This window comes from Epinephelus fuscoguttatus, linkage group LG16 (assembly GCF_011397635.1).
Source record: "Epinephelus fuscoguttatus linkage group LG16, E.fuscoguttatus.final_Chr_v1".
Classification (NCBI taxonomy): Eukaryota; Metazoa; Chordata; class Actinopteri; order Perciformes; family Serranidae; genus Epinephelus; species Epinephelus fuscoguttatus.
The window spans coordinates 15888997-16017462 of record NC_064767.1 but is presented as its reverse complement, the minus strand read 5'-3'; the positions used below and the strand labels follow the sequence as shown (position 1 = coordinate 16017462).

At 41.6% G+C, this 128466-nt stretch overlaps 7 protein-coding genes across 8 annotated transcripts; 4 read left to right on the top strand and 3 right to left on the bottom strand.

The window, feature by feature from the left end:
* Positions 1-21952: 21952 nt before the first annotated feature.
* klf5a (Kruppel-like factor 5a) lies at positions 21953-33021 on the bottom strand. The gene is made up of 4 exons (XM_049599745.1): positions 32681-33021; positions 30540-31677; positions 29271-29330; positions 21953-25493 (listed from the first exon to the last, which is right to left on the bottom strand). The coding sequence occupies exons 1-4, from the start codon at positions 32843-32845 to the stop codon at positions 25315-25317; spliced, it is 1542 nt and encodes a 513-aa protein (XP_049455702.1). The 5' UTR covers positions 32846-33021; the 3' UTR covers positions 21953-25314.
* A 3570-nt stretch (positions 33022-36591) lies between these two features.
* pibf1 (progesterone immunomodulatory binding factor 1) lies at positions 36592-57924 on the bottom strand. The gene is made up of 18 exons (XM_049599737.1): positions 57008-57924; positions 56699-56799; positions 54985-55183; positions 54774-54893; positions 53573-53706; positions 53035-53143; positions 52769-52888; positions 52607-52668; positions 52287-52412; positions 51905-52003; positions 46883-47048; positions 44949-45099; positions 44498-44588; positions 44035-44137; positions 41197-41327; positions 39353-39437; positions 37548-37727; positions 36592-37246 (listed from the first exon to the last, which is right to left on the bottom strand). The coding sequence occupies exons 1-18, from the start codon at positions 57272-57274 to the stop codon at positions 37193-37195; spliced, it is 2298 nt and encodes a 765-aa protein (XP_049455694.1). The 5' UTR covers positions 57275-57924; the 3' UTR covers positions 36592-37192.
* An 85-nt stretch (positions 57925-58009) lies between these two features.
* On the top strand, positions 58010-65293 carry dis3 (DIS3 exosome endoribonuclease and 3'-5' exoribonuclease). Its single transcript, XM_049599729.1, has 21 exons — positions 58010-58317; positions 58750-58907; positions 59111-59307; positions 59571-59644; positions 59759-59926; positions 60120-60287; positions 60520-60633; positions 60820-60957; positions 61153-61299; positions 61431-61547; positions 61636-61737; positions 62165-62229; positions 62372-62456; positions 62623-62750; positions 63046-63132; positions 63251-63407; positions 63646-63860; positions 64037-64205; positions 64378-64536; positions 64651-64773; positions 64914-65293. Exons 1-21 carry the CDS (start codon positions 58099-58101, stop codon positions 64980-64982), a joined length of 2859 nt encoding a protein of 952 aa, XP_049455686.1. The 5' UTR covers positions 58010-58098; the 3' UTR covers positions 64983-65293.
* Positions 65294-67009: 1716 nt separating this feature from the next.
* On the bottom strand, positions 67010-71562 carry bora (bora aurora kinase A activator). The gene is made up of 12 exons (XM_049599741.1): positions 71456-71562; positions 71009-71174; positions 70741-70847; positions 70587-70632; positions 70417-70495; positions 70236-70280; positions 70077-70133; positions 69698-69978; positions 69333-69495; positions 68626-69203; positions 68387-68527; positions 67010-67788 (listed from the first exon to the last, which is right to left on the bottom strand). The coding sequence occupies exons 2-12, from the start codon at positions 71156-71158 to the stop codon at positions 67768-67770; spliced, it is 1668 nt and encodes a 555-aa protein (XP_049455698.1). The 5' UTR covers positions 71159-71174; positions 71456-71562; the 3' UTR covers positions 67010-67767.
* A 70-nt stretch (positions 71563-71632) lies between these two features.
* mzt1 (mitotic spindle organizing protein 1) lies at positions 71633-74423 on the top strand. Its single transcript, XM_049599767.1, has 3 exons — positions 71633-71933; positions 72908-73053; positions 74332-74423. Exons 1-3 carry the CDS (start codon positions 71882-71884, stop codon positions 74353-74355), a joined length of 222 nt encoding a protein of 73 aa, XP_049455724.1. The 5' UTR covers positions 71633-71881; the 3' UTR covers positions 74356-74423.
* A 9961-nt stretch (positions 74424-84384) lies between these two features.
* On the top strand, positions 84385-115797 carry dachc (dachshund c). Of its 2 annotated transcripts, none has more exons than XM_049599739.1 (11): positions 84385-86645; positions 94350-94459; positions 97711-97821; positions 102685-102863; positions 104438-104558; positions 104672-104806; positions 110692-110879; positions 111504-111654; positions 113637-113765; positions 113941-114045; positions 115251-115797. In XM_049599739.1, exons 1-11 carry the CDS (start codon positions 86059-86061, stop codon positions 115286-115288), a joined length of 1854 nt encoding a protein of 617 aa, XP_049455696.1. In that variant the 5' UTR covers positions 84385-86058; the 3' UTR covers positions 115289-115797. The 2 variants fall into 2 exon arrangements, with proteins under 2 accessions (XP_049455696.1, XP_049455697.1); XM_049599740.1 differs by having other exon boundaries at positions 84386-86645; positions 111507-111654.
* A 3827-nt stretch (positions 115798-119624) lies between these two features.
* Positions 119625-128155, top strand: ubac2 (UBA domain containing 2). Its single transcript, XM_049599762.1, has 10 exons — positions 119625-119956; positions 120397-120521; positions 122456-122575; positions 122978-123084; positions 123570-123693; positions 123819-123866; positions 124332-124440; positions 124836-124978; positions 125194-125340; positions 126446-128155. The coding sequence occupies exons 1-10, from the start codon at positions 119926-119928 to the stop codon at positions 126551-126553; spliced, it is 1062 nt and encodes a 353-aa protein (XP_049455719.1). The 5' UTR covers positions 119625-119925; the 3' UTR covers positions 126554-128155.
* The last annotated feature ends 311 nt before the right edge of the window (positions 128156-128466 follow it).

The window sequence follows — 128466 nt, the reverse complement described above, 5'->3', positions numbered from 1 at the left end:
TGATATCCTTCTTCGGGAGGTCAGTGTCATGTCATGAGCCGTCACCTGTGGGAAGATGCGCCATTACACGCAATCATCTTTATTTTTATAAAGTGAGATCACATGAAAGCTGCTTTTATCAACATGATGTTTTTCTTTTTGTTTGGGCGGTTATTTGTCAAAGAAAGGAGTTGATCCTCGATGATGTGCAATGATTAACCACAGTCTATACGTTTCTCTTTACGTGGCTGCGGCCCTGTTGCAACACCACGACACGTGCCTGGAGTAGAATCTCTGAGAAAATGTCAACCACTCACTTTGACATGAAATATGATTTCACAAACACAGAGCCTTTAGCAAGAGACCTGTGTAGATAAGGCTTTGGGTGGAGCTCTGACACAGGCAGGGATAACACTAATTAGGTCTCTATAATAATGAGTTCTTCTTTACACAAAGGTGTTGAGAAACTCTGAGCAGACTGCATGTAGTCTTTTTCCAGTCAGGTGGCGTATGTGTGTGTGTGAGAGGGGATCTAACACCTCTCTGTCATGTTTCCTGGTGGTTGCTCACCCATGACTCACCATCTTCTGCCTGCATGAGACAGATACGGTATCTTGGTAATTACAGATTAGCTAAGTAGCTAGCTACTATTATCAGCAAAATGTTCATTTCTAAATTGATAATGCAGCCCCCACCAGTGTCTTATCATCATGCCTATATATTATGTTATATAATCATATTTACTAATGTAAAGATGTCAAAGCTGGTCGGTTTGGTGCCAACTACAACTTCTTTACCTGCTGTTTGATAATTTAATCCATAACAATGTGTCATAATTCATTAAATTAAATTGTTTTGTATAATCAGTCTGAAATACCTGTAACTAAAAGGAATACTTCACCCACAAAATGATTATTCATCAATCAATTACTCATGCTGTGTTACCTTGAATTCATTCATTCATTCATTCATCTTCTAACCGCTTCATCCTCTTGAGGGTCGCGGGGGGGCTGGAGCCTATCCCAGCTGACATCGGGCGAGAGGCAGGGTACACCCTGGACAGGTCGCCAGACTATCGCAGGGCTGACACATAGAGACAGACAACCATTCACGCTCACATTCACACCTACGGACAATTTAGAGTTATCAATTAACCTAGTCCCCAATCTGCATGTCTTTGGACTGTGGGAGGAAGCCGGAGTGCCCGGAGAGAACCCACGCTGACACGGGGAGAACATGCAAACTCCGCACAGAAGGGCTCCCACGCCCGGGATCGAACCGGCAACCCTCTTGCTGTGAGGCGAGAGTGCTAACCACCACACCACCGTGCCGCCCTTGTTACCTTGAATTCATAAAGAAAACTTTATTTTTCTCGCATGCTGCCATGGGAAAGAAAAACATATTGATTGACTGGGGGGGCACAATCAACAACACCAAAATATGTCAAAACATTTGTTTAAAAACTCTGTTTGGTTCGGTTCATTCAAACTCAAGTTCGTTTGCCCCCTAAGTGCGGTTCATTTGGGCAGGTGTGAACACAGCAATCACACTCGGGTGTGCACCAAAACAACTGGACCAAGAACTTCTTGAAGAGGTGGTCTTGGTCTGGTTACAAACAAACTCTGGCACGGTTCGTTTGTGTTGAGAACGTGTTCTGGCCTCGATCTGAACCAACTGCAGTCACATGACACATTGTTTGGGTTAAACATGAGCATGTTACAGTCCTGGAGGATTATTAATGTGCACCTCCTCCTGTACTGCCTTAATATGCACATTCAGCACATCCAATGCATCAAAACATTGTTTTCTAGTTGGAGCCGCGCCTCGTTTTCAAACTGTATGGTTTGACTAAAATGAATAATGACAGCAATATAGTCCACGATGAGCAGCGCTGAAATCAACCTGCGCAGTTGTCCCTCCATTGTGACATTAGAAAGTGTCACATTTATCTTGCAAGTGTACTCTTCTTCAACGTTTTGTTTACTTCCTGGATTTTCCCCGCATGGAGCAAGAGCAGCTTTCTCACACAAGGCATTTGATCTGATCCATTTGTAAATGCTGCCGTGAGAACATGAACCAACTCTAGGCAATTATGCAACTTTGTAACAAAATTAGTCCCTGATTTGGATCAAAGCAAGACAACTCTAGGTCTGAAAGCACCCTTAAACTCAACTGAAAGTTAAACTTATCTATGCTCTTTTCAAAGCCAGACTCTAATACTAAGGCTCTTTAGTTAAAAAAATATATATGTGTTTGGGAGTTACTGAGCATACGACTGAATGAATGAGACTTGGATTATACTGCAAGAGTTGTGTAAGAGTTTGAAAACTGATGTTTTAATATTGTTGTTGTTGTTAAATGTGGTCCCCAGTCAATCAGTAAAACAACATGCTCATTTTTGTCCATGGAGGCGTGTGAGAAAAATGTTTTCCTCACAAACTCAAAGTAACATGACATGACTAATTGATTCAAATAGTTATTTTATGGCTGAAGTATTCCCTTAGCTAACTACCCAGCTGGCTCCAGACGTCAATATGACATCAGACAGACATTAAATTTTGGTTGGAGTGAAAATCGGGTTGACAGTATTTTAAATATCTAACACCATTAGAGCTATAATGTTTTGCAGATACTGTTTTTTGTTCTCTATACCTCATGACTAAATGTCGTTCTACGGCAAGATGATGGTGGTATGAGACATTCAGAAAACGTTGGATTTTGGTTACTTAACACATCTTAAATCCATAAACTGTATGATAAATATGGCCCACATGACAGATACCTCACGCCAAGATGGTGCCAATTCATCCCAATGTAGTTGCTCATCTGGCGCATATGCCAAGAACATTTTCTAGCCTCCGGGTTCACCTCCCCAGCATGCGACTCACAGAAAATGCACAGTAGTGTTTCTCACACTGTCGCTGCCCGCGACTTCCCCCTCAGCTCCCAGACTTTACACTGTGATGACGCTACTGCTTTAGGAAAGTTTTATAAATGTTATACCGCCACGGCTCACAAATTCAGAATAAAAAAGTCATAATTGACCTTGTCTGCAGTTCGAGGTGTCCTGTCAACAGTTTTACAGACGTCTCTTTTATAGTGGTGGTCTATGGGAAAAATGCTTTTTGGGCAGTGGGGATTTTATCACTGCAATACCACAAGCGGCTACTGGGATAATTTTACTGCAAGGCTGAGCAGCTTTCCTGCACCCGTCTGGACAGCTCCTCAAAAGTAAAGCCAAAACATGCTGATCGCCCCTGGCGGCTGGCTGCAGTACAGACCATAAAACCCGCCCCCTCCATTTTAGCAGAGGGGACATGGGCCAAACAAAAAATTTAAAACACACGTTGAAATAAATTTTTCCCAGTGATGGTTTCTGTCATTTTAGGTAGTTCTTATAATGCTGCTGTAGTCTGAAATGTTATTTTTTCTGATAAGTCTGATCATAACTAGGTATATGATGCTGTAAAAAGGGGTTTGACAATGTGATTGACAGCTGTGTGTGCCGATTGGTGTGCTAGCGATCAATGGAGCTACGTGCCATTGGTCATACGTAGGCAGTACTGCAGAGATCGCTACCATGCAGACTCTGGTTCCAAATGACGTCACCAGGGCAAGACAGTGGTGGCAGCATCCACAATATTTTGGCTTCATTTTTGTACAGTGGGAGTAAGCGGACACGCGTTGTCCATCTATCGTATCTATAGCCGTGTTTCCATCAGCCTGTTTAGATGTGCATCTAGAAGTAACGCATCGGAAAATTATGATGGAAACGCCAAAATTTGAATTAAAATCCTCTGATTCGCACAAACTAAAATATGCTCGCTTTAGCCGTGTTTTGGTTAATTCGAAAAAATGTTGATTCACAAAACGGGGGATGGAAACAGTTATGTTCCAATTAAGTCTGACGTAGCGCACCTCTCTCCATGGTGATATCCACACTCCGGGTCGGGAAGGCGGTAATGCATTTACAAGCTGGTTGCCAACCGCCAGAAAACGTAGAAGAAGAAGAATCCAAGACTTGTTTTGCTTCCAGTTCTGCAGAAAACTCGCCAACTCACCAAAGTCCATACATTTAATGGAAATACATAGGATTCGTGTTTCTTTTAATGCGCATTTCCCAATGATTCAAACCACTTTTGGATGAAAACATAGCTAATGTCATGTGTCACCAGTATTCTACTTCAAGTTGACGTTAGCATTGGACATTGACCTGACATTGAATTTTGCCCACTCAATGTCACAACCTAAATTCAACTAAATATCAACCTCCAACGACCAGCTGGGTCGTCAAGGTTCCAATTTTAAGCAGTTTTAACTACTTTCCATACATTACTGTTCTATAATGCATCATAATTTTGTACGTAATTGGTAAATGAAAGTAACTAGTAGTTGTCGGATGAAGTAAAAGGAGTAAAAAGTACAAAAACTTGACTGAGATGTTGTGGAGTAACGTTAGCAAGATTATTAGCGAGCTACTGTACAGATAGCTAGCTCACATCACTATTATCAGCAGAACTAGATAGATAGATAGATAGATAGATAGATAATTTCTGGACATAGAAGTCAGACTGGCCGTTGCTTTCTCATGGAGACAATGGCTCCCAGCTGTAGTGTGTGTGTGTGTGTGTGTGCGTTGCGTTGTGTGTGCCGAGGGAGCCTCTTGTCTCCCACTCAGGTCACATCTAAACAACAGGACAGGGTCAAGACCATACAGATTAAACTATTACCATTATGATGTTAGTAGGACTCGAGGGTGGAATCATGACCAGCAGTTATGAATACCAGGTTTCATAGAGAGCAGTTAAAATGACGTGCAGCTGCCAGAGAAGAAAGAGGGAGAGAGAGAGAGAGGGGGAGGGAGGAGGGGGCTGAGAGGTAGGGGATGTGTGATTCTTTGCCTCCTTACGTGTGTGTGTGTGCTTGCAGCATGTGTTCAGTGAATGTGTGTAGGTGTTAGGGGATATTTTGGCTGCAGCAGGGGGATTCAGGCATGAGAGGGGCCTTCGTCATATAATAGGATAATGTTTTATCTCATCGGAAGAAAGGAGGAGGTAATGAGAAGGGGAAGAGAGGCTGATTATTTTCATGAAGCAGATCTGGCATGGTTGTCCACCCACAAAACTTTGCAACCTGTTTGAAGTGTGTGTATAGTACTCACACACACATTTATGTACACAGGGTAGTATCTGGTCAGGACAGGTTAGGACAAGCAATAGGAACTTATTTTCATTACGTAACATTTATTCACAAAGGGAATTATGTGCTTATCCTTCTGCTACAAGAGACTGCATGTCTGCCAGTGTGTGTGTGTATGCTGCCAGTTCCTTTTAATAGAAGCAATTTTAGCCTGTTTAACTGCTTTCGTGACACATTAAATTGAACACTGACTGTCTGTTTGACCCAACTGGCATGGCCGTGGTGGTATACTGGACAGACCCTGTGTATGAGTGTATGCATCTTACAGGTTAGAGCTGAAAATAATGTGCTCTCAGTCAACTAACCTGGTTGTGTAAGTATTTTTAAAGGAGGTTTACAGTATTAGGAAGTTCATTGCACTTTCTTCAGTCACTGGAGAATTTTTTCCCCAACATTTTTTGTCACACCTTAAAATATTTTCAAGCTATGTGACTCCTACACAGGTTTTGTTTGGTTTGTCACTAGTCCAACCAACGGGTGATTGTTGCCAGATCATTCTCAGTTTGTTGTGTGTGGAAACATTTTGCCTTGCATTTTAATCATTTCCCATGAAACTAAGAACTCGCACACAAAATGCGGATAAGAAAGATCATTAAAAGGGCACAGAACACCATTTCTAAAGGTGGTTATACATTTTATATTAAGTTACCCAGTATCATCACAATTGACCTTTCGCTAAGCCCTGACCCTTTGTGATAGTCCAACAAGCAGTCTGAGTAAGCATGGAGCCCACACTGTAACTAACTGCACTCCCTGAAGAAATATTACCATATTTTTGGAGAAATGAAACAGTGATTCCAGAGAGAAGCAGACAGAGGGGTCTACAGTCTGTGTTTGAAGGATATATCCAGGATGTCAAACTGACTCAGCAGCAACAACAGGTTAAAAAGACAAAGATAGTTAGAAGCTAAAGCCGAACTATAGGCTACAGATCACAGTGTAAAAGTGAACCACCACATCACTGCTGATCGCCACAGAAGACAATGAATATAAAGGAAAACTTTGCTGATATTGAACCAGCTGTGTGGCATCGCAGTGTGTGCAGATGGACAGTATTTGGCTTCGCCCCTTGCCGCTGCCAGCACCCGGACCTCCACCATTGGATGGGCAGGGATCTCTGGGTGAAGTCAAACAACGTTCATCTGCACACACTGTGATGACACACAGCTGGTTGAATATCAGCAAAACTTCCTTGCTTGCCTTCACTGGTTCCTGTACAGCAGGGTCGGTCTTTTTTCACTGTTATAAGCATGTGTATACATTCAGTAGGCTATATCTTCAGTAGCTAGCTAGCTAACCCTACACTTTTCAGGATTTGATTTTGGTTTTGGAACAGGGAAGAAACGTATATCTTTTTCCAACCTCTCCTGGTAACGAGTATCATTAATACACGACGTGCCCCAGGCACAACATTTAGCTCCAAATCCACAAAACCAGCCTGAAAATTAAGAAAATCTGAAACGATTGCATTAGAGTCAATGGAGCACAGCTGTGTTGTTGTCGGACCCTGGACTGTTATGTTATGATTGGCCAGTCTACGTCCAGGAGAGGGACTTATTGAAGGGTCAGTTCTGTTTACTGATTGGCTGCAGGTATGCTCTGGCTGCAATTTGCCTGCTAAAAGTTACTGGTAAACTATCCCAAACTTTTTGTTTGACCGCACTTTGCAGTAGTATCAAATGGCTGCAACTCAGAGTGGCCAACACACCTTCATCACCATTGTGTTACCTCATTCAGTGATAGATAGTGTCTTAATGGACATTCATTTGGATGAAAATCTTTGAGGTTATTACCAAAATCTCTGTACAAGCAGCTAAGGATGAGGACCTACATGAGGTTCACAGATAAGAGTAATTTTAAAAATGAGATGATGATAGTGATAAATGTCAAAGCTAGTCATTAGCAAAACTTTGATTGAAACCTTTACTTTTCTTTTAATTCTCTGGGCGTTTTTTCTGTGTTGTATGATTGTATACCCTGGCCACACACACAGGTTAAGAAGCCTGGATTTTACCCCACAAACTCTTTCACATTGCTTATCATAGGGCCTCTTATTATTTATTTATATGGCCAATTTTCACAAAGCTCAAATTTGTTAATTTGAGGAGTTTGTATCTGGTGCAAATCGACATGTGTTTGGGTCGAAACTGGAGGGAAATCCTCACAGATACTGGAAGAACGTGTCACAACATGAGGCTTGACTGCTGAATTGATGTCAGGTGATTTATACACATTAAGCTCCTGGCTGCAAACCAAACGTCCTTCAGGGTGGTGATAAATTAGTGAAATGATTCATGTCATTGTTGTTCAATAGATTGGTGCTTGAGCGAAAGCGCAAACCTGAGTGACCAGTTTGAGTTAGTAATGCTTGCTCAAGCAAATTTAAAGAACTCACACGTGAATAGTGACTTTAAAATCACAGTGAAATCAAATGAGAGACTTTTTTCTGCCTTTACTGATTTTTCAAAATGTATTTTACTTGTATTTTTTGTTCATCAATACTTCATTACCCTCTATTTCCTGGAAAACAACAGGTCATTTCTGCTGAGATTTAAATTCTCCCAGCAATAAAACTATCACATTATTTTTTTTCCTGACCCTCCACCTCTCTGTAACATAACCACCTCCACTGGTGCATAATTGTGAATAACGTCTGATTTATGTCCTGCCTGAGCATAATGTTTCAATAGAAAGTACATCAAATAATGTCAGATAGTCTCAACAGTGCAGTCTCGTTGGGACTTTAAATTGTGAAGTTTTTCTTCCAAAGAATGAGCAATCAGTAATAAAAAAAACCAACTTGACAATGACACTATTGTGTTTTAGAAGTGTCTGTGTTATAGGGGGTTTTGTTATGACAGGAGCTAAAGGTTCCCTCGTGAAGATTTACATTGAAACAGGACAAATTAATTCCTAGAATAACACAAGAGAGCACAGTCAGGTGGTTAAGCTCCAGGTTTAACTCATCAGTACCATTCACATCACTGACAAGTCATTGACCCTCTGCTGCATATCATTTCCCTCAGTCAACAGACCCTCACACTCTCTCTTTTATACACATCTGATGCTTCACACGTTACTGATGACACATTTCTGATTAATCAGATGAGGAGCTGAAGTGGGCGTAATGTGGCATTTTGTGGTGGGAACACACTTTCAGGATTAGGTGGAGCCACATGTGGAGCTGTGCCTGAAAAGGTCGCGATCAATTAGACTGTTTAACACTTTTCAATCAGGACAACTTGTTATGAAAAATCACAAGCATGAAGCACAAGTGATGGTTTCAAGACAAATTTCATTTTACATATTCCTCAGCTGTGATTTTCCATTTGCTGCCTCAATGTTGTACAGTTAAAGGGGAACACCACCTAAATTGAGGTTTCCAGTATATTATTTCCATGGCCTGGGAAAGTTCGATCAATATTTGTGAACATGAGCAACTCTCTCTCAAAGCCAGAAACCATAGAAGTGAGTCAAACCTGTGATGTCACAGGGAATAAAGACTGGAGTTGCTTCAAAGACAATGGATAGGAGCCTGATTTTTTGGACCCACTAAATGTTTGTTTTCTTTTCTACGCTCCAATGAGCTTTATTCTATTCTGTGGTGCTTTCAGTTCTGAAACAGAAAATGTTCCCATATACACACAGTGCTCTCAGTGTCACCTTGAACATCTTTCCCAATTCACTGTCTACAGCTCCAGACTCAGCAATATAGACAGTGCAGGCAGTGTGGTTGCACTGGGGCCCATGGGGGTGGGGGGCCCATTCTCTCTGAGAACAGGCCCTTACGAGTGATGCAACTTGCCACCTAAGAAATACACCTGTGTTCAAAGAAGGATAGGTTAAAATAGAAATACTGTTAATGCTATATGCCCTCGGAAAAGCAAATGCATCTCCGCAAGTGTTTCTTTTTTTCTGTGAAACAATCAGTAAAAGTCTATAAAAAAAAATCACGTTAATTTTACATAAACTATCTAAACCAGTGATTCCCAGCTGGTGGTTGTGGTTCAAAGGTGGGTCCTGGGTCCATTCTGAAGGGACCACAAGTGACTTGGGAACATGTCAAAGTTGTTAAAACAAACTATATTTTGAAGTAAAGTGAATTTCCCTCATAGTTTTTATTTTGAAGTGCTATTTCCTGCTGTAGAGTGAGTAAATAACGAACAGCTACTTGACAGAGACAGAAAACTGGCTTGACGACATGGCCAAACACAATTATGATGCTGAATATTTGAAAATGAAGAAAAGAAAAATATGAAAATGTCTTACTTTATTTGGTGTTTTTGTCATATTCTGATTTGCAGTGACAATTGGTGATATGTATGTTGATGCTATCCAATGTCAAGTCTGTATTTGATCATGTGACGATACTAAAAAATAAACGGTAGCTGTTTTGATGCAAAATCTGGCACAAGGGCCCGACATGATAGTGTGCACAGTGGCCCATCGTAACTATCGTACACCACTGCCTATGACATCACAAAGTTGAGTTTATGCGCTCTAGTTTTTGGATTTGAGAGAGCTGTTCGGATTATGAGACAATAGGCACCTGGGCGCAGGTATGGAAAGGGCCCCACCACCTCTCCTACATAACAGCAAGATACACAGACTTTGTGGCGGTTTTGTTGTGACTCTTTGTAGTCATTAGTCATTTTTTTGTCTCTTTGTGGTCGTTTTGTGTCTCCTTGTGGTTGTTTTATGTCTCCTTTTGACGTTTAGTGTCTTTTTGTAGTTGTTTCTCTCTCTCTATCTCTTTGAGGTAATTTGGTGTCTCTTTTTGGTCATTTTTTTCGCTTTGTAGTCATTGTGTGTCTCCCTATGGCTGTTTTATGTCTCTTTGTGATCATTTTGTGTCTTTTTTGTTTGTGTTTGTCTCTTCCTGGTCAGCACGCAATAATTAGGGTGACATTGTGCAAATGAAGGCCAGGTGGCCCCCTGACACTTTTGGTCTGTGGGTATGTACTTGGTGGGTCTGTTCAGCACTCCATCCACAGGTATCTGATGTACTATTTTAAATAAAATTATGATTTTTATTTTTTAATCTACCTATGCTTACTGGTGTAATTTAGGGTTGAGTAGGGCAGAAGTAAAGAACAGGAGAGAAAAAGCAATCTCTGTGTCATGGCCAAAGGCAACTGAGTACTGAGGTTCAACACAGAATCAAAAACCAAAATATTTTTGGAAACCCCCCCAAAAAGATTACAAAAAGAAAAGCATGAAGCACATCAGTCATGGTTTCAAGACAAATTTCATTTACATCCTCAGCTGTGATTTTCCATTTGCTGCCTCAATGTTGTACAGTTAAAGGTGAACACCACCTAAATTGAGGTTTCCAGTATTATTTCCATGTGCTGGGAAAGTTCGATCAATTTGTTGTGAACATCAACTCTCTCTAAAGCCAGAAACCATAGAAGTGAGTCACCTGTGATGTTAGCAGGTGCAAAGACTATTTGCTTGATATGGATAGAGCCTGATTTTTAGCCTAAATGTTTGTTTTGAACTCATTTTACATGCCGAGGAACCTACTAATAACTGCACTGTAGCTCTGGGTGGCTCAGCTATCACAACAGGTTCCTGCAAGAGTCTGACCACATAGTTGAATTACCAGAATGTTTTATCATGAACTGTGACTAAGACTATAATATTGGTTTGAAGGATTTGTCATCTTTTTCTTATTAGTCACCGCAGAGTGATGTTAAAACCCCCTGACAGCTGATGCTTCATTGTTATGTTTCACACAGGGAGGCAGACAGTGACAAAGAATTTAAACCTGAAAAAGTAAATTATTGAAACAGCTTGTGATGGTGAATAAAACAAGACTTTGCCCTTCAGAGCAGCAGCTGAAACTGCTTAGGAACATTTTGCTCTCCGCGTCACTGATCAAGTATTTCATTTCAAAATGAGAGATTATGAAATCACTGTTTTGGTAAGAGTGTATTTCAGCTGAAGTACTGTGGTGTGTGCTCACCCCTTTTGATCTGCTGCATGATCAGTGAGGCAGAGTTGATTCTGTATTAATTATCAGCTGACATAATGATGTTGATCATAGGGTGGGATCAACCTGACAAAAAAATCACTATGTGTTCACTGTAATTTCCCCTTTCTATGAGCATAGAAATGACACAGAATTGCAATTTCTCTTCATTGTACAATCTAACATTTACATTTCCTTCCATGCTGCCTACAAAGCTTAAACTGACTGTCAATGTGCATGTCAACACTGGACCAAAAATGCCTGATGAAATCTGAAATGTGGTGGTACAGAGGTCTAGAACGAAGCAACCCAGTTGCCAGAATAAATGTTGGCAATGAGTACCTTATATTTGTACGTTTCGTTACTGCAGATACATTAAAACTTCATGCTGAAACGTTACTTTATAACAACACAGTGGTTAACATTTGGTAAGAAATACTGGACTTAATTGCAGAGGGGTAATGACATGCAGCAAAGGGCCACAGGCTGGAGTCGAACCCGGGCCGCTGCAGCAACAGCCTTGTACATGGGGCGCCTGTTCTATCCACTAATCCACCGATGCCCCTTAAAGACAGAAAGTTTATTAGTATTTGTGAATTCTGTGGATAGTGTGCTTCGACCAGAGCTGGCGCAGTAGACCTCCCGGGACTCACCACTGCACGCCGTAGGACCCAGATTCAGATCTGCCCACGGAGTGTCACCTCATTTACATCGCTCACTTGGACGGAGTTGAACACGGTTGTCTACAGTTTTCTGGTGTCGGAACATTTTGAAAGTGCTGTTCACCAAATTTGGGAATAAATACACCTGTGTTGATGCATTTAATGTCTGTTGTTTAAATTCATTTCATGCTCTATTACACTGTTTAACTTTTGCTTCCATTCGGGGCTTTAGTGTCACTACAGTATGGCTCATGGGAGTTTAAAGCTCACCTAGCAGTATAGCTTCATAATTTACTAACTGGGCCTCTCTACACCTCATTCAGATTTATATGCCCATGTACTATTTTAAATAAAATTATGATTTTTATTTTTTAATCTACCTATGCTTACTGGTGTAATTTAGGGTTGAGTAGGGCAGAAGTAAAGAACAGGAGAGAAAAAGCAATCTCTGTGTCATGGCCAAAGGCAACTGAGTACTGAGGTTCAACACAGAATCAAAAACCAAAATATTTTTGGAAACCCCCCCAAAAAGATTACAAAAAGAAACTAGGGACCATACGTGTGTTCCAATACAACTTATCAAAGACCCAAATCTTTGACAAAACAGGATGAAATATTTCTTTACTCCCTTAAAAACATAAGGCATGCAGAGGACCACATTTAGTCTGGATATGTAATTGGTTATTTGAGTGATTGAGTTTCACATTTACAGCTCACTGTCACGTCGGGCTGAGCTTCCAGTTATAAGACAGTATGACTAACCGAGCTGCGACCACATGTGCTTCATTGCCTCTAATCTATGAAACCATAAAACATGTGAGAAGACAAGAGGAAACTATCAGCTGTTTGGTCAGGGAGGCGTTCAGAACAGTCTGATACTTGAGGAGTTAACGGTGTGCAAACAGCTTTGATTAAGTGTATGTGGACGATAAAATAGCCTGCAGTCCCTTTTCACAAATCCCGATAAGAACTCACAAAAAAGTCCTCCACTTCCTCACTTCAAGTGTGAAAGCAAAAGGGTTTTGTTGTATCCTCTTAAGGCCCACGCAGGGTGTCACCCTGAGTGTTTAGCAGGTGCAAAGATATTTGCTTGATATGGAGGGAAGCCTAATGGGTTTGTCCTTTGAACTCATTTTACATGCCGAGGAACCTACTCAGGGAATAACTGCACTGTAGCTCTGGGTGGCTCAGGGCTATCACAACAGGTTCCTGCAAGAGTCTGACCACATAGTTGAATTACCAGAATGTTTTATCATGAACTGTGACTAAGACTATAATATTGGTTTGAAGGATTTGTCATCTTTTTCTTATTAGTCACCGCAGAGTGATGTTAAAACCCCCTGACAGCTGATGCTTCATTGTTATGTTTCACACAGGGAGGCAGACAGTGACAAAGAATTTAAACCTGAAAAAGTAAATTATTGAAACAGCTTGTGATGGTGAATAAAACAAGACTTTGCCCTTCAGAGCAGCAGCTGAAACTGCTTAGGAACATTTTGCTCTCCGCGTCACTGATCAAGTATTTCATTTCAAAATGAGAGATTATGAAATCACTGTTTTGGTAAGAGTGTATTTCAGCTGAAGTACTGTGGTGTGTGCTCACCCCTTTTGATCTGCTGCATGATCAGTGAGGCAGAGTTGATTCTGTATTAATTATCAGCTGACATAATGATGTTGATCATAGGGTGGGATCAACCTGACAAAAAAATCACTATGTGTTCACTGTAATTTCCCCTTTCTATGAGCATAGAAATGACACAGAATTGCAATTTCTCTTCATTGTACAATCTAACATTTACATTTCCTTCCATGCTGCCTACAAAGCTTAAACTGCAATGTGCATGTCAACACTGGACCAAAATGCCTGATGAAATCTGAAATGTGGTTACAGAGGTCACGAAGCAACCAGTTGCCAGAATAAATGTTGGCAATGAGTACCTTATATTTGTACGTTTCGTTACTGCAGATACATTAAAACTTCATGCTGAAACGGTAGTTTATAACAACACAGTGGTTAACATTTGGTAAATACTGGACTTAATTGCAGAGGGTAATGACATGCAGCAAAGGGCCTATGAGCGAAATGCAGCAGCAGCCTTGTACATGGGCGCCTGTTAGTTAAATCCACTAATGTTAATATTAAAGACAGAAAGTTTATTATTTGTGTACACATTCTGTGGAGTGTTTAATTTGTTCAGAGCTGGCAGTAGACTCCCGGGACTCACCACTGCAGTCCCGATTTGTGACCCAGATTCAGATCTGTAGTGTCACCTCATTTAATCGCTCACTTGGGTGTTGAACACTGTTGTCTACAGTTCCTGGTGTGAACATTTTTCTCTGCTGTTCACCAAATTTGGGAATAAATACACCTGTGTTGATGCATTTAATGTCTGTTGTTTAAATTCATTTCATGCTCTATTACACTGTTTAACTTTTGCTTCCATTCGGGGCTTTAGTGTCACTACAGTATGGCTCATGGGAGTTTAAAGCTCACCTAGCAGTATAGCTTCATAATTTACTAACTGGGCCTTCCAACTTCAGTTCTTCATTTATGTTGCGAGTCAGGGTCATCCCAGATCACTTGAGATATGTTGATTTGATACATACAAAACACACAAATTTGATGTTTCCATGATTTGCAGAAACAAACAATGCCAAGATTTTCTTCTGGCGACTGGGCTGAGCTAAGATACCTTCCTCCCCTCTCATTGCATTGTGTACATACACTATATCCTGTTGCTTTACTCATCAGGTACAGAGCACACGGCCGACTACACAAGCCAGCTTCAACTAAGCAGTGCTCTTGCAACACAATCTGACCCAATGAGTTTTTAGTTTGTGGTAATTTCAACACAAATACTCGAAGGAAATCTGAACCAGAATATTATCAACTGAAATAATAAAGTTACTCCATAACATACAGCCCCACTTTTGTTTCCCATCACTGAAAGTAGCTTTACCGTAAGAAGAAATCCCCTTATTCCTCACTGTGTGACTGTAACATGTATATGATGTTTACACTGGGAGAAATATTAAAGGCAGAGACTCAAAATTCATCCTGACATATTTGGCATCTATGAAAATGTTGGGATCTCCACGAGAATTTAAAATAAACTTCCGTGGGTTTCGAAACAATTACGGAGATCGAGGGTGCTTTTATTGTCTCCTGAAACACAGGATTGTCTTGGAGTTAAGAAATTACACCCAGCATCAGTTTGTAATGATCGCTCCAACAGCGAGCCTGTTACAGGGGTTACAGTTAAACTAGATTTTGACACAGGGGCACTCTAATAGAAATGTTACCTGTCTCTCAATGAAAGCTTACTGGCTCCGAACTATCGTTGGGAACACGCTGGCTTATTAACATTTAATTAGCTTGGCTCGTTATTAGCTGGTAGCTAGCTTCTAGTGGTCCAGACCACTTTGCAGAAGGAAGAATGATGAGGCGTTCGGGTGCCACCACAAAACAACAAACTTGGTCTTCTCATGTGGTTGAACAGTAGCCCTGAGCTCATCTCTGCTGACTATCAAAACTATTTGCCGCCTGCCATCTTCACCATGACTCACCAAGAGACCTGCTTCACTCCATATACACAATGAAGTACATGTCATACCCTCACAGGCTACCCACATGGCCATCGTCCTTAAAGGGGAAAAAGGGTGAGCCGGTAACTGAAAGTATTATGAGTAAGAATCTTCAGACCTTAAGGACCTTATCATTTTACTTTATATTTGGTTTAATGGTGCAAACTGCCAAACAAGTACAAACTAAGTTACCAGTTTATCCAAAGTACTTTACACTTGCTACGTCCTGGGACCTTCATTCACTTATATGTGCGAAGAAATATTCTTTGCACACAAAATAAGCACATATGCAAAATTACCGTCGGATTTATGATACATGTGCACCAGAAATATGTGCAATTTCATGGCACTGGATATTCAATATGGACACTCTCATATCCTCAGGTTAAAGCTACACTCAGTTTTTATGGTTTAATATTTTAATTATGTCAGTAATTGATGAGGATGAAAGGGCATAAGTTTCATAGTTATTTAATACATTTGGTAAATGCATTAGTAAATTAACAGTTTCAAATTTTGTTGCCTATAAAAGCCTTTTTTAATGGATGCAGTTTTAATAGGCATTTAGTTAAAAGATGTTAATATTTTCTAAGACAGTGGAGTCTTCATCATTTGTGTGTACACATGGTCTGAGGCAGTGTTTAATTTGTTCACAGAGTGCAGACAAATTCAGGTAAGATAATATTCAGTCCCAGATTTGTGTGTAAAACATTTGTATGCACAGTTTAATCACAGAAATGTGTGTATGCACTGTGTGTTAATGAGGCCTGTTGTTTTCTCTGTGTCCATCTGTGCTGATGGGTTGCAGGTGAAGCAGGGTGAAGCCCTAACTGTTGATGTGTGGCACCTACTCTGATTACCTGAGTTTAAAAGCCCATCCTTCAGTTCAGCAGCACTCTTTTGCCAGCTGTCTCTGCGGGAGAAGAGTCTCCTCTTGCCATTTTGCTTTGCTTCTTATTTTCTTTGTTTAATTAAGTGGAAATTCTGTTCATTCAACTTCAGTTCTTCATTTATGTTGCTTCCCTTGAGTCAGGGTCATACATTATTTTCCTTTCATTCAGCTATTCACACACACGGATGCATGGGTGCAGATCCCGGGGGGGACTGGGGGGACATGTCCCCCCCAAATTCTGAAAAACACAAATTGTCCCCCCCAGTTCTAAATAGCTTAAATGATTGAAATTGAACAAATGTATACAGTAGTCCTATATACTGGGAGAAAGGGAAGATGAGGAGAAATGGGAATCCGTGAGAGGCGAGAGATGAGAACGTGAGTGGACATAACATGCCTGAGACCCTGAAACTAGAAGTAGCATTAACTAACAGCGAAGCAGTGAAAAGGAGGGTGATGGCTGGTTCCATGTACTACCGGCTGTTTAAGAGAAATAAACAGTAAAGGTAAGCATATGATTCTCTTTGTAGTGCTTTTTGAATGACTTGGTGATGGTGATGAGCCTCTATGAAATCGTGAAATATGCTGGCAATCTCAAGCGCTCTGTGGGCATGATTTGCACGCGTGCAATTAAAAAAAAAAATCACAACTGATTGTGTCCCCCCCAAACTTGTCATCAGAGCTGCACCCATGCACAGATGGAGGCAAGCCACCATGGAAGGCCTCTGTCTGACCATGAGGTTCAGCGTTTTGCTTAAGCACAATTTGAAAGAAACTGGACCTTGTCATTGTTTTACAAGTCACATCTAAGTCTCAGATCTTTGCACTCAAGTCCCAAGACAGAAGACTGAGAAGTCCAAAGACAACTTCCACGTCTTACACTTTGAATTTTGAATCCTAAATAAGTCGTCATCATCAAATGTAATGTCATTTTAATAACAGAGCACCCAGAGGAGAATTTTGCTGCTCATAATAGTCTTTTTTTTTTTTTGCTGCATCAGAGATAAATCAGCATCCTATTTGGAGATTACTAAATTCTGATCTGTCTCTCCTTAACCTCCCCTCAGGAGAAATAAGGAGCAAATGAATGAATCAGCAGGAGTGATTTTGCTGTGCTCATAAACTTCTCAGAGGTTTCTCAACTCTGATAAAATGCAGAGCTGGGACTTGAATATGATCACTGAGACAATTCTGAGGACGTGCAGACTCATTTATAAGCCAACCTAGTTTTCTTTTGGATCTTATTGTGATCTCAAGAGCTGATTATTTCAGACAAATACAGATTACTGCAGTGAAAGAGGGTTAAGAGCATTTTAAGATCTTAAATAAAGATCAGGCTCAGGCAAGAGTAAGGCTATTTCTCAGGAACTGAATGTAAGAAGTATGAAAAAATGGTCAAAATCTTATATTGAGGTTACACTGAGCTCAGTTTTGTCTAGGAGAAACTGACAAAGAAGAGATCTTATTCTGAATCTTTCTTTCACTCTCGGCAATAATATATTAACATTACAAAAATTCTGAATGCTTTTTAAAAGTTTTGGAAGTTTTTTTTTTTTAAGTTTGTGAAAAAGTATCTTAGCTTATAAGCTAACATAAGGTAAGGTGAGGTAAAAGTTTAATGTCCCCGAGGGGCAATTTGAGATACAGACAGTCGTCATTAGTACAACATAACAGTATCACACACTGATGTGGTTACATGATGGCTTCTCATTCAGAATGAAATAAATCTGAATGAAATCATTCAGAATTAAAGTTTTTCCAGGTAGTTTACATGGGAAATATTCATTCCGAATGAGGGTTTACACAGGAGATCAGTTTAATCGTCTTTATTCGGGTCTGCGCAAGGTTTGGGGCAGGGAAGGTTTCTGATTGGATAGGGGGCGGGGCGGTGTTACGTGTTTACATTTACCGGAAGAAAACACTGTAGTCCTCGCTCCGGATAACAAGATGCTTGACGACGCCGTTCTTAGTGCCATTTTTTCGGGCTTGTTTTGCTTATATTCTTGAAGCAGCAGTACGACAACAACCTTGTTCTGCTAATGCTTCGTCTGTTGAGGAGGAGAAGGGAGGTAGAAGACCGTGCTGTGGCGAATGGAAACCGGTGAGTGCAACGTGTCCAACTGCTCTAGCTCAGCCCGTTGCTATGCAGCCCATTGCTATACGTCATCGCGCCAGAAGGGGAAGGAAACGAGCATGCGCAGAAAGACCGGAATGAACTTAAAGAGGAATGAGCATTTACATGCACACAAAATTCTTTCATTCATAATGACAAATGGAATAAACCACCCCCTTTTAATCGGATTTAATTTTCAATCGGAATGACCATTTACATGACCACTTTTAATCGGAATGGCCTTTCATTCCGAATGAAAGTGGAATTAAACTGTCCACGTAAACGTACTGAATGTCAGGGGTAATTCATGGACAATGAGTGGTCACTGCTGATTAAGATAAGTGATAGCAGACGTGACAAAGGATGATCTGTAACCAAAGTGCTATGTTTAGGGAGGGAAAACCTCCGCCCTGATGTAAGCAACTAGAACATCAACTCAACATGGAGGGGATTTTTAGAGTCTGAGACAATATACCGAGCTTTAGAGGAGACCCTCTCTTCATACAGATGCTGTAAGTTATTAAAAGTAACATCAGTGATCTTACGGCACAACTTGACCTCTTTTTCCAACTTGTTCTTGCTTTTAAGGCTCAGATTACCAAACCAACAGATGATGTTGATGATGATGAACAGGTGATGAATGTCCTGTTTGTCCTATTTACACTGAAACTCCTCAGCTTTCTTTAAAAGAACAGCTGTTGGTTTGCCTTCTTACAGATGCTGTCAGTGTTCACATCAAAGTTCAACTTGTCTTCTAAGACAGTGTCCAAATACTTATACTGCTGCTCTGCTGCCACCGGCTCCCCCTTGATCACACCAGGAGCAGTGAGGCAGGGCCTCCTCTGAAAATCAATAAGCATCTCTCCCATCTCTCCACACTAATGTGGAGGAGAGACTGGTCACACCAATTAACAAATTCATCCAGTGCTAATCATATTCTGATCCATGACGAAGACTTACAATAAGAGAGTTGTCTGCGTACTTAAGGACAAAGCGTGACGCATGATTGCTTTAACATTCATTTGTGTATAGAACAAAATAAAAGAGGGTAAAGAACACATAATGAGGGGATCCAGTCGAAGAAAAACAGGTACTTGACAATGTCCTGTTAACCTGGACCCTCTGAGACCTGTTTGTAACGTTACTATTAACGTTCTTGTGCAACTTCGGATGTTGAACAACGATGAAGTTGTTGCATCTAGAGCTGTTATTTTTGTTCCACATGTTGTGCATACTGCAATTTGTCATATGTTGATCGCCACAAAGGTTTTGAACGCAGGCAAAAGTATCTTCTGTATCATTTTTTCAACCTCAGTTGTGATTTCTCCTACAACGTGACTGGAAGCTGTTGGATTGGTTTAGAGTGGATCATCTTGGGAGTTAGATGTTGACTTGCTGGGAATGAAAAGGGTTAAGGTTTGTTGATTCAGGAAATGAAGGAAACTGAAGTGATTTGTGGCGCACTTTTTAAAAAACATACTTTTAATCTTGGAGGGAGGTTTCAAGTATTTTCATGTCAAGTGAAGTCACGATATTGGTGTTGACGTCCAAGTTGCAAATCAGTTTTTATTTTATCAAGTCTAAAGTCATCATATTATTGAGATCGAACTGCCAACCCTGCAAATAGTGATTAAACCTGCTGAGCCGCAGCCGCCCCAAATGTCAGATGGCGCTCAGGGTGAACGTGCAGTGTTTGTCCTCAAAGCAACTCCCCTATAGCTGCACCCAAAGGTACAGCCCCTTTCCATACAGAAAACAAATGTACCTGTATTAGCAGCCGCCATGTCGCTCTCATATTTGATTTCAAACCTCTAATGCTGTCTAACCACTGAGCAGTTCACCTGAGGCTACATTTTTGAAAATGAACGTAGTGTCTTGGAAAGAAACCCTCCTCGACTTTTGATATTATCTTTTTAACTTTCTGATAGCATGTCAGCTGTTCTGGTATCTCTTCAATCTCTGATAACAACATGTTCTATTCTGAGAATATTGGGAATGGTTGACTTTGGACTATGTTGACTATGTTGACTATGTGTGTGTGTGTGTGTGTGTGTGTGTGTGTGTGTGTGTGTGTGTGTGTGTGTGTGTCTATCCGGGCTCCCTGTAGTCCTTCTATTGGTCTTCTGAGTGGGTGGTCTGTTCCAAGAGAGGAGCACTGGAAACATTATACCTACATACACACTCACACACAAACACACACACACACACACACACACACACACACACACACACACACACACAAAGGGAAACTGGGAATCACACCAACGCAGCACAGCGGAGGGTGGAGCAGGCAGGAGCCTTCTTCCAGATGTGTGACATTAATTTAGTTGATCCAAAACATGAACCGGTAGCTCCCACTCACTCATCACCACTGTGTGCATGTTTGTGAGTGTGTGTGTGTGTGTGTGTGTGTGGAACATTCATCCTAACTTTTTAATATTCTCACACTCGGAAATTCACCTGCAAGTCGACACTTTCATATATTCCGCATAATTTTGAAGACTTGGCAAGAGGGGGAATCGAGATAAGAAAAGAGGAGACGACTGACATGAAAATTCCCCCTTCTGAGTTTTAGGTGGAGGCAAAGATGGAGCACGGAGGACTAAAGGGAGACGAGGTGTGTGATTAAAAGAAGGGGGAAACGATGAGGAGCGGAGCAGGTTATGAGAACAGTCTCCACTCTGACCCATGGAGCTGCGCCCCTGGACTTTCATACAATACTTTCCACCGGGGAGGAGAGGGGGGATACGGTGCATGGAAAGACAAAGAGAGGGAGAGAAAATGAAATTAAATAAGAAGAGCGGAGGAGGAGAGCGAGAGGAGATGTAGGAGGACGGAAGTGGTTGATTGGTTCCCCCCAGAGATTCTTTTGTTTAGATTGTTCTGCATTTCACTTCTTTCACTCTCTCCCCTCCACATCCCTCCTCTCTGACATCTGAGGTAGATTACAACACAGACCCTGGGTCACATTTATGACTTAAATCAAGAACATATGGTGTGTGTGTGTGTGTGTGTGTGTGTGTGTGTGTGTGTGTGTGTCCATTGCAATGCAGTGGGATTCCCCTCCGGTCCCTGAGTGGTGGTCAAATTTATTTTCTTGTCCATTGTCTCTTGCTGGGACATCAAAGGACTATTGTTTGTTGATCAGCAAGGGTGCTGCAGGTTACTCGCAGGTCCCGGACAAGAACACTTCGCCTCTCCTCCACATCTTACCTCCCTTTGCTGAAACTTTTTAAGCATGTCTCCGCAGAAAATCCCAGACACAGAGGATCAGCACTTCCACAGAAACATGTTTAAGATTTTAAGAGATTAAAGCGGTTATGTCTCATTTGTTTCATTTAGCCCTTGACGAGGCTTGTTTTAATGCACCACACACTCTCTATCCGCACAGCATGGCTTACTCTTCAAAAAATTTTGCTTTAATAAAAACCTCATGGCCAGATAACTATCCGCACCACATACTTTGCCACAGCTGAGCCCTGAAATTCGCTCATTGTTTGCAGGTAAAAGAAGAAATCTCCACATAAATTTCAGCACAAGAGCCCGTCTGTAAAAGTGTCAGTTGACTTTATTAGGATCGGTTTCACTCAGTTGAAGAAAAAACAACTTTTGTCTTTGGAACGTTTACCTAGGAAGAAAAATCTACAAAATAAGTCGTTGGAAGGACAATATATAAAACAATGGCATCAAAATATCTTTGACAAGGAAACAAAACCAAAGGAAAAAACAAAAAGGCTCAAATATTTTTTGGATGCAGGGCATTTTCCTCTTTTTGCCCTTTTGTTTACAAAATAATAACAAAAGAGGAAACAAACAAAAACAAAAAACAAATCAATAGTTATTTACAGTGCATATATTTACATTAAGGCATTTTTGCTGGGGAGAAAGACGGTTGATCTGATACAACCCCCACTTCTACACAATCAAATAAATAGTCAGATTTACCATGATACATTACAGTGCTATATTATCTTTATGCTACCTGCAGTGAATGAACAAATACAGTTATAGGCGCAGGCTCGATCACACCGTCAAAGTGGACACTCAAGTGTGTGTTAAAGGACAAGTTCACATGTTTTCAAGTCTGCATTAAAACAACTCTCATGTTCATGCGCAGGGTAGGATGGGGGGGAAGCATACCCTTGAGAAGAGAGTCAATTTACTGTCAAATAAAAACATGTTTGGATGTGAGTTTAGTGTGTGCAGGATGGTGATGCATAAACCAACACACTGTCGGCAGAAATATATCAGTGGAGCTGCCAATTTTGTTGTAACATCACAAAAATTAAAATCTTGTAATGTTTGTATTGTATGTTTCTGCAACCCACAGATATGTTGCCTTTGGATATTATTTTAAAGCAGATGAGTTAAACCTTGTTTCTCTCAACGCTTTGCTTTGTGTCGGTGAAAAACACCCAAGTTCGGTTGCTAAAATGCTGCTGGGAAATGAGCAATGTGCCATTAAAGTTAAGTTTGGTGCCACAAAACTTGGTGGAAACACCGCAAAGGGTCGCCAAAAAACAACTGGTATTGTTGTTCGGATGGAATATCAGAATTCACTAGAGCTTTGTAACTCAAAGTCCGTGACGTAGGGTAGAGGCCACCCTCGGAAACATTTTGTAAGATCCCAGAACATGACATGAAATGCTTGCATTATATTTTAATCATTTGCTTTCAATCAACATACTATATTTTTAATTGCGAACATTTAATACTTCAACGATTAATCGATTAGTTCTCAACTTATTCATCTTTTTGAGTCATTTTTTGCTTTTTTCTTTAAGATAAAAGTTAAAATTCTCTGACTCCAGCTTCATAAATGTGAATATTTTCTTTCTTTTTTTTTTTTTTTAACTTTACATTACGACAGTTAACTGAATATTTGGGGTTTTGGACAAAAGACAATCGAGGACGTCATTTTGGGCTTTGGGAAACACTGACATTATTCTCCATTTTCTGAAATTTCAACTAATCCATTAATAGAGAATTAACTAACAAGCGTCTGTCAGGTCAGAGATGACAACTTGCACCTCACGAGTGTCACGGGAATTACGTTCCATCATCAGTGCTAGTGCTTTGAGCTAAAGTTAGTGATTTCAGTGGACAACTCTCAAATGCACTTGTTCTGTGTGGCCCTTAGTCAAATGCTGGCTCCCTATATTGACCTAAGTCATAAAAACTTCAAGCACCCTGCACTAGAGTATAAAGCAATTCATGTACTGAGAGTCGATTTGGCACAATCTGTTGGTCAGGAGAGGAATTAAAGGGGGGCATCGTCCTCCATCTTACCCTACATTAGAGTCTTTGATTGATGCAACTGTTCCTCTCGTCCTACTGAGATCAGTTCCTAGAATGATTTCAATGCAAGTGATGGGCTCTTGAGGAACACTTGAAGCAACCCTGCAATGAACATGTGGGCATGTTGTTTTGTGAAAGACTTGAAAAAAATGAGAACTTATCCTTGAACAGAACATTCCGTCCATGTTCGATTGACTGATAGAGCCGCATCGCAAGTTAGTTGTGTACAGAGCGAGGGAGGTAAAACCCTCAGAGGAAGGACCGACTGTCACTTTGATAATAAAAAAGAGGATGTCCGTGAGGTGGCCTGAGCCGAGCTGTTAAATCACAATGAATGATGGGTAAACCTTGTAATTTAAAAAGGATTTTTTTTCTCCTAGAGATCTCAATAGATTAAGAAATAAAAAAACAGCACCATGTGTGTTTAAAAGGACTGTCTCTCTACGTTGATCACAGCTCTGCTACCACTGAGCAACAACACATAAATCAGAGAAGGAGGCACTTAATAAGGTGTTGATGATGAAAATGATACTTTGGTTAAAACATTTCTAAAGAAGTAAAAACAAAAGGAGGCTGGATGAGACAGATGTACAGTAATTGGATTTTAAAAGACGCTTAATTCAAGCTTGTGCATCAAATACAGTCAATTCTGTTTTAACTGAATGAATTCTGGGATCTGTCTCCGGGTTCTGCTTACACTTCTCGGCTTGGAAAAGACAACATGAATAATTCACCACCTAATTGCTGCTCTTTAGCAACCATCCACCTTCCTCCGTTCCTCCGTCATCCCCACATCTCCTCCTCTCTCTAAAAACAAAAATCTTTCTATCTCTTCATCTCCACCCCTCCCTCCTTTTTTCCTGCACTATCTTCTCTCTCTCCAGAGTATAAATGCCTTCAATTTTTAATATCTGAACAGCCATGATTTGTGTGGCGTTCACAGAGATTCAGTCCAGTGGTGATAGTGATCGTTCCAGTGGTGAATGAGATGCATGGGCCGAAAAGGCTCAGACACAGATTACCAATTCTAGTGCAAACCGAAGGATTTGGTTGAAAAAAAATAAAAATAAAACCTGGATTTTCCAGTTATATGAACAAACCAAGGAGTAAACAATGATTTGGCTTGACTAGTTTTGCAAACAAAAGCTTCTCCTTTGTAAAAAAAAAAGAAAACAATGAAGCCAGTTCTATGTTAGGACAGAAACAAAAGATGTACAAGTTTTGAGTGGTAAGTGCTTTCATTCCAGTCACACAAAAGAGTCCAAATGGACTGGAGACACATTTTGGAGCTACCATTTTTCTTTTTGTTATTATTTTTCTTCTTTGTATTCATCCAAAGAAATCTATATCTGGAGGTTTCTAACTTTACAACCTCTGAATCGTCCCACTCTGGGTTAAGAGCAACACATCTGTTAGGCTATCGTACCATCTCAGCACAGGATAGCAGCACCAGGAGCAGCTGTGGTGTCATCAGGCAGCTTGTAACGTTGTCGTGGGAGATGGAGTGAGTGCGTCATGTGTGTCAAGATAGCGCTTGTGTGTTTTGTAGTGTGTATGTGTGTGTCAGTGTGTGTGTGTGTGTGTGTGTGTGTGTGTGTGTGTATAAACGCTGCTAGTTCTGGTGTCTCTTCATGTGCAGGGCGAGATGGTCGGATCGGGAAAAGGAGCGCGAGCAGACGGCGCACTGGAAGGGTTTGGCGCCAGTGTGCTTCCGGAAATGGCGCGTCAGCTCATCCGAACGAGCGAAACGCCAGTCGCAGCTGTCCCACGTGCATCTGTACGGCTTCTCACCTGCAGGAAGAGAGAAAAGAGTCTGAATGAGTACAGCTGCTCTCTGGGGACAAAAAAACATGAGCAAACAGCAGCACTGCATTTCCTGCTTGATCACCTGATCTCCAGCTCTCTATCAAACAGCAGAGATGTGTCAATGTGTGATTGTAAGAACTGATGACGCTGATTATTTTTAAAACTGATGCTAATTCCCAGCGTTACATGATTCACACAGTTGGGTGGAGGAACTGGGAAAACAGGCTTTACACAAAAATGCAGTTACAGTCATAACGCTGTCACAGGCATTCATCAAGCACACACGCTGCACAAGTTTCCCACGGCCACCTCGTCTGCATTGTCTGCCTCTGCCTCTGTGCAGTTCTCTTTGACAGATGTAGTCTGTCTCTGTCACTCTGTCATTCCAATAATGTTCAGCTGCAGCCACAGGCACTTTGTGAAAACTAGTGCGACCTGTCTCCTGCAGCCTCGGCTCCGTCTCAGGCCCGACCGTCCACACTGTGATGCACAGCCACCGCCACCCTCGTCCAGTGGCCCAAAGGTGGGATTAAAGGATTTGTTCACCTAGCAGAATCTACCCATGCAGATAATTTGGGTTTTATTAGTGCAGGTTTGGAGATATCTGCCTGTGACATTTCTGCCGACACCCAAACACAACTCAGGTGAATTTCATTGGTGACATTAAGAGAATTAAACAACCTGAGCACATAACACCCCGCAGACAGACTTTACAGGGAAGCACAGCTATGTAACTTATGCATGTTGGCATTTCTACATGCTCTGGTAACAACTGATGCTTAAATGGTGGTTACATTATTTGTGTTTTTGTCTTCTTTTTAAAATTTTAATATTATTCAGTAGTTCCCATTATTGTTCCTTGAGTATTTATGTAGATCTGAACGTCCAAATTTTGTTGAAGTACGTATGTGTTGACATCAAAATGCTATTTTCCTAATACCTTCGAGGACTTTTTTCCCACATGACCTGATGTAGGCTTCAGCATGATTACGCTGCTCATATAAACGCCATAGCCCAGCCAAAGTGGCTCTTAATGACAGTCAAGCCTTCTTTAAGAATTGTGTGTTATCAGTCTTCCGAATTAGCTCTATTCCTCTAACCCCCTAATGTCTCCATGTGCCCGTATCCTCCGTAGCGCTGCGTTTCAACCCAAATCTAACCTTGCCAGTGCCTTTGGGGCCATTTCTTTCAGCCTGTTAACACATTTTAGAGAAAATTTTAATCAGCTTTATTCTTTTAACATTCTTTAACTCTTTGTTGAACGTTCGCATGAAACCCCAACTGAGCCCCGGCCTCAACAGTCCTCATGTGCCCGTGCCCTCTGTAGTGCTCATGTAGAGCTCTGCATTTGAACCAAAACCAGCAAGGACACTAAGTAATGTGCTGCTGTGGATGCCATGTTAGTACAGATCACACACTTACACAACAAACTAACCGACTGAGGCAGCCGTAGACCAGCAACTCTGGTCTGACAACAAGGTGAAGCAGGGACTTGTACCTCACACATCCCCATTTCATGACCTTTAAACTAACCCACAGCGGTCTAACCTGCATCACTGCTTCTTGCTAATGGGTGAGTGGGTGTTTTGATTTGAAAAACCTGCATAAGTACGCAGATGGAGTTGATCTTTTAAGAAATATGGCCATGTTGAGTCTTGCTTTGCTATGTTGCCCCTCTTTTCTTCCTCTACCTTTGGTTTGTCTCCTTTCTTTTGGTTCATTTTTATTTGCATTTAAAAGGTTGGCTGAGATAATCTCTTGTTGAAGTTAACAAATGCATTTGCTTCTCTGTGTAACTGATTAAAGAGTGCCTTAAAAAAGAGCCACTGTGCTGTAAGAGCAAACCATAAAGGAATCTAATGGTCTGTGTCGTCTGTTTCTCCTTCTTTTAACATCTATTTAACGTATTCCTAATAATCAAAAACAGGGTGAGAAATATGAGTGTTTGTAATTCTCCTGCAAATGTCAGATAATTCATAAACAGCGTCTCTTTCCAGAAACTTGTCCCCATGACTCTGGACAGTCCACAAACCTCACTGCATTGGAGCTACTGCTGAAAATTGTTGACTATTTTGTGCTCTGTGGCTTCTTCAAACTAATAAGACGCCAATTCTGGGGAAAAAAAACCAGTTTAACAGCTTAAATGTAATTTCCAGAGCTCTATGCATTAACATAATTTAATTCACCTCCATTAAACTGGCGTAGAAGCAGAAATCTAAGAGACGGAGATCTCAAAAGCTGGACAAATAAAATCTAAAACTATCTGCATACTTAATATAATTTGAGGTAAGTAAAAAATTAGATTTTTTTTTTTCATTTGGGTGAACTGGCCCTTTAAACAAGCACAGCAGGCTCTGCAGCATCGCTAAAACAACAGCCGTAATCCCGTTACGAAATTAACCACATCGTCATCAAACTTAATAACACACACACACCTGAAACTAAACACAATGAGGAGACACAAAGAAAAGACAGGAAAAAAAGAGTGAACTGGGAGGAGTGCTCACTTCTCGCAAACACATGTACCCACACACACACGCACAGAGACACACAGACAGACACACAAACAATCAGGGTAATGGATGTTGATGGAGATTAGAGTGGGAACTCCCACGGGGACCCAAACGCATTAGGAATCATCTCATACAGATTACTGACAGGTGTGTGTGAACGTGTGTCTGTGTGTGTATGTGTGTATGAGAGCATAAGTGTGCATTCAAGCAGCTGAATAAGAGAAGTAGAATGAGTAACGGACAAAGATAGATGGGGAGGGAGGGTTGAAGGTGGGAGGATGGCACAAAGCAGAGATGAGGATGATAAGATGAATGAAAGTGATAGATGGGAAAAAAAGGGGGGAGAAAATAACTTAAGCGAGACTGACAAAAGCAGAGAGGATAAGGAAGTTGCTGCTACATCCCTCTTTACGTGTCGTGTCCTCATCTTGTGGTCTATAATAACTGCAATAACCACAATCAGCCTGCAGCATGAATGACGCCAGATCTAATTGTCGTGTCATGTTCCCAAAACTGAAATGCGAGGCACGCACACCCACAGCGATGTTCTGAACAAGCCGTTCAGATTCATAAGGGGAACAAAACTGTGGATCATAAAAGTGGCAAAGAGTGAGTTTTGTGTGTATCCAGATGAGAGAGGAATGTGTAGATATCAACAGAAGCTTTGTTTTGTTAGCTGGAGCGAGGTGGGGCCCAACACCTAAGCGCTTGTTTGTTGACTTTGCTCATCCAAAACTAATAGTTCAAATCTAAATGTGAGAGAGGGAGACAGATTGAAAGAAAGGGGAAAGAAAGAAAGGAATCTGAAGTGCACACAGTGGAGATATTAGGAACAAGACGATCTAAGATATTTTTATATCCCTGCAGACAGATCTTGTATGTATTTATAGTGGCGGACAAGCCGCACAGGCACATTAAAGCATTTAAACGTCGATGTCTGAACAGGCACGGGGATCCTGGGAGAGATGGCACCGTACGGCTCGCGCTGACCACATAGTCTTAGAGTCATCCCCTGGCAGAAGTGTGTCACTTCCACCTGTTTTGATGGAATAGTATATTGGGCAGAGGATGGGAATGGGGTAGGATACTTTTACACACACATGCCAGGAACACAACACTCTGCCTAGCAACACGGTGCCAGTGCAGATACCGAAATACGAGTCGTGTGTGGGCAGCGGCATTTCTTTTTTATTTTTTTTGGACGGGTCCCTATTTTAAAAAAGCTGCATTAATTGGAGGAATGTCTTACCCGTGTGAGTCCTGAGGTGGGCTTTCAGATGGGACGACTTGGTGTAGACCTTCTTGCAGCCTGACGACAGACAGGGAGATAAACACAAACAGAGGAGTTAATCCAAATCATTCATGCGTCAGATATGTATTCACCCAATAAACTGAGCTGTGGTATGCTGGAAATGTGAACTAATGAAGAGCAGAGGCTGTTTGGAATGAGATATAGTAAATGTTTTGCAAAAAGTACACGTGACTGCATTGGAAAGTGGCTCACACAGAGTCATATCTGGTTTTAAAAACTGTTGAAATTTTGGTGTATTTACAAGAACACATATTCAACTAATTGCACAGAATACTTCTGTTCACTGCACCTGTCAGTTTGACATTAAAATTGAGATATAATTTAAGTTCAGGATTATGCGATCTTCTGCACATTATCTTATACACAAAGTCTTGATTACAATGTCAGAAAGGTCATTAGTATTTTCAGTGATTTAAAAAGTCAGATTCATTCAGGCTTTAAACAGGGAGATGATAGCACTTCATAAACAGCTGCAGCAGTGTGACTAACACACACATGAGTGAAGTGTGGATGCGTCCTTTTGTGGTTGTGATGGATCTGCTCCATGTGACTCTGAAGAAGTTAGACGTGTGGTGACACGCTGCAGGAGGCTCCGCTTAAGCCTATTTTACACGCTGCCACAGGCTAGTTGACATTACATGTCCTACAAGTAGCTGCACATCGTACAACTGCAATCAGAGCCAACAATCTAAAGTGTGATGGTGTGCAAAAGATGCGTAGGGAGGAAAAAAAAAAAAAAAGATCGAATGACTCAAGGATAGCGTCTATCTAATTAACACACTCCCACACACAAACGTACAGGTCCATTCCACAATCATACCAGCGACCACAGCAATGTGTGAGAGCTCACGGCTGACAGTGCCCGAGTCCTTTGAGGTGAGATGATACATGCATTGTAGTTTTTTATGCAGACAGTTAATTGGAAGGCAGTGATTGATGTTTCTCATTGCCAACATATTTCAATTCCAGAGAAGCAGCAGCTCTGCTGTGGCTGTAGTACAAACTGTGAGTCACAGGCCTGGGAAAGTCATTCCTTACACAACATATAATTTTTTAAAAATGCATGGGCGTCTTAAAATAAAGCTGGTTCTCTTGAGGCTGACCTTTGTACTGTAAGTGACCAGATATTTACCTGACAACAGTCATGCACACACACCAGTGACATGCATGAGCATGTACAGTGTGTACCTGTGTGATTGTTCTAACCTGGGTAATCACAGTGGTGGATCCGTCTTTTCTCCAAGTCCGGGTTGTTCCTCCGGTTGTAGCGGGCAGGCACGGTGGTCTGAGCTGGGGTTTGGGCTGGGGTTGTTGCAGGTGCTTGGGGAAGGCCTGCAGCTTGGCCTGGGACTGGCGTGGGACCTGTAGTGTGGGGCAGAGCTAAGCTGCCCGGTCCTGGGCCGGGGCCGAGTCCAGGGGTGCTACCTGCCAACTTGGAGGCGATGGTGGCTGCGTATGAGGGCGGAGGGGACATGGTGTGGAGCAGCTCCTTCTGTCTGTCGGGGCTGCCGGGCTCCGAGCTTGGCGGAGAGGGCGGCAGGTAGGGCACCTGCTGTTGGAGGAAATGGGGATGCCCCTGAGCATGAGGATGTGTGTACGCCCCGCCACCCAGGCTGCAGTAGGCAGGCTTTGCAGTCTGCTCTTGTTGAGACGCAGAAGAAGCTACAGGCAAGTCATGGAAAGGCGTGTGGATTGTGGAAGTGGAAGTGTGTTGTATTTGCTGCTGCTGCTGCTGATGATGATGATGATGATGATGCTGATGCTGATGCTGATGCTGAGCCTCCATACCATTGCCATGGTGATGGTCCAAGCCGGAGTTTAGTAGCTGAAACAGCGAGCCACTGTTGTCATGATGGTGGAGAGCATCAAACTGCGATGACATTTCCTGTTTGATGAACACCTCCGGCACTGAATCGCCACCGCGGTTGCCTCCTGACTGGTTAAAAACACTGGTGAAGTCCGGTAACCCTGTTAACGTCATGTTTATGGCTGAAGTTTCCATGGCAATGCTGCCGGGGCCATGCCCAGATGTGCTGCAGCTACTAGAGGGCGTCGTGTTGGGGCAGTGTAGTTGTACGTTGGGGGAGAAACACGGGGAGGCTGTTTCTGTCTTGATTTGGGTGAGACCTGTGGGGTTCTGGTGCTGAGGGGGCCGCACCTGCTGACACAAGCCCATCCTCAGGTAGGCAGCGTCGGGGAGGTAAAGATTCATGTTGAGGGTGTAGGGAGCCCCGGTGTGATCACCAGCGAAGAACTGATCCAACGTGCTGTCTCTCTGTGACTTCTGCTGAGCTGGAAGGGGCAGAGACTGAGGCGAGAGATACCTGTCCATCTCACACTTTGCCTGTTGATAAAAACACAAACAAAAGTCTAAGTTAGAAACATCTCACGGTCTTAAAGTTAACATAATGTATCCAGCTCCTCGTGAGCCACCATGAATCTATTCTGAGGCGCTATTCTGAGAAGACAAAGGTTTGATAGGACAGTCACCGCTGAAACATTTATCAAGTAGTCATCAATAGGCAGTTGCCACATTCCCTCTCTGGCTGCAAGGCTGAACTCAGAAACCCACCGGCTGTGAGGCCAACAGTTGAGGATCAGGCCATGGAAATCAGATCCTCTCGTATAAAACGTTAGGAAATCTGCACAACTGCAGTTATGATAACAGAATAAAGAAAGCAGACTATGTTTGATCACACTGGCATCACAAGTGAGCAACTTGGTGGCCAACAAATGCCTTGTTCATGCTTTTTGGCCTAATTCCTGTTAATGTGAAGGCGGGTGTAAAAGTTAGAGAAGCCCTGCAGCAGAGGATGAAACAGCAACATGAAAGGGAATGGGGAAACACCCATGCCTCCCTGTCCGCTGCAGCAGTAGCAGCAGCAGCAGCAGCAGCAGGCTGTACTGGGGATGGGCTGCTATTTCTAGGCTCCTGATCCGACCAGCTGTTCTCCTCTGCTGCACAAGTTTGCTGCTAACTGGGGGGACAGAGTTGCCGGGAGCTTTCTGTCCGAAGCTGGAGTCAGTTGTTGTCAGCGTGGTATGATGGTGAGAGGGGGGTGGAGAGAGGAGAGGAGAGAAGACCAACAACTGGTGGCCAACTGGCTGGCATAGAAAACATGCGGTGAATGCGTTTGCAGGCGGAGCAGCTCGGCTCCAGGTCCAGCTGGTTGCAGCCTGCTCCTTTTATTACCGCAAATAGTGCAAAACTAAGTGGTGATTATCACGCACATAGGCCGACTGAAATTTGGAGGCCAGCAAAAAAAACAACCTGGATGGATCTACAACCGATCTGCCACGCCCATTCAATGAAACGCATCACTAATGTGTAATTCCTAAGCCTTTACCTGCGTGTAGTCGCTTTGCCCAGCCTTGTCTGCGTCCGCGATCTTGCAGTCCAAGCCGAACAACGCCGAGTCCTCCAGGGGGAATCCAGCGGGCAGAGTCGCCTTCTGCAGCGGGTAGAAGGGATCCTCCTGCCCGCCGCCGCTCATCGCGAGTGTCGCGGCCATGAAGCTCCGACGCAGCGCCGCAAAATGATCGCCCGTGCACACACAGGGAGGATGCTACAGAGGAGCGAGAGGAGTGGAGCCGACGAGGTGGAGCAGTGCGAGTTAGAAACGCGTGCCTGTCTGCTACATCTCCTTCCACTTGTTTCATCCCCTCCACCGGCCCACAGACAGTTTTCTATCTCCTGCTGTAGGGCGGGGCTGGCCCAGTGTAAATACAGCTCATGCACCGCCCACCAAACCTTTAAAAAAAGCTTTGATCATTCATTCACCGGCCACCGCCCTACGCTCCATCTAAACACACTGACAACAGTGTCGTCAAGTGTACACAGGACCAGCCAGACTGCACACACATGCAGGAAGGAGGTGAAGGTTAAACTCACCTAAACCACACATTTCAAACTGTATTGTTGTGTGTGTGAGATCCTATATTTCCTCCACAAGAATATAAATATTAAAAATATAGCCCCATACAGAGGTTTTAAAGAACTATAATCAAATTCTTAAGATGTTTACATAGTCAAATTTGCCACTACATATATCTACACACCTCCTTCTCTGCTATAAACCCTTAAAGGCATATTCCAGTAATTTATGTGGCTTTCATAAAGCTGGGGCTCTTAACAGACACACACTAAAACAAGAATGGGCAAAAATCTGAGCTGCTAAGTGAGATTTTTATAAGATCCCCCAAAGCCTCCTAAAAGCCTTTGACACTGTCACTTTACCTGAATATGATTTTACTGTTTTAAAAAACTGTTTACACCTCTGTATATACATATTTTCTGCTTCTCTACATACATTTACATTCATTTTAGATATAAAGATCCTTTATTGTCATTGTACATTCACCAGCCACTTTATTAGGTACATCTTGCTTGCCTTTTGCCCTTAGAACTACTGATCTTAGTCCATATTGACATGATAACATCACGCAGTTGCTGCAGATTTGTCAGCTGCACATCCATGATGTGAATCTCCTGTTCCACCACATCCCAAAGCTCTATTGGATTGAGATCTGGTGACTGTGGAGGCCATTGGAGTACAGTGAACTCATCGTCATGTTCAAGAAACCAGTTTGAGATGATTTGAGCTTTGTGACATGGTGCGTTATCCTGCTGGAAGTAGCCATCAGAAGATGGGTACACTGTGGTCATAAAGGGATGGACACGGTCAGCAACAATACTCAGGTAGGCTGTGGTGTTTAAACCATGCTCAGTTGGTACTAAGGGGCCCAAAGTGTGCCAAGAAAATATCCCCCACACCATTACACCACCACCACCAGCCTGAACTGTTGATACAAGGCAGGATGGATCCATGCTTTCATGTTGTTTACACCAAATTCTGACCCTGCCATCTGAATGTGGCAGCAGAAATCCAGACTCATCAGACCAGGCAACGTTTTTCCAATCTTCTGTTGGCTAATTTTGGTGAGCTGTAGCCTCAGTTTCCTGTTGTTAGCTGACACCTGGTGTGGTCTTCTGCTGCTGTAGCCCACCTGCTTCAAGGTTGGACGTGTTGTTGGTTCAGAGATGGTCTTCTGCAGACCTTGGTTGTAACCAGTGGTTATTAGAGTTACTGTTGCCTTTCTATCATCTTGAACCAGTCTGGCCATTCTCCTCTGACCTCTGGCATCAACAAGGCATTTCCACCCAGAGAACTGCTGCTCACTGGATATTTTCTCTTTTTCAGACCATCCTCTGTAAATGCTAGAGATGGTTGTGTGTGAAAATCCCAGTAGATCAGCAGTTATGTTTATCCAGGGGTGTCAAACTCAATTTAGTTCATGGGTTACATAAATAATAAAACCAGTGAATAATAACCTATAACCAGGGTTGGAAATTAACTTATTTATCAACCTGCCACTGTGGCTAGTGGATTCCAAAATCTACCAATAGCCTACCATAGTTTTTAAGGCTGGTGAGCAAATCTAGCAGCCACTTGCATATTTTACTGGCATTTGTTTCCTTTTAAGTGCATTCTGAAAATGTTCATCCATTTACTAAAGAGGATGAACAGCCTTACATTTCTTCAGAAAAATATTTTTTAACAGTTCAACAGTCTCAGTTTTTCCACATTTTGTCAGTCGACTACTCACTGTCATTACGTGTGTGTGTTTCCATTTATTTCCACTCCTGTGTAGTAACGCTGACATCACCACACCACACCAAACTAAAGTGGAAGCTACTGAGGAAGGTAGGTGAAGTTATATCCTGCCTTACAGACCTTTTTACAAAGCTAAATTTTTGGCAGTGCCTTAGCAATATGGTTTGACCAGTATGTTTTAAGATAAGACTGATAGGGAGTCTTTTGTAGTGAAGCTGCTGACTGACAATATTTTGCACAAGGTTCAATATCTTTTTGAAAAAGAAGAAGCAGATATACTTTAATTTCCCTCAGGGATTAATAATTTTTTTCCCTCTGTTGTCATACACACACACACACACACACACACACACACACACAAACAGGACCTATACAAGCATTAGATGAAGCGATGTGAGGGGGCTGCCCACTGACAGTTGGGGGTTCGGTGCTTAGCTGAAGGGAGCCTCTAGCCTGGTTCCAGACCACAGACCCCGCCCACTCAACTGAGTAGGCTTGCATCTCTGGTCTGGCATACTTCAATGAATTTGCAATTTATCTCGTCCAAACGATGGACGGACCAATGAACGCCGGGGGTGGGGGCGGGTCTAGCGATTAGCCAATCAGCGCCACGCTGATGTCAAGCTGTACACCGGTGGGTAACTGGCAACAACAATGGCGACCGCTACAGATCCTACAGACCACATTACCGATGCTATCGAGGTATTTCGCCACTACTTGCATTAATGGAGGACCAAATTAAGGAAGCTGCTAAACTGGATTTAATGGCGATGCAGCTGGGCGTGCACAATGACGGAGACATTTTAAACGGGCAATGCTCGCTTGTTGATCTCTACTGATTGGTTAGGGAAAAAATCAAATTCCCTCCCCTTTGTAAATCGCCTTCAATGGAAGCCATGTCAGACTGAAGGTTCTGGGAGCTTCAGTCTGACACTCAGGCTAGGGAGCCTCAGCAGTGCCCAGGGGACACACTGGCACCTCTCCAGCTATCAGTCCCAGTAAAGACTTGAGCCGGTGACCCTCCAGTTCCCAACCAAAGTCCCTATGGACTGAGCTACTGCCACCACAATAACAATTCATTGTTTTTGTCTGGTCAGGGTGGTACATGAAATAGGCTGCTCACGATTTAAACTTGGAATCTCTTGGTCTTTGAGCCGGTTCTGGCCCGCCAGAACCCCAGTTTACCCCTACTTTATTCATTTGCAAATATCGTACACCTGTCTAGCACAAATTTGCATTTTAAATTCTACGTTATATTTTATGTCCAAGATTCTCTCATTTTTTTGCCTGATATCTAAGATTTTCATTGCCAATGACTGCTTCTCTGTAACCGTTTTGCATATGGCAATAAATAAATAACATGAAACTTCTGCCATTCTGTACTTACTCACAGAAAACATAATTCAACATTTTTTCACAGGTTGAACAGCACTTCTAATGACAAGTAAACTGAGCTTCATATGCAAAATTTGGAGGCGTAGCCATTTAATATGTGATAGTGAGGTTTTTTTAATATAATTTATTATAACAGGGCACCCTTACACTGTGAAATCACACTTAAATACACATTTAATTCTGGAAAATACCATCTGGACTCACATATTTCAGTTTCTACAAAAAAATCAATAGATCATACAGGCTTATTTTTTAGCATATTATAATACATTTCATGTTCTAGCCGTTTCCTGTAACAGGTAAAGAAAGTGGTGTATTGTATGCTCAAGAAAAGAGACAAAACAGCTTTAAAGCCGTCCCCTGGTCGAGTTTAATACGACACCGATAAGAACATGGTCTGAAATGATAAAGGTATGTCCACTATGTCTATATTTAAACCCAAAGGAGCTTCGGCTCGTGCGAATCCCAGGCTAAGGTTCCTGCAATGCTGTTTGTCTGCAGTCACCAGTATCTGCAAACCTGGAAAAGATGAGGAAATAATGATAGACAGACCTAATAAAATACACCACTGCCAAGAAAGAGGAATTTTTGGGCAGTCAGTTAGCTTGGAATGTGTACCCTGTGGAAGGTAATACCTCTGGTTTTGGACCAGTACGCAGGGAATTTTCTGAACAATATGTAACCAAGGATGAGAACAACAAAACACTCGGACACTAGAAACGGTTTCTGCTTTTGTATTTCAAGTCAAAAAGAAGTGCAAGTTACAAGTTTAATAAACAAAAGCCTTGATAAAACATAAGATTGTTAAAACCCTGAGAGACAAGCACCAGCGGTAACAGAAATAAACATTCATTTTGGTTTCTGCTTTATCTTTTGGTACCAATCAGGAACTTCCTTATTGGTCTGCAAATGAAAGAAACAGAGAGAAAAATGATTGTTAGAAAGTATTAGACGCACGCCAGCAGAAGCTCTTCTTTGGATTGTTAACATATTCTCATCTATTTAACTTCCTCATGATTCAAAGATTAATACTACCGCATATCTTTGCTCAGCTGTCTGCAATGACACGTTTAAATGAAACTAAACAACAAAAATACAATTAATCATTTCCTGTCAACCTCTAGATCTCCTTTGTCTGAGCTTGAGTCCAGGCAGGTTAAGTTGGTGTGACTCATACAAGCGTGTTGCAAAGCCAGACACTTACAAACACAGTAGGTTTGGGTTTGTTTGGTGACTCTTCTTCTGTGGCCCTGTTGATACATTTGGACTGGTGTTTTCCTGCGCCAGTGGCCCTGACGGCAGTTTTATCTGTTTCCAACAGGTTTAGCGCGTCTCCCTGTCTGGAGCGCATGCTGATCAGGACCTGCTTCATCACCGCTAACTCCTGGAGAATCACACGGGTCATGAAAATAGGGATGTGAAAACAAGGGTAAAATAATAAACAGGAATTTTTATGAGAAATAACGGGGAGTGTAGTGTCCAAAAGGCCAAAAATCTCAACTGAATCATCCGTCTTTTAAACAGAAATTCAAACAGTGGTGAAATAAACCATCATATAATAATAAATATTTTGTATGATTGAAATAACTCAATACAAACATGTGTCTTTTAAGGTAATATCTTTTCAAAATCCTGTGAAACATTTACTTTAAAATGTACATTTCAGGAATTTTTATTGCTGCTTTCCGATGACACGTTTGTCTGCTTGAACTCCAACTATGGGACGACTTGCAATAATAAGCTCAACAAGCTCAAGGGTCTGCAGGGGTGGCAGCAGGGCAGAGGGGAGGACTCTGGGCCATTTCACGGTTCTATTTATCACCCCTGAGGACATGAGCCCTGGCATGTCACACACACACGAGCACGAGCACACACACATACACAGGAACGCTCACGCACACTGGTGGCATCCCAAACAGCCAAGCTGAGGAACAGCTGTCTGTGACAGGGCACATACTTCATACAGCAAACGGCTGGCTCGAGGGGAACGCACTCCCACGCGCACGCACACACAAGCACACGCAATCTTGAAGGAAGCGTTGCAACACAGTGCAATAACTCGTCTGGGTATCAAAAGCCTGTTTGCTTTAAAGGATAAAAAGTTAAGCTGCAACAATTAGTTGATGAATGGAAAATTAATCAGTAACTCTTTTGATAATCGATTGATGATTTGTCTTTTTTCAGTGCAAAAATACCAAACACCTACTTTTTCAGCATTCTGAAGAGAATATGTTGCTTTTCCTTGTCTTAAAATATAATCAAATTTTGTTTTGCCCTGATGTCACCATTTTGGGAAATTTTGACGGACTTTTTTTCAAATTTGCTGATGTTTCATAGACCCAACTATGAATTGAAAGATTAATCAATGATGGAGTGGAGAAGAGGCATTACTGGTGTGTTTCCACAGAAGCCACCCCGACATCACCAACTGGTTTGTGGACTCCCATTTTGGAGCCCTGAGTTTGGCCTTTTGGTTATCGCCATCTTAGGTTTTTGGAGTCAGAAGTGACCTCAGGTGACCATATTTGGACGAGAGAGTGGAGCTGTGGAGGAGCGAGGGGCGGATCAAACTGAGAACCAGCAGACACGTAGAATTTAAACAGGTGAGTTTAAAAATTCACCCAAGTGCAGTTGTTATGAAAGGGGAAATTAGCTGTGAGGACCAAACTGTTCTTTGTACCAGGCTGTAAACATGTTTATTTCAGCTGTAAAGTTGGACATTTTAACATGGGGGTCCACGGGAATTGACATGCTCTCAGAGCCAGCCTCAAGTGGCCATTCAAGGAACTGCAGTTTTTGCCATTTTGTGTTGGCTTCATTTTTCAGCCCTGGAGATTGCTGCTTAGTTAGCACCCAGGTTAGCAGTTATAGCATCAGTGGCATTGCTCTGACCTTGCTGCAACATGGAATTTTACTAATAAAGGTTTGGCTGGAATTTCCTGTTGCTCACCATTTTCAAACAGGTTGTCACAGCTACATATAATCGTAGTGGAAAACCTCAGATAGTACCTCTCGATGGTTGAGGAGTCGCTCCAGATCGGCGGCCATGTTGTTTTTCACTTGTTGCAGTGCAGTCCGTTCTTTCCTCAGAGAACTGGGGTTACACCCAAAAACAGGCAGAAAGAGAGCAGATCTGATTAAGACAAAAACATTATTGTACCTGCCACATGTTATGAATTTATTATTCTGTGTCATGTGAAACTTGCTGGACAAGTTAGTCCTGTGAATCACAGTTTGGATGTTGATAACATTCTTTAAAGGTGGAGTCTTTAAAAGTGCCATTCTGGAGTAAGATAATTATTATTTGGACTCAACACCAAAACATGTACACCCCTCCCATCACTGTTCATTCAGAAGCTCCTAAGTCTTCTCTTTATACATCCATTGCCTTTCTGACGTCCTGTGCACGAACATGAATGCCCCCTGTTGCTAACTGGCCTGATCAGTATTGTATGGTTTGGGCCAAGCTGCTTTCTATGTTTTCCATTAACAGATTCAGGGCTGTTCATGAACACTGGATTTTTTCTCAGCGCACACACACAGAGCTGTAAGGAGATATATATTTGCTGAACTTGAGCAAATGTGTATTTGATTAGAATCACAGACTGCACCTTTAAGGCAGGACATTGTAAGATTGTAGAAACAGCGTACTATACTGTATAAAGTAGATGCCTAATGTTAAATAGAAAGAGTTTCATTCAGCTTTAGCGCGGGGTCGAGTAAGGATCAACACAGGATCCAGTTTGAAGGTGTGGTGTACATTAAAATTATATGTTGCCTCATGTGTGTGACTGTGTACTGAAGTATAGCTGAGGGGGTAAAAAATGTTGGACTATAAAGCAATCAGTCTAAATGGCAGCAGTTTGTTTCACTAGCACTGGGAGTATAAATCACTGGTATAAAACCATCAACAGCCAAATAATAAATTAAATACATGAGTCATGCATTTATAAAATATACTAAATAATAAATTGCCTTTTCTCCTTTTCTTTTTTACACGTTTCTTCTATCTCATGAGCTGAACTCTCTGCAGTACTATCCAAGTGTTCTTTCCCGGGGCTGTGAAACATACGAGCAGGAGCTTGTGATGTCGAAAACTTTAAAGAAAATCTTGCAAATCTTGAAACAGTGGCTTGGTAGCTTCACCAATGAGAGCACTGAGAACTCTGGACAAAAGAGTTCAACTTGGGTCTCATAGCCTGAGATTTGCCTCTGCTGAGACACTCTTGTTAGCCGAATTGAGCTGAGTTAATTTTGATTATTGCCCCAAAAAAACCCTGTGAATACAGTTAATACAGAGAGACTGCAAACATAGAGTGAGAATCTGTGTCTCTGCTGTTAAACAGACAGCACTGCCACAGGAAGACTTCAATATCTCTGTCAAATGGGGAGGTTTGAGAGGCTTAAAGGGATTTTAAAGGATTTTTTTTTCGCTCTGCTGCTTGCCCCAGGTGAGCGCTCAGCAAGAGAAAACCTGCTGTCTCTCAGTTTGCATATTTCTCATACGGAGGGGGACAGGGGAGATTTCCAGTTGATCAGCGTCAGGTGTGCTGATGTGAAACACTCACTTATAGACAAACTCATGCAGCTTTGCACGAAGATAAAATGAGGTAGGTTCAAGAGGGACAAATGAAGACAAAGGGAGATAGAGACGCCCAAGGGAAGGGAGGTATGGCTTGCTGCAATGAGTAAATTACAAGGTACGAAATGTAACTAATGAAATTAACAAGGACAGAGCTTGGCAAACAGGACAGAAAGCCTAATCACTTTTAATTAAAAAAAGGTCAGGTGTTTTCTTTTTAGTTCACTTCCTCCTTGTGTACTGTTTGTGAGGGTGTGTTCTGTACATGTACCTGACTTCGTCCTCAAGTGCGGTGAGACGTTCCTTTTGCGTGCTGATCTGTGCATCCCTCTGTCTCACCGTCTCAATCAGGTAGCTATAGGGCTGCTGAGTCTGCTGTAACAGCTGGTTGGCTGCCAACAACTGGGGAAAAACACACATGCGTGCACACTGGGGCAATCATAAAAACGATTACTTCACGTACACAATGTCAGGGTCGACTAAGGTTACTGTTTTCCCTAGACTCAGGTCCTGCATTTCTCCACAATCACGTATAATGCAAAAAGAGCTAAACGTCTGCCCTCCTGATAATTATGCAGGGCTGCCCCCTAACAAAAGAGATTCAGAAATTCAAATCAGCAGTCGAAGACCCCTCAGTCGACTCAGATTCCTGCCAACAGTCTTTTTTTTTTTGGTCAGTATACTTCTGAAGGCATTTTGGTCCCCAGATTAAGCAGAGTAAGTGCTCCTCACTTTCAAGCTGCTTTTTGGTACAGGCAGCTGCAGACACACAGGCAGCTGCAGACACAGAGGCAGCTGCCTGGCAGAGGAGTGGCTTTGCTCAGTCACGCTCCGAGATCACGTTATCTTCCGTCTTCTGCTTAGAAGTGGTGAATTTACAGCTCGCAGCAACTCAATACAACACAATCTCCAGCTTTTGTTTGATATTTAAATTGGCAAAAAAATCTGTAGCACATTTCTGATCTGTCGTTAGTGTAATTATCTTGTTAACTGTATTACATGAATGTCACTGTCACTGATCATCCTGCTGAACCCCTTTCAAATTCTATGTGGGGAACAAAAAAAGAAATGGTTGAATATTCGTATTGAACACCTAAATCTGATTTGAGTAACGTAATTTGGAGTCAGGTATAGCCCTTCAATTTTCAAAAGATTCCAGACGCCTGACTTGCTAGAATCTAGCCTTCTGCGTGGTGATACAGTTGGCGGGTGTAGTTGGCTAAAAGTAAATAGTTCCCACATGAGTCATTGCTGTTGAGTTTTATAAATTCATTTTGGGCGCTCCACAAGCTGAATGCCACTTAGTCTCATTATATTCGAGAGAAGGCAGACTGTGATATCTCCAACACTCGGCAGCTCACACCAAAACAATCTAGACTGATAAACAATACTACAGGTAAAAGGAAAAATATGTTCTTTTGATTTGAGGCTGAACTGTCCCTTTAAGGAATATTTCCGCTTTGCAACTGTCTTCACGTGTTGGTTATTATTATAAAACAGAGCAATTCTATCTGATATTTATGAATCACTCTTTCACAACAACCACAGCCAAGACTTCCTTATCTGTGACGGCAGCCTAGAGAGCCCATAAATGTGAGTATTTATGAAGGTGTATCTAAGTTGTAGCATTTTTATTAAAAGTAGCAGTATTACGACATAAAGTGGAAACGGAGTGCAAAAATTCATAATCTTGAAAACGTCTTTCTTGAAATTATGGTCAGAAAAATTCCTTTATGGTGTTTTGATGCACTCTTATATAAGAGTTTCAATATACTGTGTGTATTATTGTATTACTTACTAGTCAGTATCGTGCTTAAAATCTGCGAAACAATAGATAAAGTTAGGTTGTTACTCATTAAGCCACTTTTACAGCCAGTCAGTAGCGAGTAGAACTGGGTGGGAGGGGAAGGACAATAGTCACTTAGTCAGGACATCTGTGTGGGTGGTTAAGTGGTTAACACCCTTTCTCGTGAATAAAAAGTATAATTTTTCACCCTTTCCTTTCATGCTCGATGAATTATGAGGCATTCCAGACAAGTGCCAGTCAGTCACACCTGACAGTTGAATGGCTCGGCTTATTTAGTCTCAAACCTGCCCAGCCTCTTGAGTCCAGCTTGCACAATCTCCCCTCTCATTGAGATTAACATAAGGAGTAAGAAAAAAGTGAGCACACTGGCTGCCAGAGCTGTCGTTCTCAACATTTTAAACCCTATTGGATGATTTTTTCAGCATCAGTGCACGAGTAGTAGACATGTGACTATATACAAATACACCCCGAATGAAAGCCTGAGTGTTGCACACACATGCACATGGAGTGCCAAACACAACAAAAGCCTCAATGATTGGTGTGGTGACTTGTTGGGAGAGTGAAGAGCATGGCCGTCATGGTTTTTTGGCACTGTTTCCCCGCTGTGTCAACAAGCGTGACAGGTACTAAGACAAACGTCTTCTTCTTCACATACAAAGTCTGCGGTGTCTGCTGTCTGCTTTCAAACAACCTGTCATTTTACTGGCACGCCATTAAAAGCAGATTTAAAGAATTGGCAGGACCATTGTTACACTTGAACCCAAGTTTGAAAAAGAAAAGGCAGAGGATACTCTCGTTACGGAATCCTGAAGTGCATTTGATGATACATGTGACCGACCTCACAAGCTGCTACATTCTTTTTTTGTTCACGTTGCAGAGTCAGTCTTTAAGAGAGTGATTAGATGTGCTCTCGCCATTGACTTTCACAGCTGAGTGTCGTGCGATGGTGTGAGGAGGTAAATGGAGGATGATGAGAGAGGAGCCGCCGATCTTGGCTCTGTGATAATGACTGTTATGTCATCACAGAGATGTAGAAACAAGCTGAAATAAATCATATGGCTTTGATAGAGGCTATGGAACAACTATAATCTGAGCCGCTGTAGGAGATTTGTGATAGGGGGAAAACAAGTGTTGCAGGTACGGACTTGCAGCACTTTTCAATTTGGTTTATAGGCATTCAATTAAATGTTAACCCATTAATGACGGTCCCAGGGCAGACACACACCAGAATTTTCTCTCTCTGTGTGTGTGTGTGTGTGTGTGTGTGTGTGTGTGTGTGTGTGTGTGTGTGTGTGTGTTTACCTCCTCAGATATCTGTCCTGTCTGTGATTTGTGTCTGTCCAGCTCTCTCCTCAGTGACGTGTTCTGCCTCTCGAGCTGCAGCACCCTGCGAGCCAGGTGAACGCTGCACAGCACACAAACAGTTTTGGAAATTCCAAAACATGACAACACCAGCAAGTCTACACTAGTGTGTACTTCCAGAGTTGTTTACCGTACAGTGGATGCAACCGCAACAGTTGGGATCAATTTGAGTTTTTGGCTGCAACATGGATGCTTCAAATCAAAGATGAAGTGTGGAGTAAAATGCGAGTGTATTTCATGTGTCATTTTTAGGAACAAAAACAAGCACACAGACACTACAACCAAATGATTATTGGCAGAAATCCAAGATCTGCCTGACCATGCTCGTTTCTTAATACATACAGTGTATTTAGGAAAAGGCATGTGTCCTATCCTTTGATGTGAAGTGTATCATGTGTTGTACCTCTGTTTTAATCGCCTCTTGGCTGTTGTGGGAACGTTGGCACCGTAGCCATATGAGAACAGAACTCTCTCTGCCTCCTCTTCATTCTCAACTGGCAACAGACAGAAACACAAATACCATCTATACATCTCCGGGACGGTCATGATGATGATGTGGCAGAGACCAGCCTGTAGTAAAATCCTGTTGTTTCACACAACATCTGTCTGTTTATCTAAACTTCTGTTCCACCCACTGTCACAAGGCCGTCAATTACAGCTCCAAAATAACAATTACACATTTTCAAATTACTGTTCCCTTCATCTTAATCCAGTATGACACTATCTCTTAATATAATTTCATACATTCTCTGACGCCAGACCAAGGCATTTGAAGGAGCAAGTGCGTACTTGTTTGTGCTTCTATCTTTCTGACCTCACAGTAATGTGTGTAATGTAATGAGTACGGTTTTTACTTTCGGCAGCCTGCATGGTGACTTGGTCCAACTCTTGCTCGAGCTTTTCGTACGTCTCCAGGCGAGACGCCTGCTCGGCATTCTGAGCTCGCAGCTCCGCCAGCCGCTTCTCTGATGACGTCTGTAGCCTGTAAAACTCCTGGGTCAGGAGCTGTGTGACGGGAGGAGAGGAGGGAGGGTAAAGGAGGGGAGATTTGGGAGATAGAGAGCAAACAACGGTAATTTCAGCGTTCTTTTAATTGTACAGGATGATGTCTCTGAGGAATAAAGATAATATAAATGTCAGTGTATTGAAATTATAGATAATGGATTCAAATCTTTTTCTCTTCTATTCAATACATTATTACATTACAGTATTTGCCAGCTGGAATTAAATAAAAATGTTCTCAATTTTCCAGGCAATTTGTATGATTAAAATGTTTTCATTTCATTCACACTGAAACTCAATAAAACTGCCCTGCTTCCATTGTAAATATGAACATTTACATTGTACATTTATGTGTACATTTACCAAGAATTATTATTATACATGTTTCTATGTACGGTGTGTTGTTGTTGTTTCCACTTTGGAAAAAATGTTTTTAGTAATGCTTCTAAGTGCTGTTCTCTGGGATTTTTGTGTCATAGTGCGCCTTTGAGTCCTTGTGCTTTTAAATTCCTAATAAAAATCAAATCCAAGCATGAACAAAAACATTCACAGAGACAGAGAGAAGTGAAAGGGGAAAAAAAGGAGAGGAAAAAAATCTAAATGAAAGGACTTCTCTTCCAAAACCAGCTTTAAACCTCACTATTATACAGAACTGGAACAAAATCAAAGCTAAATAACAAACTCCAATGTCAAAACCTAAACTAGCTCTTCATTCACTGACTGTAAAAAGAGAAAAGATCCTCATCCTTCCTTCTTCCCCTTTATGATCATGTGCAATGCATGGTCTCATCGTGCGTGTCCCTCTGGCAAGAAGGACAGGGTTAAACACAGGTGAAGAGGTGGACCTTGGCTAAGTGCATCCAGACATCAAGAACAATCTGCACTCAATTAACTTCTTGTATAAATGGGTGTGCTACAGTGAACAGAGATAAGAACTGAGCCACTGGACCAACGCACAAAGACGGGATAGACATATTCCTGAGAGTGGAACATTAATCTGAAAGTACAGTGGATGGACTCCTCCCTAAATGAACAGAACAGGGATTTAATGATTTACGCATCGGTTGTGCATTTTTGGTCGAATCATTTATATGATGTTTGCACCAAGTAAGAACATTATTTCTGTTTTTCCTTGCTTTCACAATGTTAATGAAGAGTAATGAGACTTTTAAGAAACGCTCATGGAAATTACTGTTCTTAGACTGCCTTTTCCTAGTTATGTTTCTATTCTTAGATTTTATGCCTCTTTTATTTAAATTTATTTAAGAGAAAAGACAAAAAATGAAAGAATTAAATGATTATACCATCTAAATCTTTCATTTTTTCCTTCTCTCTTTTTAATTTGCTTATTTTTTTTATACTGTTCCCATCCCATAATACAATCCTACATCTCTTCTATTATCTATTTTATATCTGTGAATATACATTAATGTATTTTTTTTTCTTTCATGTTTTTTTTTCAAGTGGAAACAATTTTTTTTAGCTCAATAAAAATATTTTAAATAATTATCTTTAAATCTGTGCACAGTTATATTTATTAGCGCTTAAAAAGTCAGCTAAAAATATTGAATTTTAATGAGCAAAGAGGGACTACTGAATCTAAAATGGCTGAGGCACACTTACACAGTGTTTGCTTATTATTTAATATCTATTTAAGTTTCAAATTAAGGAGTAAATGTTATCTGGCTGAAATCATGACAGGGAAAGGCACGCAGAAGTTAAGAGTGTGCTACTGGGTATACTGCTGTCATGCAACAAGTAAAACATCTTCTACTGTTTAGAATACCTCCAGTTTCTTCTGCTGTTTCTCACACTCCACCTGGCACTGCGCCAGGGCCTTAGCCGTCTCGTCCTTGACCATCTGAGCGCGCTCAGCTTCGAAGGAGTGCAGCTTGGCCTGGTTGGACAGTTCTGATACCCGGCTATCAGTACCCAGCTGGAGCTGACGAAACCTGCATAGATGGAGACACACAGGTAGATTATAGGTGTGTTGTGGGGTAATGTGTTTTGGCGCTGACAGATAGAGAAGGTAAACTCAGCTCTGGGCTCCCTGGTTGAGCTCAGGCATGCCTGGTGGTTTCAAACAAGTGTTGCAACATCTTCCCCCATATAGATACAAAGACATTTAGTGAGAATTTGCAGGATAACATGTTTATTTGGAAATTGGCAAGGAAGTGACTATTTAGCGTGCCTTGCGCAATTAACGATTTTTATGTTGAGGTTTTGTGTTCAAAGTGTTGTGTGGTACCTGACAGCGCTACGCCGAGTCACCGGGCAGGAAGGCAGGTCTTAAATCATTTAGTTGCAGAAGAGTATTTCTCAATGACGCTCGCAGCAATATTTGGCCTTGTTTGATCCTTCATTATTGGAGTTGGCAGCAGGGGAAACATGTTTTAACTTTAGTGTTTAGTAAGCAGGGAGAAGAAAGACAGCAGTTTCAGTTTTCAGATGAGACAATTTTGCATCGAGTCGAAGCCTTGTAACATTTATGTGTGCAGATGGGAAAGCTTGTGCACAACAGAGATAACATTGATCCAACCTTCTAATGTCAATCCCAAAATTGCAAAAGCACAAGATGATGCATGGTGCAAAAGATCGATCTTTTAAGTTGTTCATAAGGCAGCAAAACATTTGTTAATTCCACCTTTTTCATTTTAAATTGAGTGTCACTGGGTTTCAGACTATAGTTTGGATGAAAACAGCTTTTCAAGGACATCACTTTATGCTCTGGGAAATTATGATGGGCCTTTTCATTATTTTCAGATCTTTCATAGACACAGCAATTAAATGATTAATCGAAAAAATAATCAATGGAATGACAGAAGGTGAAAACAATCATTTGCTGCAGCCCTAAAGTAAAAAAACAAAGACAGGCAACGGTTTTTGAGTCCAGTGCTCTTCCTCAGGCAGCTTCCAAGCACCAACACACAGACTCTATTAAACCACGGAGGTTGGTTGGATAATATTAATAACTCTCGATTACAGCTGACCTGATAGGATTTCATCATCCATAGAGCGCAGGCCTGAGCTGTGTGCTCACGGTGACAGACGTGTACACATGGCCGACATTTCAGGCCTTCTTTTATTAATGGCGGCTGCAATCTAGATGCAAAGAGGAAAAATGTTTTTTAAAAATTTAAACTCACTTCACCACAGGGGTGTAGTGAGCCTTTCTTTCTACTTTTAAATGGCAATTTTAATGGCAATATTTACAGCTGCAGTAGGTGAGAGCACCTGACTCTGGGGCTCCCTGAGGCAAATTTCATCACGACATGTTTACGTCTGCTCGAGAGGTGAAAATGGAAAACTGTACTCAATACGTTGTCTGTGTGTCCGACAAGTTGATCGCGGTAACTGGCCTGTTAGCCAGCATTCTGAAATAGAGCGCTGAGATTCAAGCCGGCCTTCTATGCTACAATCATCTGACGCCATTTCAAGCTTGTCCGCCTCATTCTTTGCCCCAAAAATAGGGGCATGCGTGGGGTTAGGGGTTAAGGGCTTGTGGCTAGCATCTGTCGTTGCTGGCTTGCGATGCGACGCAGAGAGGGAATGTGATCGCGGCACAGAAAGAGAGAGAGCGCAAGAGAGAGTGAAGTGTGTGTGTGTGTGTGTGTGTGTGTGTATGGAAAGACCAACAGCTGGTGGTTTGGATCTAGAGAAATGACTGGTATGTAGTAGTAACCCAGAACAGGGACACCACTACTACTGCTGCTGCTGCTGCTGCTGCTGTGTGCGTGCTTCTCTCTCTGTCTGCCTGGTACAGATAAAATATTGTAAAATAGAGTTTAAATTAAATAATGCTCCTAACTACTGAAATATGAAGAAAATAAGACATGTTGTGGAGACCAGTGTCAGAAATTAGCAAGGGCCACGGGCCATTTGGCCCGCAATTTATCCAAGAATGCCCCCAAAAGCCATGTTCCGGGGGCCAAAATTGCCCCCAGGTTTTCGAAACAACTATATATATTTATATTTTTAACAGTATTACAATCTGACATTAAAGTATAATTTTATTTTCATTAAATTAATTTACCGTCACGTCTACAACTCATTTTCCAGACATAATCAACGAGATTGCACTGATTACGTGAGAATAATCTGACAGAGAAGGGGAGGGGGCTTTGCTGTACCATAAGTATAAACTAACCATTTCTTGGGTGATCTGTGTCTACACAATGACAAATGAATGAAAAATTAAGGTAGAATGAATGTTAAATTTTAAATTAACTTACTTCCAGGATTGCATCTAAGGAATTTATAGTAATTTGGCCTTTTTAACAGTAAAAGTAACTGTAATGTGGTGAAACATTAGTACTGCTATCAGTACATTAATGGTTAAATTAACACATTTAAACTGGTTGAATTATAGGAAATCTGAGTGATATTTTGCAACCATAACTTTATGTAACCCATTATTTATTTCATTTATAGTGGTTTCTACTGAAGAGTGAAGACACTATCTTAGTTGGTTTTGCTTTTCATGTACTTATTGTTAGAACATAATTACAATTTTTTGATGGCCCCCGAACATTTCGAAAATGCCCCCATTTTTTAGACCGTGGGGGCCAAAATTGCCCCCAAAATATTTTGTTAATTTCATACCCTGGTGGAGACATATTTTTCTACATAATTCCTTTCAGTGCTTAGAACAAATCTCCAAAATGTGTGTGACTAGAAAAATCAAATGCAAATACACATCATCAGGAATATAGCATGAAAACAGGACACGCTGTTTGAAAGGCTGACGGAAGGGGGACTTAAAATGTGTGTGTGCGTGCGTGTGTGTGTGTGTGTGTGTGTGTGTGTGTGTGTGTGTGTGTGTAGCAGGGCTCACAATGTGTCTGTTGCAATTTCCATGCAAGATTTGAAACTTCCTGCAAGGCCATGACCCAGAGGCACCTTCTGAGGCTATACTGAGACGGGCATTGTTGCCTGCGGCGGAGACGCTGACCAGCAACTTGGATATGAATCACTGCGAGGATGTTTGGAAATGGGAAATGACTAAAAAGCAGCATTAAATACAAACAAAAACGGAAATAAAAACAAAACAAAAAGGCATTAGCTTTGCCAAGAGCAAGATAAAAGAAGTCTAAAGAAACTATTTAAAATGATCCTCCACAGTTTAAGGAGATTTCCTCAGCCTCTAAATAGTCTTCAGTACCGTACAGTACCTTGTCTCTCTCTTTGTATTTAACCCGCGTTGTAAGTATTTCACTCCCGAGAGGCAGGCAGCTAGGCCAGTGACACCAGATGCTATGAAACTGACCTCTAGTGACCTCTGACCTCCTTGTAACCTCCTGACCCCAGAGTTACAGCAAAGCATTCATGTGATCTTCAGTAAGAGACAGGGAACCACAGCCGACAAAGGCCTGCCTCTCCCACAACATGCGCTAATGACAGACTGCCGCTGGCTCACGCATGAGCATCAGAGCAACAACAAGCTCCCAACTTTCAGGGAAATACAGCAGAACGCAAACTGAAGATGAGTTTATAACAAATCATAGCTTGGCTTTGGCAACTCCCAATCACAACTAGCTCACAATACAAAGAGGTGGCGTGATGTGGTTCACAACCTCATATTTCAAATTCACACCATGTTGCTTGACAACAAAAAAACTGTACTAACTTGTCCGAGCTTTCTTAACAGTTTAACAGTCACCCTCGGGTGAAGTTCCTTAACCTTTCCTGATAAACAGTTTAATTAGAGAGCATCCAGGAAGTGACCTACATTTATAGGCAGCACTTGGAGTTGTGTTTTAACTCCTAAAAGGTCAGTGGAGCTGTGGAACATGGCGATGGTTGCAAAAATGCCAAATCAGGTCTTAATTATTTATTCACCAAAGTATCTAAAAGCAACGAGTGCAGGTGGCTGCTGAGGATTTAAGAGATAGTGAAAACTGAGACGTTCAACCAGACAATTATGTGAAGTGAAAATATTTTACATAAAAAATGCATGTATATTTGTCAAAAGGCAGCTTTTACAGTATATTTTTTTACTGTCTCCTGCTCATTAAAGGGTTAGTTCACCCAAATAACGATACAAGAGACTATGCAGATGGGTTTTAATATTATTTATACAGGCTTTCATGTGTTTGTTTTTGGTCATTGCATTTTGAATTTGAATTTTATTAGCACACAAGATGTGATTAAAAACAAGTATATGAAAATAAAAATGGCAGGGACTGTGCAGGAGAGCTGAGAAATCATCAATGAAACAGACACATACACATAAGACATAAACATAACTAATACATTAACTATGGCACAGGTGTTTTTTCATATTACATTTAAATGAGAGTAATGATGGACAGGTTTTAATGAAGTGAGGGCTGTTGTTCCAGAGTAATTGTCCGCTGTATTTCAAAGCATACTGTGCAAGTGTTGTGCAGCAACAGTGAAGATCAATATCATCTGCTCGTCTTATTGGATATGAACAGACATCAGAGTTTGTTGGGAGAAAGTTGTGAAATACTGTGCTTTTGAAACATACAGTTACACACAAAAATTATTTGTTTGATAAATGTTAATGTTAAAAATTGTCATTGTCCCAAGATAAAGACGCTGAATGGAATTTCCTTTATGATAACCAAATGCAATTAATCTGTAAAGCTTTTTACCACTGGAGATGAGTGAGGAAATGTTTTTGTTGTCATTGCTGTCTTTAAAATTTACTGTCTGAGTTGTCGTCATAAAAGAAAAATAAAGAATAAAAATGAAACCTAAAGTAACTGTCAATGTTCAGTGTATACGAACGCTGGAGGGACTTCAGTATCAAATCTTTATGTGTTTAATGAATCGTAAAACTTACTGTTCCAGCAGTTGGTCATATCTGGACTGAGTGTCTCTCTCCGCAGCAACGGCTCTGTCCTTCTCCAGCACTGCATTGTCTCTTGCCTCACGCAAGTTCCTGGACAAAAACACACACACACACACACACACACACACACACACACACACACACAATACACAGTACAAAGGAATCAGCATGTTCTGTTATGATGTACATAATTTTAAAAAAATTATTTTTTAAGTATTTCCTTTTATTTTGATGCTACTATGAAGTATGTGTGGTGATAGCTCTTCCTCTTCAGTTGCTGATTGTATGCTGTACACATGCAGTTGAGTGAGAATCAATGTAATGAGATAATTACTTCTGCTTTTATACACACAAAACAAAAAACAACTGATACCTGTTTTCCCTCTCGTACATCTCCCTGGACGTTCTCTGCAGGTTGTCTATCTCCTGACTAGTTTTCAGCCTGATGTTCTCCAGCTCCTCTCTCAGCTTGGTCTCATACTCTGACTTATAGTGGTCTCTGTAGTGGGAAGAAGACGAAACAAAAACATGAATGCAGTTCCAGAAACATCATTTTCCCGAGACGTTTTCTTCCTGTGGGTCAGATCAGAGGTGAAATGGACTAGATCATAATGTGGCTGATAAATGAAACCATCAGCGTCAGTGTTTTAGCACAATTTAGGTCTCTCATGGTGTAAAACAGCTGAGTCTAACCTGGATGCTACATATTTTTCGTAGGCGTTCTCCCTCGCCTTCTTAGTGTCTTCTAATTGCACCTGCACAACAGAATCAAGAAGGGACAGCACGTTAGAAGACTCCTTCACATTACTGAATGCCTGTTGTACTTAATGAGCCTCCTAGCTGATCAATATGGACCTGCAGCCTCTCCAGGCGGTCTTCCCCATGTGCACAGCGCACACTAAGCTCCATGTTCTGCCTGTGTAGGTACTCCTTGTCCTTCTGCAGGAGGGTGAGTGACTGCTGCAATGTCGCCACCTGGAGGGCAAGGAGAGAAAAACAAACAACTATTGCAGAACACTATACACTAGGAAAGATTCCAGCGAGTGTTACGAAGGAAAAAATGTATTTGTGTGTGTGTGTGTGTGTGTGTGTGTGTGTGTGTGTGTGTGTGTGTGTAGCACCTCTTTGCTGAGTGAGTCTCTTTCTCTGGTAACTGAAGTGTGAGTCAAGTCTAGTGTCTCAAATCTTCTCTTTAACTCCTTCAGATCTGACTCAAAGTTGTCACGCTCACTGAAAACCCAAGTGTTAAAGGTTAACATACATTTCATTTGCGATTTAAATATCCAGACTTTAAATATAGCAGGAAACTAGATGAGACTAAAGGTGTTCTGGAGCTTTGCTTTCATGGAGGAAAAAGAATCAGTCCCAACAAATGATAACCAGTATCAATTTGTGAGGCGATGCTCCCTTAAAACATCAAATAATAATTAATTAAGGATGCACACAACGTTCAGAAATGTCTGCACAAACTGACTCGTGATTCTCCTTCATAAACCAAACACAAACACTTATGGCTGTTAGTATTATTTCAAGCGCTACCTCCGGTCTTCAAAAACTGCAGCCTTCAGGAGGAGTCAAAGGTAAACGGCTGACCCCTCATCATCAATAAACAGGTCTACAGAGGAGTCACCTCTTCTGTTCTGTCACATAAACACACACCGTTTGATGACAGGGTAGTTGTCTCTGCGATAGTCCCCTTCTTGGATTTGCTGTTTGGTGTCGGCCAGCTCGAGGGTCAGTCTCTGGCTCCTCAACTCCAGCTCTGTACGTAGCCGCCGCTCCTCCTCGTAGCTCTGTGGATACAAACACAGAGCAGACAACATTGAGGTCACATGGGGTATCCATATTGAGACATATACCATGCAATAGGCAGGATTTTATTTTTGTCAGACTGGAATTCAGCAAGAATCTCTGTAGAGAAAATACCTATAAGCATCTTGCTCCATGCTGTCTGAGCAGTGTCACACAGTTCATGCAGATTCTCTAATAGCAAAGTCATGCAGTGAATATCACATACTGTTCTTGGAGCCATCTTGAGCTGATGAGTAATTTACCTGCTGGATGTATAAAAACTGCAACAACAAGGCTGAGCACCTGTTCAGTAACAATGTCTTGATACCCCGTGCATACCCCTGTCTCAAAGGGACTCATTCATTGTCATGTTATTTTTTATGCCAAATCCTTACCCTGCCTTCAGCATGTTGCATCGTTATCTCATCAACGTGTCATTTATGCCTACAGGGCGACTGCTGACAAGATCAGCTGTATGGCGTATTTTTTTTTTTTTGTGAACCACTCCACTCTTATTCTCAACACTGCAGGCTGTGAAAATTACCATGTTGAGGACTCTGCCGTGTGTAGCAGATGCAGAACAGGTTTCAGGTGGCTTAGATTGTCACTTAGTTTTAAAGGTAACTGAACCTCTTGACCCTCTCTGCATTCTTCACGTCTACACTTTTTAAATATGTGACTCAAAGCTTGGGGGGAGTGAGTGTTTGTTGAAAGCGTGTTTGCTCTTGAGGGTTTAAAGGCAGAAAAACAAAGGCAAAAATGCCGCCAATTGGTATTCTGGACTTATCTAATGTGTGTGCTCACAAACACGTGTAAGGTTATGAGCAGCCTTGTTGATATGCTGCACAAACAGGGATGTTTATTTGAACTTTCCACAGCACACAGTCTACGATTTGAACAGGAATGAAAGAAAAATAAACAAAAAACGGTTGTAAAACACGAAGAATACAATAATGCATCAGTGAGATAAAATGCTAGAGTATCCTCAAACATATCATGTGAACTCCTACAGAAAGATGAGAGAATGCAATACAGAGGTGTAGCACAAACTTGTCTATGTGTGCCGTACCTCCATCAAAGCCTTCATCTGGGTCCTGTGTGTATCCAGGTCTTCAGTCAAACAGCCTCTCTTCACACTGAGCTCAGCCAGCTGAGCCCGCAGAGGAGTCACCACCTCGTAGAAACGCATCTAAAAACACAACATAAAGGAAACAGCCTCATCGTGTACTGCATCATATCTTGTCTCTGTTTACCATCAGGGAGCGCTCCCCCATACTTACAGCTACATATTCCTGTATGGAGATTTTGTCGTCAGGGAGGTCACGGAGCTCCTGGTACCTGTCCTGGGAGATGTCCAGATCCCTGAGAGACCTCCGCAGCTCTCCAGCCTTCTCACACAGCTGCCGGTTGGTCTCCTCTAGCTGCTGCTGCCTGAGCAGGATGGCCTCCATCTCCTGCTTACGTAGAGCCTGCTGCTTCCTAGTGATGACAATCTTTGTTAGCATGGTTTATATTCGTAAATAGGATAGGATTTCAGGCCTGAAATGCGCAAAAAAAATGATATTGTAATTATTTTCGACAGATATTGAGACTGGGATATTGCTTGCAATTTTTAGTGTGAATTGTAATTTTTGCATTTAATTTTTACTGAAAAAAATATAATGATAATGATGGTTTGATTTTTGCTGGGGCCTGTATCAAACAACTTACATCTGGAATATGATTTGTAAGCTGGTGCATCTCTGTAGCACCAGTGCTTTATTTATAACGGTATTAGGAATGCAAGATATTATCAGCATGTCTTTGGTGTCAGCAGATATTGGCTTTAAAATTAACTATCAGATTCAGTCAACATGCTTTTTCCTATTTTGCACAATGAATGAATACTACATATACTGAAAAGTATTGTATTTCATGTCTCCATCTGCTGGTGGGCCATCATGATAAGAGTAAGCATGTATAATTTGATGTTAATTCCACTACAGAAGAGACTTGATGATCACTAAAATAAGGTGGGGAAGAAATGGATACATCAATATTGGAAATAGTTACAGGCCAAATAAGTTATTATATAATGGCATGGCATGGTATGTTGTGACACACCGTCATCAAAACTTGCAGCTGCTGCAGTTTGGATATTGCACTTGGCCATTCTGGATTTCAATAATATTGCCATTAAATATGCAGCCTAGATACAGGTAGAGTTATACTGGTTAAAACTTTTTTTCAAGCTTCCAAGACAAGCTGTAAGACAAACGGTATTGGTAATTAGTTCCATATATTAAAATAGGTCTAAGAGAATTGTTTATTTTTATTGTACAGCTTTATACTGGTGGGGAGCTACCTTACTCACTATTATTAATTTATGGAGAAGGGGTGAGAATAAATAAGCTTTCTCCCACTCCTTTTTGGACATGTAAATCAAATCATTATATGTTGTTTTCAGTTTTCAGGCTTCCTTTAGTAATCTGTTTTCTTATGTTTGTCTGCTACTGTATGAGTATTTTGTTTATTTGCTACTTACATGTTTGAAATGATCTCCTACTAACTAACTAACTATACATATCACTATCTGGGTTTTCATAATTTCTAGATCATCGTAACTGTCATAAAAGCAGGGCAACACATTTTCTCCATATATTGCTCTTTTAATTTGATCAGTAGTTACTTACACACACAGACATTTCAGGCTCTGCCTTTCTCAGCGTGTGTGCTCTTAATTGTTTTTTATGTCAGTAAGATGTGTTTTAAGTGTGTAAAGCTAAGATGACTGTCAAAACACCACAGATGGATAGCTGTAGAAAACTCTTGAGAACAAAATATCTTAAATGAGAATCAGTCTGCAAGTATGAATTCCTCAAAGTGCAAACATGTGTCCTTTTTTGCCCTTTAAGCCTTTTCAAGAGATGCAATCATGACTTCTCTTTTTTAATACTTATATACTGTTAAAACAATCTAAAAATAGATTAGTTTTTCTAAAAAAACTTTCCACACCTGTTCTCCTCTTGAGTGAGTTTCAGCTGGCTGTCCAGTCTCAGGGCCAAAACCTGTTTCTGATGTATAGCATCATTCAGCCTCTCCTCCAGCTCCTCGATCTGACATAAAAAACATACAGATGCATGGAAACAATTAGAGTATTATTACTGCAACAAAGTTACTGCATCTGTCTTTGTCAGATGGGCATAATGTATCTTCAACTTGTGCATCTCATAGTATGAACATAATACAATATATGAGAGGCACAACCTGGAGATGATACACCCACACATGCACATGCACACTATCCATCCTCCCCCCTCCTACCTTGGACATATGATCAGCCTTCATGTTGTCTATGATCAGGTTTTTCTGAGACAGCTCGATCTTCAGCAGCTGGACGTTGTGCAGCAGCTCCTTCCTCTCGATCAGCTGTCGGGTCACCTTCTGGGATCCGTCCCGCTGCTCGTCGGACGAGGAGATGTCCTCGGTGGTGGGCACGGTTGTCTCCAGGCTGATGTCCTCCGACTCCAGGTCCAGGGAGCTGGAGATGTTGGCTGTCCTCGGCCTCAGCTGTTGCTTCTTGGGAGGCATTTTGACTTGTTCTGGGAGCTGTTTTGCTGGGAATACGAGTTAGCCAGTTAAACTGTGGCGGAGATTAGGCGAGATTAGAAAAGTTTGGTAACGGACATCGCGATATGTGACTCTTTAACCGATAACAAATGCCGACTGAGCCCAAGTCAAGCTAGCATACGTGTTGTTAAAAGCCTATTAATGTACTCATGTCTAAGAAAATAAGATTCACACCCCGGAGCTGCCAAGAGCACCCCGTGAGGTGTTATTATTTTGAGGGTCCCGCTCCGAGTCGCTTGCTAACCGCCAACGGCTCCACTTCAACAGTGTAAACGGCGTCGACTACAGCGCCCCCTGTGGTTATTCACCTGCACTACAACCAACGGCCGCTCGTCTGTAATACATTACAACGCACAGACCATGCAGTACCTCCTCCTAAACTTAGGGGTCGCTACAGAATGAATTACTTCTTAATAACGCCGCCAGCTGGTCCCTCTTCTGCCTTCTTCTGCTTTGTTTTCATTGAACAAGCATTAGATGGCCGACCAAAACTAACCGCAGACCTTAAATTAGTTTTACATAAAAGCTATAAAATATCACCATACCTTTTATACATTATTTGTGTATTATTTTCTGGAAAAAAAACTAAATAGAGATTAATATGCACGATTGAAAACAAACACCTGAAACCCGACTACGTGTTTATCGAAACTCTGGGAAAGTTTTGACGGCCCACTTAGTTAGTTTACACCTCTACACATGGGCTGCTAGCTAGCTCCTCTCTTGTCATCAAATGGTAGGGGAAAAACACCGGGATTTAACTTTCTGAGGCTTTTACCGTCATCATGTTGAAGTCAAAAACCTTCGTGAAGAAGAAACGGTCGGGTGGGGTGATGAAGATAGTGCGCGAGCATTACCTGAGAGATGATATTTGGTGCGGGAGCGAAGTTTGCACTGAATGCAAACAGGAGTCCACGGTGCTGCAGAGTGACGCGTGTATTGAGAGCAACCTGTGCTCTTATCCACATTATTTGGTCCCTGACACGAATGTCGTCCTGCATCAGGTAATAAGTTGTCTCTCACCCCCCCTGCATATCCAGAAGGGCCCTTTTGATTATCATGTTGTCCAATGTGATGGATTCCAGATATTTAACATGTAATATTCCATACAGACTTGTAGCCATAGTTTGTGCTTGTCATGTATTGTGATCATACAACATCATAACTCATGTAGTATCTCAAGATACTACAAAAACTGGGGTTAAACGACTTCATGAATGAATAGCACGTTTGTTATTGTTGTGAATTAACAATATCTCTTCACACAGCTATATATTCTCTTCTGTGTGCCTTTACATGATTGTGATAGCCATTCCTTAAATGTAGGCAATTATACTACCGTTTTTTTGGCATTTACAACCATATAACCTTTGCACCTGATTCTGAATAGCTCTGATTCTCTTCAAATGTATGTGTACCCTCTCTGTGTCCTGCAGATTGATGTGTTGGAGGACCCTGTGATTCGTAATGTGATAATCCTTCAGACTGTGCTGCAGGAGGTACGCCACCGCAGTGCACCGGTCTATAAACGCCTGAAGGACATCATAAATGAGAAGGAGAAACACTTCTACACCTTCACTAACGAACACCACAGGTGCAAAGACACCACTGACCCTTTAACTGCATCACAACATCTTAATTGCACAATAGTAAAACAAAGTATTAGTGACAAAGTATTTTCACCAGTTGCACACAAAGATCTCCTCATTAGACCTCTCTCATGATATGCATTTTAAAAGCATGACAGACATCTCTGCCTGTTGGTCACCTTTACACATTCATCCTCAATTTTTCCAGAGAGACGTTCATTGAACGTGAACCAGGGGAGAGCGCCAACGACCGCAACGACCGTGCAATCCGTGTGGCGACAAAATGGTACAGCCAGCACCTGAAGACGTCCAACTCTGAGGCAGATGGGCTCAAGGTGGTCCTCCTCACCAATGACCAAGGGAACAAGCAGAAAGCAGAGGAGAGCGGCCTGCTGGTGTACAGATGTAAGGAGTCTTTCTTTGGTCTTTCCTTGAGATCAGTTTAAAACAATCTGCATATCAAGAACACAGCTCCCAAAAGCATTGCTTTAAATTCTATCATAGCTTGCAGACAGAGGGTTAACAGGCACTCTGATTCAACCACCATCCATGTTTTAGAAACCTTCATAGGCCTCCCCACTTTTTTCTGTTGGATGCAAGTGTGGTTTTAAACGGCATCAGCTGTTTTAACCACTTTGTCACAAGTATTTATTCACTTCTGCTCTTAGGTGAAGAGTACATCAAGAGTCTCATCGGGAACCCTGAGCTTGTGGATCGTCTGGCTTTATCCAATGATGACAAGGTATGAAATTGAAGCTAATTCTGTATGTAGAATTTGTTTCTGTCTTGTTTACGCCCCCGTTTTTTTTATCTGTGCTTTTCTTCTTCCACTGATTTCCATTTTTTCCTCTCTCAGAGTGACATCACTAGCAGTAGGGTGTTATTCCCAGAGCACCTCCCCCTGTCCAGGATTCAGGCAGGAATTAAGAGCGGCTCTTTCCTCCAGGGCACCTTTAGGGCCAGCAGGGACAACTACCTGGAGGCCACAGTCTTTGTGCAGGGAGAGGGGGAAGACAGCACAGAGGTGTGTGTGTACACATGTTTGTGAATATGCAGTTTGTCTAGACAATTATCAAAAATCTGTGAATGTAACAATCTCCCAGACCTCATCTGGGTTTGGGTGAGAATTTGTCATGTTGTATTGAGATGTGAGTTTACAGGTGCAGGAAGCGTGCAGACGTTAAAAGCTCTGTGCTGTCTGTTCGATCTGCTTTCAGGTTCTCATCCAGGGTCTTCAGAACCTCAACAGAGCGGTGTACCAGGATGTAGTTGCCGTGCAGCTGTTACCCCGTGATCAATGGGTGGCGCCGTCCTCAGTTGTGCTGCAGGATGAAGGTTCAGCAAAGGATGATACTGAGGAAGAGGAGGAAGAGGAGGAGAAAGCGGTAAATATCGTCTGAATGAAAGGAACAGTGATCAGACTAGCTTTGTCTCTGCTCACAGCTAGAGGAGGTGTACGCTGTTTCCTGTTGTCTTATAGTTGAAATGAAATTGATCAGGGTGTTTACTGCTGTGCTACGCAAAGAGCTTAAACTTTATTTTTACATGACAACCCCAGTTTGGTCTTTGTAGCTATAGAAACCTAAATGACCTCCATATTCCTGTGTGTCCGAGCAGTTGAGGATATCCGCAGCTGAAGCAGCCAAGAAGCCCACAGGCAGAGTCGTGGGAATCATCAAAAGGAACTGGAGGCCGTTCTGTGGCATGCTCAATCCCTCCCAGATTAAAGAGGTAAATCCAGATTTCTCTATAATACCATATGTCATACACAGTTTAGTTTTTGCCTAGTTTGAAAATTTGAAGCTGTCATCAAAACTGGTATGCATGTTTTGCCTAAATTAATCACTCTCTCTATAGCACTTCCTTGTCTTATGCTCTCAGCACTCACCATCTGTTTTCTTTCCTTTTTCTTTTCAGTCAACCCGACACCTTTTCACTCCAGCAGACCGCCGTATCCCACGCATTCGCATTGAAACACGTCAGGCATCCACACTGGCAGGCCAGAGGATTATGGTGGCCATCGATGGCTGGCCCAGAAACTCCAGATATCCAAATGTGCGTTGGAACTTCGTCAGACTATCAAATATTTGGAATTTGTACCTACGCAGTCTCCACTTGTCAAACTTTTTGACAGGAATTTGAATCGTTTGCCCTCTACATCATATAAAGCCACACTCCTCTGGCTCGACATGTAATATGTGCAAAAAAAATCTGTCCTTGGAAAGAAACCAGCCTTTTCTTCTTTGTTAGGGTCACTTTGTGCGCAGTCTGGGAGATGCAGGGGATAAGGACACAGAGCAGGAGGTGCTTCTGCTGGAGCATGACGTCCCCCACCAGGCCTTCTCTCAGGCTGTGCTCAGTTTTCTTCCCAAGATGCCATGGGGCATCACACCAGAGGTAATGACAGCTGTACCTTGGATACACGTAGCAGTATTCTATTCCGTTTTGTTGGGTCATTTGTCAGTGAGTCTGTCACTCAGTAATTTTAAAGCATATAAATCTGTGTAATGTAAATGTGTGTGGAACAGGACATGGTGAGGAGAGAAGACCTGAGAAATCTGACAGTGTGCAGTGTGGATCCTCCTGGATGTACAGATATAGATGACGCCCTGCACTGCAGAGAACTGGACAATGGAAACCTTGAGGTGCACATACTGGACACATACATTACAAAGCAGTTACATATTTGTGTCTGTTTATCTTTAAGCTCAGTATTTTGTTTGTCTGCTGTAGGTCGGCGTTCATATCGCTGACGTCAGTCACTTCATCAGACCTGGCAACGCTTTGGACAAAGAGGCTGCAAACCGCGGCACCACTGTCTACTTGTGTGGCAAAGTAAGGAAAAACACTCACACAAGTGTTTTCACAGCATCAGAATTTGAACGTACCAACATTAAATATCACAAGAGTCCATAAGCTGTGTGACTTTATATTTGGAAAAATGTATTGTAGTAGACTATTGTTGGCACAGTCCACCATTTTTGGTCTGATTGCAGCTTAACTACAATAATAATAATAATGTCTCTTTTCGCTATTCCATCCATCTTTTAGCTTTGAATTTATGACATCTGAAGGTGCCAAGCACATTTAGTGACAGCACTGAATGAGTATAAAATCCATTTATGAATTCAGTGCATTTTTTTAAATTGAAATTGTGATGTTGAGACAACGGTGTTTCCTACATTTCAGAAGGTGATTGATTCATAAAACATATTTTGACTCCAAAAAAAACCTAAAAAGATTTTTATTCTGTGTCCACCAGAGGATAGATATGGTTCCTGAGCTGCTCAGCTCCAATCTTTGCTCTCTTCGCTCCAATGTGGAAAGGTGAGTAATGGAGAAACATGCTCACAGTTGCCCTCACGGAATTATCATTATCATCAGTGCTCTGTCTTTCCCAAAATATTCCATTGAAAAAATATTGAGAAATGTTTGTCTCTCTTTTTTTTTTTTTTTTTTTTTTTACCAGGCTGGCCTTCTCGTGTATCTGGGAGATGAACCACAAGGCTGAAATTCTAAAGACCCGGTTCACAAAAAGTGTCATTAACTCCAAGGTATAGTGTATAGGTATATATGCGCTGTCCTCAATACTTTTGCAGTGATATGTGACTGTGACACTGCAACTTATGTTACTGCCACCTGCTTTTGTTTTGTAAGACACAAAATTCTAGAGTCAAGATATTTTTATGCATTATTTCTGTTTATTTCCTTCTTTGACAGGCATCGTTAACTTACGCTGAGGCCCAAATGAGAATTGATGACACCACCAAGAATGATGACATCACCAAGAGCCTGCGAGGTCTCAACAAACTAGCAAAAATCCTGAAGAGAAAGAGGATAGAGAACGGGTAAGGACTGGGAGTTGGGAGTAGTAGAGGCAGGAGTATAGTTGTGTAGGATGGTACATTTTAATGCCATGAGCAGAAGATGGTGTTGGTTTGAGTATTTATCAGTCTGCACATGGCTCAGCTGCCTTAAAAATCAGGAAACTTGCATTCCTGTTGACTGACAAATTAAACAACAACTCAAAAGCTGAGCCTTTTTTTGAGCATTTGATTCTAACTCTTGTAAGAGGCACATATTTAAATTGGCTGTATTTAAAATGAATGTGTTTACTGTTGTGTTGTGTTTGATATCTTGTAGGGCGTTGACACTGTCATCCTTAGAGGTCCGTTTCCACATAGACAGTGAAACCCACGACCCCATTGACCTCCAGACCAAAGAACTCATGTAAGTAACTTCAAAATGGAGAACCCTTTTTGAAACACTTTTCTCCAAACTATTTTTGATGCCTTTTTTAAGCGTGTCTGTTTGTGTCATAAAAATAAACCAATGTCTTTGTTATCAGGGAGACAAACTCCATGGTTGAGGAGTTCATGTTGCTGGCCAATATTTCAGTCGCCCAGAAGATTTATGATGAATTTCCAGACTGTGCCATGCTGAGGAAACATCCAGCACCGCCTCCATCCAACTATGACATCCTGCTGAAGGCTGCAAAGTCTAAGGTGAGGGGAGACGGATGATCATGTGGAAACTATGCTCAAGTTATGTGTATTTTTTTTGAGCTTATGTAATCAGTTTGCCTTGTTATGATTTGGGGATGTTGTCAAAGAATTGGCAGTCGTTTCAAATGTCAGAAGCCAGGGTCAAAGTTGCTGGTCAGAACAGCTTAATCATGGCCTCCATAAGAGCTACTATAAATATATTCTAAGGTGTCAACAATTTGTTTCCTTTTCCCCTCAGGATGTGGATATTCACACAGATTCAGCCAAGGCACTGGCTGATTCCCTTGACATGGCCAGAGTAGACGGCTTCCCGTACTTTAACACGCTCCTGCGCATCTTGGCCACTCGCTGCATGATGCAGGCTGTCTATTTTTGTTCTGGCATGGACAGCGATTTCCACCACTACGGCCTCGCTTCACCCATTTATACACACTTCACTTCACCTATTAGGAGGTAGGAAAACAGATACTCCTCACATCTTGACTACATATGTTGGGTCAGGCCTTTTATGACAAAGACGTGCATAATTGAAAAACAACCACCATCATCCATATTCTTAACCTTTTCTCTGCATTGAAACCTTTCCCCTTCTTCCCCCCTTCACCATCTTCATCTGCCCTCCTGCACAGGTATGCAGATATTATAGTGCATCGCCTGCTGGCAGTGGCCATAGGAGCAGACAGCACCTACCCAGACTTGATGGACAAACACAAGCAGTCAGCCCTCTCCAACAACCTCAACTACAGGCATAAAATGGCTCAGTATGCACAGAGGTCGTCTGTGGCATTCCACACACAGGTAAAAATGTGGACACACTGGTTTGCTTTCACATGAAATACCCCACTGTCCTGAACAATCATGATAAAGAATCATAATGTCCGTTTGAGTAAAAGATAATCAAACAGACCTCGAACCATACTGCATACTTTGCTTTAAATTTGTGGTATTAATACAAATGATCTCTTTCCAGTTGTTCTTCAAAAGTCGAGGTATACTGAATGAAGACGGATTTGTCCTGTTTGTAAGGAAAAACGCAATCATCGTACTCATCCCAAAGTTTGGCCTGGAGGGAACAGTCTTCTTTGACGCCAAAGACAAGGCGGCTCCAAACCTTGTCTTTGATGAGGAGGTATAAACATGAGATTTTGTTTCTTTACAGCTGCTTAGATCAACACTGATAAACTAGCACTACCAGAGGCTGCTGTTCTTAAAAGATCCCTTCGTCATGTGTGTGTGTGTTTAGGGTCCCACTCTGAAAGTAGAGGAACACACCTTCCACATATTTGACAACGTGAAGGTCACCATCAGCCTGGACTCCTCCAATATTCAGCACCAGAAGATCCGCATGGCTCTGATTGAACCTGTGGTAAGATTTTTCTTCTATCAGCAGTATTTGGGTTTGATTGAGGAAAGTTAACATGTTTTCACTCTGTCCTAAAAGGACAATTTGTTTAATTAAACTCAAACCTACCAGCCTTTTATACGCATCAGTTGTCTTTATTTCAGATCCCTGGTGTGAGTGTTCCAGCCCCAGATATTGAACCACAGGCCAAGAAGCCAAAACTGGACCGCTGACACAGGAAGCAGCATAGTATTTCCCCCAGGCCACCAGCTGATCCTCCAGATCAAGAAGTGGTAGATGTCTATTAAAGTCCCAGTTTGGACTCCTGTGTTAATGCATCAGCATAACTATACTTTGAGTAAATGTGGCCATTTTAATAAACTTAGCACAGTGACGCTGCAATGTTCCAACCATTCAAGCAGCAATCTGCTTTTTTATGATGTGAAACACTTGTTTGTACATAGACAAGAACCTGGAGCGCAAGTCGTGAACGCAGTTTAACAATGTAGTCTGCGACTCAGTCATTAAAGTGTTTTTTAATCTATTTGATTCTGTGTGTTTTGTGTAGAGCCAGCATGCATTTTGAAGATACACTATGCAGGAATTGTTGGTTACTGTTTATGAACAGTACTTAATTTTGTAGCTTTCAGCTGGATGTGTTCTGCTTACAGTCAGGCACCTGGTTGCTACCTTTTTATGAAGTCCTAACCTTGCATTGTCTGTGTTTGTAGGAAACTCCCAAACACAGCTAATAAGAAGAAAATAAAGTGCAGGCAGAGGACTGAGTCTCTGCAGATAAATACACACCCCCAAACACTTCTTGTGGCTTATAAGTGATGGTTGACAGTGATTACTTTTTTAAATTAGTCTGTCTATACATTGCTTTTTAGAAAAATCCTGCATAGTATACCTTTAATCTTTTGAAGTACTTGTACAGAAAATGGTTAATAAATACTGACAGAAACAAGTCATCATTGTCCACAGCTTTGTTTGCTACAATAAAAAAAATATCACAGCACTCTCAACATCAAATATGACAATGTTTTAACCATTCTTCATTAAGTTATTTAGTCTGACCACATCAGAATCCTATAATTTTGACAAATCATATACTGAATATTCTCAGCTATTTAGAATCTTACCAGGATGTCCGCAAGTCCTTAAAGTCTAAAATTAAATTTTATAAATGTTAAGACTTTAATAGTCATTAAAGGCAAACTACACCCATTTTAAATTGCGTACACTTTATTTTTGTGATCTCAAACAGTCTAAAAATATTAGTCAGCATGAACAACTCTCTCCCAAAACCAAAAACTATAGTGTTAAACTCAAATGTTTGATGTCACAAGGGTTTGAGGGGAGGGTAGTATATGGGTGCACTTCCTGTTTCCAAACTGAGAATACTACAGTAGAATAAAGCTCATTTGGGTATAAACAAAAAACAAAACATTTGGGGCCACAAAATCAGGCTCCCATTTATTGTCTATGGAGCAGCTCAGACTTGATTGAGACAACTTCTCTGGTTTCTGGCTTTGACCAAGAACAGCTCATGTTCACAAATATTGACTGAACTTTCCCAGCCATGGAAATAACATTAGAATTCTTAATTTAGGTGGTGCACCTCTTTAAGTAGTCCTAAATCTGAATTTGTGAGGTCTTAATTGCCACAAACACTTTATCTAATTTTTCTTTTTAATTTCTTTTTGTCAAGCTCTTCTGTGTTTAAGTCCAATTTCTCATGTTACAAATTTTTAAGCTTTATTTTACACTGGCACTAAACCTGTTGGCAAAATGTAAAATTAACCTAACTTACTCTAAAAACCATATTTCTACATTAAACTGACCGCTGTGTGGGACCGCGTACTACTTTACTTATACTTTCCTGTCATGCTTGAATAGGAAAAAGATGATTTGTCCAAAAATCAGTTGAAAATTTGGTTGAAAAATTTCTATATAAAAAGGTCTTAAAAAACTAAACCTAACTTACAACTTAAATTAAAATTAACTTAAATTTAAGTGTATGTTACCTGTAGACACTCTGCTTACATTGCCGTGTTTTGAACGGAATTGTGAAAATTGACAATTGTCACAATGCACTTACACTGAGAGGTTAATGTTACGTAATTATTGGGAGCTTGCCCCTGAATTTTATGTATTACTGTATATTATTTCTGGACCAAGCCATTTAGTCAAAATACATACATTGTAGAAAACCCCACAATAATAAAACAAAAAAAAAGAAGCCATCTCAAGCCAGACAAAGAATTCAAGTTAATTTAATGTGATATGATCCAGCCCATGCTTTTAAGTATGCAAAAGAAAAAAAATGGCTCAATCAGCTTTTAATTTTCTAGCGGCATTATTCGGTGCATCTTATTCAGGAATAAATATTCTGACAATCCAAATAAGATCCACAGCTAACCTGAATTTTAACAATTCTTACTCATTCAATAAAACAAAAAGCTCTCGTCATATAAAAACATGATAAACTGTTTTATAAAACGATAAATACAGTACAAATTGAATGTCATGTGAAAGTCAGGATCGATCAAGTCGATCATGTCAGCACCAAATAAAAATGGAAATGATGACATCAGCATCAATACAGCATTCAAGGAGGTTACTGTTGTGCAAGTTGATTCAAAATTGACATTTTTTTCTTTCCCCTTATCGCACCAGTATACTGGGTCTAACAGAGCTGTTAAATTACAGCTTTACAGTGTCTTACAGTGGGACTAAGATCTCCTCCTTTCTAACATGTGAAAAACATACTTCCGTAGAACGTCTGCTTTCTGTCTGACAACTTGAACTCTAAACCTTCAAAGAACAAATAACCACTTGTGAAACCAGTTTAGTTCTCACTGCCATTAACAGTTGACCCAATTCATTCACCCTAATCAATTAATGCGACAAAAATGCTCCAAAGCATAGTGTAAACTTTGTTGTATTTGATTGCAAAATAATCATCTTAAGCTTCCACTGGAAGAGGCGTCCCTTTAAAAGCACCAATCACATGGCTCAGTGGTGAGGATAGAATACCTGGAAAATAAGAAACACATTTTTAGTGAGATGAAAATGGACAATTCGGTTAGTTAAGTCTGCAAAATATTCTCAGTAATGCATTTTAAATAAGTGCTGATACTTAATTCTAAGTATCTAAAGAGACAAAATCATGTGTCTACAAGCCTGTGTTTGTGTGTAAAGGGTTAATTTAAGGCTCATATACATACTGCCTTTATGAACAAAAATAGATCCTTTCATTTCAAAATTTGTCACTGTTACTGCCCACATATTTCCGTCCATCCCTTACGACATGGATACATTCACTAGAGGTCAATCAAGGGTCACGGTCTCCCACAGACCTCTACTTTTCCTTCTCAACCCTCCAAGTGACATGATTACCCTTGCAATCTGTTCCCAGCTGATCTGTCATAATGTTTTGTCCCTGTGCCCGGGCAAAATAACATCATCAAGATGTTAAAAATCACTGAACTGCTTGCATAATCTCTCCCCAAAAAGTACCACTGTTTGTCTCAGAAAACATACTCAAACATGGACGACATGAACGCAGAGTACGGACAGAAGGCTCTGTCTGTGTCCGTACCTAACATTGAGCATAAATGAGCCTTTAACTTACCTTTAGTTTAGTGTGTCGAGTGAGTTGGAAACCGTCTTCTGCCAGGTTTGAACTGAAGGACTCTTTGCCGTGACAGTCTGAGCTGAGTAGATCTATAAGACTGGCCGTGCCTGCTGAGGTAGTGTTGTACCCGCTGTCCACCTGAACACACACACAAAAAGTAGTTCATTACAAATATGCCGTTGACAGACCAGAATAAATTGGATTAGATGAAAATGGATGAAATTGCTGACACGAACCTGCATGCTGGAATCGTAGCGTATGCTGCTTCCCTCTGCCAGAAGAGATACAAACATCTGAGAGCTCTCTGTCGCCGACACATTGCCCATGCGAGAGCTGGTCAGCTGTCCTGAATGATTTCCACTTTCCTCCTCTTCATCCTCCAACCTCCCCTCTGATTCCGTCTCCTTGCCTTCCTCCATTTTCACAGGTTCCATAGGATTCAAACAAACTCTCTCATTGTCAGCGGGGTGAGCGCTGCGGGCCAGGGGCGAAGCTGGATCTAGCTCCATAGGGGGCAGAGAAGAGGAGGAGGAGGACGAGGAGGAAAAGGGGAGTTGATCCTCAGCTTCCTGATTGTCTTGGAGGTTAGGGTTGAGGATCGGGGAGATGAGGGGAGGGGAGGCCCAGCAGCGGACTCGGGGCCGGGGCTTGGGTCTGGCATTGTGCTGGGGCTCGGTGTAACAGTGGTGCTGGTGTGGGGAGCAGCTACGAATGGGAGAGCAACCCTCGACAAATGGACTCTCGTTGCAGGAAGTGCCATCTACGTCCAGGGGAACGCTGTTTGGAGTCAAGTTGCTCGGCTGCTTCCTCTCAGCTAAAGAAGGACCACAGATTCAGATTGAAGAGAAACTTAGTTAACATTACCACAGAGTCTTTTTTAAAATATTGTATGTTGTAAAACCCTATCGTAAAAAGTTTTTGAGTTACAAAACAAATAGTTTACCTGAACATGTGGGTGTGCGTACTGCATGTGCAAGAATAGGAGAAATTGTGGGGGAGACAAGACCAGCAGGAGACGACCTATCAGGGAACAGAGGACTGGTGATGCTGCCGAGGCTGCAGTCCCGGAAGCAGCCATGCTGGATGGGACTGGATGAGAACTGACCCTATAATTTAACACAAGAGAAATACATTTTTGTTTAATGGTGTTTTTGTTTATTAACTTAATGAAGAGTTTAATCCAAATACAAAAAAATGTTACTGCTTATGAGCATTCACCAAAGTCTGCAGTACTCTGGTGCTGAAAAGATTAGTCAATAACAGAAGGTGGATTATCAAAATAATTATTATTTGCATCACTATACTCACTGTAGAGGGAGTCGGAGCCAAAACGCTGCGGGGCAAAGGGGAGGAAAAGATAGATGATAAAGCTTCTCCCTCCGAAACTGCAACCCCTCCCTCAGCTTCCTCTCCTCGGTTCAGAGAAAGCCTTTCCTGCCTGGCATAGCTTCTCTCTGGACTTGGTGGACTGGAGCTGTCAGAGCCGCTGTAAGGGCCCTGGCCATCAAGGAAGAGTTTTCGTCTTAAGGAGGAGGAACTGAGACTTTCCTGCACAGCATCACACGGTTCCTCGTAGCGGTAATGATCCCCTGAGGAGAGGGAAGAAACAGACAGACAAACGTAGTCATTGGAATATGTCAAAGCAGACTCTGTGATTTGATTGTGCCGGCATTTATTGGAGGCTTACCTAGTATTTTCTCCAAATCAAAAGCCAGAGGTAATGAAAGAGTTGTCTGACACGCAACTGTAAAAGAAACATAATGAAGAGAGATTAAAAAAACAAGCTGTAGATAGAGAAGGAAAAAAGAAGAGATGAGTCACTGTTACAAATTTAGAAGACACCTACCTGAGATTTTTTCTGGCTCCTCTGCAATCATTGTAGACTTCAAATCTACAAGTGCAAAGACACAGAGTTACATACACACAAAATGCTTAAATAACATAGAAAATGAGAATACAACATGAAACTTTTGACAATAAAAGACTTCAAAGGATCAAAAATTAATAGAAACAATAAGATCATTTACTTTTCGTATAGATCTGGGGGCCTTTACGGGGGTCTGGTGCTGCCCAGGGCGAGGGCACGATGGTTCCTTTGGTGAAAAACTTAAATGGGAGACAAAGCAAATATTACAATCTATGAATCATCAACATATTCATTTCTCTATTATTAAACAATAGGATTAGAATCACATACCTGCTCGATAGCATTCTGACGCTTCTCCTCAATGTCAGAATCCATCCTAGATGTTTGGTAGAAAAAAAATGTCGCTTTAATTACCAGTTACCTTATCATAATGCCATCCTTATTACCTATATATCTACCATGACTGCTGTGTTGCATTACATACCTTGTCTGGCTGAGGTAAAAAGACTGTCGCTGGATGTCCTCGGGGTCTATGTAGACAGGGAGAAGGCTGGCCATTTCATCAATAGACCAGTTAAACTTGGGTGGAGTCTGAGGGAGAAACAAATGAGGAAGTGAGGAACAACACTACACATAAGTAGAAAAAAATGTATGGACACAATACAGCATTTAGATTTGCAATGGGAGATGTGTCACATAGTAGTAGACCTAAAGGATTTGAGGTAGAAGGTGTAAGGTGTGTTCAAACTTACAGCTTTACAAGGCTTGGACTTGAAGACAGATGGGCTTGGCACCAGGGATTCATGAAGGTGGTGGTAGTCATTGGGACTTTCAAAGGGGTTTCTAATGGATGGTCTGCCTGGAGTCTCTGGAGTGATTTGTAGCTCAATATGGTCCCCCATTTTACCTGAAATATTCCTGTCAGCATAAAGGAAAATGACATTTCAGACATGACACACTCAAACAACAGCTTCTATTTCATTGAAAGGCGAGTCAATTGTTGAAATTAGTCGGTTAGCTACGTTACTTTTCCTGTTTCTATAGCGTTAACAAGCCTTCGAAGCTATTAATGTGGAAGGAATTTGGTCGCAGCGTCACGTTTCCTCCTTTTCTTTATCATAACACCCCACTTAACGTAAAAAAAATAAATAAAGTACATTTAAGTATTAGACATATAACAACCTGCTGTTGGTACTTACAGTTGTTAATGAGCCAGGACTTTGAACACAAAGCTAAAATCCTCCTTCATTGAAGAGTCGGCAAACAATCAGCAACGAGAGGGTTCAAACGTTTATTTCAATTTCGCCCACACTGCCCACCAACCAATAGAAACGTTGCAGGAAGTTGTTGGGAACCAATCAATGAAGAATGTCGTCACTTCCTCCTCCAATTTCGTTTGTCAGTTTAGCAAGCAGGGAAGCTAGCTAGCTAGCTGCTAATATCGTCCCGAATTTAATGTGTTTTTGTAATTTTTGGAGATCGTGTCTAACATGAAAACGAAACGTTTAACTTCTGGCTGAACTGTTTTAAAATAACATAATCTTGAATCGCATCAGAGACCTCTTCAAGTCTTATTTGTTAGCCGCCAGCTAGCTAGCGTTGGCTAACCATATCCATTCTACACCATGGCAAGTGCAGCAAATGCAAACTTAAACGCAGTCCGGGAGACAATGGACGGTAAATATATATTTATACACATGCAGCAGTTTTTGTATTTGTAAAATAGCGTCAAACTCTGTTGCAAATAAATCGGGCTTTTCTGCTAACCTTTAGCTTGTTTGTGATCGTATTGATAAACTGAATTTTTGCATATCCTGCACAAACCTGCACAGCTCTCTAATCCTAAAACAGCCGTATAGTGCATATTTTTTTATAATTATATTATTTATTGTATTAATTATTATTATTATTATTATTTTATGTTATTATTTAGTTCTTAACCCTTGCAGTGCATTTATGTTTATTTCGTCTTAATGTGTTTATTTTAAGTACTAAACACATAGGCCAATTACTTGTATGTGATAACCTACATACTTGGCAATAAACCTTATTCTGATTATCATAACAGATTGTGTAGGGCAGGGGTGTCCCAACCTTTCGTTAATGGGGGCCACATTAGATAATTTGAAAATATCTGGGGACCAGCTGCCTCTCATATCCTATGGGTTATTTTATTCTTTATGAATCACATATAAATGAGACAATGCAACTGTTCATCTGTCAGCGAAAAAGTATTAAACTTTCTAATGCTACTGAAAGCATTGGCCCTCACTGTCGACTTTACACTTCTTTGCTGTGTCCATGTCTGACCCCTAGCAGGAAACGTCAGCTATTAGGCAGCAGTTTGTTTGCTTGTTTACGTTGTGTTCATGAAACACATTAGTTCCACCTGCATTGTTTGCACTTTGTGCATGTCTACCAACTGTATTATAGTTTTTCCATTGTAACTTGAGTAGAAAAAATACGAGGTGATCTTGTTTGATTAGCCAACATTGTGTGTTGGGCCACATACAGTATTTTGAAAGGCACGCTGCAGGCCATTAAACCCAGTCCCGAGGCCCTGGTACAGGGCATACTGCAGTTAAGTTTTGTCTTGTCTTTGTCTAGAAAATGTATCTTAACTCGGGTTACTTGTCACCTTCTTCCACCAGTGCTTCTGGAGATCTCCAGGTTGCTGAACACAGGTTTGGACATGGAGTCTCTGTCCATATGTGTGAGACTGTGTGAGCAGGGCATCAACCCAGAAGCTCTGTCTGCTGTCATCAAAGAGCTGCGTAAAGCTTCTGAAACACTAAAGGTACAGACACTTCATAAATTGTCTAACCAACACATAAACAAACATCCTTAACTTGCAATCATATAACAGGGAGAAATGCAGAAAACCCTCATATTTTAGAATGTGTAACCAGCGTGTTGTGCAGTGTTTGGTATTTTTATAGGATAAATAAGTTTACATATGATAGATTTATTGAAAGTCATACATTTTCTGTTGATCAGCTAATGACTGAATCCAGCACTTATAGCACTTACTAGTTCCAGCACTTATTCAGATGTTGAGCTGATGACGATACAACAGCTTACACCAGCACTGATAATTGCTGTCAAACTGAAAGTTGAGATGCCTGCAGCTGCTGTACATCGTGGTCTTGGTTCTGCAACCAAGGTGTCTCCTAACACGGAAAACTGTCAACAAAGCTGTTAGATGTGAATGTTTCCAGTGAGATGGTACAGGTTTGGGTGATGTGACATTAAAAAATGCGTCAGCCATCAGAGATTCCATTAATACCGAGGTATCATTTCCTTGAGCATCATTAGCAGCATCAGGTCATCATGAGCAATGTTGCTTATTGATGGGCATGACTGCTTTTACAGCAGTATTGGATTTATATGATTTTTGCACAAATCTGTGATGAGGTATATTAATTCTTCAGGTATTAAGTCGACTATGCAAAGAATACACACTGGTTGTTTATTGGTTGTTCTGTCCACAAACACTTGATTTTCCAGAAAATGTATTGTAACACAATGTAAAATCACACACACTTTACAGTCTATCCGTCTCCATCTCCTAACATGACATTATCTTGCTCAAGTTTCATTCTGTTTGGACTGTTGAATTTGGCCACCTCTTATGTCACCATCTGTTAAATGTTTTCCATGAGCATATGCACTCATGAACCTTAATATCTGTTTTTGTGCTAAACAAAATAATAAGATAATATGAGTGTTAGAGGACTCTCATCTTCTGAGTGCCTTAATCATGAGCGGAATATTTCAGTCACTACTGAGGACAACTGGTAATAGGAAAATATGTTGTTGTCCAGGCAAGAGGGAAAGTTGTCATCACAGAGGGCCAGGAAAAAGTAAAATATGCACCATGTGATGTATTAAAATTTGTTTTGGTGTAGCTTTTTTTTCCCCACATATAGCAAACTCCCGGGAGCCATTTCCCTCCCATTTATTTTCTCTCAGTTTTGCAAACATATTTGACCTGTGCACAGTTTTAGCCAGTCCACAAAGCAGGTGTAATTTGATTATAAGAAAAAAACCCCACTATGTTTATTTTTTCTTTCAGGCGTCTGAAAACTGCACTAACTGAAGGTGCAGCCTGGTCTCCTCTGTTTGAACTTTAACGGGATCATGCCCCGTTCCTGGATCTGTACCTATGACAGGCTCTCCAGCCAGTCGGACTTGCCTGTGTGTTTGCACTCTGTCCTCTGCGTCTCCTCGGCGACGAACCGCTCCTGTCCTGTGCTTTGACTTGTGTCTTGAGTTTTTGTGTGGAGCTGTCAACCTCAGTCCTCTCCCGAAACACGAGTCTTCTCCCGATACGAGACCATGCTCGGCCATTCTGCCTCAGATTTGCAAGATTCTCCTTCAGCCATTTGTTGCATCGATATCCTGCCTTAATTTAAGAGCATACTTCTAATTTCTGATAGTCGGCTTGTGTCGCACTTTTCATGAGGAAATGTTTTTTATGATGTTTTTTGTTAGGACTTGTTTTTAAGTTTGTGTAATGCATTTTCAACCTAATCCTTTTGCGATTTCCATTGTCCATTTAACCATCAATGATGGAACAGCCTAAATTAAAATGTTACAAGCAACGGCCACAAGGTGGTGTTGTGTCCTTCTTATTTTCTAAGGTGTAGGTATTCAGTGGGTGTTCTAACTATGCAAGTTTCTTATCTCGTAGTATTCCTGATGTTAAAGAGCAGTTGAGTAGTTATTTTTTTCAGGTACTTTTTAAATCACATGTTCCCTTATTTATTTACAATGCTGACTTTTTCTGTGTTGCCTTGATCCCATTGTAAAACACAGCTAAACATTTTTCCTCAGTGATGTAATTCTTGCAGGCTTTCAAATAGGACCTGACATTTTTCTGAGGGATTTTACAAAGGAAATGATCTTTCCTGTCACACTAGGTGAAAGGGACAAAGAGACAAACACAAACCGTGCAGGGGTTGATCACATCAACATGTACAGAACAGAAGACATGAACAAGGGTTATTCTTTACAGCAGGATGTCCTGTTGAACTGAAATCTTACCCTCCCTCCTTTATGTCTGTACTCTATCCCCACAAAAAAAAAAGTATTAGAGATTTATTGCAAACTTGACAAAAAAAAAACAACCCGTCTTTGATCAACCAGAAATGAAACCCCCTACATCATGTGTCTAACCACACAGAGCATTGTTTTGTTTCTCCACCGTCTGTGAAATAGCTCTATTCATCTTCGAGACGAGGGAAAATGCTGAGAGCACAGAACATTCCTCCACAGGCCAATATACAGGCTAGAAGCGACCTCTCATCCAAAAGGGCTTGAATCAGTAGCTTTTTGAATGTGTGTGTGTGTGTCCCTCTCTATGTGTGTGAGAGTTTAGGTGTTCCTGCAGCGCTGTAGATGTCTACAAATGAGTAGCCCCCTAAGCCATCTGACAGTCACGCCTCACCCCTCACAGGCACACCACAGAGAAAGCCAGCGAGCGAGCAGGAGAGTGTGTGTGTGTAAGCATTTCTGTCTTCTTCTGCTTTGTCTCGCCATCTTGACTGACAGGCTGTGAGTCTAAATCTCTGTACCGCCGCTTTGATCTCTTAACACAGTATCTCTCTGTTCCTCAATACCAGCATCGTGTTAGCCAAGTATGAGAGGCATACAGATACGGCGCAGTGGCTCTCCTTGATAGCTCGTGAGCTCGAACAACCCCTGTCCTCCGTGGGGGGTGAGCTGCAGGAGATGATGGAGAGGAGAGCCACATTGAGAATCCTTTTCTTTCACAAAGAGTTATGCATGGCTTGATTGGCTACTGTGGGCGTGGGATTCAGGATGCATTGCTTTCCGTTTGATGTGTTTGAAGGGTTTCTCCTGATCCTTGCCGGCTACTTTGATCTCTATAAAACAAAATATTCTCAAATCCCATAGTCCTGACTGAGAGATTAGCGTCCATATATGCATAAACATCTAAGAGGTGTTCAACTAGGCCACTGGTCAGGTCACATGACTGTATAAACTTAAGCAGGTCCTCACATCTGAACTTCTGAAGGTGTTTATGTTTGTACGTCTGATAATTACCCCGGCTGAGGATTATTTTTCTGATAAATGAGGGCAGTCTCATTTACAAGTGAAAGATTACGGTTCAGGTGCGCGCAATGGATATTATAAAAAATAATTAGACTGGACTGATTAGAAGTTCCTTATGCATAGGGAATGATGGTCTGTTGATGTTTGTACAAACCCAAATTACAAACACAATGTCTCATGAAAACAAGGAGAAGGAGAGTGAAACCAAAAGTCAAAGATCTCTGTGCACAGTTATATTTAGGTTACTAATTACCGTTAGCCATAAACAGGTAGGTCTAATGGTCTCCCTGCAGAGACAAGGCTTTGTTTGTTATGTCCATTTCATGTTTTATTGCAAATTATATGATAATTTAAGGGCTAGAATTTTAGGTTATAGGACTTTATTTCTGATGAGTTCTTCAGGTGGAATGGTTATTAAAAAATAAAGACAAGTTTTACGAGGGGAACTTTTTTTTGTGGTAGATTTTATTTGAAGAAATAAAGTTCTTTGTCATATCTAAGAAGTTATATTAAAGAGAGGGCTCTTTATTGAGATTGTAAATGTTTCTCATGTGAGCAGTTCATTGGGATGTTGGGGTTTTGTTTGTTTTTCATTTGTTTGTGTTGCTTTTGTTTCTTTTCCTCTTCCCCCTTTTGTTTTGTACATGCAAGACCAAAGATGGTCAGAAAATAACAATGTCTTCCAGTCCAACGTGGGATGGGACAATAAAGGCATGACACTTGAATAAAAAATGATTAAACAAATAAATATGTTGTTGTCTGACAAATGCATGGGTGTATTACAGGCCAACCAGACCCAGGCTCAGGGGGCCCCTACGCCAGAGGTTCTGAGTGAATTTGCTGTTATTAGGGCCCGGGCACCACAAGCTTGAAATCCCTGTGTTTAATATTATTTATGATTTTTATTTGTAGTCTTAAAGGGAATTTTCGAGGGGCTAAAGATGCTTAAAAACTCTCAAAACTTAGCATGCGCATCAGAACTGGTGTAAAAGTTGATATTTTATGGGTCTCATGCTTGGGTGCAAAAAATTGGCTCAGTAGCGCCCTCTACAAAATTTCAAAAATGTAGCCCCTGCCTCATGTTTCACCTACATTATATATGAAAATTGGTAGGCACATGTAACATGCCAAGATGTACAAAAAAGTCTCTTGGAGCCAAACCCTGTTGTTAACTTTGCATTTCTTGTCAAAGGGCTTAGTCATCACGTCAATAACAGAGCCCCCTCTAAAAAAAAACTGAAGGAATATTTACTTAAAGGATGCAAGAAAGGAACCATTGTGACACATTTTTAGTGAGTGTTTCTATACCTTCAGTTTATCTAAATGACTTTATAGGCTGAAGACTCGATGCAATGCGGCCCCGTCAGCTCTGTGGGGAGAAACAACAGCATGTTGTACCTGTCCTGCCGCGGGGTAGGTAGAGGGTGGAGGCTTTTACTTGTCCAGGACCAGGGGCCCACTGTGACATAATCCACCTAATTGTTTCACTGCTGCAATGGTATTTTTGGTGTCTTATGAATTTAAAGCCATCATAAAGAATGTGGTGATAGAGACATGTGCTTGTTTTTCTTGAGAGGCCACTATGTTTGAATAGTTGTTCAAGTTCAAGAAATCTTTATTATCCCACAAGGAGCAAGTTGTTGTGCAGCAGCAGAAGTACATAGAAAACCATACACTCAGTACAAACATGTGCAAACATAGCAAGTAAATAAATAAAGTTGTTGTAGTATTGTGGATTTTTGTATCATAGGTTGTATTTGTTGTATTCTAAATGTGTTTTGATTGGCTGCTACCTTGGCCAGGTCTCTCTTGTAAAAGAGATTTTCAATCTCAATGGGACTTCCTGGTTAAGTAAAGGTTAAATAAATAAACAGAATAAAATGAAAACTTGGGCTGGGCACTTTTATGTGCATGCCAAAGAATATATACAAATGAACAATTAGGAGGTACTTGTGCTTAACTTTAGGATTTTAATTGCTTGCTACTTTATACTTCTACTCCACTATATTTCAGGGGTAATATAGTCCTATTTACTCCACTACATTTATTTAACAGTTGTATTTATTTTGCTGATTAAGAGTTTAAAACACTATAATATGCATGTAAAATACGATGCATCATTATACAGTGCATAAAATCAGTGGAATTAGCTCCATGGCGACCAGCTTTAACAGCTTTAACTTGTTAGAGGAAGATTATGTCCTTTCACAGGTTACATAGTGCTGCTTTAAGTACAACTTTGAAGGCAGGACTTTTACTTGTATGTTTAAAGTGTGGTATCTCTACTTTTACATAAGAATCTAACAATAAATAACTTCCTCTCACACTAAATAAGCATATTCTTAATGCGCTGAAACCCATTAACTGACACCCTATGCATATCCTGAGGAGATTATTCTTACATAGGTGTATATATAGGCACTAAAGTGATTAATTTATTAATACTTCTGTAACTGACAGGTCTATCTGGCCCTTCAGCAGTGTGAAACCTCGTTGACTGTATCTGCCCTGAGAGGAGCTCTGTGACCTTGTTAGCTCTCACTCCAGTACACCACCCTTGATTACATACAGGCCACACTTTAACACTGTAAGATTATACTATTTAGGTCCCAATTAAATTCACAGCAAGGAAATTGGATCATAAACTCTTTAAAGGATCGTTAACAATCATTAGACGGGATAATGGCATGGCAATCAAAATATGTTAAAAAAAAAAAAAAAACTTCCAAAGTCTTTTAGTGACTTTGTTATTTTTGGACATTTTCCAAGCTGATTAATGTAGAATTGATTGATTTACAGTTGTAATTAGCTGTCTTCTGCATAGATGCATAATAATCATATATCTCCCTGCTTGTTTTAAAGTATTAATTGGTTTCATTAACAAAAGCAGTTAATTGAATAACAATTAACAAAGTTGGTGATGGCATCGACGCAGCGCGTGCAAACTCCCTTGTGTTTTCCCCTATGATGATAATGAAACCACCTTTTTATCAGATTGGAATTTTGTGTGTTGGACTATGTAATGACTAATATGATATTGGGCTTATTAGTTTATTCGAGTGGCTCACTGAGGCGTTAAGCTGGTGTTGAGCATGTTGTGTTTAACAGGTAGGCACCATATGCCGCCTTAATCAGACATTGGAATCACATTTGGCTGTTAAATTGTCTTCCAATAAAAGCAGGTAGTAAAACAACTTGAGTTAATTCAATTTCAGGCGAGTTTGGGTGAAGGGAACAGCTGTTCATGTTTGTTGAATTGTTTTAACATTCCCTCTCTTGTTTTTTTCCTCATTTTTTTTAATGTTTAACTCCAACAGCTTGTTGTTCTTCCAACTTTTCTTGTAGAAAATAGAGATGGAGGGTGGACTAGCTGTCCACTCTCCTTAAAAGAAGACAATGCCAGGCATATTGTAGTGACAGCTTGCATTGTGTGTGTGTGTGTTTAAGAGAAAGAGAGGGAGAGAGGAGACAGGAGAGAGAGCATGTGTGTGTGTGTGTGTATGTTAGAAAAACAGAAAAATAGAGAATGTGTGTGAGTGTGTGTGTGTGCATGTGTGTTACAGTGACAGCTTGTATTCTCCGTGATTAATGATGTGCTGTGTGACTTGATAAGTGCTTCGGAGGACCAACGCTTGTTTCAATTAGACCTTGTGAAGGTCGCGACGCCGCGCCGGCCTCTCATTATCATATCCATAATCAATCCACATTATCATAGGGGAATGTGGAATGGATGTGTGATATCTTGGTCATACACACACATTCAGAGATGAGCACTCACACAGACATCTAATCACATAGCAAAACACAATGACATACACTCTCACTCACAAGAGCGCACACACACACACACACACACCCTTCACTCCAAGTTGATTTGAACCATAACAGTGGCTTGTCGGAACGGATTGTCTGTTCAGATTAAGAGTGTGTTTCTGAGAATTAAGCAGCGTTGATGGTGGTGGCATTTCAGATCCCCTCTGCAGACACAAATGCCAAAACATCATTCTGTCACCCCCCTCCTTCTCACTCACACAGCCACATACACAACCACGCGCGCACACACTCTCACACACACACTTAACCAGGACCCTGGGGCATTTTTAATAGAGGCGAAGTGATTCGTATGTTTTTACTCCTCTAATGAGAACAGATTGAGTGGTATTTACACTTCATCGGCTGATCTAACCACCTACACATTTCCCTCATGCTTCTGCTGCTCACTGGCCAAAACAGACATGTGGAAAGGACCAGAGCTTGGCTTTCAAACAGCGACACAACATGAACATTATCTTTGTCTCTTTGGCTCACGATGGCACTATGGCAAAATGAATATGAACTGTTAAAACAGAAAAGCTAGATTTGGCTCCTTCATGGAGGCTGTGTATATTTGTCTAAGACAGCTAAAGTGGTAAGAAAAATGTGTCTGAAACAAGATTCAAATCTCTGGCAAGTGCATCGGTCTAGGCAAACAACTCACATTGGATCTGACTGTTGAATCTTTAATTTAATCAGTAAGTTTACCAAAGATCTAAACATACAGAAAATGGCAAACGCAGGTCACATATTTCCTCCAAAAACATTCAAACAACAATTAATGTAGACTACATGATGCAATAACATAAATCAAGGCAAAATTACATTGCACTGGAGCAATTATAGGAATCAAAGAAGATATTAAAAATGTATTAGCCTGGTAATATTCAGTGGAGGGAGAATCTTCCCAGACGGTCAAGATGAATAGGCCTGTAAAGTGTGAGGAAGGGGAACTTAAAGGTACAGTGTGTAAGATTTGGAGGGATTTAGTGGCATCTAGTGGCGAGGATTGCAGATTGCAACCAGCTGAAACTTATCCCGGTTAGAAATCCTTCACTGTTTAGTGTTCAGGAGGATTTTACAGGAGCCAAATTATCAGCAGAGGTCTCTTCCTTTCTAATAAAAATGAACCTGGTGATTAAAACATTGAATAAAGCCATTTCATGTTACAAATCAGTGTTTGGCACATCACAAACGGGCTGCTAGCCCAGCAAATGCTAATGTATGCTCACCTGTTTCTCTGATAACTTCATCTGTCCTCACATTTTCTCTGATCCAGACATTCAGGAGGTTTTTACTATGAGCCAAATTATCCGCAGAGCTCTCCTCCTCTCCCAAACAAACAGACCCAGTGATTTAAACTGTAAGAAAAATGAATAAGGCAGTAAAACAGCAGAGTGCACATTTGCCCTCTTATGAAATTGTCAAACTCACAATGGACAGTTTTTGGAAAAGGACCTAAATTATGAATTCTTCTTCCTTGTCAAAACCTGTTGCCTACATTACCCACAATGCAACTTGAATACTAACAATTTTTAGATTCAGTTGTGTTAGCTAATAGCAGCTAATGCAGCCTGGAGATACAGAGGTCCCACTTCTTTTTAACTCCCCACGCCCCAAATTTTTTGTTTCTCATTTCTTCTAGTCTTCGGTCTGAGCCAACATTTGCTCAAGTGACATCGCTTGAGTCGCCTCATTAGATTTTGCGCAGCTAAATGCCATTGATTTTTACAGAGACATCACTGTGTTTCCAGCAGCTTCTTAAGACACCAAATGTGGGTGTTTTGAGCCCAAACCTGATCTTTCCCAACCATAACCAAGTGGTTTTTGTGTCTAAACATAACCACACATTAACCACAGCACTGTTGAAACACAAAGTTTCGACCTTATCATCTTCATAATAACATACAAATGTATTGTATCCATGTTTTGCAGAAACATACAATGCCAACATTTATTCTGCCGCTTCGGTTGCTCCAACACCTGTAAGCTGTTCCCCTTTAACTGAGGTTGGTATGCTGTATTTTTATAGTTCAGTAACCGGAAAGATTTTGCAGCAAGTATCAGTTCATTGTTTCATTTCATGGGAGTTTAAGCACAATAGCTGCTGTAGGAATTAAACCTGTGACCTTCCTGTTGTGAGACAAAGTCACTTCCCACCAGGGCATCCTGCAACCTACTGCTAACAGGGTTCTTTTAAAACACTGTGGTTGCTTATCAGACCGTGGACGGATGAACTAAATGAAAAATTAAGCAAAACCTAGCATGTAAGGGTGTAATCACAAATCATTTCCACCGGCTGTCATATTACTCATCAGGTCCGTGTTATGCCGCCTTTTGTAGGTTAAGGAAGGTGCAAAGTAAATCTATTATCAGATGTTGCCACGAGTGTAAAAAGTTGCGGTGCACTAGCCTGGGAGGTTAAAACTGAACGTTTCACTGTATTAAACACTTTAAGGTGGGAATTTACCACATGAATCAGCTCTGCTTAACACTGATGGCTTTATCGGTGTATTTTCTACAGATGGAGAAAGAGAGTCGTGACATTTCTTTTTGGCAAGGAAAAGGCCATACTCAGCAGGAGTTATCAAAGGCAAAAAGTAAAAAGTTCGAGTTAGCTATCTCTCTCTCTCCCTCTCTCTCTCTCTCTCTTCCCCTGGAGATACTCATGTTAAGCATAATTAAGCAGATTTGATTAGCATCAAGCCTGGCTTCCTCTCTTGACTTTTAATGAATGTAAATCTACCATCTACATCCTAAAGATTAATTTCTGCCAATTAAAAAACACAAGAGGGCTTATTGGAGAGAGAGAGAGAGGGTGGGGGGGTGTCGGGAGGAAAAGAGTGTTAAAGTCCTTTGAGTTGGAGTACAGTCGGAGTTTTATCCTCTTCCCCCTTGTCTTATGGTGAGATGGTCTCTGGAGATCTGTGTCTCTCTCTCCCTCACGACCAAGATCATTATCAGCACAATGTTCCGTGAAAGCCACTTTGAAAGGACTGCAAGCTCCATATGTAAATGATGGGAGTGTGTGTGCCTCTGTGTATGTGTGTGTGTGTGTGTGTGTGTGTGTGTGTGTGTGTGTGTGTGTGTGGGGACTGGATGAGGAAACAGAACAGGGAACAGGTAAAGGGGTCAATTTGTCAAGACAAGGTTATTGGCCCCCTTATGAGCTTTTGTACAATCTCTTATCTATCTGATGTGACTCTTTTTTTGGACGCTTTTCATTCAAATTCTGATTCTAATTATTGTTGATTTAAGATCGTTACGGTGCGGAGTGCAAACAACATTACAATAATAACAAATAATGGCACCCGGCAGGAATGAGACATGGATGGATTACTGAATGGGCCTACCGGGCACAGACCCAGGAGCCCAAAGTGTCACCCCCCCTTTGCCTTCACCTGCAAAATGTCACTCAAATTAACATGTATCAGCCAGGAGGAGACTCACAATAACTAATGATAATAATACATTTTATTTATAGGCGCCTTTTACGACACTCAAGGTCACCTTACAGGTAATGGTAGAGAAAATGACAGCAGATTAAAACAAGTAAACAAGATAAGGAGTAAATAACATAAAATAAATTATAATATAATAGTAACATAACAAATACATTTTCAACAAAACAAGTTAACAGTGAATACAATTCTATGTAAAAAATGGATGTGTTTGGCAGATTCGAAAGTGGCGAAAGAGCTGATGCGACGACTGTTCAGTGGGAGGGAGTTCCAGAGGTGGGGGGCAGAGCAGCTGAAGGCTCTAGACCCCATGGTGGTCAGGCGGGGTGGCGGGACGGCAAGTTGTATGGATGAGGAAGACCTGAGAGCGCGTGGGGGTGTGGATGTGAAGTTGGGAGAGATACAGAGAAGCTAGGTTGCTACAAAAAGATGCAAAAAAAAGTGACATACAACCAAAGAGAGACATAAAATGACTTCAAAGAGACATTAATGACTCCAAAGATACACAAACCAAGAGGCAAACCACTACAAAGTCTGTTTCTTGCGCCTGTGTAGGAGAGGTGGTGGGGCCGTTTCCATCGGAGGCAGTGCCATGAAAGGCAGCTGTTTTTTTACCAAGACATCTCTGCATTTCCAGCAGCTTTTAATACACCAAAACCAGGTATTTTAAGCCCAAACATGATTTTTTCTAATCATAGGCAAGTGGTTTTTGTGCCTAAAGTGTCAGCCCTCTGGCCTTTACCTGCAAAATGTTAATCAAATTAACATGAATCAGCCAGGAAGAGACTCAAAGTAACTACAAGAAGTGGAAAACAACCAAAGAGAGACACAAAACAACTTCTAAGAGACACAAAATTACCTTAAAGAGACACACACAACGACAAAAGCTCAGTTTCCACAAAACACTTTCGGTATGGAACCAAAGGTAACCCTTTAGACACATGGTACCTAGACCCTAGAGTTTTCACCACAAACAGTACTCTTAAATGTGGGTGGGGTTGTCAAATGATGGTCAGAGTTGTCGTATTGAAATTTAAGGTGTGCTGATGGATTCACATCGTAAACTTGTCCTTTGAGTAACACTACAAGTTAACGTTCCACCTTTAAAGTTGCCGGCAGTGGGACCAATGAATTAAGTTATTTTCTTCTCCAACTCCAGCTGCTGCAAGAGGCAGCAAAACATTCTTTCATTTTATAGTTACAGTTTACTAATAAAACTCTCCACAGCATGAACGGTGGTTACATGAGCCTCAAAACCAGCCACAACTCAGCCCTGAGAAGAGTGACCGTCCTCTATTGACCAATCAACAGACCGCAGTGTTCACAGCTCCATCTTTTAGTACCAGATCTGTGTGCTAGGTACCCCAACAGAGGGGGGACCAAAAATGGGGACGGTACAGAACGGTTCTATTGGTACCATCCACAACTTTTCACAATGGAAATGGAAAAAAAACGAACTGAACTGAACCGTACTGTACTGCTCGGTGGAAACGGGGCTAAAGATACACAAAACAACAACAACAAAACAAGAGATGAAGCACCACAAAGTCTGTTTCTTGCTGCTGTGTGGGAGAGGTGGTGGGGCCGTTTCATATCTGTGCCCAGAAGCCCATTGTCTCATTATCCGCCCCTGGAATGAGGTGCAACATAAATTATTTATACAAAGGTAAAACGTCCTCTAAAAACGCCCCTGATTTACCTTTTTAAAAAAGCATTTAACGTGGATGTACTAGTAATTTGGCAGGTGTCTTTTCCTATATCTCACAACGTTGTTATCTCTTTCCTATCAAAGCCTCTATACAAATTTATGTCTCTCTCTTTCAGGTCTGTTTTTGTATTTTATTCCTCAGCACTCTATAATCAGCTTAAACAAAGTCTCTCTGATGGTATTCATATTAACAAGTATTTAAACATGGAGAATATTTGCTCTCAAGACAAATAACTACAGTAATCAAGCTATGTTTTTTTTTTCCAAAGATAATACAATTATACAACTATTAGTCACAAACGATGTTGTGGGAAGATTACAGCGATGCCATGAAGGTTTAGAGATGTCATAAGGAAGACAGATTGAGTCCCATCAGGAGCATTAATATTAAAGTGTCATTGGTTAGGCGTTCATAAATAGGCTTATCCAAAGTTTATGTAGGCTAATCTGTGCTCTCTCTCCCTGTGTGTGAACGTGTCTCTCACTCTCTAAGAATACACCCAGGCTCCACCTCTTTATGATAATGTGACAGTAGCATCTCCAGCTCGGAGACAAGCCTCCTCTCTTTCTCATTCAACTATGTGATGTGTTTTTTCCACACACGGACCCTGTCTCCTCTCTCTGTTGTCCCCCTCTCCTCAATGCGCAGCTGCCTCTCGCGGACAAACCGCATTTGTTGGGCGAAGTTACTTTTCTTAAATTAGTTCACTTAGAAGTTTACTTTTCTCCTAATTCCTCGGACATGACCACCATGGCAACTCCGGCAGCCCCGGCTCTGCTCCCCGCCGCCACACTCGGGCACCACCCGGCGCCGAGTTCCGTCTCTCCGGCCACCAACTCTCCGCCACCTGCGGCCACCTCCGCCGCCTCCTCCCCGGCTCCTCCGGTGGCGCACCCGGCGCTGCTGCACCAGTTCAGGGCGGACATCTTACTACCGAACGGGACCCCATTGAAAACCGGAGGAGCTCCGGTGTCCGGCAGCGCCAGCAAGCCCGTGTACGCCACCCCGTCGCCCGTGGAGAGCACGCCGCAGAACAACGAGTGCAAACTGGTGGAGGTGAAAGGTGCCAAGCTGGCGTCGTTCACGGTGAAAGACACGGAGCTCATCTGCCTGCCCCAGGCTTTCGACGTGTTTCTCAAGCACCTGGTCGGCGGGCTGCACACCGTCTACACCAAGCTGAAGCGGCTGGACATTGCCCCGGTGGTGTGCAACGTGGAGCAGGTGCGGGTGCTGCGGGGGCTCGGGGCCATCCAGCCCGGGGTGAACCGGTGCAAACTCATCTCCAGGCAGGACTTCGAGACGCTCTACAACGACTGTACCAACGCAAGGTGAGCAGGGTGTGGAGGGGTGACAGAGGGTGACCCGGGCTGTGTCCGAAACCATTCACTCATTCACTACTCATCTGTATAGGGAGCATTATAGAGGACTATATAGTGAGTAGAGGGGGACGCAGCCCTGGTGGTGATGGGTTAAGCTGCCCAGTTTATGTGTGAAGGGGGTGGGTGCAGCAGGTGGGGTTATCTAAAGCAGGTACAATCAGTGGTTTGGTGGTCGCTGATGAGGTGGGTAGATAACCATGGAGGAAGTGGGTATAACCTCCTATATGTTCCACATTTTGGCTGATAGGCGGGTATAATGTAAACAGCTAGAAAAAGAAGTGTGTATACCTGCATACCTGCATTTACCCTCCGGTACACCACTGGGTATCAAGACACATAAAGGATTTTAGGGACATTTACCCACCCATTTTAAACTGTGGAATTTTTCTGCACATCATGACAAACATCTGAATAATAACTTTTTGCAAATTGCATTGATAATTACTGATTAGTTTGCAAAGACCTGTTGTTTGCAATTGTTTTATGTATGACATTCTGTGTCCTACTGTTTGTGAATATTTGAGTACTTGGGTTTACGCTAAAATCTGCATGACATATCTCTAAATTAAAAGCTTCTAGATGCTGTTACACATGTAACTGTATCAGATAAAAGGAGTATTCAATATATGAAATGATCTGAAATTATGAATTGTTTTTGTTTGGTTGTGTACCGCTTGATGATGATGGCCGACTGGACGTCCAGTTTGCCCCCTTTTATTCCCCACATCACTGCAGCTATAGGCCCGCCTGTCACTAATTACCATTTTAAAGGGTGATAAACACTGTGATGGTGATGATGGTGTTGACGATAATGAATTTTAGTAATCCTAATAAAAAAAAAATCTTTAAAAGTTTGTCATGTTATCGTAGGCTGTGATCTCCCGCTCTCTCTGACATGCACACACACACACACACACAGTCTCTCTCTGACACACACACATGCACACATTGAATCTGACACTGTCATTCTGAGAAATTGATTCTTCACAGAAATTAATTAATTTTCATTTGGCCCCAAGCGGCAGCTTAAATCAGGACAAGCTCACTCACTCACTCGCTGATCCCTTTGCTCTCTCTCTGCCTCTGCCTCTCTCTCCTTCCTTAATAACTCGCTGTCTTATCATATCAACACTCTTTAGCCCTGAGCATCAGAACAGAGGAGATGATTAAATGAATTCTCGGTATTTATGATGCGATTATGTAAATTAGCTGTTTTGCAGAACTCCGTTGGTGACCAACTACATGGGTCATCAATCCAGTGCACCACAGAGATGTTTGGATAAAGGGCTATAAATTGGCTGGGATTTGTGGTTTCCTGGTGCCTCAGTCTGCTGTTGTGCAGACCACATGCTCGTAACAGCATGGGTTTGAATCCAGAGGAGTGTGGATTAGCCTTAGTTTGGGGAATTTATATTGTTTGATAGTTAATCCCTGCTCCTTGGAGCATGAATGATCCAATTTACACCTGCCATTAAATACAGATAGGGGATGTGTCAAGATGTGCAGCGATAGACACCAAAAAAACTGAATTTGCAAAGTATTAACTACTTATTTTCTACTTCTTTATGTTTCTTGGTTTTAGGTCAAATTATTCAGATGCTTTAATCTGGCTCCACTTTTATCTTGGAGCTTTGAAACAAGCTTTGACTTGTTGAGCAAAACCAGAAACACTTTTAAAAGAAACAAGCCATTATGAGAATCAGCTTCCAGCTCCATGTGCGTGGATTAACACCTGCGCTTAAGCATCTGAGGCCCTCCAACCAAGACAAAATCCAGATGCATCTTCTGGCTGCTTTGGGATTTCTTCTATGTCAGGTGTTAATGGGAACGTTGTTATACAACCGCTGAAAATACACAGCCTCCGCCGTCTCTAATTATCCACACAACACTCAAACAGCCTTTAGTTAATGAGATCTGAAAACATCACTCGTCTGAAATCTTCAAACAACTTCCGTGATTCTTTGTCTGAAGGCTTCAAATGTGCTGTGGTGGCCATTAGCATCAGCCCCCTGCAATAGAAGTTTCTAAGTAATCCCTGGTGTGGTTGGAGCAAACGTACAGTAGTAGCAGGTAAAAGTGGGCCTCTACATGGGTGTCGTTAAAGCGGGGACTGGCCCGGCCCTGCCGACTGAACCCAAAAGTTCATCTCTAAGAACATGATGTTACAGCTCTGTGACAGCGTCAGGGCTCAGTGAGGTTTTTGTTACTGATTAAGACAGCCATCACTTATTATTTTCCAGTCCAGTACAGTCGGACAGGCTTGAAGGGGAAATAACAGCCTTGTCTGATAGTTTAACATGACTAACGAAACGCTTTATATGAATTCCTCCTGTTTATTCATTCATTGCCTCTTTTTTAACATTAAAACAAAACAGAGGTCATGAAAAATATCCTCTGTTTATCATTGTCTTTCCTCCTCCTCTCTGTCTCACTCATTTATCCCTGCTGTGCACACACACACACACACACACACAAACACACACACACACACACACACACACACACACACCTTGACCACTGACTCATCAAACCATGAAGAAGGGCCGACTTCACCCCCAGTCAAAAGCCTAGTTATAATTCATGCATTGGTGGCACACAAACACACACACACTCCCTCTGTCATCTCTGAACACACAAGCTCACACGGTCACGCCTGTGTGTTTGCTGGCTTTGCTGCTAAATGACATTAGTTCCACAGAGAGAACATGGCGTGTAGGAGGCAACCTGATCCTCCGTCCTTTTCTTTCTCCCTCACAAAGGAACAGTTTCATTCTCTGTTAGGAACACACATCAAACAGCTCGCTCAGGTCAAACTCTGTGTGTGTGTGTGTGTGTGTGTGTGTGTGTGTGTGCATATATTGTGCATTTATACTTGTGTAGAGTATACAAATGCCACCTTTCCACATATTATTAATGCAGTGAAGTAACATGATCTCTTGTTACTTTTTAACAAAGCATGTGTTAACAGCAGCACATGGTTTCTGCATTTGTGTGTGTGAACATTTTTTACACACAGCGAGGACATGTTTCCTTAGCAGTGCTACTTTAAAGGGTTGGTTCATATAAATTACACATATTTTATCATTTGCCACTTGATATCTACCATGCAGACAGTTTTGTTTTTGCTTGCCCTCATTTTAAGACGTCTTTTTTCCATTGGTGTAGATTTCCGTGGGGATGCAAGGGAAAGGTCTCCCTCAATATTTAAAATGTGCCCCCCCCCCCACTAAAAACACAAAAGTGGCAAAAGACTTTCATTCTGATGAAGTTTGCACCATAAATTGATGCAATTGGTGCATAAAAAAATCCCCATAATGCAGGAAATGAAGTGTTGGTGCACAAAATTCTTTGGCTGGCTTCATGTGTGTGTGTCCCCAATGTTGAGGCGAAACTCACACCCATGTCTGTTTTTAAGATTCCTGCTTAGAGCCCAACAAATGGAGGTGGAATTTTGTTTGTGGTGGTCTGACAAGTGCCTTTCCAGACACAGTTTCCATGTTACTCTGGAGAACAGATAACATAGAGAAGGCAGATAGCGGTTTTCGGAGGACTTCTGAAGAAATAGTCCTCATAAAACTGTTGTGTTGCGTTGGTTATCCTGCATTAGAGGGACATTTTCTGGGAAAAGGTTGCTGAAATATTATTTGCAAGGGTGTGAACACCACAAACAAATTCCATTCACCTCCACTGTATTGGGGTGGGAGCAGAAAACTCAACACCATGGCCAGATCGCACGGGAGATTAAAGGGAAATTATGTTTCTGTGTAATTTAGGTTAACTGACTCTTGACGTTCGACAACGTCCTGAGTTCGCACGTGTTTCTTTGCAGCTCTCACACGCAGGAACATTTACAGAAGCAGAGACAAATATGAGGCAGGTGTAGAATAAACAAACCAAAAAAAAAAGTTAGTTAAATGAAACGATGAATGATAAATGAGACGCAGCGGCCTGCAGAGTGCAACAAAAGCCTGCTCTTTGTGTTTCTCTGTGGCGAACCTCGGCCGTGCGAGTTGGCAGCGGCGAGCCGGTGTTGTGTGTATGTGTGGGAAGGTGGACTCCTCAAAGCCGAGCCCCACCGCCACGCCATAACTCACTGTCAAAGTCAGCAGCGTTAGGATGAAGGGGAGGAGGGCTGTGTGTGTGTGTGTGTGTGTGTGTGTGTGTGTGTGTGTGTGTGTTAGGATGGGGTGATTAGCTCAACTTTAACCCCTGCACTCTTTTGATGTTTTATAGAGAAGAGCATGATGAGATAGAGAGGGCCTCCGTGTCTTCTACTATGACAGGTTTTAATGGAGTACACTGTGTGCACACACACACACTTTTGAGCACACACACTCACTTTTGAACACACATACACACAGACTTGACATCGTCTTGACCCTGGAATGTGGGAGAGGAATGCAAGGCGGTATCAGTTTAGGAGATCAGATTCTTGCCATGATCAAACGTCCTGTGTGAGTGTGTGTGTTTGTGTGTGTGTGTGTGTGTGTGAGTCACTGTGTGTGTGCTGTCCTGCCTGCTTCTTTCATGACATCATCACACAGGCTTTCCTTAATAACAATGGCGCATAAAGCTTTTTTTTTTTTTTCCAGCCCTCGATTTTGAGAGGAAGATCACAACATCAATCTTTCCCTGCCTTCTCTAACCAGCAGCTCAAGTCTTCCTGTGCACAGCGGCGACGATATGATTTATCAAACCGGACCGTGACGGCGAATACAAACCCGTGTGATAAACACAGATTGAAAGGATGGGAGCATGGGAGCTGTAAACCGCCGCTAATATATTCCAAACAAAATCTTGTTTGAGCTAGTTCTCCTACACACACACACACACACACACACACACACACACATACTCGCATAAACACACACACAGCTGCTACCTATCAGCACCTCAGTCTCTCCAAGCCAGTAGCTGTTCCACTGTTTTGACTGTAACACTTCCTCTTCTTTCATTACTTTTCTCTTTCCTCTCCGTGTGTGTGTGTGTGTGAATGTGTGTGTTAGTGAGGAAGAGAGAGATCTGTCATCTTTGTTATGTTTTGTTTCTGTTCCACCTGTGCTAAGCTCCAGCTGCCATGTTTGGCGTTTCATGTTTCAGGTAACACACACACACACACACATACACGCACACACACACACACACACACACACACACATACACGCACACACTAATCTAAGCTTGGAGGGCAGAACTCAATGTACAGAGTACCTCTTTTTTTTAATGTGTGTGTTTGTGTGTGTGGCCAGAGCGTTGGCATGAGGGAGGACGTCTGGGTGAGATTTTAATTAAAGTTTGAGACAAAGAGGTCATAAGCCATACACCCCCTCCTCTGCGCACACACACACCTTGTACACACACACACACACACACACGCACATGCACAATGAACTGTTTTCTCCCCCCCCTCCTCCTCTCTCTCATTCCATCCCCTCAGCTTGATGACTTTTCCATGAAAGGCTTTTTCATTAATCCTACCTCAGGGAACCGGTGCTCTCCAACCTCACACACACACACACACTCTCGCAAAAACACACTCGCATGCACAACACACACATAGACCTCCCTCTACGGGTCACTTTGATGTATCAACGCACTTGCAGACTAAACACAAAATTAGGTTCCAGTTCTTTATGCCCCCTAAAATGCAACATATACAAAGGCACACACGCCCACCAACACACACACAACACACACAGGCCATTAATTAGTTTGTGCAAATAAACAGTAGTAAGGGAAAGGGAAGCGGCTGCTGTAAAAACCAACCACAGTCTTTGGTCTCTGTGTATTTTATTTCCCCCCACCGGTGCTCGCTTCTGCATTTGTGTACATATGTGTGTGTGTGTGTGTGTGTGTGTGTGTGTGTGTGTGTGTGTGTGTGTGAGTGTGTGTTCATTTGAGGTGTTTCAACATCAGTTGCAGTGTGTTGCTTTACCTTCAAACTTTAGACCTAAAAATAAATTTCCTGCTTTTGTGAAGCACAGTATGCTGCTCTATATGCACTGCAAAAAAAAAAAAAAAAAAAAAGTGTGTGATGTGAATGCACCTCCCGAAAAAACACACATACTCCCACGGCTGCACACGTTTACAACTTCATCCCTCTTGCACATTCCTGCTGTCTGTCTGTCTGTCTGTCTGTCTGTCAGGGTGTGTGTGAATATGCATACGTCTACCTGAGTGTCTCTCTCTCACTGTCTACGTGCCAGTGTGTGTGTGTGTGTGTGTGTGTGTGTGTGTGTGTGTGTGTGTGTGTGATATCTGATGTCAGCTGTCACATCCCAGTCGGTCTGGGCCCATAATAAGAGACAATAATAACAACTCATTAAAACTGAGGGCAGGAACTGTGGAGCTCATCGGCTCATCAAATTAACCTTTGAACACTTCACACACACACACACACATACCAGACAGCCACACACACACACACACACACACACACACACACACACACACACACAGTGATGTGCGCTCACACACACTCGAGCTACCTGTTTTTCTCCCACAGTTAGTGACTACACAATCTTTCTCTCTGTCTTTTTGTCTCTCTCCATCTCCCCCCTCTCTCAGCCAGTGGGTGTGTCAACAGGGGATTGGTCCTTTCTGCTGGGTAATTGATGAATTATATGCAATATGCAAATGAGGCGCCATTAATCTCCTGACTGACAGCTTCGTTTATGGGGCCTTAATGACGGCTGGATTAGATTCTAATTAAAATCTGCTCAAAGACACCCCACGCTAGGAAGCTGCTGCTGCTGCTGCTAGTCTATCTCTCCCTCCCTTTTTTTTTTTTTTACTCTTTCCCACCTTTTCTCGCTCTCTCGGACTCTCGTCTTTCTCCTCTCACCTTACATCTCCTCATCTTCCCCTTTATCTCATCTCCCTTTACATTTTTATTGTTTTGTTTCTCTTGTCCACGTCACACCCTCTTCTTCCCGCTCTTCTTTTTTCCCCTCTTTCGCTCACTGTGTCTTTTATTATCACACACACTTTTCACAGACTCGTACGCGCACTCGCCCACAGACTCATGTTATCCAATGTCAGGCTGGTATGAGAGGAGATGAGCTGCGCTGGTTGTCATTAAGCCTGATGTGGCCCGTGTCATTTCCCCTGTCAGGACATTCACACCGTTTAGTCAGAGCCAAAGTGATGTCTGACAGCTTTTCACATACCTCCTCCAGGATTGATTGAGCATGCCCGGCTCAATCAAACCATGTGAATCTGCTTGTAGTCGCAGCCTTTATTGAGGAAATTTGTGACATGGCGGGGGGGGGGGGGGTGGGGGGTATGAATGACCGAGTGAGGAAAGGATGGAAAGGAAAGGAGACGAGCAAACACATTTAATAAGCAAACAAATGAATGAGTAAGCTGAACAGTAATGAGGTGCTTTATTGATGCCATAGGGAAACTCCTTTTTTGCTTGCTCGTATCCACAGGGAGGTCAGATTTGCTGTACAGCAGCCTTCCTGGAACCGGTCAGGTTTCAGTGTTTTGCTTGTTGACACTTCAGCAGGATCAGAGGTTTACAGACTGAAGGGCAGTTTCTCTACCCAGGCCACCCATCTCAGTCTCAGCATGAAAACCTGACTGACTGAGGGGAGTATTAAGTATTAAACTGCCTAATGACTAATGTTAACTTGTGCTTTCTGCCCGCAGTTCGAGGCCAGGACGACCGCCCAAGAGGCTGCAGAGTGTGACAGAGGGCGGGACTCACCACATGCTGTCCCACAGCGGTCTGATGCACGCTGGGATCATGCCTCCTGCAGGTGACCACCCAGGCCTCGACACGCACATACAGTATATATGTACACATGTGCACACATGTGCTGCAGAAACAATATCACGCAGGTGCTCAGAGGTACTAAACTACCACTGTTGAGAGGAATAATTTCTGACACCATGTAATTATGGTGTCCACTTGCATCTTAAAGTGACTGACATCATATGCAAGATCCAAAATGTGCACTTTAGTGTGGAAAAATATATACTTTAAATATTTTATTTGTGTTTTAATTTATTTTATTTTATTACCAGTCACAATCTAAATTAGTTTTATTAGATTTAACAATTTTTAAGATTTTATTTATTTGCCTTTTTTGATTGACAAAAACATTACCTTCAACTCTGACAAACTGTTCCCTTTTTTTCTGCTCTTTGTATTTTTTTATTTTCGCCACAGGTTTTCTACAGTCTGCTACTCAGCATGTTAATTAGAAAACTATCAGGGAGCAGATCTCTACACCACAAATACAGTGTTCTGAATCACACACGTTTATCTGGTGAACTGAAGATACAGCAAACAAGCGAAAAATAAGTATTTTTGTCCCTTTACATGCCTCCAATCAAAGAATTTGCACACTTTTATAGTCAAAACTCGTCAGTAATGATGATGAGTCAGTGACACACCAGAATCTGTGTCTAAGTATTGAGGACAAAAAGACATGGGGAAGTAGATATATCTATATATATTAATAAAAATGTATGGGAAAGAAATTGCAGTTACTGGCACATATGTAATTAGGCACAGTATTTTAATTAAAAGGTGTAAAATGTGCAAATATAAAAAAATAACTGATCAGAATAAACTAATGAATGAAATGATGAGCAAAATTAAATAAATAAGTAAAGCAAGAAATATAATTTACTCCTTCTAATAAGCTTTGACTCATATAAATCTATTTTTAATTATGTGTAATTGATATCTGTGTTGTTTGAAGAGAAAACATAAAAACTTCAGTAATTTGGCATGAACTACATTCACTCAGGTCACCTTCCAGTGTTCTGTATCAAAGACCCATTAAAAGGAAAAAAGGCTCTCCGACTCTCTCAACCCCCCTTTTTGTTTTTCATAAGGTCGAAGTTTGTAATTCCTCAGAAGTCGCAGCAGAAATCCCTCTTTTGGCTCCACCAGCTTCTTTAAACAGTGAATTAGTGACACATTGTTGCTCCAGCCCTCAGAGGAGCTGCTGGCAAAGTTCAGATTCTGTTCTCTTTTCAGCTGTCGGAAAGTGAAAGCAATGACCTGGCAGCCAGCTGAGTTACTCCCATCAGTTTAAAGAATAGAGCAGGCTGCTGATGCAGAGTAGACACATGGGATGGGGAGGCGGTTTTCCACCTTTTTCCTGCAGACCCCTATAATGACACATTTTACCCATCATCAATAAGTGTGAGGAGGCGGGGCTCTGAGAGGCGACCTGTGTGTTGATTAATAAAATTACCATACACGCTGCTGACACATGAGAAACAACTCATAACTTGCAAGTTTGCCTTTTTTCTTGAATTATAAGTACACAAAGTCCTCTGTTAAGTTGAGTAAGATTCATAATCTTTGGGCCTCTGAAACTGCTTTGAAATCAATTTTTATAATTTCCTTAAAAGCCTCCTGCTTGAAAACACAGCGATTAAAATATGTTTAATTTGTTTAAGATTTTCAGTTCCCCTTTTCCAAACTAGCCCATTAAATGTCTCTCAAAGAATTAAATTAAGTTTTAGGATAACTGAAATTTTCAATGTAGTGGCAGGTGAAAAGGTGAGCAAAAATGTCTGAAGGAAAACTGGTTATTTGTAACGTCAGAGTCTGTTTTATATTTTTGAACAGCCTCAGTCAAGTGCCTGCTAAAGGCCATAGTGCTGCTTGTTCTTGTCACAAACAGTTGTGTGTTTCAGTCCCCATTGTGGTGTTTGTGTGTGTGTGTGTGTGTGTGTGAAACGCAGAGAAAGGCAGAAAAGTAATTGTTGGCACCTCACCGCTCTCAAAGTTGCCCTTGGCTTTGTGCTCTTCACTGCAACCTGATCTTTTCATTCCCCGCCTCAAAAGAAGCCATTTTCTGTTAGCTCCGCTTCCTCTCACTGTTCAAAGGTGCTTGAGTGTGTGTGTGTGTGTGTGAGTGTGTGTATACGTGTGTGTTGTGCATGCGTGAGTGTTCAAGAGCATCTTTCTCAGTGGGAAAAGAGTCTTTTTCCACCAAAGGAGAGGGCACGGCGGCAATGTCAGCGCTACTGATTAGAGCTGGCCACATGAGAGGGGAGAAAGAGACAGAGAGAGGGAGGACATTTGAGCGTAAAAGGCAGGGAGAAATCTTTGATGTGATCCTCCTTAGTCTCTTTTTCTCGCCCTCGTGCACTCACACATACACACACGCAACACAGTGGCTTATGTCCTGCTGTGATGCTGACATTTGAAAAGGTAAAGTAAGGAGAGGGGATGGGAGGAGAGCGGGGGAAGATGGCAGGGAAGAGAGGGAGAGAAGATGAGAAGAAAAGGAGCAATTTGTTGTGGTTGTCTCGGACGGACGGATGATTCACCTGAGAAAACCAATTGTGTAACGAAGAGAAAACACTCAGCAGCTCAGTTTGTTGCAAATGTTTAGTTGTATCCAAGATCAGGAAATTAAGACTTATGGTTTGTTTGCGTTTCCTGAGTCGTGTTTGCACAGTTGCATGCTTTGTCCAACTTTAATAATTCACTGTTTGTCTGTATTAGCGCAAGAGATATTTAATTTTCTGTGGCATAAGATGGAGTTTTAAAGGTTGCTTTGTGGGTCAGACTACCTTCTGGGGTTCAAGGCACAAATTAAAATGTGGCTGCCACATTTTACCACTCTCCATTTCATTTTATCCAAAAGTGCATAACCCCTATTAACAAGTATCTTCACTTTTTTCTAATGTGTCTAATTTGTACTGATAAAGAAGTGCTTTCTGGCTAAAAGGTGGAGCTGCTGCCGCCACTGACTGTCATCCTGTGTGCTGTGCTGTGGGATGTGATGTCCCTGTGTGGGAGAGATGAATGTCTTGGCTTGTTCCTATCACTGCCGATTCCCCTGGCAGACTAAATGGCCAGTGCAGCGGTGCAGTCAGAATGAATGGCTGGCCTCTGTCTTCCCATGACAACCTCCTGCCTACCCACTGCTCTAATCCTCCACCGGGGCCATTGATCTGGCTCTTATTGATTCTTCTTTCTTTCTTTCTGTCCTTCTCTTCCCTTTTCCACCTCTCTCTATATCTGTCTCCCTCTCAGATCTGTCTGCCCTGGCCAAGAAGATCAAGCTGGAGGCGATGGCCGGTTACCACAGCAACCAGCAACATGGCGGGCCAAACGGAGAGAACGGGGACCACAACCATGGACTGGGTGAGTGGCATCCGTTGGTCCATCCGCACACATGCACACGCGTCTGTGCGAAATGTTTAATTATGGTCGTATAACACATCGCACGGTTGTTGTCTGTATACATCCGTGATGCCAAGTCAGTACGACTTGAGCAGCTGTGTTTATGTGCGGCTGCTGAACCGAGCTGATTAAAACCAGGATGTGACATCACCTCTGCTGCTGGTACGCTTCCTCTGAGCGACAGTGGATGAAAAACAAACTACAGCAGTGATGAGTTAGTTCTTCAGAAGAAGAGAAACAAACATCTGGGTCAGGTAATCCAAACCATCAGAAACATAGAGAGCATCATATTTTTTTATTACCAGTTGTGTTTTTCCATTTTTGATAAATGCCCGTAAGGACGAATATTTCCCTCAGCTTTGATTTGTTTGCATACTTGTGGGATTCAATAAGATTCAGGAAACGTTTCCTGAGAAAACACAGTCAGTCATCCGCTCTGTGGCCTCGAAATGTTGCCCGCAAATCATTAGTACATATTAGTCACGACATCAAGAGAGAGCAGACCCAAACCAGATCTGTTACTCATGCTCAACATGGCATGGGCCTCGCGTATTGACTAACATTAGATCAGGATTTACGGGAAGAAAAGTCTCTACTTTTAAGGATAAAAGTTCCTCTCCTGGCATCGATTAAACCCCTAGAATCTCATGTCTGTTTTTCAGAAGTACACATTTAGAAGTTTTTTCCATGATGTAAGGGCCCAGACACACCAAGCTGGTGGTCAGCTGTTGGTCAGTGTGGGGCTGTTGGTGAGCCTCTGTCGCCCTAGTTGCCTGAGGCAGTATGTCCTGCACCGTTGGCAATAGTTGGCGCCTTTTTTTGGCTGATTCAGCATCTTGAATCGGCGTCAGAGACGATGGCACAAGAACACAAACGGAAGTGAGGAAAGCAAATAAATGCCAAAGTCAGCAGGGTGTAAGATGAAAACAAATCTGTTATATTAGGTTACATTGTTTTTGAGCCATTGAGCTCTTTAGCAAGAATATGCTTTGTTCTTTCAACATTGGGTTGGGTTGTTAACATGCTAACTGGCTAGCTAGCGTCTTGAATCCGTCCTGTCGCTTTTCCTTTTTTCAATGATGAATACAGACTACCGCTACCTGCTGGAATGGGGAGTTACTTCCTCTCACGCAGGTGCAGAGCGTACGTGCTAGTTGGCCATTGACCATAGTCTTTGTGTTGTCTTCAGTTATTATTCAGTTATTTTTAAACGTAAATTAAAGACCTACCTTTTTAATGTGTCATTTAATGTGGTGTAACATTACAGTCTTGATTTTTACGTTTTAACCATTGGTTTTTACCTTGTTTTATCTCCCCCGTTCATTTTCTATTCTATTTTATTTCTATGGAGTTTTAATCATTCTTTTGTTAGTTTGTTCTGTTTTGGTTGGTTTGCTTTTTTGATGTTTTATTGTTTTGTGTCTGTGTCATTCCAGTTTTCCCATGTGAAGCACTTTGGGCTGCATGTTTGTATGAAAGGTGCTATACAAATAAAGTTAAGTTGCAACTTTTTGGCTGAGACACAGGCGACGTGGGGCGATGCAACAGTCGGCCTTCATCGTTACTAGTTCTTTGATGCTGGTTTAGTGTGTTTGGGCCTTACCTCTACAAACTTGCCTCATTAAGTACGCACATATATGAATATGCAAGTTTATCTCCACCCACCCCTTATAGCTGCTCATCTGTAGCGAAAGCGCATCTGCTCACCTTCGACTCTGCTGGTCAAACGCACAAACCTTTGCTTGTAAACGGTAATGGATAACATGAATCTTTGGCTTTACTACGTTATCAAACAGCTGATAATGTTTTGCTAATATTAGATAAACCTTCTTCCTGATCACCAGTTCTGACAAGTATAAGTGAAAGTGAAAATTAGCTTGCAAAATACTGATACGTACCAGCACCTGGCTTTTCATTTCATACACCTTGTTTTGGCAGAGCATCATGCTAATGATATGCAAGTTGACAGGTCCCTCAGGTTTGTGACATATGAAACCATGGCTGTCTGAATCCGTGTTTTTGAGACTGTCATTGGTTCACTGCAGTTCCAAGGTGAAAATGCTCAGCCATGGCGTTTACTGCTTATTTCACTCACATTATGTCTTGTCGTGTATAAAAAACATCATATTTAACCAGTTTTAAAACTTGGTTTTCATTGGAAAGGGTCTTTAAGTAAGCAAAGTGTTCACATTCTTTTGGCTACTTGTGCTGGTATATTAATTAGTCGTGTAATATTAAAACTGTTCCCTTTACTGCACCGCTCCCCGGCTGTGCAGTGAAGGAAGAGCAGCCAGCAAAAAGCAGAGCACCAGTGGACAAGAGCGAGCGCACCAGGATGATAGAGAGATGAATAAGATGAGAGGCTGAAGCCAAATCAATAGTCTTCTCTCTAATTCACTATCCTGAATGCAAACGACAAATGCTGGACAATCGATGGCGGAACGGACACACGCACGCACACATGCACGCACCAACACACACACACACACATACACACAAACAAATGGGACGCGCCGCCCCCACTGTTATCGACAGGTTAAAGCGACATCAGTGTGTTTAGACAGATGACAGGGCTTATGGGGGTCTGTGTGGAATACGCTATTAACCTGGGACGCGTACACACACACACTTAACATGTGGCGCATACTGTGAGGCTTTAGGACAGAAATGAAAGGGAGGGAAGTGTCCTTGTGCTTTTTTTTATAAATTAGAAGGAGGCAAAAGTGAAATTACAGCATGTTTGAGCCTGTTACTTCTTGTTTCTGGCTTTGACTGTGTGAGTGTGTGTGTGTGTGTGTGTGTGTGTGTGTGTGTGTGTGTGTGTGTGTGTGTGTGTAGTACATTTTTTTCTCTACCCATGTCTGTAAACACTCCCAGTCTTAAGCATTGTTTACCATTGTATACACTCAGTTACGACTGCCGGCATCTGTGCGCAGTTAGGTGGCATGGTTACCACCAGCCATTATAAACCTGTAAAGCTTAATCACTGTTAATGATAGAGTCAAGTGGAAACACACACACACAAACACACAGCTCAGGCATACATACACACATAAGAAACGATGTGTTTTTTCCATACCGCCACCCACGGCCTTATGGGAAGGATAGGCCCCTACCAGAGCTTTAACCACTACAAAGGCAATCTCAGATTACACACACGCACACACACACACTCACAAATGCTGAGTGTGACACCTTATGGGCCGGGGAAGAGCGGGGAGCAGCCATTTCTGCATTTAACAAGATCTTCTGGGAAATTTACAGTAACTGTTTGTTTACAGTAATGGTTTGTTTGGATAAACATAAGAGAGGCACTTTGACTTTTGATGTTTTTTAATGAAACATAAGAGAGAGTGATGGGAGGGCAGAGAAAGTGAAGAGAGGGGGAAATAAAAACAGAGTTAAGAAGAAGGAGAGTGAAAATGAAATTATAGAGGTTGGGGGTGGGGCTGAGGTTGGAGGGGGGGGTGGGCAAAAAGTGGAGTGCTGGTTTCTAACCAAGGCTTAATATTTGGAGTTGGCTGCTAGTTGATTGTCGGAGCATCTGGTTATTTAGCTCCATTCAGACAGATCTTTTGTTTGGATTGGTTTCTGCTCTGGGCAAGTGAGAGACTAATCTGCCAAATGCACAAAAGCACTGCACATATGTCCAGCGAGCCCGACTCATAAAGTCAACGCCTCACTCTTTATTTCTGAGTTTGCCTTTTTCCTCTCTCTTTCTTCTCTTTCTCTCTTTCTCTCCCTCCATTATTTGTTCTATTTCATCTCTCCTCTTTGGATAGCCTTTTTTTGTTTCCATGCACTCGTTCTATTATTTGTGACAATTGTGCGGAATAGAGTCCAAGATTTTTTCCTTTGTGTTTATAATTACCCAGCGTGCATTGCTGGCCCAGCACCAGGACTGCCATCAGCTTCTTTTGTTCCACTTCCTCCCTGTGTTTCTTTTGTTTTTGTTTTTCCTTTTATTAAATGATAAATATTTATGTCATTTTATCCACCACCCCCCCCAACTGGATTGTTTGTTTCATGAATAGAGGGACTGCAACAACCCACTAGGGTGCTGTTGAGAGGAAGGATTTTCTTTAAAGATAGTGGATGCTTGTCGTAAAGAGACGAGTGCGAACAACAGATTGTCCAAGATAATAAGAGTTTGGTCTGAACCGCTGAAAACGTGTTGGATTATTGTCAAGAACACCGGGGCATTGACGGAAAAGTTAGCCAGTTTTTGTTGATTCCACAGAGGCTGTGTTTTGAGTTGTTGCAGGTGACACTTATGAAAATCATTTGAAGCATCACAAAAACACATTTAGACTATCACTGTTTTTACATCTTGGTGTTGTAATAAGCAGGATGAGTGTGTCTCAGCCATGCCCCCTCCCTTATTCTTCTGCTCACCTCTCCACTCTCATCTTTTTCCACACTCCACATCTCTAAACCCCCGACACGCACATGCACACATTTTTCAAGTCGTGGTTTAGAAGCAGAGCAGTCATCCAGGTAATATTGACATCACAAAGGAATGACATTGGTGTCCGGTTTCATGCCTGTCCTCGGAGAAGCAGAGACGCTGCGGGCTTTCAGCTCAGTACACAGCACAGGACGGCGCAGAGCCTTTAAGTTGTGTTGGATAAATATAACTGAAGCAAAAGTGAAAGAAGAGAGAGATGAGGCCTGTTTCATGTTGGGTGCTCAGTGTATGTTGGCCTTTACACAGAGCTGTTGGTCTGACCTTATACGAAGAGCGACAGACACTTACTGTACTCTACTGTACTCGCCCTCCTTCAACACCTCTCCATTCTATTTTATTCTATTCTCCCCCACCAGTTCTGGATCAGTTGCCCTTCATGATGATGTCACATCCTCTGATCCCTGCCAGTCTGGCGCCGGCCTCGGTTTCCATGGCGATGGGCCAGATGAACCGACTGAGCACGCTGGCCAGCATGGCCAACGTGGCGCAGCTCCACGCCAAGCCCCCCGCCAGGGCTCCCACCTCCGTCATTAAGGTGAACTCAGAGGCCCATCAGCTTGGTGGATCTGACCACCGGCCAGAGTCCGTATGACACCCATGATCTCATGGAATGAAATCAGAATTATAGCTACATTACACACAAATTAGATATTTGGAAAAACAAAAGACATAACACTAACTCAGTTTTAACACCCAATGACTCTTGAATCCAAGATAATTTAATAATTTAGCGGGCTGAATTTAGATTTACTTTCATCCAATGGTTATGGCTAAAAACTGGTAATTGTCTACTGGTGGATATCTGGACCGCTACCAGAATGTAATCAGTTGTTCTCTGGCTTGAGGCCAATCCCATATCTATTTATAAATATTTGAGATATCCTGCACACGGACAGAAACTCCGACTGTCCCAGCCAAGTTGCTACCTTTGCTTAAAAGCAGTCCTGTGTTTCAGACTAATTAAAGGAGGTTTGGAAGGATTTATTTATTGCCAAAAAAATTCAGATTGTGGGCGTCAGTCCTTGCAGAGTCTAACGTTACACCATGTCCTCATCAGTAGCAGGAAGTACCATCTCCGGTCATAATTTTAACGATACGGACCATTGTTTTTTTTTTTAAACACTGGGCTGAGTCCCAAAGATGGTTTATGAGGTGTATTGAAATGAGCGCCAAATTCTTCTGTAAACACCAGATTATGTAAAATACCATATGATGTTTCCAGGCCTTTCAACAATATGGTTTAATTTTGACTACAGGTGATTTGTGGATAACTCTGTTCTACCCTACAAAGCTGAAAGGTATTTGGTCAGAATAATTTTAGCCCAGAAACTTTTTTGATACCATTTTTACCATTTAAAAATTAATGTGCAATAAAAAAAATAGGATTTCTGAGAAAAACTCTGGGTTGTAGAATCTGGCATCAGCATCTGCACAGATATAGTCTGTAAAGGTAAAGCTAGCTACCACAGGCTAGCCTTCACTTAATTGAAATGTAGGCCCACTTTATTTTACTTGTAGCACTCTACGTAATTGAAAAACATCTGTTTTAATGGGCATGGCGAAGGAATGATCTGCCTTAAGCCCCCTCTGATTGGCTAGTACTTATGGCCTTCGTTGGTTGGGTTGGTTAGGCTTAGGCATGAAGTGTGAAATTGGTTAAGGGTATGGGTAAGCCAATCAGAGGCAGCATAAGATGTAAGCATAGGGCAGGTCATGCCTTTGCCATCCTCTGGGGATTAATGCAAGTTAAAAAACATACAAAAATATTCCCTACAGTTATGGGGGGGGGGGGGGGGGGGGGTCTAGGCTTAATATTACAGGGGTAATGCCCCCCGCCGGCCCCTCCCTTAGATCCACCAATGAAGGTAACTACCATTAGCCTAGAGTAGCTTCGCAGAGTAGCACTAACTGGAATTCACCCAATGTGGTGTGCTGTGCAGATTTCAGTATCTACATCTACATTTAGGCAAAATAATCAGCCTCAAAGGGTTTAAAATAATAGCATAAAAGACATTACAAACTTTATTTGTTACACAATTTTCTAGAAAAGTATTGCTCCCAAAGTAAACACACTATGTCACTATAATATTTTTTGTTGTTGTTCGGTAGGAGCGAGTGCGTGACAGCCCCTCCCCTTCTCCCTCATTGGAGGAAGCTCAGATGTCATCCAATCACAGCAGCAGTGTGTCCAGCTCCCCGTCTCACACAGAACGCACTGCGGAAAACACACGTACGTATATTTAACAGTGCAAAAGTGTTCTCACAAAAATTATGGATGCTGTAGCAGTGACAGCACTTGTGAAAAAAAAGTTATAATCTCTTTTCTTTGTATTTTCATTTCAGACCCACATGATGACGGCCTGTCATCAAGTCACAATGTGCTGGGGCACTCACCTGGTGTGGTGCACGGGGCCAGAGAGACAGATGTGACCTCAGTGGATTACAGCAAGGAGAACAAGAGGGGCCACAGCGACAGAGGTAAGACACACTGTTACTTTAATACAGCTTGAGTTGGCATTGGATCAGGTCAAGCAGAACTTTCATCTTTAAAGCAACAAAATTAGACTTTCATTTTGTGTTTATTTTGGTGGCTCCTGTGGACAATAGCCATAGTATTTCCATGTGCACCACCAACTCATGTGGTAAGGATCATGATCTGGTTAGTGCGTGTATTTGTTTCAGAGGCGAGTGAAAGAAGACGTGAAGAACTTATTTTTAATACTATTTTTCTTTTTTAAACACAGCTGTTTGCAAGAGGAATAAATGACGTACTATATCTATTTGTAAGATTAATAACCGTAATACGACTAGGCGGCAGCCTCTTGGGCTGAATAATGAAGACAACATGGAAATGCCAGAAACTGCAGTTCCTTGAATGGCCACTTGAGGCTGGCTCCAGAAGTGAGTTAATCCCCATAGACCTCCAATGTTTAAACACCCAACTGCAGCAGAAATGAACATCTTTGCAGCCTGCTACAAAAAAAAGTTTGGTCTCTGTGGCTAGTTTACATTCATGACAACTGTACAGGGATGAATTTACATTTTTTTAAAGCTTAAAGTTACACATAATTATATATAGGGCTTTTTGAGTGTCGACAGGCCACAGTTGGTCAGATCCACCTCTCGCCCAAATATGGTCACTTGTGGCTCCAAAAAAACAAGATGGTGACTGCAGAAATGCCAAACTTGAGGGTTCAAAACGGGAGCCCACAAACCAATGGTTGATGTCACAGTAGCTGTGTCTTTTATTTTATACATCTATGAATATGTTAAAGTAAACTTTGTTTGAGCTACCAATGTAAATTCATATATTGATGTTAAACAATGTCTCGCAATATATTACATACCTATCAAGGGGGATGAGGGCCAGTTAAGGATTGGTTTTGAATCCTCTCAAATCCTGCAGTTCTCTCCATCTGTTGCTGATCCTGCCCCAGTATCAGTCATAACCAGAAAATATAATGTTAAAAAAACAAATTCTCTGAGGAAAAATGTCCTCCTGCTTTCTTTTAAGTGGCTGACCGTACTACTCACTGCAAACTTTGCCTGGGAAAAGTTATACATGGGTTCTTTAGGTCTTCGTGCTGTAAATCGTTTAGTCTGATTTTGCAGGGAATCAGATCCAGGGAGAGACATTAAGAGTAACTGTACACAAGTAGGCAAGTTTTCTCGCTGATGTTCTGGTTTGCTTATATAGGTCATATAGAGTCATCACATTTAAATGTAATTTTTAACTTGTGTTGTCTGTAGTCTCATTTTATAAGTAGCACAAACTGTCTGACGTTACTCAAATGTGTTGGATGACAATGTCAGCTTCGCTTCAGAGGTCAAGTTCTTGCTGTTTCTGAGAATGTCTTGTTCCAGTCATCAATCATTTAATGATTATTAATGAGTAATGATTATTTCTCAGACAGATCAATCGCCTTTAAACACAGTTAGTCAATACAGTAAAACAAGCACTCAGTTTCCATCCAATCCATCCATCTCTGTCATCATTTACACTCGGTGGATTTAAACACTTGTGGCAAGTGTGTGATGGTTTATTTAACACTATTTATTTTAAAAGGCTTTATGACTGTGTGACAAGAAAGAAATATCTCAGTAACAGGTCGATAAGGATTCACTGTCTTCTCTCCTCCTTCTCTCCTCCTCGCTGTCGGTGGCCCCCCCTCAGCTTCCCGCGGAGAGCAAAGACAAATAATTCTGCAAAACAGGGCTCCATTAGACCAGGAAGCAGTGTTACATTAGCGAGCCATTTGCCGGGCCGCGGCCTAACGAGCCAGGCGGCCTCCCGCGCTCTCAGCTGGACCTCATCTGCATAACGACCGCCTCCCTGTCGTTAGGGCCCGCGTTGCCACGGCGCTGCAACGTCAGTTGTTTGGTTCTCTCTGTCAGGGAGGTTTGCATTAGCTTAATGAGGACTGCTCAAGGACAAACAGTCAGCAGAAATCTACAGCGAGAGAGGGAGAGGGAGCGAAACGGGGAGTTTGTATGTGTGTGCACGCGCCTGTTTAAATGTATTCTAATACTGAATCACATTATTCAGTAATCGAATCTAAAAATCACAAAGGCCTCCCAGGTAAGGTTTCAGACGCTGTCAGGTATCTGTGAACATATTGACAAAACAGTGATGGCACCAACAACGTGAATGCCATGCATCACACATCGCATTTATGCAATTGATTTCCAATTGATTTTGCTGCATGCAAATGAAACACATGTACATTTGCTGGATTGCAGGCTTTTGTGTTTCGACCTACAACATCACAAGATAGGTTTATCGTGGATTGAACAGAGTTTCAAAGAGCACTTCAGCGCTGTCATTCTGTCAATCCATTGTATGATAATCTCTGAGAGTGTGTGTGTGTGTGTGTGTGTGAGTCAGTTTTGGCTGTGTGTGCTGTTTCAGTGGTCTTTGAACAACGTATCCATGCAGCAAAGATCAGAGGCCATCCCTGACACCTCACTCCCATTAACCAAACATCAGCAGAATTTTATTCTCTGTCTGTCTCTCTCCTTCTCTTCCTCCCTCCCTCCCTCCTGTTCTCTTCCGCTGACTGGCAGTCTTCACGTGGTGAAGTTCATTAGCCCTGGGGACGGGTGGGAGAGGAATAAGAGAGGGGGGAAAAGAGAGATGAAGTTGGGAGAAAAGAGAAAAACAGACAGTGACCTTGGTTAGGGAGATGGGTAAATGATCAAATGAGCTGGCAGCCATGTGTGTGTGTGTGTGTGTGTGTGTGTGTGTGTGTGTGTGTGTGTATTTATACCAAACGTGTGTGTGTGAGTGTGAGGTAAAGTAGGCGTAAAACAGTAACTCAATAAAGGATCAGTCACATCCAAGGAGCCTGGGGAGCCCACGCTGCTGACTGCGCACTTCAGCGGCTACGAATGTGTGTGTGTGTGTGTCTGTATGTGAGCCACGGGAGTGTAGTTGGATGCCCTCCGCTGAGCTCGCCAGCACCTGCTAATTACCTTTCTCTACAGAGCAATGCTTTTAGCAAGAAAGAGGGAGAAAGAGGAGGAGGAGGGGGGAGTATTGCTTCTCATCTGTGAAACACCTTGAATGTGACAGTTGCCAAGACGTGAGGCCGAGGCGGAGTAGGGGAGGTGGGTGGATTTGGAGCAGAAGATGCTGTGGTCAGCTAAGTGGAGAAAACACTGTCATTTGTCACAGACAGAGAAAAGTGCCAGATATCACATCGCACGTTCACACTCGTCTCTGCTCCAGTAACCGCTGGACTCCCAGGACGTCTTCGTCCTCAGTGGCTCGGATGACAGTAAACGCGGAAAGTGAGCAACTGCCTGATGTGGGGAGGAAGAAAAAAAATGCAGAAAATGGCTAATCTTCATCTCCCCTACCGTCACGAATCGGGAACACGCAGTTCTCAGGTTTACAAACAGATGGTCATCCATAATGCAGCTTCTTAGCTGTTTTTATGGGAGATGTCAAGCTGTGATGCATTATCAATAGGCAGAGTGCCATCTAATAAAGGGTAACCACATTTTCAAAACCCCAAACCAGGACTTTCGTGTATGTGTACACACACACACACACACACACACACACACACACACACACACACACTGTAATTAGTTTAAACACCTATTTGCTGTTGGGCTTGATATGTTTACAAGACATTAAGGAAATGTATAAGTAAGCTATGAATTACAGAAATTTACATTCGGCCTTGATTATATATGTTGCTGGAACGATGATCTGTGTGCAGGTTTGAAACAAACATGGCACCTGAATGCTTCAAGCAATCTATTAAACAGGAAATACTTGTATGTTGGTGGTGGAAACTGCTCACTGCTTAGTCAGTGGCACAGGGAAAGACAGTATGTAAACTTAATTTACACAACACTGTTCAAGACAGGAGGGAGTAAAGAAAAAGAAATCTCTCTTGTTCCTGCGCATGTTGAATGTGCTTATTGTAAGATGTTTTGCACAACAGCATCTGTCAGATTATTATAATGTAATATAAAGAGTCGAAAATGTATAAAAACAAAAATTCAAAATGGAACACAAAATATTTAGTTGTAAGAGCAAGAAAATGCTGCATTCATGTGTTCTCCGATGGTCCCATTTCCCATGTTGGGAAGTCGTTCTTCCAACTTTGGTGTGTTTGTGAGCTTTATAATGTGGGAACAACATGGAAGCTACAAAGAAGATGTGTTGTATTTTCTTGCTCAGATTCAAGAGATTTAAAACAACATGCTGATAACAGTTTAAGCTTCATATTACAGAGTGATTTTGGCCCAGACTTGTTGGTGCACCAGTACGTCCCCTAAACTACTAAAATATTGCTGTAGCCTACCTGAGTAATGCTAATAGATAACTTCGCTAACTAACCCAGGTCATTCTACGTGGACTCTAGTTACAACCTAACACCATGTTACAAATCACATCTTTCTAACCATCAACCGAACATTTACTTTATAGGCCATTGCTGTGCCTCAAATCACATACTTCCATTACACTTCTATGTAGTATACTATGTGCACTATGTACTCATTGGCGTAGTGCGCAAATTCCGACAGGGTAGTGTCTCAAACCAAACACGGCCGTTGTGCACTCACCGGAAATGACAACCGCAGAGCTAGCTAGTTAGAAAACTAGCATTAGCATTTGCATTATCGTTCGCTGTACCAAATCATTACAGACTGCTAAATTAACCCAATAAACATACTGCTGGCTACAGTATAGTGGTGCTTAGTGCAAAAAAAAAACACATGTATTTGTACAATGCAGTGACGTTCACGGTCACACAGTCCTCAGCCGCCATTTCCAGTTTGAAAAGTGGTCCCTCCACTACATAGCCAAGATGGTGACCATTGAGGGCAAGAAGTGTCCATAGTTCCGCACTGTTTTGAGTGCACCATCCGGGTACTCATAGTGCACTGCATTTTTCCATACTTCTCAGTGTGAACGCACTTAGTACATACCACAAAACAAACAAAGCATCACTTCTTTGCAGCTATAATCACTATAGATTCACTGTACATTTAAAATTAAACCCCAAAAAAGACCAAAGCAGTAATGTTTGGTCCATCTGACTTCCCTACGCTGCCCTATGTATGTGGCTCTCATCCCAAGCCCATCTGTTTCTACTGAATATATTGGTCCTGAATTACCTGAATAGTTAAAACAGGTCACAAATATGTACTTTCTTTTGGGGTTTTTTTGTCTTTTCTTTTTTTAAGGCCAAGTTTTTCCTAAAACAGCTGGGCACTGTATTGTTCCGCACACATAAACAGTGCATTTTATGGGGAGTATTTTCAGATTTGGTGCACTACAGAATAATTACAACCAGAGCTGCAGTGATTAATCAATTAGTTGTCAACTGTTAAATTAATCGGCAGTTAATGTGATAATGGATTAATCGGTTTGAGTAATTTATCAAGGAAAAAAAGTCAGAATACTCTGATTCCAGCTTCTTACCCGTGAATATTTCCCGTTTTCTTTACTCCTCTGTGACATTAAACTGAATATCTTTGGTTTGTGGACACAACAAGACATTTGAGGACGTTTTCTTGGGTCTTGAAAACACTGATCGACATTTTTTAACCATTTTCTCATCATTATATAGAGCAAACAATGACTCAAATGAAAATAGTAGTTAGTTGCAGCAGAATGGTGTATGTGAGAACGACTCCTAAATAACAGTGCTCATATTAAGGGTAATGAAGGAATATGTCACCCAGTGCAACAGTGTGGAGTCAGCTATAGAATCAGCAGTTGTTGGTTTTGGTCTCTTCATGGGAAGAAAAATATAGAATAAGTCTGCAAATATTAACTGTAAACCCTTTGTGTTAATCTGATTCAGCTGAGGAAACATGAAAATGTCTCTCTGCCCCTCCAGATAGCAGCTCCATGGCCACTCAGACAACCAGGGAGAGCTGTGATAGACAAGTCTACCACAAACCCCCGTCAGGCTGCGAGAGGGTATCTTACCCCGCGGGACAGAAGCTCCCAGCAGGTCTCCACCACACTCCCTTCATCTTCCCGGAAGGCTTGTCCTCCATAGAGACCCTGCTCACGAACATCCAGGTGAGGCTCTGCTGGGGCTTTATTATTATTATACTCTGAGATGAATAGGAAGGGAGATGAGCCACTCTTTGGGATTTCCTGAAATGGTAAATAGCAGACGAGGCAGACATTTAGGATGTGCGGTAATTGGGATGGGCGTGTGCTGACCTGCTTCTCAGATTTTACATGTCTTTGTTACAGCAGAGTCACAATGAAAGCACTCACAGGCTGGGGTTTCTCAGAGAGGGAAAAAAAAGGCATGTTTTTAACCTCATCTGACCCTGATGTGACGGCACTTAGCATGTAGTTAAAAGATCAGCGTTGACTTTCATGAGGTTAAAATGAGATTTAATTATTTTTTTTTCTTTTCCTGCCTGAGTAAATCCAGGAATTATACACCTGAGTAAAACATTAGACCAAAACATTGCCTGAGGAGGAGCCGCATTCTTTGTGATCTTTCTGTGCTCTTTTTTTATACTAACTCATTTTAAATGATCTTAATCTGGAAAGTTTAAAAGCAAACCTCCTTTGTTAAAGTGATATGAAAACAGATATATTTTCTCAGGATTAGCTGAAGTAAGGCTCCTCTCTCTTGGGTTTCTGATCAGCGTGTAACCTGTTGATGTGTGCCTGTGTGTCTCCAAGCAGGGTCTGCTGAGGGTCGCCATAGAGAACGCCCGGGCGCAGGAGAAGCAGGACCAGATGGAGAGGACGGAGCTGAAGATGGAGCTGGTCCGAGAGAGGGAGCTCAGAGAGACCTTGGAGAGACAGCTCAGCATGGAGCAGAAAAACAGAGGTAGACCGCATCACATCAAACATCACGAACACTATTGTAGGGAGGATGTGCTCAAGTAAACTTTACAGAAACATCAGAACCAACTGTCGGTGTTAATTTAAGATCCTTACCTGGAAGTTATTCTAGTTGGCAAGTGTTGATTGTTTTACCCTCATCCAGAGCTACTATACATCTGTGTTACATTTTCCCTGGTGAGTCTCTGTACACTGGCATGGTGTTAATTCTTACATCTAAACACCGACAACTCTCCTGTGACAAACCCGTCAAACCTCCTCTGTGAATGCAGCCAATTTAAGATCATGCACAGTACTGTTAAACTGTGAGCAAGGAGCATATCGGCCTTATTTAGCAACTAAAATCTCACTGAAACCACAACAAGCTCACAATACCTTCAAAGCCCCTCAAATCTCTTGATGTAAAGATCTGAGAAGATCAGGGAGCAGAAACAAATTCCTACATCAATAGATACAAACTGCGACAACTATAAAAATAATAGAAGCGTATGAATAATATGATTCACTAGAGTTGTTCCAATACCCATACCAGTATTGGAAGTGCCTCGGTACTGCCTAAAATGCTGGCTCGGGTATCGGCAAGTAAGCAAGTCTACGCACTGTTTATGGTACCACAAAATCTATAAATAAACTTTAAAGAAGTTTCACACGCAGATAAAATGGCAGTATTCCTGGAAATCAATTCGTCTTCGCTCTAATACAGAAGCCTACACAGGAAGTTGTGCTGTGCAGCCACTGGCAACTCATGTTTTAGAATAGCGAAAAAGATAGTGTAACATTAGCCGTTAGCATAATGACAAATTAAATAATAAAAGACAATTGTATGGGATTCATTCTCTGTATGATCTTCTTCATGTCCTACACAGGGTACCTGAGCCATGCTATACAACATTAAAAGCAATTATTTCACATCCATACAGAGTTAGTTGTACACAGATGTTAATTTTCTTAATTTCTTTTAGGGCTGTCAAGCAATTAAAAAAATAATCTAATTAATTAAATGCTTTGTGATTAATTCATCTAAATTAATCACATGCATCAACTTTTGCTGTAAAAGTATTTTAAAAAAATGTTGTTTCAGGGCATCGGTTGCTTAGTGGATAGAGCCGGCACCCCATGTGCAAAGACTCCATCCTTGCTGCAGTGGCCCAGGTTCGATTCCAGCTTGCCGTCCTTTGCTGCATGCCGTTCCCTCTCTCTCTACTCCTTTCGCTAAACTGTCCTATCCATTAAAGGCAAAAAAATGCCCAAATAATAATCTAAAAAAAATAAAATAAAATTGTAAATTCAAATGAATTTTGACAGATGTGTCGTAGTAAAGCTGCTGGGTTTTGGACACAATAGTCCCCCTGTCTTCGACCACTGAAACTGGTCTGCAGTCCATTGCAATCCATTTTGTGAGGGAGTTAGTCAGTTGGTCACAGGTAGACTTACTCAGTTGATGAGGCTCGCTGCTAGTGCTAACATCAGAGGCTCTGCTAGCTCTGACCTCCGGGTTTGCTGCTAAATGCTTTGAGTTGAGGTGATAATTCAGGCTTTCAGTACTCTGATGGTGTGAAAATTCCTTACTGCAGAAACTGCACAGGTTGGTGCTCCTATCAACAGTTCCATCTGAGCATTTTTCAAATTTAAATGTTCCATTCATGGGGCCAAGCAGCATCATGTCGTCTGCCTCCAACATGTGACAAAGCCACGGTGGCCTTCAAAGACTCACCGGGTCAAAGGTCACCACAGAAGGCGATTAATCACCTTTAATTTTCTTAACATGTTTTTTTTTCTGTGATTAATTAATCGAAATTAACGCTTTATTTTTGACAGCCCTATTTTTTTTTTTTTTTTACAACAATGGTACCAGATTGGAACTTTGTATCAGATGATACACAAGTTTACGTATTGGAATCGGTATCGGGAAAGGAGGAATGGTATCGGAACTTACTTTGTGATCTTTTGTCCTTCTCCTCTCTCCAGTTCTGATCCAGAAGCGCCTGAAGAAGGAAAAGAGGAGTAAGAGGAGACTACAGGAGGCCTTGGAGGAGGAGGTCAAACTGCGCGATCAGGCCGAGCACACCCTGCTGCACACCGCCAACACACACACAGGTACAGGCACAGCAACTCTTCTGACACTCTCATAAATTTGTCATGTTTTTTTTGTGTGAGCTCTAAGTTTTGTAATTTTCATATTAAATGTCACCAAGCCTTCGGTGCAACACGGCCCCGACTGTTCATTTGCCTCTAATTAAGTGTCTTTATTAATTAATGACCAAAACTACAGGCCATCAATCATCGGCGGCCCCTCCTCACACAGAATCCGTGACCCAGGACGTGGATGGGAGCAGTCACGATGACAACAGGCTGGACACCAAGGCGACAGTACAAGGTACAGGTGTCCGGTTAACAAACACTGTTTCTTTGGTGTGGAGCAAAAACAAGCTTCATATTCGGACGAGTAAAAAAAAAGGGTGTAGTTGTGCAATTATTAGACAGAAAAGAATGAAGCAGAGTGAAGTCATGAAAGGAAATGAAGACAAACAACAATTTCAAATTATATTTTTATTCCTTTCTCTATGAAAGGAGCTGCATGATCTTTTAAATGTGAGTATAGTTTTTTAAAAAAGCAAAGATTCGTGTGACAACATTTGTAAGGATGCTGCACCAAGTGTGTGGGAATCATTTACTTATTAACAGTGGTAAATCGACTGACTACAAAACGCCATTTTAGTGTAAGAGCTGTGGAATAAACAGTGATATACCTGCTGCTGGGGATTTATTTAGCTCCTATCAACTGAGCAGGGACAACAGATTTCATTATCACTCACTGCTTTTGATGCTTAACTGACCGGTCGACTGGAAGGGTTTTCAAAGATTTCACAGCGAGACTGCTCCTGAGAAGTTGAACAAAATTAAATGAAGCATGAGGCAGTTCACTGGGGCTACCATTTTAATGGAGATGGGCGTTTAATATATTTATTTTGCCAACATTATTGTCTTCACAGGGATAGATTAATGAGAAAATCCCACATGTAACGTCTTAAATAGACAGAAAAAGAAATGGCCGTGATCTCTAGCCCGGCCTCATCAAAAGAGTGCATGGTTCCAGCCCACCTCTGCTCCGCGCCGTGCCAGGACCGCCGTACCAGACAGCGTGCTTGTTCAAAGCCAATTTTTAATTGAATGTCAGTGAAGCAAGAAGAGAACTGGCCACTAATTAACGGCTGTCTTAATTGTCCTCGTGACGAGTTTGTTTGGACATCATTTGCATAATTAACACCCAGTAATAAATCATTTAAAGGGGAATTGTCTGTCAGGCAGCAGGGCAGGATGTGGTTCCTTTGTGCCAGGAAGTTTTATCGCCAAAAACAGGGATCAGGGGCCGAGAAACACTTTCAACTGAGCCTTACTTAATAATGATCTTTTATTAATGGTCTTTGGTCAGGGTTTTATGGGACCTTGTTCAATATTTATATGAATGAATTTATAACGCGCAGCATTTGTCCTCCTACTGTTACCTAAAGGATCTAAATTCATTACAACTTATAAATTATGGTTGTGTTTCATTAGACTGGATTTCTCTCTGTGTTTCAGAGGGCCGAGTGTTCCTGCAGACCACTGGGATGTACTGAAGACCAGACGGAAGGATGAATGGACGGACGAATGGAAGAACAGAGTGACGACGATTCCTCATTTATGAGAGATACAATCGACAGGCATGCTCGGTCGCGCGGTTGCATCTGAGATACACATCTCCGCCTCCTCGAGAGGACTCCCCCTCCACCTCAAGGGTGACATTTGAACTTTCCCATCGCTCTCTCGTTTAATTTATTGCATTTATCACAGAATCTCGGCCGTAGTGGGAACAGTACTTTATTCCGATGATGTGTTTGACTGTGTTTCTTTCAATCAAGGTTTTTTAGATCCTAGATGAAGATGACCATAGTTGTTTTTTTGTCAGTGCTGTTTATCTGGACACAAGTGATGAATATAACTTGTAACAGAGTTGTGTACATATATATAGTCATCATTTTTTTGTTATAATTATTATCACAAAAACATAATGGCATGTTGTACAGTCAGTACATGACCTGTATTGTGTATGTTATGCAGTAGTGCAGTTTGACAATACAAACAATACAAATCCTTTTTATTAAATGGTGTCAGTGCTTCGTCCTTTATTTTAAATGTACACCTTTCTATGTGAAAAGATTTCATATATATATATATATATATATATATATATATATATATATATATATATTGCACCTATCTGAAATGTGGATTTCTGTTATAGTCTAATGGTACAGGAAACTCTTTAGACTTGCTCTGTGTGTGTGGAGGAAGGGAGGGTCCCTCTGCTTGCATGTCTTTACACATGCAAGGGAGTGGGGAGTGATGTGACATTGATTCTTGCACCATCTCCAAAAAACATACACGTAAGTATTGACAGAACGACAGGAAGGTGGTGAGCAGGGTCACATGTAAGCTGTCCTTTAGTGAAACATGATGACGATGCACTCTCTGTGGCTGCACTCTTTTTTTCATCACGTTTCTGTCTCAGTATGAAGAGGAGGGTGAGAGACTTTAAAGGCTAAACGTGGGTCGAGAGCAATTTAGTAAATGTGTAGGAAGATAATTTTGATTAATTGATTTCCTTTTTTTATTTATTTCTGTGTCATGCACAGGAAGTGCCCACCCCTCATGAGTTTGCAAGACATTAAAAGTACAGCTGCAATGGTCAAACATTTCATTTAATTACAAAATTACGGGTCATTTTACAGCTTGGTCTGAAACAAATATATTTTGCCTTTTCTCCTGATAAAATCTGCTACGGAGAAGGTTCAATTCCTGACACACAGCTCAGGTTTTTTTGAGTCATCCAGCCAAAAAAAATCCACGTAAATGAATGATATGTTACTTTATGTCTTTGTAGACAGGACTGTAAAGCAAAAACTTCATCTTCAATATCACAGGAAAAAGAATTATGTTAATAAAGAACAGACATTTTTGCTGTGCTTTTTTTTTTATAGTCTTCGCCGGCCAAATATTAGCACTGCAGAAGATGGAACTATATCTAATTAAACTAATGAATAATATTTTCAGACTCGTTTTGGATTGCAACCCTGAATATGTCTGGTAATATAAATCAATTGTAGCTCAACTTGTAATTTTCAGTAAGTATTTCTGCAAATGTGAAAGCATCATCATCTGAAATCAGAAGCGTTTTATGGCAGTGAAAGCAAAAAGTGTGTGGCTAGAGATGTGCAAACTACACCAAGTGTTCCTCGACTGAAGCAGAGGGCAAATGAATTAATATGTAATAAATTATGCAAGGGGTCGAGGATCACAAATGCTGTTGAACTCTGATTGTTTAGAAATATTTGAAGCAGATAATTTCCTCCTCATAGATGCTCGGGATCCTAATTGGCAAGTGATAGTAAGTTTCCCAAAGTAATAACATCCCACATTGTTCTGAACCCATTTGTTGTGCCCAAAAAAATCCTTGAAGTAGGCCAGATTTTGCTCATGCAACCTTGTGTAAATGTGCAGTGTGCCATTTCCTGGACACAGGCAGATAAGCTGTGATGCAGGACTAAAACAATACCTCTGTTACAAGCAATTCTTCCTGAATACAGAGTGGCTGACAAGTGAATAGCAATGAGTCACATAAATGAATGTGTGAATGAGTCATCAGCTTTTCAGATGACCACCTCAGAGGCTGTCTTGACTAAAAAGGTTTGTGACTTCATTCAGCACCGCTCTACTCTTTCACGCTCCCTTGTATCTCTCACACACACAGACGCACACACGCACACATCCCTCACAATTCACCGAGTCGCATTGTCCTGCCGAGAGATGTGTAATGGAAAAGATAAATGGAGGATAAAGCTAAGGTGACAGGACTGAGCATGCACGTGTGTATGTGCATTTGCATGTGCGTGTGTGTGTGTGGTGCCCGTGTGTGTGTACTGCACAACAGACCAGCAAACCATCTGCTCATCTCCTCTTAATGAACAAAGCAAACAGCAGGAGTCAAGGCTGTCTCCAAATCTGGAGTCTCTTTATTGGTAAGCACACACAAACACACACACACACACACACACACACACACACACATACACACATCTCTGCGCTGTTTAATCTGATTATCTTTGATTGAGAACAGGGGCAAAGCAACCTTTTTAGACCTCACTCCTACATCAGTGACAGAGAAGGTCTGAAACACAATTAGCAAGCTGTTCCTGAGCTCTGCTTTGCAGTCACATCTGACCACAAGCAGCCAAATAGACCTAATGGGTGGGAACTAACCAATGGGAACTAACATGCACGCTGCATCTGTGGATGATGGGGAAATGCAACACTATTAGACAGCTGTTCGCCATATCTTTTCAAATGTACTTGGACGTAACATAAGCATTGGATCAATTGGCTCAGAAGCAATCACAGCCAGGCATGAAGGTATACACACAGTTTGACGTGAGGAAAACTGGCAGCCTGCAGTGCAAGACAAAGCCGGGCCTCTGCAAAGGAAGTCTGGACCTTGACAAGATATGACTCTGTGCGCATAAGGCCAAGAGCACCATAAGAAAAAGCCATTAATCTGGACTTTGTGCAGTCACATCCTGCTCAAGGCCCCGAGGATAATTAACACTGTTACCTCTCTGTCAGAAAGCTGACCACATGGCTTCAAGACATGAAACACTCCCTGTCTGCTGCGTCCGTGCATATCTAACCCATGAACACATATTACACACTGAGCAAATGGTCATAAATGGCAAAGATTAAACATTATTAGGCCAGCGCTTCAGGGCCTGAGAATACCCTGTCTGAGGTGCATCAGATAACAGCAGGGTGGCATCGTGGGTAAGGAGACTGCCCTTCATCAGGAGGATCATCTGGCTGCAGCTTCCCTGCTGAAATGCCTGTGAGCAAGACACTAAATCCCAGCTGCAGGGGTGCTGCGGGAGTTAGATCAGTGGTTCTCAACCTGGGGGTACAGACCTCTTGGTGATCACGATGGCTGCAGATGGAGATGACCCTGCTCACACTGGTGGGTGGGAACTAGATCTGCCAAATACTGTTTTACAGGTTCGCTTGAGATAATTTGCTCTCCTCCATTTTAATATATATTTTTTCTTTAGCTTCTTTTAATCTATTTCTGATATGACTTATCATTTTCCTTTGACTTCATTTTTTCATTTTTTATATAGTGTGCTTGTTTTGTTCCCCGCTTTGCTTTGAAATACATTATTATAGTGGTAGTATTACATTGTATTACACATAAACTATTTAAGTGATCCTTTAAGCTAAAGTGACTTACAACAAGTGCATCAAATCACATGGTTACGACCCAAAAATTGCAAGAATCATGCACCAATCAACTTCAGCAAATATGCTGAACTGCATCTGCAAGTGCTGCATTTAAAACAATAAGAGACAGAGGGGAAAAACATATTTCTATTTTATTTTATTTTTTTTTTTTTTTTTTTTGCATTTAATTTAATTTGATTTAAATTTATTTTATTTTATTTTATTCTGTTTTATTTTATTTATTTTATGGGCAAGGGTGGCAGTCTGCATGAATATCTATTTTTTGTTGTGACTTGATTTTTAAAAATTTATGTTTTGTTTTTATTTGTTTGCTGTTTTGTTTTGTTGCTACTTCGCTTATCATTATATAATAATAATAATTATCATTATTATCATTGTTGTTGTTGTTGTCATAATATTATTGGTGGAAGTAGTAGTAATAGCACTGCAGACTCAAATTAATTCTCCTTTTTTAATTGTATTCATCATTTTAAATTACTGTATGATGACTTTTATTAGTAAAATAAATGTGATAAATTAAATGGAAATGGTTTTATTATGAAGTTGTATTCCTTTAGAAACTGATTACAGAAATAACTTATCCGTATTCCTAAATATCTGCTGTTCCCTCAGCATTAAAGTATTTAAGACCATCATAGAAATGTGGTGTTTATAATAAGGTTATCAGTAAAATTGTCTAGTGAGCTTCATCTCGTCTTTAACGTGGAACAACAGCGCCCTCTACAGTCCAGTTCATTATAACGTCAGCGGACAGCGAACTAACACCTTTTGGTCTTCTCGGGCTCCTGTAGCAGATCCCCTTCCCCTTGTCTCTTTCTGTTCACAGTCACAGCATGGACCCTTTCTCTAACTTTATTTCGGTGTTTGAGTGTTAGTTTCCCGTTGCCTTTGGATTAACGGCCATCGTCTGGATTCCGTGAATCACCTGGACACCATGTTTACCACTACCGGCTCCCGGGGCCTGTGTAAGTACCCCGGATCCGCCGTTAAGCGACTGCCGGGTTGTTGCATTCCTCTCACCGCTTCCCCCTGTCAGTTACAGCGGTAACGGCTAGCTTAGCCAACGGACGTTAGCATTATGCTGTCATTCATTTACCCGAGGCAGTTTCTGTCAGTTACAGCTGCGTTTAGTTAATTAACAGCATATGTGTTGCTTCACCATTTAGTCGTTATGTTCAGCTAAGATGTCATTGTTAATAAAAATAACAGAAATTAGTAGAAAGAGTATCTTCTGACTAGCTAAACATCAAGCTAATTCATGGTAACGTTACTGTCTGCCCTGCCTCCATATACAAATTAGCCGTTTCTCTGTCTTCAGTTATGCCGTCACATATGCAAAGCTGCCTCCTTGAGAAGACGACACTGTCACTGTTTAGTTGTAAATGTGTGTGTGTGTTCTCCACAGACAAGGCTCCTCTGTCTAAAGGCCTCCTGCTGGTTCTCAATGGGCTGACTGTGATGCTCACCCTGCTGCCACAGTACCAAGAGCTGTTCATGTACAACCTGCAGGCTGTCACACAGCAGCACCAGGTATGTCTCCAACAGCTGTATGTGTGTGAGAAGCAGAGGTGAAGGACTAAGAGACAGCACCCAGTGTCTCCAGATAGTGTGTGTCTGTGGGTGCCACACTCTTATCACAGAGTGTTTACCTTGGAGAGACATTAACCATCATCAAGTCTAGAGTTGCAGCGATATACCAGTTTGAAGGTATACCATGATATGAAAGTTATTGTTACCTTTACTTATCTACAGCATTGAAAAAACAATGCAACTGGATGGAGAATATGACCTTTATTTTATTTATTTTCAAAGCGTAAACTTTTTACACATACGTCCATTAAAAAAAGAGTTTAAAGTTTCAATTAGAGGAACGAGGTGTTTGAAACCATAATAATTTTTGAGATGGTTATTATACCATGAAAATCTCATATTGTTACAACCCTAATCAGGACAAGAGTTTTCGAAAACACCAGGATTCACTTTGGCTTAGACACCCAGTCCAACAACAAGCAATTATTTTCTAAAAAAAAAAAGCTTTTAAATCAGAGAGACCTGAGGAGCTTCATTGACAGAGTGCCGGACAAATTGATGCATTTTAATGTTATCTACAATGGTGACACTGCAAAGACCCAGGACAATAGAAGAAACTGACAACATCAGTTGTTTGTGATCAAAACTGGTGGTAGCATCGACTGAAGAAAGAGTCAAAGGTCATGGACCAGAGGAGAGTGTGTGGCTGGAGAAACATCAAGCCTATTTAAATCTCAGGCCCTAACCCTGACCCTTAAAATTCTTACAATAATGACAAGAATTTCCTCTTACAGTTAAGACTAGTTGCTGGTAAAGATAAGTTATTCACAAAGCATCTTAGCCTTTAACAGAACTCCTAAGGTTCTTAGACTCCTAAGGAAAAATGTGAGGAGTAAGGAGGAGGACTTTTAAGAGGCTTTAGAGTTTAAGAAGCAGAGCATAAAATGGTGGAAAGACAAAGAGACAGGAGAAATAACTCTGAATGACAGTGAGTTAATTAAACATTTCAGATTAAATCGTTCATGGATGTTTGTGCTCAATCTCATTCGAGATGCACCCACAACTCCAAACCAATACAATTACGTTATTACCCCAGAAATAAAGTGATCTCAACACTAAGATATTAGGCAACCAAAAAGAAATGTTACAGTGCAGCAGTGATGACTTGGGTCTGTCTCAGCCTTTCATCAGCAGGGTGATTACACAAACAAACACAGTGCTTTCACAGTCTCATATTGTGACGCAGTTCATTTAGTTTCCACTGGGTGACCACACTTTACAGGCTCTCAAAAGAGCTTTGAAAGAATGCATCATACCTAGCAACAGTGTCAACCGCACCTCCTCACTAAGGTAAATGTTTCTGTCCCTTTCTTGCTCAGAGGTGCTTTGAGAATTTTCCTGAGTCACTCCTAAGCTAGGACTCCTTGCTAGAATTTTAAGGCTAAGCTAGGAGCTCTCTGAGAGTATGGACCGTTTCATTGCTATTCTGTTGCTAGGGCAACAGCTTTGGTCCCTGTTTACTTCCTGTCAGCATCTGCATTAACATATATTCAAACAGGAAATACAAAGGGACCCATTTAGAATGTTTATGTTGTCCAGTTTGAAACGGTCTATTCTCAGAATGTGTGTGTGAATACAGCCCCTGATTTTTTAAACACAGACAGGGATTACACTTCCACCCCCCCATATATAATCATCTGTTATCACATGACTTCACTACCACACTGTGATGACGTAATGCAGTTGAAAGCTCTGAAAAAAGCCACTAAGTGGACTTGATATTTTGTTGTTAAATTGTTTTAAAAATGATTTGAAGTTTGTTGTTTTTAGGTGGATCAAATATGTGACATATGTATGCTGTGTTATTCAGAAAAGGCCTCAGTACACAAAGCTGTAATGTCATCATTCTTCCTCTGTGCTCCCTTGCGCTGTAGGTGTGGAGGTTGTTGTGCGGCAGGCTGGTCTGTCTAGATGTGAAGGACTCCTTCTGCAGCAGCCTGCTCATCTACAACTTTAGAATCTTTGAGAGGAGGTTTGGCACCAGGAAGTTTGCCGTAAGTACCAAAAACCATTGACAGATGAATACGTAGATATCAAATTTATTGAACTTGCTGATATTCTTAGCCGAACTAGATTCTCCCAAATCAAGAATGAATCGATTTAACGTGATGAGTTTCCACTTTATACTACAGTTACCTTCATAGACGAAAGCAAAAAAAATTGTAACAGAATTATAAGTATGATCATGAATCAGAATCACCTGTGTATCATGTTTCAGGGAAGAGTAGACACAACTTCCTCATCTGGCTCAAAGCAGTTCTCACTTGCTTGCTGTGTAACTGACACTGACTTTATGTTTGTGAAAATGTAGTGAAATGTTTGACGGCATGAAGAAGGCTTGTTTGCTATGCCCGCATTGTTCCAACAGTCACATACGGTGCTCTTTTTACTCCTAGTCCTTCCTGTTGGGAACCTGGTGTCTCTCTGCGCTGATGGACTTCCTGCTGGCTCAGGTTTTCCAGTTTCTGTTTGACTATGAGGTGGAGGAACTGCCTGCAGGACTGTGAGTAGTACATGCCAAGCTTTTTAGTTTTATGGACACTGAGGATCCTGCAATAAAAATATGAATACCCTGGCATTTAGCTTTATGATGTGTGGAAAGAAGCAATGCACAAATCATGTTTCCCTTAAGTAGAAAATCTTCATTTTTCACCTCCACATATCACCATGTAAGCCTCGGGCAGTATCCATTTTCTTCATTTCTTAATCCCCTGCTTGCATTATAATTGAGTATACGGTATTTAGATGGTGGTGGACTGTGACTGCAGCATTCGGTCCACCTCCACAAAAGGAGGGAAATAAAATGGCTCGACAGACTTGGTCAAATAATAAGATTAGGTTGTTGTTTAAATAAGTGAGATGGTAAAGTAACGATTTCAAAAACCTAATATTGTCTTTCCCAGTTTGCCTGAAATATTACTACTTCTGCTAAATACCAATTTATTTTATGTTAATGTCTTCTTGACTTTTCCACTGCTCTTCTCACAGGCTCGCTCCAGTCTTCTCTCTGTTTGTGCCTTTCTACCGGTTGATCCCCAGGATGCCAGTCACCCAGGTCCTGGGTCACATCCACATTACCAACAAGTCTCTGGTCTACATTGTAGGCTTGCAGGTAAGCCTGTGTTTTGCTCATTTGGGGAAGTATCTGTTTTGCTTTCTCTCCATGAATTTTTTAAAATCCTCACTGGTCTTATCCTCATTGTTTCTGTCTTCCTCTCTTATCGTTCTGTGGTGCAGCTGCTGACTTCAAGCCCCTTCATGTGGCTCCTTGCACTCAGTGGCCTGGTGAGTAGCCAAATTCATCTTGTTATTTATGTGTATCCAGGAAGTGTATCAGTATTAAAAACAGCAATATATAATTTATGACCAGTAGGAGGCACATGGGGTGATTGTTGAAGTTGCACTCAGCATGTGTGTGGGACAGAAAATCAAAATAATAAGCTTTTAGTGGCTAAAAAGTTTTGCAAAGATGCAGGTTGTGAGCTGTCATTTTACATAAGTAATTTAATTCATTGTGATATTGATTAATACAGGTTTTGCTTTGACTTCTATACTATATTATTACATATATTATTTATTTGTCTTTCGTATGCCATTTCAATGTTTTCTTTATGTATTTAATATGTTTCTGTGCCCCTTTAAAGCACTCTGAATTGCCCTGTGTCTGAATGGTGCTCTATGAACAAACCCATATATACACACTATATACACACACTGTATTTAATTTCCATTTATCAATGTGTCTTTCAGATCTCAGGCGGACTGTACCACTCCAACGTCCTCTGGTTACAGAAGCTCCTCTTTGTGCCCACCTGGGTGTCTTGTATTGGACGGTATATTCTGGAGCCCGTCTTCTCAAGTGAGTCCAACCGTTAGTAATCACATACACAAATCCTGCTCAAATCCTTTTGCACAGCGACCAGCGTTGCAGGATCCTGACATGGAGTCGTTGTCTGTCTCTTTTTAATTAAGGAATATTAATATTTGTACGTTTAAGGCCTTTGAGCAGTGCTGTGATGCAGAATGACTTAGGATTTTAACACAGGCTACGTTCTTCTTCATATTTTTTAATTTTATTTTCCATTAATAAAATGGAGGAAAAGTAAAATCATGGTTTGCTGTGCTTATAATTAGACTAAAGTCAGACTCATGTTCCCAGTTTTATAGACACCACTCATTAGCAAACAGGATATTATTAAAAATAATCCTGGTGGTTACTGCTTTGTAATGTTGTTAACGTCTGTGGTCATCAAGGCTCCCAGCCGAGCAGTGAGACACCCCTGGGGATGGGTGCTACTCTGGACATCCAGAGGCAGCAGAGGATGGACATGCTCGACCAGCAGCTACTGCTGGCCCAATACAACGAGTCCAGGAGGAACGCCAGACAACAGCAACAGGTAGGAGACACACACACACACACACACACACACACACACACACACACACACACAGACTTATCGCAGCACAAATGCACACACAGACCTCTCCACAAATAGACATGTCACAACTTGATTAACTTTAAGAGTCAGATGTCAGTAATGACAGTTGTACTATCTGTTCAGTCTCTGCATAAAGTACTTGATTCTGCCTGGATGTGTGTGTGTGTGTTTAGTCTGGGTTGTTACAGTGGACCAGGTTATTCCCCTCCCTGAGACACAGAGGGCAGAACCGACCTCCAATGCAGCCCCGCCCCCAGGCTCAGTCACACCCTTCTACACAGTCGCCTCTATTGGACAACTCTCCTGTCGCAGAGGAGCAGGTGGGTGTTTGTGTGTTTCTGTGTATAGCTCCTTTCCCACTGAACAAAAAACCACTTACACCCAACATCTGGCTTTTGTCTTTAGTGGAAAGGCGACAGTCCCCTTTCACTCTTGAGACAAATGACTCTGCACTAGTCATGGGTATTTATCTTCTCCAGGCTCTGATTGGCAGTGATGAAATATGACTCCTGGGTGGACATGCTAATCATTGCCTATTTTGTGGCATGCCACCAGAAAATGCCGTCTGTCCCCATCCAAGCAACGCTCAAACATTGCTCCGAATTAGTCAACACCGACTTTAAATGAGAGATAGAATTAGTAACAGATATAAAAAAGAAGTAATCGCTGTAAAGCCCAGTTCAGACCAAAGATTTGAGACAAGGTGAGATCCAACAGGCAACTACTTGCAATGCGCTGTTCTGCAACGTTGTAAAAACCTGCCGTTTCACACCAATGCAACTAGATGAGATGGTGTTTCATCTCTATGCAACAACTCTCTGTACCTCCGTTCTGATTTGCAACTTTTCAGGTTTAGTTTGTGGCTGAATATAATTTGTAGCTTCTTAAAGTGTGAATGAAGATAGTGATAGTGAGTTACTGGCTACAGTTGCATCTGTAGTAGTGATGAAACGGCAAAAAACAGAAACAAAACGAGCATCAAATGGACTGTATTCATGATAAATATACCACAATGATATAAGTAAGCAGCGCCAATTAGCAATGAGCAGCAGCAGAGACCCACCATCCGAGAGTCAAAAAAAGAAAATAGCGTATTCATCTACTGGCAATGGGAAAGCAGTCTATCACGTAATTTTAGCAGGTTTTTCCCATGTTTAAAAAACCTGTATAAACGTGCTAGTTTTGGTGGAAAAGCGGTACAAGTTTCCTTCGTTCTATCTCCTTTCCTGTAGTGTTTTCAATCTTGGCGTAGTTGGTGATTTCTTCTTTATCACCAGGATGACTCAAATCTTCATAGATAGACAGACTGCTAACTCTTGTTCACCATAACATTCTCTGGCCCACCCACACTTCACATTTTCTGTTATGCAATACTCCCAGGTGATGATTTGTCTGCCATCTTAGCTGGTGTTTCTTGTCCCTCAGGTTGCACGGTTGGTGGAAATGGGCTTTTCCAGGATCGATGCCCTCGAGGCCCTCAGAGCTTCAAACAACGACATCAACATGGCAACCAACTTCCTCTTGCAACACTGAGAGCGAGAGCCCAGTGAGAGAAACAGAGGTGAATGAGGACAGAGAGAGAGAGAGAGAGGAAACAGGAGGAGAAGTAACCAAAGCAGAGGAGCAAATCAGAGAATGAGAGACAGAGAACGATGATGGAGAATTTGTACAGATAATCTGAAGTCGGCGCCGCTGCTCACTGAAGCAGCCGCCAGGCCGACTCAACCTGAAACGAGCCCGATTACAGGCTGATTAATGAAGACGTGTGAAGCACAAAGTGGGAGACATTTGCGTCATAGCTTTCTGATGACCGTCGTAGTGTGAAACAGGCGTCGTTGCTCGAGGCAGACGAGTTTAACTCCTAGGGGTTCCCGATGGAAAAAAATATACAGAAACCAAACAGGAGTATTCAGCGCAGTGGAGAAAATGTAACATGGGTTATTTCTTTAAAACAGAGTGGATGCTGAAGCACACAAATCAGCTGAGATCCCACCAACCCTCCACAGGGATCCCAACTTATAGCTGTGTGACATAGAGTTTTATATAACCCACTGTCATGTACTGCCACTCTACTTCCAAAATGGCTACTGTGTAACCAGCGTCTTAGACCCTGATAACTGGTTAGAGAGAAGTATGGCATGGAAAAGCTGCACAAGGTTTTTGAGTGAAAGGGTGTTATATCATCTGTCAGGTTTCCATATTGTACTAGGTAGAAGATTTTAGGCTCTTGGATAGGTTTTTGTTTTTCAGTGAGACAATAGGAAACAGGAACGCAGTACCTGCTGGACGTCTGTGTTAAACTCCACGAGGAAGTGCAGAGGTCATGATTACAACTTTAGAATTTACGAGTAAGGAATCCGTGAACAATATAAACTACTTCACCACACAGTTGTTATGTCTTTATTTTGGCAGTGTTTCATGGAAGTAGCAGGGCTCAACCCTTTTCCTGCTTGAGCTGTTGTAACAAAGCCTGACTGACAGCTACCACAAGAGCCAAACTTCTTCCATTCGTAACTCCACAAGTACATCGTTGGTGACACAGCTATCTCAGGGTCTACGAGGCGACTTCTTCTGTTAATGACATAATCACATTTACAGACACGAGTGCCCGCACACACACACTCACTCACACACACGCACAGTAGCCCTTCGAGGAGGTCACGTTTCACACCCTCGACTGCTTGTCGTCATTTCATGCACTCACTCCTCAAGGTTTTATTTATTCTGTCTTAACTGAGTCTTTTCTCCGCCAGCACACGTGTCTATGTCAAAGCAAGTCTTAAAAGACAGATGATATTTATTATGCAATATCATAACAAGAGAAATGTACGGTGACTATGCGCCGCATAGGAACGACTCTGTATATATAAGTGTGCAAAACATTTTGTGCAAGAGAAGCAACATTGCAGCCACTATGTATTGATGTCAAAGACAGATGCTAGTTTTATATTTTGTGCGTAATAATATTGATAATATATGACCACTGAGATGAGTCTGTCATTTGTGTGTATGTATTTTTTAGAGTGATATACTAGCATATGGGTGTGATGAGGGAGTTGTTGCATGGACAACTTTTTGAAGAACTGTAATGAATCATAAATGATCTGTGGAATAAATCATCACTTGCAGACTGAATCATTGGCAGCACATAGGTATCATTATGACAAGCATGTGCTCAAGTGACTACAGTGATTCCTGTTTTCTTAATCACAATCTAATACTGTTGATGCCCATATTGAGTTTGCTGACTGATCTTTTATCTTTAACCCTTTGAAACCTGAGCAAATTGGCTTGATTTCTTTTAAAAACATGGGAAGAAGGCAGTGAGCAACGAAAGAAGAAATGACCCAAAAAAAATTGCGAGAAATTAGTAAAAAGAGAAAATTAAGAACAAGAAAATTAGTTAAAAAATAAAAATTAATAACAAATAAACAAGGGAATGACCT

Coding starts and splice junctions, on each gene's coding strand:
- klf5a (XM_049599745.1), bottom strand. CDS start 32,845: ATGGCCGCGACACTCGCGATGAGCGGCGGCGGGCAGGAGGATCCCTTC. Junction 29,331..30,539: donor CCACCACTGTGATTACCCAG/GTTAGAACAATC, acceptor GTCTGTCGTCAG/GCTGCAAGAAGGTCTACACC. Junction 25,494..29,270: donor CCACCTCAGGACTCACACGG/GTAAGACATTCC, acceptor CTCTTCCTGCAG/GTGAGAAGCCGTACAGATGC.
- pibf1 (XM_049599737.1), bottom strand. CDS start 57,274: ATGCCTCCCAAGAAGCAACAGCTGAGGCCGAGGACAGCCAACATCTCC. Junction 52,669..52,768: donor ACCGCCTGGAGAGGCTGCAG/GTCCATATTGAT, acceptor TCTGTTGTGCAG/GTGCAATTAGAAGACACTAA. Junction 52,004..52,286: donor ATGTACGAGAGGGAAAACAG/GTATCAGTTGTT, acceptor GTTTTTGTCCAG/GAACTTGCGTGAGGCAAGAG.
- dis3 (XM_049599729.1), top strand. CDS start 58,099: ATGTTGAAGTCAAAAACCTTCGTGAAGAAGAAACGGTCGGGTGGGGTG. Junction 58,908..59,110: donor TTCACTAACGAACACCACAG/GTGCAAAGACAC, acceptor CAATTTTTCCAG/AGAGACGTTCATTGAACGTG. Junction 61,548..61,635: donor TGGACAATGGAAACCTTGAG/GTGCACATACTG, acceptor TGTCTGCTGTAG/GTCGGCGTTCATATCGCTGA.
- bora (XM_049599741.1), bottom strand. CDS start 71,158: ATGGGGGACCATATTGAGCTACAAATCACTCCAGAGACTCCAGGCAGA. Junction 69,979..70,076: donor TGATTTGGAGAAAATACTAG/GTAAGCCTCCAA, acceptor CCCTCTCCTCAG/GGGATCATTACCGCTACGAG. Junction 67,789..68,386: donor CTCGACACACTAAACTAAAG/GTAAGTTAAAGG, acceptor CTTATTTTCCAG/GTATTCTATCCTCACCACTG.
- mzt1 (XM_049599767.1), top strand. CDS start 71,882: ATGGCAAGTGCAGCAAATGCAAACTTAAACGCAGTCCGGGAGACAATG. Junction 71,934..72,907: donor AGTCCGGGAGACAATGGACG/GTAAATATATAT, acceptor TTCTTCCACCAG/TGCTTCTGGAGATCTCCAGG. Junction 73,054..74,331: donor AAGCTTCTGAAACACTAAAG/GTACAGACACTT, acceptor TTTTTCTTTCAG/GCGTCTGAAAACTGCACTAA.
- dachc (XM_049599739.1), top strand. CDS start 86,059: ATGACCACCATGGCAACTCCGGCAGCCCCGGCTCTGCTCCCCGCCGCC. Junction 97,822..102,684: donor GGACCACAACCATGGACTGG/GTGAGTGGCATC, acceptor CTCCCCCACCAG/TTCTGGATCAGTTGCCCTTC. Junction 114,046..115,250: donor CACCAAGGCGACAGTACAAG/GTACAGGTGTCC, acceptor TCTGTGTTTCAG/AGGGCCGAGTGTTCCTGCAG.
- ubac2 (XM_049599762.1), top strand. CDS start 119,926: ATGTTTACCACTACCGGCTCCCGGGGCCTGT. Junction 123,694..123,818: donor TCTACATTGTAGGCTTGCAG/GTAAGCCTGTGT, acceptor TCTGTGGTGCAG/CTGCTGACTTCAAGCCCCTT. Junction 125,341..126,445: donor CTCCTGTCGCAGAGGAGCAG/GTGGGTGTTTGT, acceptor CTTGTCCCTCAG/GTTGCACGGTTGGTGGAAAT.